Source organism: Glandiceps talaboti, chromosome 7 (assembly GCF_964340395.1).
Source record: "Glandiceps talaboti chromosome 7, keGlaTala1.1, whole genome shotgun sequence".
Classification (NCBI taxonomy): Eukaryota; Metazoa; Hemichordata; class Enteropneusta; family Spengelidae; genus Glandiceps; species Glandiceps talaboti.
In genome coordinates this window covers 5,472,943-5,594,621 of record NC_135555.1, presented here as the reverse complement: position 1 = coordinate 5,594,621, position 121,679 = coordinate 5,472,943, and the positions used below count along the sequence as shown (strand labels likewise).

Here is a 121,679-nt window from a genome sequence, read left to right as displayed (position 1 = left end):
CGTCGAACATGTCGAATGGGGGCGTCGTACATGTCGTATCGTTACAACGATTCTTTGCTCACGAGGAGCAAACCATCCGTGGCACACGTGACGAGGGTAAATGATGCGCACCGCGGTACGGTCTGGGCATGCATCATTTACCCGCTTTTATCTACGTGACAATCCCTAGGGATTTGTGATTTAACCTATATTTCATATATCTCTCTCTCTCTCTCTCTCTCTCTCTCTCTCTCTCTCTCTCTCTCTCTCTCTCTCTCTCTCTCTCTCTCTCTCTCTCTCTCTCTCTCACACACACACACCCCATCATATTCATATTTCATTTTACTTACAGATAAATTTAAGCACTATACACACATTTTTAAATATGCATGAGATTTAGCCTTTTACAATTCAAGGGATTTGTCACAGTGTTGAGTTTCACCATAATACAAATCATTTCAGATTGAACTCTTCTAAATTTCACAAACTTCTTTATTCCATTTTCATAAGATTATGGGACGTGTCAGGAAAAATTGTATATGATTACAGTGTATACTATAGTTGCCTAGGCCTACATGATATGTGAATATTATAATTGTATTCATGAACTTTGAAGTACTGACAGTGTATATTTTTTATAATATACCAATGTTGTAAGAGTCGACACAACACGTGTAGTGAAGCCTAAATGATGCTTACTGTATATGTTTACACCGCGTATATCCAAGCATCATATTCCACTTTCTAAAAAAGTTCAAAGATGTTGCTCCTTGTCTATCTCATATTCAATCAATTGTGAACAATCTAAATGTACAGCTGTTTCTTACCTAACATTTCCTAATGTGTGTAAAAGTTCTTATGTTTATAGGAATATGATATGCGATATTTTAGAGTACAGAAGTAAGTAGTCTGTAAGGTACGACATGCATGCCACATTGTCAGTTATCACCTGATTGGGTAGAAAAGCACGACTATCTTACTATACAGTCAAACACGTAAATTCATTAATTCATAGACCCTACACCTCGAGTTATATTACAAACATTATATTATGTATATATTATTTATATATTTATTAAACATTATATATACATTATATTACAAACGTGGTGTGTGTCTGAAGTGGACATATTCTGTTGTACGGTTTTGAACATTTCTTTGTCCCGGGATGTTGTATTTAGACATATGTGTAACCGTACGTGGCGATGATACTAAACTGCAGCAGAAAATATATTAGTATGCATATGACGCTAGAGCAATACGTTGCTCCAACTCAGCTTTCCTTTGCATGTTACTACTGCTTTTGTTTTTCGACCTGATGACAGAAAGCTAGAATATTGTCGCACCTAATAAGTTTCGAAGTTTTGTTTTATGCCACCCTGGCCCAGTTTTTAATTTTGTGTACAGTATATTACTTTGTAGTGTTTATTCGTTAGAACATGTAATGAATTCATAATTATTATGACACTGATGGCGCTCTTTATAAATGTGTGTGTATGTATGGTGGTGGGTGGGGGTGGGGGGCGAAAGCTGATCGTGTGTAGTTTTGTTGACGATGTCTTCAATGTAAGTAGTTATTTTAGAGTCACAACTCAAAATAAGCTTAACTTAGTGTAAAGTGTAAAATTCTAATAATAGCGTACATGATAATATACAGAGGCAGACTGACTGCAAAATTCATAGTGCATTAATAGCTAAATATAGTCTATGCATAAAGCTGTATACATATATATTGGTTTTCTAAAATGTAATCGAAATTTCAAAGGTGGAATTTCCAAAGTCTATTTCCAAGAAGAATATTCACACACATACACACACGCACACCCCCACCCACACACGTACACACACGCACGCGCATGCACACATATACATAATATATTGGTCGTAATCATAGCGGTACTTCTTTTATAATGATTGAAATAACGACACAGATGGAATAAGATCTTTACCTCCTGATATGGCATTTCAAATATTGAGTGATAAATGATGGTCAATGTATCACTACACAAACGATATCTTCTGTGCCATCAATTTCTATTCTAGTTACTCTTCACTACAAACCACTTTCGCGCCAAAGGTTACGTGATCGAAATATTTACCTCCTAGTAAATAATAAGAACACAGTTCTTGTTTTTGCAATTTTCTTTTTTGTTGCCTTTACCTGTTTTTAGGATTTATGGGATAATTATCATGATAAAAAACCTTTCCCGCCAAAATAATAACACAATTCTTTTAGGTTATTAAAAATTTGCCTGATTTTAGGATGATACTAGTATGCATGAGACAACTAACATTGAAATAATTACCACAAGACAGTGTAAGTATTGAAGTAAAAGGTGATTACATTCTCAAACATTTTCTTCAACATTGAGATTTTAGATTACAGAAATATTAAGAGTACACTTTTTATGTTAAATCTAATAATGTGTTAACACTTCAACCTAACATTTTGTGTGCCCTTGCCCTTTTTTTATATCTCGAATATTAAGCTTAATCGAGAGTGAAATCTTCGGAGAGACGGAGAATAATTGTGATTTTCTTGTAAACTTCAGTACGACAATGGTTATTTCGTAGTAGTGGATGCTATGATATACTTGGATGGCATTTACTACTTGAAAATGTAACAGCTTTAATCATTATCGTCCATTATAACTGTCAAATGTAGCATAACACTCAAGGGACATTATCTCCAATCTATATTGACTATGTTCCAGGTAGTCCAAACGTCACGAGGGGGATGACCTCAAAAATCGTTTTGGTTCATCATCGTCATCTATGCAATCTTTAATGTCAAATGTTCTGTCAAAACAGTTGACGTTATCGTGACGTCATCAAATTACAATATCGTAGGAAAAAAGACAGGGATTATGTTAAAGATAAGCTTGTGTAGGACAAACACCGGACCACGAGATTAAAGGATTAGTGGTGAACGTTTTGTAGAGATTATGTTGATAATTCATTTGTATTATTCTGTTTCTTTAAACCCTAACAAAGTAAACATATACCTTGTGAGGTTACACATCCAAATCAATACAAATGATTACAAAGAACACAATATAACATTCCTATGTCAACTATTTAGTTATCTTACATATTTGATAGTCTGTTTTCATAAAGAGTTATTCTTGTACGTTATGTCCGTCTCATTATTTGAGCAGAGACACACCAAACATCTTTCACACGGAGGCGTTTTAAGCGACATCATAATCAAACCATGGCTTATAGAAATTGACAGAAAAAATGATTGGTTGCTTCGGTGAAGTACAGTCAGAATAAATTCCGATATTAATGACAAAAATAATTAGGAATTATTTCATCATAAATTATGAGCCACGTTAAATTGCATTACTATCACCGACATAGTGGGACTACCTCGCCTGTCTTTGATATCATTGTGTATCTGCAGGACAAGGCAGCGTAAGGTAGGTTGCAATCACTAGTCTATCCAAGCACAGCTTCAAACAAGGAAAAGAGATAACGTTCCGCTTTTTCGATACACTCTATTTTCTCAGCACGTCGGTAAAATTCATTATGTTGTGCTTATTAAAATTACTACTGTTATGTTGAAGACCCTGTCTTTAGGATATGATGACGATCTTACGTGTACGATATCTATTTGTTTTTGGATTGTAAGATTTCGTTTTGTATGTTCCCTTTTCCATATCTTTCCGAAATGATTATTTCATCAGGAACAAATCTTTATTAATATGAAAATGTACAGTGAATTCACATTGTCCTTGATAAATGATTACTGTTTTATAACAAGCTTTGCCATTTTCCTGATTTATTTCGAAACCATGACAAGACACTCGATGGCGTCGACTAAGTCTACGTGTCTCGTGTGGATGTTCACGGATAAGTCAGCTCTACACTCGTAAAAACCACATCTGTTCAAAGTTATTTCACTGTCTTTGAATATAACATTGTACAGGACATGTCCTATACGATATCGTGTCATGATAGTTGTTGGTATTAATCTGATATTTATGTGTTTACTTGTTTGTTTGCTAATGTATTTCATCATTTTTTTTGTATATTCATTCTTCTTTTATAGACCGGCATATATATTTCATGCATATTGTATCGTTAATTAAACGAGAATAGTAATTTCACATCGTAAGATTGCTGACTCGGCAATCTGTCGGCATAGTTTTTTTCAAAGCGAGATAATGTCACAATGTGAGAGTTGCAAAATAAAGCACGAGCAAGGCGTTAAGATTGTCACAAATACATTATTTATCTCTATGAAAAATGTCACCGTGAAGACTTAGGGGACACGATTTAAACTTTATAATGTTTATCAAATGCATCTGCATAAATGTGGTCCAGAGGAGCTACATTGAAAAATGAATGAGGATTATATATAAGTTTCAACTCGGTGTTTTTCGGCAATGGTGCGTAATATAAAATTTTAAAAATTGCTCCAGGACACAAAGTTTATAAAAAATACCTTTATTTCCTGTAACGTAGACTGTAAGAACTTTGTATTGTTCAGCCATATCAGGCTTCTAAACCACTGAGTGATAGTTGCTAGCTTGGTACGAATGTCTTATCTTCCATATACTACCTGTTAACGGTGTTCCCTTTTAAACTTACGTACGTCATAGGTAGTTCAACTAGCTTTAACTCGTCTTCTGAAAATATACCATATAATATAAACTATAAATAAATGACAAGTTGAATATTCAGTTGTGCATAAAAGTAAGTCATTGTCACAAGAATGGTAAACTTAAGTTTTGACTTTAATGCCTTGTACTGTGATTGGAGTTTTCTGTTATGGTTCATTTTATGTCCCAACTCTTTGTAAGTCCATAGGCATTGCAATAAAAAATATGAAATATAAAAAAGTATGCATGATGTCTCTACTTGGATGAGTGGTGGTGAGTAGAATACAGTACATGTATCATGATAAAAATACGAGTGGCCTGTAAGCATCTGTACCCTGCAGCCCTTCCACGTACTGTTGATTTATCCGACGATATGAGTGAAATATTGAGATATCTTGCACCTTTAATAGCAATTATTTATTGTGCAGTTGATTTATACAGCATGCTATACTTCTTCAGGCTGTCCAAGTTTGATTGAAAAAAAAGATCTCATCTCATAATCTACATTCCTAAAATTGCGCTGTGTTTTGTCATAAATATTTACCCCAGGGTACTGTAATATTTGTACTTATACTTTTAATACACTTGTCTGTGTACATGTCAGTAAAATATTATAATGTTCATCCAGGGATTGCAAAAAACCATTCTACGTGAACTTCTTGTTGTCGCATTGGCCATTGTTACAAAAATACACTCTCTGTAATGAGTACACTTGGCCATTTCTGCTCAACCCTAGCACAAATATCGTTGATTTTTCCACGAAGTTTAATGACCATTAACTGTGTGTGTGTGTGTGTGTGTGTGTGTGTGTGTGTGTGTGTGTGTGTGTGTGTGTGTGTGTGTGTGTGGATGGATGGATGGATGGATGGATGGATGGATGGATGGATGGATGGATGTATGTATGTATGTACAAATACGTCAATATATGCATCTAAATAACAATCTTGAAAATAAGATCATAATAGAACAGATTTGAGTCAGGAAAGATCCTTTAAATTGTTACTATTTTGATGTGTGTCTAACCCGAACAAATTGCATTTATCGTAGTACCGTGTATTTTGATATTCAGAACTTGTGTGAATGAAAAGGGGGTCGAAAAACTTAAAATGTGTCAATGGTAACAAATTATGGCCGGATAAAGAACTTTAATAACAGAAAGGAATATTTGATGGAAATTACCAACCTGTTGTATTTTATACGCTTGTGGGATCTGTTACTCATAATGTATGTGCCAATTTATCACCTCTCCCTCCTGGGGCACGGAAACATAAAGTCTCCATTATGTAATCATTATCTATGGAATGGCAGAAATAGTCACGGTTGTTTTCTTGATGTGTTATTCGTGAGGTGCTGAATTTTGATATTTTGACCGTGATGTTATAGACGTTGCACTGACATCGACGAATCTCTTTTGTTGTTTTCTCTTGATTGCTGTTGTCATTGTTGTTGGTTGTTTGGTGTTGTGTGGTGTGGTGTGGTGTGGTGTGGTGTGGTTGTCATGGTTATGTTGATAGTCAACTGACAAGTATGGTTGTTGTTGTTGTTGTTGTTGTTGTTGTTGTTGTTGTTGTTGTTGTTGTTGTTGTTGTTGATTTTGATGCTGCTGTCATTACAAATGTAATATCATTACTGTTAATGGAGTGGTGCGGATGGCGACGATGTTAGTGCTGTAATGTGTTATAGAAAGAAAATGTAAGCTAGGAGTGACAATGTACATCATGCACTTCAGTTTTGTAAAATTCGAAATCCTTTCATGGTACAGGACCGGACTGAACTGTCGGAAGTGCTAAATTAGACGGTAAAGTTACCATAGCTTAAGGGAATATATCTTCACTATATTCACTGCTCGTGGGAGTTGTACGACAAGTCTCGTAAATTTGAAGATGAAGTGACCACCTGCATACCTTGCTGATAAAACCCTGGACTCAAAACTAACTTTCTGACTGATGCAGTACGTGACAATTCCCAGAAACTCAAGGACAAATATTCAAAGATGATACCTTTGGAATGTATAATTATTTTGACTTCATACATCGTTTATATACATCAGTTCATGCTGTTTTATGTAGACATTCATGGACTGTCTACCGTCAAATCGGAATATATTTTTCCGCCAACTTTTAGTTTCATGGAGGCGAATCTGTTTTTACTAAGTGTTCCAAAAGTATGCCATACTTTACATCTCGAGTAACAACAACAACAACAACAACAACAACAACAACAGCAACAACAACAACAACAACAACAATAACAACAGCAACAACAACAACAACGCCTTTATTTTAAATTACTACTTCGCAATAAGTGACTATGCTGATTCACAATATTTCTCTTTCCTCTCTTTCATTATAAATGAAACTGAAATGCAATATTATCTAATTTTGCAAAATTTGATTTGATAGTGCAAAACATAGTATTGCCCGATTAAGTGTGTTCCACTGCATTGATCTGCATGCAACTTGACGCCACAGACGAATTGACATATTAAACATCTGGCAGTAAGTTCAATCGGGTCAATGGCCGAAATGTATAGCTTGTTATACTTGTACCACCGTTATTATTTTACTCGAAATTCTTGAAGTATCAATTATATAGATCGGACTGACACTTGAAATGACAAAAATGAATACCTACAGTCAATTGATCACCGTCTAGTCAGACATCCCGATAATCCAATATGATTCACTTCCGCACATTATTTACGCAAAAGAAAACAAAACTTTTAGCCTTGTAGACGTCCCGTGGGTTTCAGTACGATTGATTTCTGTATGACATTTTGCCCCCTGGTGAAATAAGTGACAGATTATAATCCTGATACAATGACAACACGAGTCAAAATAGGACGAATACATTAACGAGTTCATATACTAGTAGTACTCCAGGTAATATAACAATTATGAACTCACAGTCTCACGAGTGGTAATATTTTGATGTCCTAAACTCTCTAATGTTTTGCGAGGAAATGGCTAACGAACTGTCAAACACGCTAGAGGCCATTCTTATTGATTAAAAGTGCATCTCGATCCATGTCTGGTCATTGCACTTTCTCCGACGTTATCTTCGTTCAATGTGATATTATAGTCAAGAATAAATACGAGAAATTAAACATAACAGTAAAGGTAACCTATAAACGGATTCCTTCTTTAAATATTCAAATCCGGATCTGTCTTTAGAAACTCTCCAACCTCACCCCATCTTCATCCTCCGCCTCCCTCCTCGATCGTCGCCTCCCCCTCTCCCCCTCTCCACTTTCTTCATATTGCTTCTATAAATAGGTGATGACTCTAGGAATTGTGGTATTCAATAATATTTTAATATGTATAAGTTTGGGATATCGACCGGGGATGGCGTATCATTGGTGAATGTGTGTCGTTTACAATACGACATTCAACTAATTACATCATTCGCTACTCACATTTTCTTTCATTTATTCATCACCCATTAGGTCATCGCTACTTGGGGTAAAAACCAAACACATCATTTTTCAAAGAAAACATTCCAGTACATGCGTTCTTGTAAAGAAGCTAAGTAGTTGGTTAATGTGAACAGCGACCAAACTGACGGCATTTTTGCATCCGTTACTTCAACACCAGGTGAGATTTTCTACTCACCAACCACGCTTCACAACAGCTACAAAATGTCGACCATTGCAATGACAGAGAAAGGACAAAACTTGAACTCAGTGATAACGGAAGGTGAGGATAAGACACGCGAAGAAAATGGTCCTGAACGAATTCCTTCTGTTAGATTTCATCCTCATACTCATGGCCATGGTCACGGTCACGGTCATAGTCACGGTCACGGAAGGACTTGGAGGAGACATCGTAGTTTCAAGAAGGCTACCTCATCACTTGCCCGCTTCCTGAAAAGAAGACTTGGAAGAGCAGTTCTGGTAAAGTAAAACAATTTATCATATTTGTCCTTAATCCATAGAGTAGCTGATAGTTTATGATTTTGTAACATCATCATCATCATCGATCATCATCATCATCATCATCATCATCATCATCATCATCATCATCATCATCATCATCATCATCACCATCATCAACAACAACAACAACAACAACAACAACAACAACAACAACAACAACAACAACAACAACAACAATGACTTTAAAAAGACAGATTTTTTTAGACCGGCATATATTTGCAAGATCTTATAAGCTTAATTTTGCTAACACTGTCAGCGCTGGCAAAACAAATGATTGATAAATTGAAAATCAATCCGCCTTCCCGTATCAATCAATCAATCAATCAATCAATCAATCAATCAATCAATCAATCAATCAATCAATCAATCAATCAATCAAGCAAGCAAGCAAGCAAGCAAGCAAGCAATCTGTCTGTCTGTCTGTCTGTCTGTCTGTCTGTCTGTCTGTCTGTCACTGCCTGCCTGTCTGTCTGTCTGTCTGTCTGTCTGTCTGTCTGTCTGTCTGTCTATCTATCTATCTATCTGTCTGTCTGTCTGTCTGTCTGTCTGTCTATCTATCAATCAATCGACCGATTAGATCATAAATGGAAAGGATGGAAAGATAGTACGTGTATCAACCATAGACACGACATCTCTGATCAGGGTATAACTTACATACATGTATACGTATATGCAATATAAACCCAGTGGGAAGATCTAAAGAATGTCTGGTAAAGTGCTTTCCTCTGAACTTATGTAGTTTCAAAATCTAAAACGATAGATGTTTTTTAGGATGAAGTTGGGTGGGGAATAGTTACATTTCCGATTTGTTTCGACCTTTAAATTTCACTTTCACCATTGACCCTACCACTTCATGCGTTCTCTTATGGTAATTAAATCAACTACTCTAACGTCAATGCAATAACTCACTCTTTAATGTTACAGCTTATACAGTGATCTCACTGAGATCACGGATTAAACAGTAACAAGTTAGTATATATATCTTGCCTTCACTTCGAAAACAAAATGAGCATGCGCAATACATAATTCATTGTCAAACTGTCCGTGTTTTGTTTATTGTGTAAATGATAGACAGATGGAGGAGCCGCTAAGAATCGGCAATGAATTAAACTCTGAATGTTAGCTAACTATTGTATAGTGCTGTCACATCAATGAATATATGACAACTGTGACATATTGCCTTTTTCTAAACATTAAATTTTATCGAATTATACGTATTAACTCCCAGGATTCAGTGACAAGTATGATGTGAAGGACCTGTCATACCTCGAACTTTCCCTTCATTAAATATTATACATTGGATTAGAAAATTATACATTGGATTAGAGAATAATTGAAAAAAAAAGACAAAAAGAGTCACATTAATTATGAAAATAATTCTATGCATTCAAGGGACATGTCATCCAGGCATTGCACATTACTTAATCTTGATGATTTTCTGTCGACATCGCAACCATTACTTAAACATATTTTTTTTATTATCAATTGTTTACATTTAAAACATTCATATTCAATTATATTATTGTCACATAGTAATTAATTGATTGTCATTGAGTTGCGTAACTTCCGTTGGATATTTATGTCGTAACTTGAAGCCATAACTAATGAAATGATATTAGAAAGTGTTTGAAGAGCCGCTGAAATTAGATTAATTGGGTCATATTTCAATGGCGTTGTCTTCGGATGGACTGATTCAGAGAGTTTGTTCAGATGTAATACATAACGTGGAAAAAATGCTGTGTGATTGATAGCTCGGGGTTAACTTCGTTCATTTCTAGTAATATGAAATTCATATCAACGCCACTTGTCAAATTGCCATATAGTAGCACACGTAGTTATTTTTCTCATTGATTAGTATATCATAATACTAGGTATACAACGTGGTACGTGCTGTACTGTATTATTGTCATGACTCTAGCAGAACTTGTCGTTTCTAAAATGTAACATGTGCCCCCTATAAGCATATGTTTTATACAACTCACTTGAGTCGATGCATGGGCGGGGGGTGGGGGTGGGGGTGGGGTGGGGGGTTGGGGTGCTTTCACTTTTCATAAATGACATTTTTATCATCCAAATTGATATCAAAGTACATTTATTGAGCTTTAAGGATGAAATTGGTACTTCAGATGTAAAAAGTAATACAGGGGCGACATCCGAAATATAAATTTTTGAACAAAACAAGTCAAGTATACATTTCAAGTTTAAAAGGCAACTTGAAGACAGTCTATCCTCCGATACAGTAATTCCCTACAGCCATATATGCATTTCATGTATTGTTCATATTACACTTCTCTCACTCGACATAGTTTGGTGTGTCACCCATCATTGTTACATTGATAGATCACATGTATTAATATTTCCAATATACATGTACATATTTATTCATATTTTCTTGATTAAAGATCCATATTCCGATAAAAAATTACAAACTATCACCAAATGCGATTCTAATTCTGTTTTCTGATCACGGATCAAGTGATCTTTTAAATAAAATTGATGAGTTGTTCTCATGATCATGAATGTAACATATCTTTTTTCCAGTCCATTATGCTAGCTCGGCTCCCTCTGTTACCCACTCAATGCGCTAAGAGCCTTGCTTGTATTACCCGTGTATACTCAATGTGCAAATATGCCAACATGAACAGCATATATATATATATATATATATATATATATATATATATATATATATATATATATATATATATAGTAAATAGTATCAAACTCGTAGAATAGAGTGCTCGATGCTTGGGTAAGCAGGGCGGGAATAATCAAAGTAGGTTGGTTGGAACTTGAGGTGCTTAGAAATATTACAACTAAGCACCTCAAGTTCCAACCAACCTACTTTGCTTAATATATATATATATATATATATATATATATATATATATATATATATATATATATATATATATATATATATATATATATATATGTTGAGGGTAGAAGAAAATCAAGTCGGGTTTTTCGTCTCTACAAGCCTGTTTCGTGAGTAAATCACTCGTCAGGAGATGTTGATGTACATCAACATCTCCTGACGAGTGATTTACTCACGAAACAGGCTTGTAGAGACGAAAAACCCGACTTGATTTTCTTCTACCCTCAACATATACTCCGCTCTGCGTGCAGACGTATCGAGCACTGTACTACGGACAAATCTTACCACTGACTTCCTATATATATATATATATATATATATATATATATATATATATATATATATATATATATATATATATATATATATATATATATATATATATATATCGAATACTTAATTATCTCAGCTCATTCCGTCAGTAACTTGAACTGCTTAGAAATATTACAACTAAGAACTTGAGGTGCTTAGAAATATTACAACTAAGCACCTCAAGTTCCAACCAACCTACTTTGCTTAATATATATATATATATATATATATATATATATATATATATATATATATATATATATATATATATATGTTGAGGGTAGAAGAAAATCAAGTCGGGTTTTTCGTCTCTACAAGCCTGTTTCGTGAGTAAATCACTCGTCAGGAGATGTTGATGTACATCAACATCTCCTGACGAGTGATTTACTCACGAAACAGGCTTGTAGAGACGAAAAACCCGACTTGATTTTCTTCTACCCTCAACATATACTCCGCTCTGCGTGCAGACGTATCGAGCACTGTACTACGGACAAATCTTACCACTGACTTCCTATATATATATATATATATATATATATATATATATATATATATATATATATATATATATATATATATATATATATATATATATATATATATATATATATATCGAATACTTAATTATCTCAGCTCATTCCGTCAGTACTCAGTGAGAGTAACAACGCATCGAGCCAATTTATACACCCACGAATTTACTTCTAGATAGAGTATAATCGGAGAAAATTACACTTTTAAAAATTGTTTGCACAGTTTTAAATGTTGTGTGTATTTGAAATACGCCATCGTAGTGTCATAATGGATCGCGATCGAAAGAACTCCGTCTGTTAGGAGGCGCTATATAGAATGAATGCGATATATGCATACTTTATGGGCTTTTATATTGGTTTAGAACTTATTTCAACTGATACCATATTGCTCTATAAAAATAAATATTTGACGAGGTCGAGCTTGCCACGATTTTCGACTTACCTATTCAATTCATTGTGATAGCATCTACAGATGTAATCTCAGACCATAGAAACCGTTCGATGGACCATGGAATTAACTTGCTTGTAAAACATTTGAAAACGAAGGATTTGCTGACATTCACCTTAAGTGAAAAACGGACGAAAGACTATTCCGAGTAACGTAACGCCCGTTGCCGCAAATATACCTTGGAATATGGCGTAGTCACGGTACGGGCTCGGAGACTTAAAGCTTGAAAAGTAACGATGGTAGACAAGTTAGTATCCATGGAGACGATAAGAACGGTAATTTATGCATCAATATTATTTTTATAGATGATCGTTGACTTCCCCCCACAAAGACCGTGGCATGACTGAAAGTTCATATTTACTCAAGAGGCGTTTTCTTCGTTTCAATTATAAGGCTTATGGTCACGGTAACCCAGGCTAATTGGAATTGAAAGTTTAAGTCATTCGTTGATTGTGTTTATCGTTCAACTCAAAAGGCTATTATAAAATGTAAGCTTAATTTCCCCCCGAAGAAATATCTATCAGTAGATTTTCAGACAAACACAATACTATATATAGACCTTTCTCGACTTTTAAACTGCAAGAAGAGATCCTTGCGATATCAGTAATTCAAGTTCTGTTAAATAGTTTATTACTCTCTGCAGACACTTTGAGGTGTGTACGGAGAGTAAATACATAGACATACGTGCAGAGTATAGAAATAGAATTAAGAAACGTCTGACAACACTTTGATGGAATATAACCCGAATTAAGGTAAAAATGGTAAAATGAAGCAGGTAGTTATGTGTAGAGATGACGATTTTAATTTCTAAGCATCAAAACGTTGTACTGACATTTATTTGGTAAAAACAATATTTTTTATTAACCATCTACAAAACAGACAATTCAAATGTAGGTCTAGGCCCGCCCTATCCATCTACTACCCACGATCAAGTGTATTATTATTTTATAATGTGATATTTTAAAGAAACGTGAGTGGAAAGCCCCCTTCCCCTTCTCAATGTGAATACTGTATGTACCAAATCGTAGTGTGACAAAACATCGATTAAATGTCAACCTGTGACGAGAGAGGCGTCGCACCCCGGCTCTGACTCACCATATTCTGTCTACCGGTTTTACTTGTGTGTAGCGAGATTCCGGTCAACCGTGAACAGGTGGTCATTTCTACGATAAAGACCGAGGAACAAGGTGTCCAGAGAAAATTACGAAAAAATGCATTCCGTGAAAGAGAAATTGTTTAAAAAACAAAATCATATAAAGAGACATGGAGATTGAGGTTGACTGTCCGGGCCGTGGTCCCAAGCACGGGGTTTATAACGGTTATTGGTTCTTGCCGTTTCGTGACTTGTACTGATAGAGCAGGGTGATAACAGATAGAGCATGGGTACCTGTAGTACAGGTGCGGTCCCGGGGGTGCAGCTCATCTGTACCGCTATTAAATGACTGGAATCACAAGAAACAAAGCAAACGATGGAGAAAATTTATCAACTTCAGATGCTGATTAGACATATATACTTCATGTATATTACATACGAGCGCTCGACTGAGAAAGCCCAATGCCAGGCTTTTGATTTTTTAAAGTATCTTGGGGAGTTCTTGAACTATGACCCGATATTCATGTTTTCAAAAATGGCGATATGGAGTATGGAGGCGTCCACAATTTTACTGTACGCGAATTACGTGCGGCAAAACCGATTTCAGAATTGTTTGTAAACTTCTTCAATCAAGTTGTAACTCACGCCAAAGATTTTAAAAAGACACAATCAAGAAAATAAGCCTTAATGTTGACAAATATCGTATGCTGCTGAATTTTGGTCACACGGTAGACGACAGTGAATGTCGCTCCCCGAAGCTGACGGTATTTGAAGCGCACTTGTAACATAGCGTAAACCCTGAACTCTCAACCAGCAAATTTTCACATTTTCACAGGTATTGCAAAGTCCCCGAACGAAGAAAATGGCATCATCCATCACCTGCAAGTTGTTATTCAATGCACTACTTCCTCTATCCCTGCTAGCAGGTAATTTTGAATATTTATTTAAACAATATTGTGTGGTATGGTATTTATATTTAACCAATAACTTATATGAAGGGATTTAAAATTTAGTGGAAAAATTTTCTCAGACGTTTGCTAATTTTCTGAATTTAGACGCCACTGATGAGAAATGACGCACAGTGATTTTCAATGAGAAACACGTATGATAGTGTTGTTTACAGGTGAAGGTAGACATCGCGTCGGTGAGGTAAATCATGAGGTGATATAAAATGAGTGGCAGATTGAATCATAGATATTGAAGAGTATTTTTCTCCAATGTCTGTGGTTGAATAGAGCCATTTTCAATCTAACATCACCGTTGAACTGGTTAAAGATCTTTTGCCATAAAGAAGTAGATGATTTAGCAGTGCACGTGTGTGTGAACATTATTATATAAGATAGTCAGAAAGTGCTTAATAATAATATTAACCAGTCTCACGATATGAATTGAATTGGAGTACAAAATAATGAAAGTTATCAGAAAAAGAAGAAATGGGAATGTAAATGACTGGTTTAGTTGCAAGGGAAATCAATTTGAAATGAAGAGTTCAAACCAATATCGGTTTGTGAGGGGAAAGCAACAACTTTTTACAGAGCTCTTTACACCAACAAGCTTGGTTATAACACATTTCATTTACCAACAAGTTAAGTCAAAGTTACCATGACTTTCAAAAATTTGGTAGCAATAGTCTAACCTAACTTGTTACCTATGGTTTAATATTTTGAAGTTAGTATTGAAGGTGATATCCATTCAGAAAGAATGAAAGAAAGACAAACACACACTGTAAATCATAATGATCACTTTTATTCATTTCATTCTATTAGTCTATACAGTCAATTATGCAGGTGAAATACCACACAATGTGGTAACACAGGTGTTGTTGATTTTTGTTGTAATGAAAAGATAAGTGAAAGATTTTGTACAAACAGTATAATAGAGTACAGGATGTGGTGACTATTCAGATAAGTCCATATGAAATACTAATAGGTTTTGACATGTCATCACCATTGTAATCGTGCCAGTGAATTTTTTTGTAAAAAGAAATATATTACAGCTGTTGGAGATAGAATAATAATACTTGTTTAGTGCTTGTATACATGTAACAAATATTGTTGTTCAATATTGATGATAACTTCATTATTATGGAATTCTAGAATGAGCAAAATGTACATGACTTGCATATTTACAGAGTAATTTACATTTGAACTAAAAGTTCAGAGTAAAATGTGTCTGTTTTGTTCCTGTGGTTTTGCTGTAAACCTTCCTCCAAGTGTTTGGTTTTATGACTTGCTTTGCGAGGAAGGAAGAGAAACAAAGTAGTTTAGATGCTCGTAACCTCATTTAGGAATTGTTGTAGCTCCGAAAGAAAAATCTAGCTCTAAAGTGATGCATGATGATAAATATGATATTTTGTATTTGTAGAGAATGTAGATATATGTCTACCACAGGGTAGCAAATCCTTTAAATCATGTGTACATCATTTTTAACAGAGTAAGGGTAATTTCAAGTATTTCTGACATATAGTCAGAGAAAACAGGATGTAAATCCCATTGCTGATGATTTTGCTTTCAAAATAGCGTTGCTAATGAATGACTTGTGTGTGGCACACGCCATGTTATCATTCCATGAAATATGTGCTGCTATTATCACCATTTTGAAATGTAATACTTGGTATGAAGCCATTGTATCAGGTCAATTGAATATGGTAATGGTGATGTCTTTAGAATTTTAACACCGGGCTGTCTCTTAGTCTTATTGTGTCTGCTTCCATAAAATTCATTATTCATGTTACATAATAAGACCCTTAATTCCATGAAATTTGTATATAGATTAAAATAGTTGCATACAACACAACACAATAACACAATACAACACACAGACATACACATACACAAAGACAGACAGACAGACAGACAGACAGACACACCTTCCACACCCAGTTTGAATAAATTGCCAGCTTTTTAGCATGCACTTGTGTCATTTTACAAAAAACATTTTTGTTACAGTTGTATACAATATACACGGTGTCGGTACTATAAATTAGAATTTAGAGTGCTTGTATGTATCTATACTTCTATCTTTAGATAGATTGTGTTCTAGATCTAATCATCATCATCATCATCATCATCATCATCATCATCATCATCATATTATAGTTATACATATGTTGTAGGTCAATGACCTGTTCATAGTTCCATAGAATGTTACAGAGTGAAATCAGTCCAGTGCATATTTTCCTGTGCGACGGTATTGGAAGTATGGATGAAACAGCATTACATTTAATGATCTAAAGAAATTGTGGATTACATTTAATGATTTAAAGAAATTGTGAGATCTTGTACCCCAGTGACAAATAACCACCATGTATTGCACTGACCCTCATAGTTGAAGACCAGTGCAGGATAATATAAAATAAGTGTTTTGTGATGAATAATTCATAACTTTACATGGTTGACTGCAAACATTGATAGGATAGGATAATAGAAATAAACAGACCCTTGATACAATTCTACTGTAGCTTCTCAATGCAATACAATGCAATACAATACGCAGTGCAATGCAATACAATGCAATACAATGTAACAATACAATGCAATGCAATGCAATACACTACAACACAACACAACACAATGCAATGCAATGCAATGCAATGAAATACAGCACAGCACAGCAGACAATACTACACACACACACACACACACACACACACACACACACACACACACACACACACACACAAGAAAGCTCGTTCATAGACACTTTTGAAATGGTTTTCAGACCAAAACTTTTGTTTTGTACATGTATCAGAGTGCAGAAGTGACATCATCATGTGTAAAATTTGAAATGGTCCAATGTATCGGTGGATTGAATTCTGCACACATTGCACATGTCCAATAAACATGAAACAATAAATATTTTAGTAAAATCAAATTCTATTTTTATACATGTAGTAAGGCTGTGTATTTTTAGGAATGTTTACTGTTACATCATACATGATTGTTTTCCCATCCCATGCTCCTTAGCTATAAAATTAAACAAGTAGAAGTATAGAGGAAAAAAGTACATTTATGTCCTGTGATTTACTTGGCTCTTGATAGAGATATCTAGACATGTTCCAAAAATAATTAAACTCTATGACCTTTCAGTGAAACTATGTGAGAGATGTGCATATGGATTAACATTCAAACACATTGCTAAAGGCAGAACCAACAGATTGAAACAGGATTTGTATTTATGTGATCATGAAACATGAAAGTATTCCACTATCATAATCTAACAAATGAAATGCTTTTGATATCTAAATGATAGATAAATACTAACTGTGAACCTAATTTTTAAGACCAACACATACATCTACCACTAGAGATTTTAATATCATGTTCATACTATAGATCTATACATGGGTGTATTGCATGATGTACATGTATGTACATGTTTCCTTTGGAAGTCTTTCTTTTCTCTGACTAAAAAAAAATTGATTGAAATTCAGTGGAGGTTTATGAATTATATTTGTACCACTTTTGTATCTAGAAATCAAATTCTACTGGTAGTAACCAATTCAGTAGATAAAAAAGCCTCTAGCGAGGCATGTAATATTGAATACATCAAATGTAATGTATTGTAAAATATATGCATAATCTAGAATTATACCAGATATCAGATATTAATTATGAAATGGATATTTGGAGGTTGACAGAAACCGAAAACTTTTGTAATATTTGCAATATATCATATTTGTCATCTACATAAAATCAATGACATCATGTTTTTTACAGTTCTTTTAACTTTGATTGGCTGGATGAATGTTTTCAAATGACTGTTTGTTGCAGCCTTTTATCTCAGGTTAAAAATATGTCACATGTGACTAACATGGATTCTAATTTAGGCCAAACAAACAAATGTTGTTGTTTTGATTACTCAACCATACCTGTGTAGTTTTTTTTTCCTGGTGACCCTAAACTTATTTACCAATGTGTAGTTTGATAAATGTATTGTGATAACAGCGTTGAAATCATAAATTTGAGACCATTCTGACCTTCAAAATATAAAATATCATAATTTGGGTTAGACTATAATGTAAATCTGTAACTTTTAACACTATGGCTGCAATGAGTTAATTTTCACATGACAGAGTTCATGACCTGATTTTAATACTAGAAACCATGTGGCATCCTGTCATCTACTTCATTTTGTACAAATAAATGTTGACCACATAATCAATTTGCATATGTAAAGGTGCCAGTTCTTGTATGTACTCTGTATAGTGAGTCCAGGGTTCGAAATTCAATTTTTTCTTTAGTGGTCTACTTGGACCACATAGTTTTGATTCTGGTGGTCCACAGCAACAAATTAGTTGTCCACAGTTTAGTCACTGTTTCCTGTGCATGTGCTATGATCGGTGCACACAAAAAGAACGCATAAATGATCATTGTCTCAAAAGTACTTTGCGACAACGATACAATGACAATCAGAATAAAGTGGTGGTTCATGTGGACCACCAAAAATTAAGTCTGGTGGTCCAAACTGAAAAAGTGGTGGTCTTTGGATGCAAAACCACCAGTATTTCGAACCCTGTAGTCTGTATATCACAAGTAGGACAATGTTAAGATTTCAAATATTTTTGATATGAAATAAATATGGTTTGGTATTGAATTTAACACTATAACTCTCATCATCTTTTGAATGTTAACCATGTATCTAAATTTAGCCATGGAAATAGACAGTCTTCACATCTGTTGTTAATGCCTCAAAACTATTTTGTCATGTCAGCAACCTTGCATAGATCAAAATTGGATGATTATCACTAATATTAGGTAAAATATGATTTTGTGATTAGATTTTTCAAATATTATGCTATCATAATAATCTAAATTCTGCATTAAATCATTTAGATGTTAAACTTGGAAATTTCAAATAGTACAAGTAACATGACCTATCACCATATTGGTATTATATATCATCGCTATGTCACTCTATAATATGAATTATAGGTACATGTAATAGATAATTGACTTACCATTTCATATGTCAGATTTATTCAAATTTCATTCTCATTTGCAGGTAGGGGTCTGACATTTTACATCTTAATCATTTGCTTTGCTTGATGCCAAATATATTTTAGTGTATTCTTTGAATTATTTCCATTGCCATGGTAGCATCAAACTTGATACTCTGAATTACTTCCATTGCTGCAGTGTCTGTGGTACCATGAGGCGTGATTTGAAACTTGTGATGACTACTGAAATGTCATGCCCCCATCATGGTACATATGACAACCAAAGTATTTTTGTTAAGGATGTAAAATCTGTCTGAATTTCCTGGTAATCCCAGCACAGATGTCTACAACAAAATTATAGTCTATAATGAAATATGTTTTATAAGATTTCTGCCTCTCTGTTCCTGGGATTTGCTTACAAAAACCAAAAGACTGTATCAGCTTGTCAGTTTATTACCCTCTCTTTTATTTGAGATTGGTTGAATTCAAACAGATTATCATTTGTATGTTAAATATTAAGTGTGAAAGCTTAGAGTAGCCACAGGCACTTCAGTAATGACACACTACTGACTCTGTCTATACTACTGGTATTAACAAATATCATGATCACTACTGTGAGGTTTGTAGTGCTGCAGTGCAGTGTCTACTTTAGTCAGACATTCAGTAGCTGCAATTACACTGTAACTTGGCTTCACCTCTGACAAAATAGTAACAAATGTTATGTCAAAAGTGTCAAGTTAAATGCACTAAATTAAATGGGAGTGGAATCTTGGACCCATCCTAAGCTATCATAATTACTGTGGCGGTGCATACCAAAAGTAGTGTTAGTGTAGTATGCTGCAATGTCTACTAGTCAGAAACTCAGTAGCTTCAGTTACACTGGGGTTGCACGTGTACATGTACTTCCTAGTGGAAATAAAACCAAGACTTCACTGACAGGAAATAAAACTGCTATAAAATACTGTTTTACTTTAGATATGTCACCATATGTGAAATTTAAATATAATGCTACCACACAATGTCCATTTCCTATTCAACTCATGTTTGACTTTTGGTACACGTATGAAACTATTTTACAAAATGATATGTATGGCCATATACATGTAATATAATGTAGGTTGATTCTTTGGTAATACCACATGTTTTAAATAAAACAGAATTATAACAGGTCACATTGCTATTGCCTGTTGGGCTGGGAAACCTTGGTTAGAGGAGAAAATCTCATAAAAAAATTGCATTGATTTACATACCTTATACTATGAGTTTGTTGAAGTAAAAACTGTTAAAGTAATCTGGGAGCTCAGATAGATTTGGCATACAGTACTTACATGTACCACCCTGAGATAACAAAAACACTATGTCTTCTTCCAGTCTGATATGATTGCCAAACTGGTGACAAAAGTTAAAAGTAATTACTAGTTACTGTTGATTTCACCATGTATCTGTCAGTACCTAGTTATTTACAAAATTGAAAACATTTTGAAACTTTTGAAAACTGCTTTATTACCTTGAAAGGAAAGAATGCAAGAAATTGAATGAAAGAGATGTAAATTAAAAATATGAATAACAAAACGGTATAAAAAAATGTCTTCCCAGTAACTTAGGGCATCATACGAGCTGAAGATATTTGGTAAACATAGAAGATAATTGTGTTGGTTTCTATCCTGCAACATACATGTATGTTATACTTTTATAGTAAGCTTTGTGCATTTCCTATGTATGGTACATTAATTTCAGCATTTAGCTCTAGGCAAGAAAACAGATGATGACAGCATTGATTGCTTCAATAAGTGTATATTCTGATGGGCATCATTATTGACAACTTAAGTGTGTATCTAGGTACTTAGAATTCAATGACTGAAGTGTACAGGTTGATTACAAGGATTACATCAATTATCAGGTAATAGATCTTCCTTGGCATCATACTGTGTGATGTCGGGACTCAAAATTGAATTTAGATGACTGGAATTATTAACGTACTGTGCAGCTCAGAAAAAAACACTTTATCTTGACTTCTGTCTGACTGTTAGTTCATTCATGTGTTGCATGCAAAAATCTAACAAAACATAATTATTGTTAGATCTAAGATTGCATTCTCCTGTGCTAATATGATGACTCATGATGACCATTTACATGTATCTACCCAGAGGTCTGTGATCTAAGATGTTTTATTTTAATTAGACTCTCTGACTCTGTCGTTGTAGGTTTCAGTGAACGGTTCTAGCCAGAGTGTCTCATTTTGTCTATTTATTTTCATCATCATCCCTATCCAGGTTGTTATATATACTTGAAAAACACGTAGTGTTCAGATTTGGAGCACTCTCACTGTCTCAGACTCAGTCCAAAGATTATGTTCATTGTGAAGACATGTGACACTATATACATGGTATTGATATAATGAATACAAATGAGGCAGTCATTGCACTCTTGTTGAAAACCTTTTGGAAATATGGAATTATGTCAAGTTGGGACATGTACATTTGTATACTGTAGCCCTTTAACCCCACCTGATTAGCAGATAATGATATGAGAGTGTGTATGGCAGGAGATTGATGTAAACAACCAGTATTGAGTTTAGGATAATGGTGAGGTGTCAATTAATTGATGTGCTGTACTAGTTGATTACTGTTGTGCAGTGTAAAAACCAATCAGATAATTTGTATTATAAGGTTAAAAGTCACTTGTTAATTATATTTACTTCACTGGCAGCATCATTTATTGGCATGGTGTAGTATCTCTATCAGATTGCCAGTAAGTTTGTTTTGTTGTATTTGGCAGCTTGGAAAGTGTGTTATATTTGGTCTACATTTTGTAAAAAGGGATGAGACTTCATGCTATATAACAAAAGAACAAAGTACACCCCTATTTAATGTGATGGCAGTTTTACAAATTACATACAATATTGTGACAGACATTTGACACTATGTATAAAACAAGCACATATATTATATGTCTGTAAGTTTTCAGTAAATGGCAGTTCATGGGTGTTTAGAAATGATGGCAGGGTCCTAGCATATGGTCAACACACATAAAACATTCACTTTTATAGGAGAATAGTGTGCACTGTAGTAGCCATGGTAGGAATACTCTCATATAAAATTTTATCATCATGTTGTCTTACGTGACCTTGTTATTCATGGAGTAAAACACTCCCTGTAGTATAAAAGTGTGACTAGACAATGTGGTAGGGCAGGGTGCTGGTAGACAGGGTGTTACATGTACTTCAACAATGTTGTCATATAAATTTATTGAATGCAAATGTGAAAACGTAAAATTGATACCATACAAATTGGGACTGCATGGCTGACCTGAAATGACCTACAACAATGTATGTGTAAAGTGTCCATGTATTTACACCATCAAGTAAAGGTAGTAATGTGGCTACGTGTTTTGTACTGAATATAATTTGTGAGTTAGGGAGGCTCGCGGATCAGTAGGCAAAACTTAGTCATGCTTGTTTAAACTCATCTTAGCATGCTAGTGTATATAGCATAAAATCTTCTCTTTTTTTGAGGGGGGGGGGGGGGGGTTAGAAGTGAATTTTGTGGCAGACCGAGTTATTACATGACTCTTTGTGTTTTGATGTGTATGAAATAAGTATGATGTGTAGGTTTCTCAAACATTACAATGAGCAAAAAAGTATTGCTGTTTTAGGAACAACAGTATATATAATATATGGTGTGTTGTATGCAGTAGATTACTACTGGTATTACAAGTTCATTAAAATCTCTAGATATCTATTTATAAATACAATAAAACTATTAATAGAAATGCAATGATACATGTACATGATATAGGTAAAAGTAGGACATGCCTTTGTGTATGTTAACTGATTTTTTAATCAATTCTTTGAAGTTTGAACATAAGAATTCAAAACTATATATTTGACAATACAGAGATTGCTAAACATAGTTTTCTTTTACCAATAGAGGGCGGTGCTTTCGTAAGTTGAAATCCCACTTATAAGTGCCTTGAGTAATATGAGCGCGAAGCCTTTAACCTTTGAATCCCTTTGTATGTTTATTTAGGTAATAAATGTTATGATGTTGAGGATGACCTAAATACAAAGCAATAGGGATGGACGAATTGGGTCACAGGGCTCCAGTGTAAGTGGATTCAACATTACAGTTCCTGTCACGCCCTTCCCATTAGTGAAGTGTGTTTCTCTCAGAGATTTATTTTCCTTTCCTAATACTATGTCAGTACTGTGCATTTTGAACCCCTCAGAAGTACATGTAGGAGTTATTTGTATAATGCATTGTTGAAAATTGTCTAAATCCATTACAGCATTGTTTGTTGGAGTTTGAGAACCACTAGCCTGTTTACATCTGTGACTCTGCTGTGCTTGTTTCACCATCCAAGCATAGCTGAGTCACAGATCAGTGATGTAGGCAGGCTGGAGTACCACTGTTTAAAGGCCCAGTTACATGTACACGATGCAACTCATGAAGCTATTCGTCGCATGTGATGAGGCTAGCAACTGCGACGGAGTGCATACACAAGGCAACTAGTTGCTTGGCGAGTCGCAAGGGCTAAGTCTTGCACATACGTAGACATATAAATGTTACAGGTCATAGAGGTCAAGTCTCCTAGTGGCAAGAACTTGGCAGAAATGCTATAAAATTGCTAATATTTACCAATAAAATGACAGAAAACAGTGTAGTGGAAGATGTGGGTTACATGTACCTTTGATATATACCCAGGGTATATATCAAAGGTTACTGCTTGTGACGCGACGAAGTGGAAATGGGGAAATTCATGAAGCAACTCAAGAAACAACTTGCGATGAGTTGCAGAATAACTGACATGTCGGTTTCCTTGTGACGCACCTAATGATGTTGCAAGGCCCTGCGATGGAGGGCGTACACGAGGCAATTGCTTAATAGTGAGTTGCTCGTTGCATCGTGTAACCGGGCATTTAGGGAGGAAATGTGATAAAATAAACATACACATTTTCCACGATATAAACCATACTTGTTCATTAAATTATAATTTTGGTTGAGTACTGTGGTAAAATAAATTTTGAACATGGTCAGATTTCATAACATGCTATTTTTTTAATTAAAAAGAAATGATATTTGCAAATTATTTGATAATGTGGCTTCCATAGCCCATGTCTTTGTGAATGATATAATAATAGTTTTCTTTGTTCTGACTATGCAAACTATTATGATTGACAGAAGTTACCTTTCATGATGTATTGTAATGTGTAGATGGGTTGAACGTGTAATAAAGTTTTTAAAGTGGGCATATGGATGAGGATTGGGTATTTATTTTGGATTTTTAATTTATAAAACAATTTTATCATGGCTTCCTACTTGAAAAATCAATGTGAAACAACATATGCCAAGTCCTTGTTTGTGACTCAATAAATTGCAAAAGATTCATAAATAAATATGTAAAATCTTTGTTATTGTATGTACAGTAACAAACTTTTAATACAATTTTTTAGTTTTTCGCAATGTACAAACACAGTCTTTGTTGTTTGAAATTGATTCTTCAAGTAGGGTGATGAGGTAAAATTGCTATATGAATTAAAAATCCAAAATAAATACCCATTCTTCATTCATATGACCACTTTAAGGACTATATAGTGAATGTGTTACAGCTATTTCCTATGGTAATGATTAGAATGTCGGAGAATAATGATATTTACTTTAAAATTATGAAAACCATATTTCTAAAGTTTAAAACCAAAATAAGGGAGTTTACCCTAATGTTGTAATTTTCACCTAGCATAACAAAACTGGCAGTGCACTTACATGTTACAATGTAGTGACATATGATAATAATCAAAAAATAAATGGTGTATTTAGTTTGGATACTACCATATGGCTTGGTATAACATATGATCACAGAGAAGTTTCATTTGAAAGTGACTACCTGATAATGATACCATGTTTAAGTTATGTTTCTATTTTGAAAAAAATTAACCTCATTTCTATATTTCCAGGGACCAATTTTAGTTTTACATCGAGATGTGGCTACATGTACATGTATACCTGCATAAATGTTGTGCTGTAATGGTTACACATTACTTTACCTTTGCGTATTCCAATAAAAGTGCCAGCAGATGTTATAAGTGTAATTAATAGCTGAAAGTACAGTGTACTTCTCCACAGTAATTTGACTATCATTCCTGTTGATATCATTATGCCATCATGAACCCTTTCATTAAAGTGTAAACAATAGTCAGCATGAAAAAGTCTACATAGAACACTTTAGTAAACAAATGATATAACATAACATAACATAACAGTCAGCTGTGTGAATACATTATTATTGTAACACTGTAGGATGAACTACACTTTGTATTAGGTCATGAGGTTTGTCCGTTCTTTTGCTAACAGACAAATTCATTTACCCTTTGACATTGATCCCCTTCGTAGGTCAATAAGGACACATTACAATCTATGTTTGATCATAAGGTCTGGCCTTTCCTATGATAACTGACATACCATTTTCTCTTTGACATTGACCCCTGCCCAGGTCAATAACAACAAACTGGACAGTTTGTATTAAGTCATAAAGTGTGGCTTTTCTTATGATGACAAACAAATCCATTTACTCTTTGATGTTTGACCCCTGCCCAGGTCAACAATAGAAGTTACATATCAAATGACTTGTCAGATAAATAAAAATTAGAATAATTACAACAGTTTGCTCAAGGTGTTAAAAATTGCACATAAATTATCAGTGTGCCCTTTTATAAAAAAATTGTAGCTATTGGTTTAAAAGGGAAAGAGGAACACCAAGTTTTATTTTTTATGTATCACATGTTTGTCAGTGGCATGGCATGCATTATTAGCGTAGAGGGCACACTAACCGAGAATTCAGTCGGGTGGGGATCCTAGGCACGCTGGTCACCACCTAGTATAAGGTATTATAGCCTAGGAATACCAACTTTTGGTGATGACAAATGCATCTCATTCATTTTTACATCTACTTTGTATGATCCATGCACACCAGCAATTGATATTGGAATCACAGCTACACATAGTTTATATTCCATCATGGTATATTGGACATTTCATTTTCTCTTTATTGAGTTTCTATACTACTTTGCAGTATGTTGTAGTTCTCAGGAGACTCTTTCCAAATGACCCTGTGTCAAGTTTTGTTTATTCTGAACATTCTCCACTTTCAAAGAACACAGTCTGTGTTTGTATTTGATATGGAATAAAATCTAAACATAATATTTTGTTTTAAAACTGTAACGTAATAATCAAAAATCCATTGGGACATTGAGTAGTGGTTGGATATGATAATAATTTAAAGTGTCCACAATGAGGGTGAACTCTGTTTAGGGCCAATGAGTGTGGAATTCCGAAGTCATACATCAACATGACAGATGAGAGATATATGATGGGTGAGGGCAGAGTTACGCTGCTATAAATGTAAAGTTGAGTTTGATGGAATGAGCCATTGCTCTCTAAGACGGTACTGACCATCTGTAAATATGGCTATTAAGAAATCTCTAAGATAAGGAAACTGTTCTCATGACATGTCTTAGTTTTCATTTTGGGCACGACTCGACTCTTTCTCCTTGTTTGGGTAATGGCATCAAAGTAAACCAGGCTTATCACTGATTTCCTGCAATGTGTATGCTGTGAAGACTAGAAAGATCACAGTGACACTAAATGAATGGCTGACGTCTCATTTCAGGGAGTGTTCAATAAATATGATGGGGAGGGCCTTCAATAGCATGAGGATAGATTAGCAGAACTAGCAGGGAAATAAACAATGGAATATTATTAGGAAAATAAACCAGTCAAATGAAATTCAATATTACTTACTCAACAGCATCCAACATGATCTAACAATCTTTGCTGTTTAATAGCTGACAAATTGAAATTTTATATCTCTGAAATTTATTTTAAATTACATTTGAATCATTTGTCAAAGTTACTTTTCAATAACAGCAGTCATATTTCATAAACTTTGAGCAGTCAATCTGATAAGAGAGTGCTGTTGGGGATGAGATAGGTTGATAGGCATAAGAATGTATTTGAAAATTGAGGACAGGATGTTTACTCAAGACATAATATCACAATTTATGAAGTGTGCATGACCCCCATCTATTTGGAATTTCTGAGTGCAACCTTAAGTGAAAACAAGGAGAGTGCATTGTTTTCTTGTCTGTATGTACTAATGATATGTATGTGCATGACACCCCCCCCCTCCCATCCATTTTCTGAGTGCAACCATCGACCCTCCACCCAGTGGTGGAGGGTCTATGGTGCAACCTAAAGTGAAAGCAAAGGGGAGTGCATGGTTTTCTTGGCTGTTATGTGTTTTAGACTATGATGGTACAAATTGTATCATTCAAACCCTGACAGTTGTCACTATGTGTACAAGCTTTTCCAAACTCCATGGACAAAAGTTCCCCCCCCCCCCCAATATTGTATTACTTGAGAATAAGTGGCTAATGCTATTCCCATGAGGATAATGGGTGTTGACATACATGTATGCCTGGAGGCTATACAAATGGAATTACATGCACTGTGAAGTATTATGAATGTTTACTCTTTCAATTAACTTTCACTGACAGTTTCAGACATGGTCGTGAAACTATTTTCATAACAAAATGATACTAGTATCTGCAGTAAAATGTGTATGCTCTTTTCACAGCTTGCCCTAGATAGCTACATGTAGCAGAGAACTGTTCATAAAGTCAGTCATGGTACACAAGAAAAATAACAAACTTCGCTACAAGTCCTTGTGGTATTTAATAGTTTTTATCATGTGTAAATGAAACAGTAATGTATATATCTTCACTAATCCATACAAACATGTCTGTAGTTCTTTTCATTTTCAATAGTCCACTGCTATTTTTCATAAGTGACTGATTTAGAACACAAGAGCCATATGTGTGAATTGTCAAAATCAAGGAACATGAAAATCATGATTTGTATAAAGAGGCAACATATAAAAGTCAAGTCCTTTCTACTGTGGGGTGCCATCATTGGCATTTGATATAAAGGAACAATCCTTTCACATTCATTATATGAAAGTAGTGAATCCTAATTCATACTGCAAATGAATGTATGGAGATACTCAAAATAATTGATAACTTGGTAACCTAAAAGCTAATGAGACATAAATTCAACCTGACCCTCAGCCCTTACCAGACTTTTGGTGTCAGCATACACCATTAACGGCTTTCACAAAGGAAAGCATAGTTTCCAGCAACACCATAATTTGACAAGAAAATTTTACAGCATCTACTGAAACCCACATAAAATCCTATCAAAGTAATGAGACAAGTTCATAAATTCAACTTGATCTTCAACAACATCAAACATTTAGAAGTCACTGTGTACATTATTAATGGCTTCCGCAAAGGAGAAAGTTGGTAAATGCTGGCAACATCATACTTTGACAACTAACACCTACATTTGTACAGATACCATCACCAAAATCCAACTTACATGTAGAGGGTACTGGTTAGTCTCTCTATCAGCCATGCTCATATTTCTTAGACAAGTTTTCCTCCAGCTGCCTAGTTTTCATACAGCTACATTTGCCACCATGTCAGAGATTGATTCGTTACCAACAAGGAAGTTGAACGGATTTGGAAGTTGTGTAACTGAATCTGGATAAAATTTCCCACAGTACAATAGGGGTTAGGATTGATGAGAAATTAAGTGTCCTGGCAGTAGCTGCATCCATGGTCTACTTCAGCAATACTTACAGAAGGTCAAATGTGTACAAGATGTGTAGATTGAAAGTACCTTGGTCTCAATGGACACCAAATAAACACACTGGTTAATTTGTTCAGACATATTAATCAACAATGCATTTTACATCATACATGTTGTCGTTTGTTTATATAAATGTGATGTATGGCGTCACCAGCACATGCCTGCAGCTGGCTGAGGGTTGTCAGTTTTGACTATGACCTGCTTTGAGGTAATACATGCCATGTGGTTTCTATTTCCTTGGGCTGTGTCCTAATCTTCTCCCATTAATCAGCCTGATAGTGGTCCCAGCCTCCCACACTCCATCCACACCCAGACTGACTCCACAGGCGCATGTGCGTAGGATGCCGAAAGTTTACTCTCCATCTCAGTATGGAAGAAGTGTCGCATATCACAGACTCTAAACTTTAGGGGGATGTACATGTATGTACAGTGTAGTGGAAGATGTGAGTTTGTGAAAAACCTGTAGTTTTTTCCCCAACCATGTCTGTCAAGAAGTACAGGATTGTGTTTGAAGAAGGAGCGTCTGAGAAAATACGAGAGCATGATACAAAAGTGGTTGCCTTTCTACGGAAAGCTGGGAATGTGATACCCCAGAAAGTTCCTCAATACAAGACGCAACTCAAACAGAATATCAAGGACACTCGACACAAAATTGAGAAGAAGAAAGAACATATCCATCGCCCACACTTTCAAAAGTATATCATTCCAGGACTGTTTTGGGTTCTTTATCCCTTCACAGTTTACCAAGGTTTGTATCTTTAACGTTTTGATTGGATGATCTTGATCTTTGAGTTGTCCGTGTAACTGATCCTGTTTTCCTAAGTGATGCAATCAGCTGTACAATACTGTTCTGTATCAATTGCCACTTCCAATCTGCTTTCATTCTGATATTGATGTTAGAGTTCAACCCAGCTGCTGTTCCCCAAAGCTTTGACTTAGTCAAGGAATTGGAACATGGCAGTTCATCTTGTGGATCGCTTAGGAAAGAATTTATTAGCTCATTGAATGAGCTTGGCAGGGTAGACTAAGGTGAAAGTTGTCACAATAAACTTTGGGGCAGTGAAAATTTCACAACAGTGTGTTTTCCCTGTAAATGTTGTTATCACTTCAGAGTTTCTTTTAAAGTTAAGCTGGGAGTTGGACTGTCTCCAGCGAACTCATCATTTCTGTGTTCTCAGAGACAAGGACGTTGTTACATTGAACTTGTTGTGAGTAAAACATGACAATACTGATAAATGTAATCCCCTAATGGCAACATTTCCAACCCTCAAATTCTTTCTGACCTGATATATCTCTCTTGTGATAAGAATGGAAATTTGAAGAAACTAGCCACTTGATCCTTTTCAGAAAACAGTCTGTTGTATAAGATTGATGTATTGGCACTGGCTCTTCAATTCTTTCTAGGTTTTAAAGGAGTTTCTTGATCTTTTACCCTAGAAAGTACTATGTTCTGTTTCATTTTTACCATGGTGAATTAGGCGGTGGTAAATATTTGTGTGTAGACTACATGTACCATTTATGGAGACCTACTGAATTAGGACTTGCCAACCATCTGTTAGGAAAACCTTAGTCCAGATTAAGAATAAAATAATCATGCCACATTGATATATTTTTTAACCCAAAGGACATTGCTCAAAGGGGCTGTGGAAATTGTTGTCTGTGAATTCATCTAACTTTTTGTCTGTTTCCCACCGTACCTCTGCCATAAAAAGAACCCCACCCACACTTTGCAGAAATTATGTTGCTCTTAATATTATTTTTTAAAAGTTAATACAATAGAACTTTGTAAAACTGCAAATGAAGTTTCCTGTTTAATAGTAGGATTAATGGAAAATAGACAAATTTCATCTTTCAACCAATTCTATATTTTCTAAGACATTGTTGAAGAGATGGCTATTGAAAGTCATCTGGCAAGTTCCTTCAGGCTACTGGTACTGCAAATTCTGCAAATGAACCCAAAGGTGACATTTCATATAAATATAAATCAAGTGAAATAACATAGGGAAAACGATAAGACATGCCAGCAAAATCTGTCATCAAACAAACTATTTAAAGTTGGTTGCCATTAAACAGATACTGTGGTACATACACGTCCCATGTACCAAGTTGACCATTGTCAGCAGGGAATCTTGCAAAGGTCACACTAGCATCACACTAACAACGGTTTAGTTTGTTTTTGCAGATTTTGACTCTCTATGAATTAAGTCAAGTTGCCATGGCAATAACCCAAAACATACCATTAGGGTACAAGTCTAAGTGACATGTGATCCTAAATAAGATATGTTATTGATTGAAACCATCCAGTTCAAAATTCTTGACTAATGCTAGCTGTATTAATTTGACTGTGCAGTCTCCATCCTGCTATAGTTAAACAAAACATTTGTATCTTTGGCATGTGAAAATTTTTAAAAATATTTCACATTACCACATTTCCTGAATGAATGATTTCTGAGTGATTTCTGTTATTTTGTTTTAACTTTTTGATCGAAATATTTTTGTCATATTTGCAGAAATACACTATATAATATATACATGGTTTGTTTGATCGATATATACATCTTTTCAATTTTGCACCAAAATATTTGAATTTTTCCTGTTGTAGGAGTGTATTCTTTATTTAATACATGTATGCAGTGCATATCAATAATTTCTCAAAAGTGATGTATGGACTGGCATCATGACACAGTGTACAGAAGTAGTAGTCGACACAGATTTGTCTTTCTGTTCTTTGCAAGTACGTTGCATATCATTGTTGGGTGTGGTCAGATTGTTTTAACACCAGAAATGTGGCAAGTCCATGGTGGATAGTATAAATGTCATGTTCAAAGATGAATGGCTACTTGTTTATAGACCAGAGGGTATAGCGTGAAGATTTTGTATTTTATAACTAACAAAATTCTTTTATGGTGAGATAAGTATGACTGTTATCAGTAAGAACATTTGGATTGTTGAGGTTTGTATTTAAACATACACTTAAAGTATTTAACAGCTTGAATGTAAACTTCACTGTGATGAATTTTACATGTATTTGGTGGTAGATGTAAAATTATACTGTGTAAAAATTAATACAGCATTGGGACAATCCCAAAGTCTATAGGGATGTCATCACTCATACCCCTCCCCTAATGTCTATTGGGATGTCATCACTCATATCCCCTCCCCTAATATCTATAGGGATGTCATCACTTGCACCCCCTCCCTTAACGTCTATAGGGATGTCATCACTCATATCCCCTTCTTTAATATCTGTAAAGATGTCATCACTCATACCCATCAAGTCAATATGAATGTCATCACTCATACGTGTACCCCCCTCCCTTAATGTCTGTAGAGATGTCATCACTTTAACCCTCTTCCTTAGCAGCTGTAGGGATGTCATCACTCATATACCCCCAACCTTGACAGTTTAGACAATGAAGATAGTAAAATTGTGATGTGAGGTATTCAAGTGACTGACCAATCATCAAATGTACTGTGTAATTTGTATACAGCATAATAGACATAGTTTTGGCATATTGGAATCTTAACTTTCACCTTGAACAAACAGGAAAGTCTTGCACCAAATAACATGATAAGAAAGTGATTCCAGCGCACAAACTTGTAATGAACTTTGGATGTGTTTGATATACTAGAAACATGTATGGTAAACTGATAGGTCTGTGAAAGGAGCTAAGGTTTTGTAAGGTTTGTGTACAAATTTACACGCTGAACATCAGTGTGTCTGAGTTTGCATCAGAGAGTCTTGCTGTCTAGTATTGTTGATTGCTCTGTGGTATGTTTTATTTTTAAACAGTGTTGTGTAAGGTTTCCCATGAATAAGTGCTATTTAAGGTATTTATTTTTACAAATTTGATTGTCGGTAGTTCCTTTTGATACCTGACCAGAATCTGATATATTCCAGTTGGTCCCCATCATCAACAAGACATGGTACATGCTGGATGACTTTTAGGTAGAATGTAGATGAACTATTAAATCCAACAGTAAGGAGGCCATATTAATAATTTGGTGCACAGGCTGACAAGATGCCGTTGATAATGATTCAAAAATACACATTTATAAATCAAACCATATTTGCGTCAAAATTTAAAACACTTGTTTGTATTTCAGATGGCATGGTATTTAATAATTGTGTACATCAGTAACCAATTGAACGACTAAACTTCATGTCCACATGTTACCATGTTTATCATCTTTATGGCCAGTAATCATACAATGACTGTCTAGCTGCTATTCAGCAAAACTGTCTCTGTTCATATGAAACACTGATAACAAAACAATTTTTGATACCATTATTGTTTTTGGGAAAGGATGACAATGATGATGTACAACAACTGCCAACAGGTGGTCATATATTGCACTCAGTCAGTTGATAAAATGATATCAAGAAATGGCATAAAAAATAGTTAAATGGCTATTTTGATGAGATTTAGATCATGAAGCACTAGGCTTTTAAATAAAAAGATATATGATTTGTATTTATAGAGAAAAAAAAAAGGAACAAAAAAGAAAACTGGACTGTCTCAACAAAACTCAACTTTACAGGTTTCTTGCACACTTAGACTAGCTTTTCCTGTACCTATAGATCATGAGATCAGCAAAATAACTTTAATAATTTTCTTTTTTGCCTTTATTATTTATTTGTGTTGTAGTTATATTCCATGCCAGCCAATCACGGTGGACCCTACATTCACAAGTACATTCCTTTCAGAGTAGATTAATGACCTTAAAATGACTTCTTTGCACGTACTGTACATTACGACTGGTTTTATCCATCAGCATCAATATACATGTATATTCTGTCCTTGCATGTGTGGCTGTACTCAATGCACACTGCATTATCTTGGAAAGTAATTCAAAATATTTTTATCAAGTGTTGATAAAAGCTTAACAAATCATTTTTTTAGGAGACTGTTCATCCTGATGGTGCCTGCAAATACTTGTTTCCAAGGTTTCACTGTACATGTATCTGTTCCGGAAATTGTGACAGTGATAAATTGTCAGTTCGTAAAAGTCCCAAGAAACATTGTTACCTGATATAATGATCTTTGTGTGGTAATGGTATGTGCTGAGAATAGGAAATTTAAACCACACCTTAACTTAACAGTGACCATGACCATGTCATGGCTAGCCCAAAGACTTGTGACTATCATGCAGTGTTTGACAATGACATTCTCTGTATAATATGTATAAAGTCTACCCGAGTTCCCCAGGCCTTTTACTTTGTTTTCCCACAATTCTAATGATTAATAAGTGAAGTCTTTACCAGGGTTTCGAAGCAAAAACATGAAATATAACAAGCAAAAACAAACAAACAAATGGACACTCTAGCAAGGAAAATCCACACTATTAGACACACAGACACACATACTCACAAGAAACACAAACAGATGCACATACACACATATACACACCAAATACACATGCACACACACACACACAGACTGACATACAGACAGACACAGACACACACATACACACACAGACATACATACATACATACATACATACATACATACAGACACAGTTACACAGTTACACACACACACACACACACACACACACACACACACACACACATACACACAGAGTCTGAATTGGGTCGGTTGATTTGTTTTAAATGTTGTAAATCTTCTGATATCTAGTCACTGGTATTCTAGGAATTTATATTTCACCTACTAGACAATATCGTCCTGTCATTCTTACCTACATGTACATGATAGATTAAAGTTATTGATGGTATTTTAAAGAGATCAAAATCAATAAAATGATGATTGCTTACCACAAGTTTAGACTATCATCTCATAGTCATAGTGAATAAGTGTATCAAAGTCAGCAAAGGATAGCCCATGGGTTCAACTGTATTTGGTTAAATTGCTGTCTTCTGTAGTCAGGGCTACTCTTCTCTTGATCGCTTGTTTATGGTTGTTGTGGACTTTATAAGAACCAATATTGTCCTATTCAGTTGACAACAGTACCAACCAAGACCATAAACTGGTCTCATCCCCATAGTTCAGTTGTCTAGTAAAATAGGTATGTATTAATACAGTGCATGGTTTGGCGAAATCAAACTATGTATTTCAGTTATGTACTGTAACTTGTAAAAGTGTGATTTCTATTCTGGCATCTGGAATGCATACTACAGATGAGGCATAGGTTGAATGTTATTGGTTAAGAATATTGAGCAACATTGTCACTTCTGAATGTTAAGTAACACTGAGAACACTTAGGTATAACTGTTATAGTAATCAACTCCATCACTATATTGAATAAAAAGTTATTTTATTTATTTGTACTATTATTCCAGTATTTTGTGTGTGGTCTCGTGTGTGAAGCAGAACCGGAAATTATTGACTAGCCGTGTAACCTTCTGTACACGCTGTCATGATGCGAGTCCATACATCACTTTTGATAAAAGCCAATGTAAAATTGACACATACTGTTGAAAGTTATAAAGTAGTCTATCCGACCAAGAAGTAATTGTGACATATAGTTACAAAGCACCATAGTACTGGCAGTACAATGTACTGGTGAAAATAATGCTAGACCGCACCATCCCTGCCCCCCACCCCCTACCCTTCCTCAAAATGATGGTATATATGTGTATAGCATGCATGCGAAACATGAAATACATGTACTTTAGTAGATTGCTGTTGGGTTCTAAAGCCTTACCATTAACAATGACATGAATTAAGTGACTTAGTCCTTGATAGCTTCTAAAATATGTTTTACTGACACACACAGAAAACTCTGAACTTCTTCCCCCACAGTTTGTTGGGGATATCATATAATTCACCAATGTTTGAATTGTGGTCACTCCTGAAACTTCAACCAGGAAAGTTTCCCTGGTTTAGGTTTCAGGAGTGACCACAAACATTGTTTTACATTGTAAAGGTCACAAAGTTGGGAAGGAAACAACCCAGACAAATATACTGATACATGATGGGTATATTATGAGACAAACAGATCCTCAAATTTTATGGAGGTGCAAGAGGGTTATGACCCAAGTTGCCATTTTCCTGTAAACATTTTTAGGAGCCGAGTCACTGAAAAGGGTTGAGTGTACTCTTTGAGTTTTGTTTCATTTATTAGTAAGTATTGGATGGAAAAAAACAATTAAAGAAATGCAAAGACAGTTGAAATAAATCTAATTAATGAATAAATCAACTTGTAAATCAGGAATACATGTAGGGGTAAACATTAGTTTATTATTAAACAACAATTTGAATAGAATATGTAAACCTGATGGCTTTGATAGCTTTGATGTTGTCCAGTCTTTTTGGAAATCTATACCAGTGTCGTATATAACAAGTATCAGTCAATTCAGTGGTTCAGTGGGGTATTATCATCACAACTAAATATTTGATCCAGTGATATATGAACCTAACACACATGTGAATGAAAGTACATTGTCAGATACATAGACATCATATCCATAACTTTTTCTGACTCATACATGTTAGTAAGGCAAAGGTACAAAACTACCTACTAGTAACCCAGTCAACAAGTAACCTTGTAATGTAGTCGTGAGAAATGAACTGTTTGGAGACACTCTTTGATACAGCTTAAGATTTCAGTCACATTACCAACATATATACTAGTGATTTATGTCAATTTGATTTCACAAGAATGTGAAAATCGTTTACTTGAATTTTTACCAAAGGAAGTTCATGTCAATTCAGTTGGGTATAGATATTTCCATCGATGTTTGGTGTAAGTGTAGGTTTGACATTAAAACAGAAAGTATATCATGCTATTGATAGAGTTTAAAGTTTCTCTTTCAGCTGTGACCCCAAACGTCAGCAACTAATTGTTGGCCAACAATATAAATGAACAATCTACCAAAATTTTAAAGTGATGTTATCTATTTGAAGTATTCCATACATATATGATAAAGTTTGCAAATGCTGAAAATGTCAAATTCTTCTCAAAACTGAATCTGTAAGTGCATAGTAAAAATAACGAGATATTGAGAAAAATGGCAGACGAAGAAAGTAAGAAAGAGTATTACTAAACAAGTTCATGCAACTGTTCTTATGCAAAGTTTGTCATAATATTTATATTTTTCCACAAATGACCACTTTTCAAATATTTTTATTTGTAAATATAATTTAAAAATATGAAGAGTGAAATAATTGAGACATACTGTGATACAGACTCGGTATAATAGAATTGAGATGCAACTTAATATACATGTGAAGGTTGTATTAAGTGTATATAATAACAATGAATGAAACACTTCAAAGGTTTTAGTAGAAAGCTATTGCTGACATTTGTCAATGAAGTATCTAACTAAGTTATGCATAGAATGTACTCTATATGTTTGTTGTGGCTGACCATGAGTACATTCCTATCGATGTGTTTGTCTAGTTAATTCACTCACCATTTGTTTCTCCTCACAATTCCTGTTTATATGTAAATAGAAGAGTTTGACTTCTACTTCTTAAAAACACTAGAAAATACAAGATGATATCCTTGTGGTTTCTATAGATTACTTTGTAGAATACTTTTTATCAAAATTGGATGAGATAGCAGTACTTGGTTCCACCAGTGCATGCCTGTCATTCATTATCTATAGCACTCAAGAACACATGCTTCTATACTTACATGTATGTTGCACATCTACATATTTAGACGGAAAGTCTTCAACCAAAATAACAAACAAAATACATATAAAACATACTCTCACTGTAAATAAGTTATAATTATATGATTAAATAATTGTTTGCTAATTCCGTGTTCATTTCTTTCTCTTTACAGCATGTATCTTTCGATACAATTTTTTCTCCTTTTTATATTTCACTTGTTTACTGGTGTTACCGTTGCTGCCCAGTCCTACAAAAGAGTCCATGCAAGGTAAGTGTTGTTCAAAAACTTCTGTACCTGTCTTTCCCTGAACCTTTCTCTACACATGCTATATGATGGGTAATTTTTTTTCAGAAAAGTTGTCAAGGAAACCAGAGAATTGTGATATATTATGTGTTTGAAGATTTGTTAGAAATCTCAAACCTTGTTTGCATATGCAAGAAATAATCAATCTACTCCCAATTAATGTAGGGATGGTCTTTTACTGTGTAGATAAATATGCAAACAAGTTCTAAATTCCTTTTGAAACTATCCTTAGTAAATGCATGTGAGTGCAAATGGCACTAAAACTTGTAGAGTACATTAATGCAATAATCTTATATTGAAGCCGTGAACACTGGTGGTAAAGTATAACTTGAAAATATAGAGGATAAAAACTTAGATTTCATACAAATACAATTTGTTACCCATGCATGTTTGTGAAAGTGAGTAAAGTGTTGACACTGAGCATGAACTGTACGGCAAAGAAAAAGAAGCCATAAGAGATAGCCAAGATTGTAGGCAGTTGTAGGTCAAACCACTGATTCAGAAATAGTTCTCAAAACTCTGATTGTTATATTCCCTAAAAATGTCAACATACCCACATGCACAGTGTACACTGCGTGTGGTTGTCTTGACCTTCCTGGCATAGTAGGAAACCATTACTAGTTTATTTTGACATTCCAGTTTCCCATTGATGTACAAGTATAGGACACACTCAGCTGATTAATTCTTATAGACAACTGAACAACATATAGTACTTGTGGGTGTCCAATTGCTTACAAATATGTCAGAGGAACAATACATTTACAATTTAGTTGTAAGACTATTAAAACAGCTGACTTATATGTATGTGTGTTATCCTTCAGTAACCCCCTTTTCCTTCCCATGATCCTCTCCTACTTCTCCTCTGCTTCCCCTCCCTTCCCGTCACCTCATTTCTTGTCTTTCCCCTTCAATTTCTTCCCAATTTCCTCACCTTCCCCTTGCCTTGTTTTCCGTCCTTCCTTCCCATCCTTCCTCTGATGAGAGTCTCATTCCTTTTCCCAACTCATTTCCTATGTCCTATTCTGACCAAAACTGACACTGCCAACATTGCAATAGTTTTCGTACAATATATGTTTCTTCCATATTTTTTGAGTGCAGACCACTGCTTAAGTTTATCTTTAAGCAGTTTCATGATAAATGTTCATTACATGTGTTCTATATTCTAGCCCAGAGACTTGGCTATATAGGCTTGACAATACTGTTTAGACCATTGAAATGGAGCCAGTGATAGTGAACATAGCAAGTCTCAGGGCTATCTATATATCATACCTCCCTTCTCTTCAAACGTGTGCACACGTTTTGATGAAACTGTAACTGTGAATGGGCAGTGCTACTGATGAGGCAACTCTTACTCTCTTTGAAACAAGTATACTTTTAGTGTATCCATATTTCATCCATAGACATATGTACTTAACTTATGGCCTTACAGTGTGCTGGGTTAGGAAATGTCCCGGTCGGCAATATAAAGGCAGTAGACACATTCTTGGCACATGTGCACCAAAATGAATTGCATGTTAACTACAAGTTGACAAGTTGCAGCATCAATGATGTTACCAATTTACAACCTTTTGAAGCTCCAAGTAGAAAACATGCATTAAAGTTTAAAAGCCATATCAACAAATCATATAATCTAAAGAGATAAATGTATTCATCCCAACAGATTGGGTTTCTTATTTTATCAGACAAACAAGAAACAGCTAGACCAATGTGCGGTATGAAATTCATTGTAGTACCGGTACTATCAAAACTTTCATGTTTTCATTGGGATAGAGTCTTGTGAGACATTCACAATTTGCTGTAGCAATGAATGTACACTGCTAGATACATGTAGAGTTACTGTTACAGTATAAAACATTACTTGCAGTTACAATGTACTATCAACAGTCAAAACTATCAACATTATTCCCATGTTGTGGATTATCGTCATTTCCTCCTAAGTAAACATGGTAAGACTATGTCAAAATAAAGTTATTACGTTCATTCAGATATTCAGTTTATACAATGTCCTAACATCTAGGTCTTTGGCAGAGTATACTCTGTTTTTAAGTATCTAGTATGTATGAGCCGAGGGCAAGTTGCTTTGTGTACAGTGTGTGATTGCTGACGTATAATATGCTTTAGAGATAATCGGCATCCCGCTAGTTACTGATAACAACATCTGAAAGTTATTACCCATTCATGGAATCTGAAAAATAACATGATTGCTTTCTATGTTTTCGATGAGGGTAAATGTCCTATGGGTCTTCCACACAAAGTAGACAACAACCATGATTTTAAAGAGTTTGATTGTGTAAACACGATGTGTCTGCGAATGTACTATCTTGCAGTGGTAGACATGTAGAATATCAAACAGACTGACATTAGGCAAAGACTCGCCATATGCTTTGATTCTTATCATCCATTTCTACTAGCCAATATGTGGGATGGAGCTGACTGAAAGCTGAAGTGAATGCTCTTTTTATGGGGTCTGTCTGTCTGTCTGTCTGTCTGTCTGTCTGTCTGTCTGTCTGTCTGTCTGTCTGTCTGTCTGTCTGTCTGTCTGTCTCTGTCTGTTTGTCTGTGTCCATTCATCCACCCATCTGCCTGTCAGTCTGTCTGTCCCTCCGTCCATCCATCTGTGTGTCATTCAGTCAGTCAGTCAGTCTGTCTGTATCTTCGTCTATCTGAGGCTATCAGTCAGTCTGTGTCTGTCTGTCTATGAATCTGTCTGTGTCATTGTCTGTCATCTATAATACAGATATAAGCAGTCTTGCCGAATATCGTATAGGGATGTACATGTATATTTGTTAGTAGCAATTAATGATCATGTGATTTATCATGACAATCTTATGTGAAAACTTTGAGTTTACTATGCAATATTATTATCAATTCAAAAATGGGTGAAATTGGTCCAAAATTTTTTTTTTACCATCAGAAATATTAGATCTAGTACTTTTCTAAAAGCAGATCACAAAATCAAGTCTTATTATTAAAAATTACTATGTATGTGACTAAAATTACATAGCATCTGAGAACCACATGTTCAAGCATATTCCAAAGCACAAAGTTTGGGCATGGTATGCACTATTTTAATTTTTGTACTCTGGAAAGGATTGCATTGTATTATGCTACAGTTATCTTATCCCTATCATGGTGGCCTTAGGGAGGACACAGTTTGTATTCAGTGGAGCCACACAAGTATCTGTTTTATGTAATTTCAAGCCGGGGATTAAGTACATAGAAAGAAAAAGAAGCAGAAATGATGTCATGTCAACTTGCATGTACACAGTGCTCTGGGATGGTAAAGACAGCTGTGGTATTGAATACCATGGAGAAATGACTTGTGTTCAAGTGATAGTTTATATATCATTGTATTTGCTGTGAATTGCCTTGTGATAATACTATACTTCAATACGATGTAAAAATACCTTGTGTTACTGTTAGATAAACAGTTATCATTGTTTGCCTTTCATGGCTGAAGAAAGGGAAAAACACCCATTATCTCAATAATATTTGTCTCAATTTCAGTACAAATCTCAAAATTATAAAGCTTAGGAAACGGACATCCTGTTTAGTATTGTGTGACTTATAATATGTTGCCAATATCATGACTGTCATCTGTAAATACAAACCAACAAAGAAGATAACTATTCAGTAAACTTTTGTAGATGATTATGTTCAATTCTATATACAATCTATCTTCTTACTGTATTTGTATTTGCATATCAAATCATGTTGTACCAAAATACAAACGTTTGTTTTATATTGTTGATTATTTGTATTTTTTGTCTGTTTATTGTAGGACACACTGGTCGCTTCTTGAAAACCATTGTCATCTTGACATCCATCATAGTTGGAGCTCAGGTTACATTTCAAGTTGTTTTGCTAGCATTACAGCCATATGGCCACTGGTTGGAATATTGTAAGTATACATATCCATTTATTATTGAAAAAAAAAGACTAGATATTACACCCTTTAACTGTCAAAATGTTGACACAGTGTTTGAAATGTACGGGATGAGCAATATTATTTGGCTATCATGATATGATTGCAACAGCTGTAGTATAATTATAGTCTGAAATGATGATGTCATCGGGATAAGTTTAGCAAGATGGGGACCATGATGATGGCATCATTATATCTTTAATCTGTTATGTTTGTTTGGATATGAGGTGGTCAATCAGGACTTATGGACATAAACAATGATTAACTCCCAGCTGTTTACTCAGTAAGGACACATACTATTAGACATTCCATGGCCTTGGCATGCTGTCTGGCATGGTGCAACCCCTCCCTCCCACACCACCCCCACCCATCCCATCCCCCACCCCCCAAAAGAAAGAACTGCACTACTTTGTAATGTCAATAAGATAGCTTGCTGGAATTTGAAAAAGTTAACTTGTACATGCATATTGAATCATATATTAAAAGCTTCCTAGAAGAACCAATTGATAGATTTGAATTCAGAAGTTTTTTGCAGTGACAGTCTTGACCAACTTCATTCAATCAATGATGTTTACTTAAGTATTCCAAACTCATACTTAACAGCTTAGTACAATTTAAACCCTGTTTTAATGTCTCTGTCAACAACATAATCGTTTTTTGTGATTTATAGTTTCACCAAAGACAAGATCAATAGCAAATTACTGTAGTGTGCATTCAGTACTTTTTAATTGATGTACTCATTTACTTTTACATTTCGAAGTGATGTCACGCCACAAGTCACTTGTATAATTTTCTGATGTATGCTGTGTTTTTGCTAAGGTTCTAGGACTGGCAAGCCCTTGCTACATCACAGACCTGTGATTTTGACTAACACTTTTTACTAACTGTTTGTGCTAGAACAAGCATCAACCCATCAATTCAGCCACAACCCCAGTGAGCGTCAATACAATACCTATTTATACAAATTTATGTAAAATTAGCATATATGTAAATTATGTTGATGTTAGCCTCTGTGTTAATCTGAGTAATGAGTGCACACTTACATAATGACTTCATTTGAATAATAATATATTCTAATGTAGCATTATTACTCCTCATTGTGACCAATCAATTTGAGCAGATATTTCAAACGTTAATCATGGGTCGACACTGACAGTGATACTGGTGCAAGCAGATAGTAAAGAGTGAAATGGACTCACAGATCTGTGATGTAGGCAGGATAAGGATGGGTTAATTAAGAAAGGGAAACCATGTGAAAAGTACACATCATCAAGTTTCCAGTACATCTAATTTATATCAAATTTTAAATGTGGAATGTCTTATAGAAAGCTAAGTAAACACAGATGAAGTTTACCAACTTGTACTTACCCTTCAAGTAAACACTGATATTAATTTATAGAAGTTTATTTTAGTTCAAAAACTTTGCACACTATAGTTTATAGGTATTTGAATAGTGGCTAGATGACTATGGTTTGTATCATTTGTAAATAATGAGTTTGGAATAGTACATGTCACCCTGTGAGTTGATTCTTCCTATAGATAATAACAAACCAGTTATATGTATACTCTTTAAACTTGTGATGTTTTAAGAGAAAAGTAATCTCCTTTTAAACACCCTGGTATGATGAATTGAACAGGCCATAATTTTTGTAGGAGGAAACATTTCGTGGAACGAATCATTAGATTTCATAAATAAAGTTGGTTTATTTAGACTTCGAATATATATTGCAATGTTTAGAACTACTACTAGTAAACAAACATTTAAAGAATTGTTGGAATCAGTTCAAGTCGAGCCTGTTCCTGGTTCATCTCAACAGTGACGCACAAGCAAACACTACAGGCTACTGTACATAAAGTTTGAGAAGAGTTTAGTTCATCCCTTCAAAAGAAAATAAAGCAAAAACTGTGGGTTTGTCTATACTGATAGCTTTCATATATGCATGATTATACTTCTTGAAGTACAGCAATTAGCCAAACAGAAACACATACAGTCGTACCTTGGGGTCTCACACTTTGAAAACCCTGTCAGGAACAAGGGACCCTCAAACAAAGGTGTTGTTTCACTCACAGCAGAAATTTACATCGTTTTGTGATTTATGAAAAACCTTTTCCCCAAAGTTAACTCTGATGTCATTCAATATGGTAAAATCAACATGGCAGTCGGAACTTGAGATGTACAGTGATTGAAACATGACACATCAAAAAACAACATTTAAATTTTATATGTACCTACACATCAGGATATCCGCTGAACTTTATAATTTGTAATGAGGTTGTTTTTTGCAGCATTTTATAGAAGTCACTGATTGTCAAAAGTATCAGATGATGTACACTAGTTCACAACTTAAAGATTAAACCAAATAATAAAATGTTTATGATGTCATTACATATAACAACTTCCTTATGATGCATGTACAACAATAAACACTTCACTTTTAAGTTTTGTTACCACATTACATATCAAACATAAAATATGATATTTCCTAACATAAACTTTTGATAGATTGTTACATGTTTCTATCAGATGTGCTACATGTATGTGAAATATACACTACAGCAGTTGAATGACTGTGGAGATTCTATAAATACAACTATTTCTTCAATGATATCATAACAGTGTGGTTAGAGATAGGATTATCGATTATAGCCTACAAAAGCATTCTCAAGCTGTTACCAAACCACAGACTGCAGTATACAAAACTGTGTTTACCATTTTAACTAGTTTGAATGTTACATATTGACAGATTTGTTATGTTATTAGTTATGAAAGTATTAAAATTAAAATACTTAAAATAGAACATGATTTTTGGTATTAAAAACAGCATCAAATTAGTCAGTATTTAGTAGATTATTATTTTGCCTATTATATGTTACGGTTTTATGGTGTCTATGAGTTGTAGCAACCTATAACAAACGTATGAAATAAGGGAAAGATAATGTGCCCTCATTCTCACAAACCAGAGCTGTTATTTCTTCCGTGACACTGCGAAGTAACGAAATAATGAAGTAACGCCTGTTGGCGGCGCATTTTGGACTGTGTCGCAAAAGAGGCTGTGGTTTGCAACGATGTGTGCTCTGAGAGTATCAATAAACCTTCACTTACTGGAACTGGAGTATTATTTTTTCAATAAGATAACCAACATTATTATTCACTATAAATTGTTAAAATACGAATGATTAGACATTGTACATGTTAATTAGAGCTCTATGCTATCTAAAAGTGGTGTAGTAATAGGTTGAAATCATTATTCATGGAGGGGGTGGGGGTGGGGGCGCTGATTGTTGATTACACATCCAAAAATCATTATGACTGGATATATTGCACCAAACTTTGTCTACAGGTAGACAAATATATTTACCCATGCACCGGTGGTTCAGTACTGTGCTGGGTGTAACCACAGACCCTCCACCCATTTAAAGTGGGTGGGTGGATGGGGGGCTATGGTGTAACCAAAACAGTTTCAAAAAACATTCCATTCACAACAAGTACAACTTTTGATAAATTTCTGTTTCCTATACAAAAGTGTGCAGTGTCTGAGTTGTAGCAACCTACGTAACAAGGGCATAAAATATTGGAAAAGTAATTACAGGATACAGCTACAATAATTGATTGAATAATGTAACCTGAGGTGACAGTATAAACTTGATGCAGTCAGGGGAATAGGGATAATAATTGTGTGAGCATGTGTGTCATAATAAATTAGTAGACAACTTGCTGTTTATGGAGTAAGATTAATGAAGTCCTGCCAGAGTTAATCTGACCACCGTACAGTTATAATGTTCATGTTTTCAAGGAAGCCTGTCTCAGAGGTTATCCAGTGTCTAGTCAAATCTCCCAAGACAAGCCAGAATTGGAATTGTTGCAGTCAGTAGTAATACTATTAAGATGAGAAAAATGATTACATTTTTGATGAGATGACTTGTCAACCTTTATCTCATCAGTTGTTTCTGATAATTGTATATTTCATGATGAATGATAACCGACTGGATGGTGGGACTGGGTGCAAATTGAAACAGACATAATTGCTAAAACATATTATCTGAGTTTGAATTCCTTTGGGAGATGTGAAAGTGTGACATGGAAACAACACAGTGATGGTTTCCTTATACCTAGTGAAATACAAAGTTGATACTATCATAGACACATGTTTGAGGACTTGAATGTTTAACTTTTGTGAAATAGTGAATTCATTTCCATTTTGATATTTACTTCAAGGTTTAGTGCTAACTAAACTGATGCATAGACCGATATTTTCTCTTCATACTCTAGTTCACCACATTGTAATACATGCAAGCTATAACCCCAGAGGAGTGATGTTTATTTGCCTTGATTTGATATTTGTGTTTTGTTCTGTTCACCTCACAGGTTCAACATTAGAGAAAGCATTACGACAGATAGGATTTCAACGTTTAGATATCCCAGTAGTTGATGCCATCAGAGCTGTAGCCCCAGATGTTTCCATGTGTATAATCTCAATCATAGTCTATGCAGTTTGCTATAAACTGACAAAAAATGAGCGCTCTAGAAGTGAGACTGGCACAACTGTACACAGAAGGACTACACAAAGAACTGTGGCAATGGATTTATTGTGGTCTTTCACCACCTGTTTTCTAACAGCATTAGCTGGTATAATCCTACCATCGGTGACATCTTCTGTGTATTTTATTACTTTTCTTATTGTTGTGTCTTGGTGGTCATGTTACAACAGCTGGGGACGTAAGCTGGTCTATGTCCGGATTGTTATGTTGACTTATTGTGGTGCTCACCTTGTAGCTCTCTATCTTTACCAATTCCAGTTTTTTCAAACAGCTTTACATCCTGACAGTTTATATGCAAGGTAAGTGTTTGTCAAAAAAGTATATGACAACTCAGATAACCAAACATTATTGTTTATATTGTAAGCACATTGTTGCTTTGTAATGAAATTGTTTGCTGGTCTGAGATGGCAAGTAGTATTGAAAGGGTTTGAAAACACATGATAATTGTAATATTCAAAGATTGTGCCTCAGTCGTATGTTATTATTTCAAATAGGCAGTGTTTTGACCCTACACCTCTAGATACTTTTGAGTTTCTTGTAAAGTTTATTTCCAAAAAATGCAATGTCAGAAACTACAGGCCTCTTTACAGCACCATTTGAAACATACCTGCTTCCACAGAAATGCGTGCTCTCGCTTGTAAGAATGTTCCAATACAATGTTTGGTGTTCACAAAATGCAAGTCTTGAAATTCAAAAGTACAATGTTTTGCTTAGATTGACACTGGACAACAGAAAGGGGAAAATCAGTTGAACCACCTTCAGTAAAAATATTAAAAGTAATTTCATTGAGTTGTGCAAATTTTTATACACTCTTAGCCAAATGAAAGTGTTTTCTTCTTACAGGTTATTTGGTTTAACAGCAATTATTACTTATGATAAAACATGTGCAGAGCCATACATACTCCATGTCAATACAGCTCTAGAGTGGCCAGTGTATGTCAATCCCATCATTTTATTTGTATATTACTGGTACTTAGCTCTACTGACATGTCAATGGATTCAAAACCCGGTAGGTAGTTGATTGCCTTGATCGATTGTGTATGGAATGAGAATGTGTGATTTTGTCACAGTGTATATACAGTGGAGCAAGCGTGTCATGCATGCCAAGTTAGAATCTATAATCAGAATCTGAATTGCAGGTATCAGGACTGAATGTGATTCCAATGACAAGTTCAGCTATATGATTGTTCATAGTGATTGTCTATCATTTGATGTGAAGTGCCAAATATTCAGGTCAGCCTAGTATTGAGGAGTGTGTGTACCAAGAACCTCCTGATATGCTAACCTTTTTTTTCTAGAAGAGAATTTATCACTGCAAACCTACATTGTAGCTGTATGTTCCCCCATTGTGCCAGTCATTATATTATATATGTGGTGATATGATACCAGTATTGTTTACATTGTAACTTGTTGCCATGTAATAACATTGCTACGACATGGCTTCATTAGTCCTGTTTGGTCAGCTTGAATCTGCAATTCCCCCTCCGTTTTGATCCCCCCTCCCTCCCCTACCTTTGGTGCTACTAATAGTGTTTTTGTTAGGATGGTAAGTGGTAAAATGTACAAATGTATAGTTCCCAATGATTTTACTGGCCGGGTTCAACACCAAAGTTATGATACATGGGAAACTGCACACTTTTGAAAGATTTTCCCCATTTTTGTCACCATTATTGCAAAACCTTAGCAAAACACTATTAGTAGTTAGGTGGTGTAATGTCGTTAAAAGTGCAAATGCATCCTGATATCCCCACGAGAGGTCTCGAACCTTTCTAAAATTGTGTTCAACTTGTTTTGCATGTGACTCTTTTTTTTGTGAGTGTAACAAGTAATATTTACCGTAATCTTATGTGTTGACACAAAGCTTAGCCTATCTGAGATAGGAGCACCTGAGTAGCATGCGTATGTGTAGCAGGAACACAGCATTACTTCATCACGAATAGTAGGATCATAGTATATTGCTTTGTCATTAATAGCTGGAACATAGTACTGCTAATGTAAACATCATCAATGGCAGGAACATATAGTATTGCTACTGTAATATCATTAATAGCAGGAACATTATATAGTATTGCTTCATCACAACATTGTCATTGTGGCATCAATATTGATGTGTGTTTATTGTATCATGAAAATGTATGCTACACAATAGATCACGTCACCATGATATTACTGTTACATCCTTAAAAATTGTACGTTTATGTGTCTAGTTGGGTAGTACAAAGGTTTGTTGGTAGTATTTAATAACATGGTCTGGTACTTAGCAACAGGGATTACAGCAGCAGATCGATCTCATACTTTCAATTTATATATACCAAACTTTAGCATTATACTCTTGACAATGCAGAGATTTCCTTGGCAAAGATTTACCCCATCAACCTGACATGAAAAAAGTACACCGTAATGTATTAAAGAGTGAATATTTCCCCCAACATCTTGTATATTATTACCAAAACATTGGTAGGCTAATGATCTGCTGCTGTTACAGTTATTAGATTTGTAGAACTTATATTGATGTCACAAATTAGAATTAGCTATCTGGAGTTGGCACGGCAAAGTTCGGGTATCACCGTTATCATCATCTCATGGAATTGTTCTCCTATCATACTAACTGGTGCTTTAACATCTGCTTGTCATTTTCTGCTGTTCTTTCATGCATCCTTGGTGGCAGGAATCTTTCCCAGTAAGTTTAGCTCGCCCTTTTTTTTTCTTTAACTTGACGTTCTCATTTTATGGCATGGTTGGGCATAGTATGTTTGATAATTGTGCATGAATCCCATGCTGCAAATGTTTTAGTGGTAACACATATTCACGGTTAATTTACACACAGTTCACTCATGATTGAATTCTTTGTTGCTATAGCACATGTTAGAAGTAACCCATAAAACCCGTCACAGGAGGAGACGTAGACACAGTTCTGGAGAAAGGGAGGTACGTCAGAAAAACAAATCCAGACCAAGATTCAAACGTTTAAAATAAATGTATAGTTACATAAATAAACATGTGTAATATCACAGTTATTTATATGTAAAGCCATGCTGCAACACAAAGAACATTCATTCAATGTATCTAGAAAGTAGAAGTACTGACTATTATATCAACTTTTCATAAAATATTTACCAACAAATTAAAAGAAATGAGTGCATAAAAGATGATAGAACTATTTTATTTTCACTGCACAGATCATGACAGTCAATGTTCACTAATTCACAAGACACTCATATTGGTGCCATTATAAAAGCTTATTGTGTTTCTGTTACGTTGTGTTTTCATATAAACCACATGTTGTGAAAACATAAGTTGTATAGACATGAGATAATGTTATACGTATCAACTATTATTTACAGAAGTGTGCTAGTATGTGGGCTGAGAATGAATTGATGAATGGACGGATGAATGATCTTTAATTCTATTTCTCTATTTCTGTTGTGATTTCATACTCACCAATGAACCAAACAAATACTTAGTTCACTTTCTAAATTGTAGCTCAGTAGAGTCAAAAGCTGTGACAGTGCAATATTCGTCGCTGTGACTTTACTGATGGACTGCTCATATTTAATCATGATAATCATTTTTGCATTTTGACCATTCTCTCCCATTTCATTATTGTAGTCACTGTGTGTATTTATAGTCGTGTTGTCTTTTCCTTGTCACAAAAAAGATGTTTTGGTATTCAACATTATCAACCATGCATTGAGCAAGTGTATACAGCTGATTTCTATCCCCCTATCTATGTGTCAACTATAATCTCTAACTATTTCCACTATCCCCTTTATAATAAAAACTCACACACACGTTTTTAAAATAACACTGCTTCTTTTCTCTTCTTTTACTTCTGATCGCTACTTTAGTTGTGTCTCCTTTTCTATTCACCACACACCTGATTTAATTAATGTGTCATACTAACATTTATATAATATTCAATGTAATAATAATTTTTTTATTTTAGCCTGTAATACTGACTGTAATGTTATATTTATTTCTCTTCATTCAATCTCCATTCTATTTCCAATTACGTGCTGTAAATACAAAGCTGAATCCTAAACTCAAGGTTGGTGTCGGGTTGCTTCTGTCAACCTAGAAAATTTTTCTTCTTCAGCGTCAAAATAAACTGTGATAACAAACAATTAATTTTGAATAATCTCACAAAACTAACAAGCACATAGTATTCTGCATGTGGTGTTTTCAGTCAGGTTTCTCTGACGAAAAAGAAGACAGCTCACTTTCCAATATTTTACATAGAATAATTGACTGCTTTGGTTGAAGTGTGCTACCCTGTAAAGTAGTGCCTTGTTGATAAAAGTAATACAAGTGAAATGGAGAAGGAAGATTTTCTATGATTTCATACTCTTTGACATGATCATTTCATTGTATATGTGGTATTTCATTACATCATCATGGTGACCACACAGTCACTCAGTTCATATGACATGCTGGCAAATACCATTCTCGGAGTTTGCTAAGGAGTTGGTACTTGCACAATCTTTGTTTGACATGTGAAGTGACAGTAGGTTTGGGGTTTTGAGTTTCGTGTCTCAGGAAGGATTCTACAGACAAAGAGATGTAAAGAAAGACTGAGGTGGTCAAGCCAGGAATCAGTTCAGTATGCTTAAATCATACATACTATATGAGAATTGTAGTAGTATGAATCCATCCATCCACTGACAATCCACCCCCACCTTTGATAAAATTATGCTAAACACATACATACAGGTCCAAATCCTTAGTCTCACTAAGGTTATACAATCAAAGTCTTAGTATTCTTTAACATATTGTTGGTGAATATTAATTACACAGTCAATTTAGTGCTGTGTAAAAGAATACACAGTTGTCATGAACCTGTGTCATAAGACAGTACAAAGAAATGATGGGGAAATATGTGTCTGTTCTTAGAGTGAGTTATAAAAAGACAAATGCAATTATTGTATTCTCATATAGATAACTTATTTGCTATAGTCCCTGCATCTTGTACACCATTTCATGAACAAGTCATGTCATGGAAATATCACTGTATATATACATATCTACCTACCTAACCTTGGGTTCACTTTGTCATGATTTGTTAGCATCATCCAAATTTGACTGTGGAATTCTTCCTGGAACTAAAACGATGAAGTGTTGAATATCTAGTCATTGGAAGGTGATTGAGTGAATTGGAAGTCTATGACTGTGTGATACTAACGATTTGCAATGTTGAGAATGTTGTTGTAGTAGTGTATTTTGCTCTCTTCTATAAGCCTTGTCTTTCTTGCAGCTAGTTAATGTATTCAGGCTGAAACTTATTTACGTCTTGCTTCTTCTCTGCTGGTAAACCTGATGCCTTTCCTTACTCTGTTCTCCCAAATATACCATTTACCAACTAATTATTAAAACACAGATACACATGAAATGTTGACTATGGAGCAGCTCAGTGTTTCATAACGGATGACAACACATAGTTTTCCTTTATTTCTATTTATTTTATTTAATGTAAGGTAACATTTAGTGTATACAAACACTGGTAACTTTGTGCACCCAGACCTGCTAGCATAGTATTTGCAAGATAAAGTATTTTGTAAAAGCTATAGATATAGATATAGATAAATATTAGATCTATGTTTCGTAGTCATTAAAGGTGTTACAAATAAAAGTCATCAGTATTAGCTCTGGAAGGCAAAATATTTTGGTATTTACTCTATTCTCTTTTATGAACAAAAATCTGAAATTTAATGCTGTCAGAGATGCGATCACATTCAAACATAGTGAATGGGAACCTCATAAATATCATGATGATTTCATCACTTTTACACCAATGCTGTTAGAGAGAAGGCCAACCTTGAATGGTGTGAAGAATAGTACATTCATACAATCCATATAAAATTATCAGTCTTTCAGTTTCATACGAAAAAAGAAGAAGATATCTGTATACAAAACCAAGGAATGTGTTTTCCTATTCCTCGTTTGACTTAGATGTCATGTCCAGAGCTAATTCTAAATTTTGTAATAACCCTTTCCCCATGCCAGTAACTTAACAGCTATTTTACAATACATTGAGAATGTAAGTTTATGAGTATGTATCATTACAGTACAGGTAACACGATGTGTACTGTAGAGATGTATACAAGCTCAAAGTTTTGAGTAATTTCAAGGACATGCTAATGAAGACTGTGTAAAAAAGTCTGTAAGGTTGCATAATATGAACATTCTGAAACAAAGTTTAGTTGACAGACAGACAGACAGACAGACAGACAGACAGACAGACACACACACACTTCAGTTTACTACTAACGTATGCCACATGTTCAGAATAGTAAAATGAACATCTCTGATAAATAAGATTTTGATCAAGATTCAAAATGCAGATTTCATTTTCTTTGTGTCATTTTACCTTTGCAGGTAGGTCAAACTTTCAATTGGAAATAATAGTAAATTTTCAAACAGTCAGGACATAAAGATAAAACACCTGACTTGTGTAATTATGTATGTAATCACAATATACACATAACAATATAATGTTATCAACCACAGACAAGTGTTAATTCTGATGATGTTCAACTGCATGTCATGTGTAGTATTTGTCACATTCAAATGTTGACATGCAATCCATGTATTTGAATTACAGCTGTTGGTGGATGATAGGAGTAAGGAACGGATACCTAAGTATCATTCAATGGCATCTGCTTCTGCTGATCAAGGAGACTCCCCCACTGAGGGAGAGGCAGTAATATCACGTTCTGCATCCCCTCCTCCAACCTCCAGTGGAGAATATTCCAGTAATGTCGGATCAGGGACAGAACAACAACTGGAATTCCATGGCCATGTCAGGAAACCATGGATGTCTATTCTATTATTTATCATGAGGCAAAGTTATACTGTCTCTCTCATTGTTATGATGGTGAGCATATGATTTTAGAATTACTTTCTTACACATGTATGCCCCCCTCCCCCCATACATTAAAAATAAAACTTTAAAATAAAACTGGAAAACAATGAAATTGAGAAATCATATTTCAATCCCTACATGTAGTTCAGAGTGTTTACTTTCAGGTTTGATAATGCTGTTAGCCAGAATAAAAAAACAAAACAAACACCCCCCCACCCCCACCCCCCCCCCCCCCCCCAAAAAAAAAGAAGGAAAGAAAGAAGAAACTGTATACACAAATAGAAACAAACATCAACAACAACAGCAAAAGAAACAAGTCTCTTGGCTATTCAATTCCTCCAATGAAAACCATATTTATTGCTGCAATACACATTTGTGTAAGTCAAAAGAGGTATTTTCCATTTCCTTATATAGGCAATAGTCTCATTTGCATCTTCGTGTGTATGTTTGTTACCTGCAGGCATGGAGTATAACATACCATAGCTGGTTAACCTTTGTACTACTACTATGGGCCTGTTTTATTTGGATGATACCTAGTTCCAGAGCAGCATGTCTCTACAGTTCTCCATTCCTTGTCATCTATGCTGAATGTCTACTCATTATTGGCTATGTGTATGGTCTGAATCTGTCTGACAGTGAGCTACCTACAGAAGGCACTGTCAATTACAAAGACATTGGACTTGTCAAACATGAATTTCCATGTGTACACATAGCAGTAAAGGTGAGTTGTTCTAACATTTCTGATGAGCACAAGTTTTACTACAACAATTTAATATGTTAGAACGTGAAAACTCCCACTGGGACATCTATTGCCATTCTCCATGTAATAAAATATGTAACTTTGTTCTTCAGTTCAATTTTGTTATATTACACAACCACACACGTATGTTGTCTAGTGTATTATAATATTCTGAATGAATTGGTTCAGTCCCAGTATGTGTGTGTGGCAGAATTTGTTAGTTTGTGCAGACAGTTTAAAATGATCCCATTGTTATAATAGAGAATAGAAAAAGAAGACACTACCATTTTTCTTTGTTACTTGTCGTAAGCAATTTATGTTGATGGAGTCTTGATTAGTGCATATATATTGCAAAAATCTCTATGATTTTTGTCAAAATTTCACCCAAATATCTATTTTGTTGCGTTCAGTAATAATATGTCGTGTATTCCATGTTTTCCAGATCCTGTATACTAGTATTTTTTGGTTAACTTTACGTCAGTATGCCAGGGAACGGCTTCTAAAGAAGCAACAAGTATCTGATGAAACCATAGGCCTTCAACCATTTGGTTTGATATTTTCAACAGAACATCACACAGGTTAGTGTCAATCACATGTTTAAGACTTGATCAAGATCAAGGCCAGATATGGTAGTGTTAATCCTAGTGACTTTCAGCCAATCAGTACAGGCATATTCAGTATAAGACTCGGACTATAAGAATATTCAGTGTCAGGGCCAACTTGGGATTCTAGCAAAAGTCACTTTCAGCAGATCATATGCTTATTCAGTGTTTGGGCCAACATGGGAATATTAATTAGTCACTTTCAGCCAATTAAGTTACTGCAAAAGTTGAAGCCACCAGTGTACAAAATATTAGAAATCCTTTCACAACCACAACATGCAAGACAAATACGAGATTCAATTTGTTTGAAATCATTTTTCTAAGATTTCAGATGTGTAAAAAGTTGAATAAAACTCCAACTTTATGTCAGAAAGTGGTCATTGATAGGAATTCATGGTGGTCAGTAGTTGCTATGATGTATTAGGTTGTACTCCAGCAATTAGGTCGTTTTGTAGTAATTTATATGTCCAGGAGGTGGTACCCTCATAACAACATCAAGAAGGATTGCCACTAAAATTAGACAAAGTTGGCTTCATCCAGGGCAACCTGAAATGTGATATCTAATGTAACATGGACAGGGTCAAGTGTACTATAGGCTAGGATATTGCAGTGCAAAACTTATTATCTGACATAGTAACCTTATCACGGTCTTGATTTACATGTAGTAATTATGCCCCACTATCACTAAGATGTAGTGAAAGTGATCATCTCGTGACAGGACAATGCTTACATTTGGTACAAGTATGTTACAATTTGAGATGTGTCAGTTGGTGCCAGTACTGTAAATTGATAAGGCACAAGTAGCATAGGTTTGAAATAGTAGCTTTGATTTGATGTATAGAAGTGGATACAGTATCCAACTTGTTAAATGTCAGTGTTGAATGTCAGTCAACTTGTTAGTGTGAACTAACTCTGCAACCGTCCAGCTTATGTCCTAGTAATTGTCAATATAATGCAGCCAATAGTATATTCGGTTCAGATGAATGTGGAATGATTAGTGACTATATAGTCCCAATTACTGTTCGGCTGGGAGGTGTTATTATTTATTTATTGTTTTTTTTTTTGTCAATGTAAACTTTTCAGGTAAACCTCATGTCACTATAATAAACAATTATACTATCCTCTACTATACTACTTCAACTGTACCTCACCCACAGTATTTAAATTTTATGCTATCACTCTAACCGTTACAGTCTTTAGTTCATAGTGAAGGGGCTAAAATTCATAATTTTCGTAATATTATCAGTCATCAGTAACTGTTTCTTTTCATTGAGCATGTCTGTTCTGTTTTCCTTTTTTTACTATATAGCACCAGATGCAGAAACTCCAAGAGATTTACAAGATGGTGCAGACAGTGAGACTGTCAGGAAAATTGGCAAGATGGTACAATCTTTCTTGTCAAAGTATTGGATAGTACTATGTGGGGCCATGTTCCTCATAGTCAGTCTACAAGAACAAGTTGTAGTCTATAGAATTGTCTACATGGGACTATGGCTGTTCTATATGATAGTATTAGTGGTAAGTGATGACACTAGACTTGTACAAATACTGCAAAGGTTTTCAAGTTGAGAAAGATATCTGATAACCATGAAATGAAGATGTCTGTTAACTATATAGATATAGTCAAATGTTATTCTCTGCAGGCACAAACTCATCTTTGTGTGGGGAAATGTGAAAACAAAAAAATGTGACTGTAGCTGAAAAAAGGTGTGAGCAACAGTTGATATGATAGACCTTACTACCTTGGTGTTTTACATGCAAATACAAATTTTGGACCATGCATGGTCTAAAGCTATCACAAACTTAACTTATCAACTGAGTAATTCCAAAAATTAATTCTAGAGGTGACTGTAATCAACAATTGACGAATGAATAGTAACTCAGATTGATACTTACTTTGATATTTCAGATATCATACAAAGCATGGAGGATTATTATGTTGACATACTGGTGGATTGTTGTCTTCTATTCCATGTGTGTCTTGGTTATCATTTACACCTATCAGTTTGAAAACTTCCCGGCATACTGGCAGAATGGAACAGGATTGGCAGAATCCACGTAAGTTGTCCTGTTTATCAGTTTGAAAACTTCTCAGCATACCGGCAGAATTTAATGGGATTGGCAGAATTTACCTAAGTTGGACAGTGGTGACAGTGTAAGAAGTTGCAATTGACAGGGCGGCAACTAATTAGTAACTGTTTGATTGTCAAGCTTTTATGTAGAAATCCTTTTTTTCTGTGTTCCTTTTCACATGTAAAGATGGATTACATAAAACTTTTAGTAATTAGAATGTTTGGATGAAACTACTTGTCAATACTCATCGGAAGATATTGCTTAGTTATATACTAGACTGTACAATAACTACCTTAACTGTATTCAGGTACTCATATAACTAGTAGATATCAACCACTGTAATATCTTAGGATTAAATATTTTCAAGAAATGTCATTGAAAAAGAACATTTGAAAAAAAAAATGTAAATATAAGAATCCCATTGGCTTCTTTCAATCTACTACCAACTCATTCACCCTGCCTTGGGCTTGATTGAAACAAAATACAGTTGTGTTGAATAGAATTTGTTAAAGATCAAAGTTTATTTAATTTAAATAGCAAAACTGTTTGATAATTTGTACAATTTAGCTTACACAGACAGATGTATGATTTCATTATCCTTTTTCCACAGTTTGGAAGATATTGGTTTACAGCAGTATGGAACATCAGGCCTTCTAGTGGGACTATTAACACCTACCATATTTGTGATCATCATTGTGGTCCAGTTACATTACTATCACATACCATTCCTGACATTAAGTGCAATAGCAGAGTCCAGTTACAGGTAATGAAATCTAGAGTTAAACGTTTTCATCAGACTTATACTTCTCTTGAATCGTTACCATAGTTCTATAAAGTGATTTCAGAAACTTGCAGGCATTTCACTGGAAGGGAAACACCTGGCTGTCTGTGGGGTATGACTTCAGTACATTCACCTGATTGATTAGTCTGGGAGAAGCCTGTGTTTGCTTCCATTTGGTCTTTGGCATGCTGAGCAGAGTGTGTATGAAATTAATACAGTATTGACTGTTCAAAGGTTGAAGAGATACAAGGCCTGTTAGCTTGAGACATGATGTAACACTCAGTAATTGGATGGTTTGTGAAATTAAAACCATGTTGACTTTCACCAGATTGCTATTAAGGCTCTGGATGTTGAAAGACCTCTATTTTACTTACTTCAGTGATGATATCAAATATGTCTAGAAATTAAAACTATATTGACTTTCACCTGATTGCTATGAACCTTACTAATAAGGTCTTGAAAGTCCTACATTGTACTTACATCAGTGATGATATCAAATATGTCTAGAAAATAAAAACGCTAGATTGGCATCTTAAAATATTTACTGTAATTATGTTCTGAACCTTTGAGGATATAGGGTGACAAGTGATAATTGAATTATGTGTGAAATCAATACCACATTGACTTACACATGATTGCACCAAGCTATGTTTGACAACCTTGTAGTTATACAAGAAGGACATGTACAGTGCTTTAGCATGTTTAGTGATGATGTAACATGTTTTGATCAGGATAAAGGGCTATGTTTCAATTCCGGCTCATCACAATAGCGTGTAACTTTTGCTATAATAACCCAGTTACAGCTAGTTTAGCTTTAATAGGAGTGCTCACAATATCAAATATTTCAGTCCAGTTACACCATGTTTTGATCTATTGACAGAAATACTACTGTAACAATATATAGGTACAAACATTGATCTGTTTGATGTATGGGTTTACTATGACCTCAGCTGACCTCATGTGAAAGGTTACTCTAAACCATGGGTTTAATTGAAATATGATCACATGTCGCTATGTGTAGATGCCCTACAAAGAAAACAAACATTAGAATTATACATTTAATGTTAGGATACCTCTTAGACTTTGTATAGTTGCAAGTACCCCAGTTAGCATAGTTTCTAAATAAATACCCATGGCATGACTCTATCTGTGATCTTCGTATAGCCATATGTATAATATAAAAGTAATATTAAGTCAGTTTAGGATTTGGGGTTTACCTAATACATTGTAGTGTTCAAAATTGTTGTGCTATTTGTTGGTCAATCAAAAAAAAGAATTAATGTAAAATTGCTGTTTGTGTTGTGCTTGACATGTGTATCTGTAATTATGCACACATGCTAATAGCTAGCTACATACTGGCATAGAATATAATTGATCATCATTCAGAATTTCTTTTTGACAAGCCACCCATACTTAGAATTACATACTAGTGAAAGCAATACTTCGCTTATCAAATGCAAGTTATATTATAGGAACAAGTGAAAATTTCTACTCACAGTCAAAATATTTCTTGGGCGTTAACCCAGATTTTCACTGACATCTCATTAACATAGTTAGGGGTGCCCTGCCCTTTGTAGTACACCCCTGACAATGTTGATGAGACATCAGTACAAATTTGGGATTTGTTTTCAAAATTTTTTGACTCTGAATAGAATTTTCAGTTGATACTATGAATCTAAAGTCCATGAATATTCATTTTTGTATATTATGGGTGTTAATTGACTGCATTTCTTCTAGACGAACAAGAGGCTCAGTAGAAAAAGATGATGTGACAGAGGAAGACCAAGGTAGAGCAGCTGAGGGTGAATCTAGTGAAGTAGTTCCTGTACGTGATAATTTTGATGAACCTGATAATAAAAGTACAGGTAAGCAATACAAATACAAATACAAATACAAATGCAAATGTAAATGCAAATGCAAAGACAAATGCAAATGCAAAATACTGTCCTGCTTTTAGAGTGTTGCATTTTTTTTGGTAATTTAAGGAATAACATTAATTCCCAAAGATCTTCTGTTTCAGATCAGCTGTATCATTCTATGAGATCTGTTGATGCTAGTTATAAATCATGATTGAATAGTTCAGTATAACAGATAGAAAAAATATCACACATGATGTTTGTGAAGCAAATCATAAGAAGCTTAATGATACAAATATCATGTGTGAGATGTAACACTCTCATTAAGTTAATAATTCTATTATCAGAGTTACCTCAGGAAAATATAACTGAATGTACAGGATACTGTGAAGATTCTCTCAGAATTCTAAAACCCCAATAAACATCTGTGATTTAGTGTGCCAGCTAGCTATTTTAGTGGTGCACACAGACATTGACACAGAGGAAATTGAGAATGGAATGTTTACATTCCAGCAATGAGTCTTAGAATTGACAATAACCGTAATTCACTAGCTTTTAATTATTTGACATTTGACCTTAGTCGGTTTATGCTAGGTCTTTGAAATAGTGCAGACTTGCTGGCAGTGCAGTGGTAGTATTTGAAATTAGCAAAGTCCATTCATGAAAGAAAGAGGAATGCATCACATATTAAAATAGAGTTTGTTACACAAGGCTTGTAAAATATTTAGGAATGGAGAATGGAGTGTTCTGTGCAGCTTACTTACACTTTTCTAGTGCTGTAAAACAATAATTGTAATTTTGGAAATTGCATTTATTCGATAACATTTTAATTGCATTAGTTTTGTTACATCTGAGGAATTCATAATCAGATTAATACAATGCATACTGAAAAGTAACATTTCAAGAGTAGTTCTGTTGTAAGTCATTTTTTTCATCATTTGAATGTTAAGTTTGTATCATTATTTTTGATTGTAGATACACTGGCTCACAAGACACCGAAGGAAATACTGACAGATTTCTGTAAAGCTTTGAAGCGGTGGTACACAATTATAACGTTTATAATATGGAGGGTACTGGAAATGCATATGATCAAAGCTATATTTTTCACCACCATAGTTGTATGTGTCACTCAGGTATGATCTATTGTATTTATTGTAGTATATCTCTGTGTAAGTAATACTTATCAAAGTCAGATGTACACATGGATACAGTGCATAAAGCACATACACACACACACACACACACACACACACACACACACACACACACACACACGACTTATAAAATGAATAGAAACTGGACATTTGCAACAAAATTGAGCTTGCAAATATTTTAACTAGCTTCCAATCTCTATTATACTATGATTAAATAATAATTATATTGCAACTCAATACAATATTGTAAAATAAAGTGTAATTCACAAAATGTAAAATGTGACTAACACAAGAAAGAAACTCGTTCTCATAGATACACAGTTAATTTCCACTCACAATCAGGAAGAGTATTAATACAAAATGTATTTGTGTCTTTTTTCTCCGTCTCCAGGTGTCTGCATTGAATTTTGTGTTCATCTTCTTCTTGTTCTTTGCCATACCAATACCATGGTTACAAGGAGTATTCTGTGTGTGTGCCATGTGTTGGGCTTCCTTAATAATCCTAGCTAAGATGACATATCAGTTGAATTCTGTCAATGCCACTCTCTTTGACATGGAATGTGATGTGAGTATCAAAACACTTTTCTCCCAGTGTGAACTAAAAGTGTGGTTTACCTAGTAATCTCTTTGTTATTATTTCTATGTTATGGTAATACCCCACAGTGGTTATACCTCTTGCTGTTGTTATCTTTGGTCTCTGTAAAACATTGTACCTAAGTGGTTTGTGCTTACAAGCCAATTACCATAAGGGTTGGGATGGGACTTGGGGTTTCTAGTAACCCCAGACGAACTCTAAAACTTAACTGTGTAGCAGTTGTAAAGTCAGTTTACTGGTCTATATTCTGTGTCAAATTGTCAAATTGTTCATTTCTTGTATTTGATGACGGACAATGTTGTATTTTAATTGTTTTTCCAATGTACACCACCCCCCCCCCCCCCCCCCATATCTGAAGATGGACAATGTTGTACTATAATTGCATTTCAACTTGCCTAAGATATCTGATATCATCCAGTAATTGCACCTTGCTTACAGCCTACATTCAGATAACACAATTTCATCACAAATTTGTTTTTAGATGTATGCCTGCTGTACACAGCATAATAATTATTGTATGTGTTTTGTTTATACCTAAAGTTTGGAGAAGGTGGTTTACCAGTCTTTGTTGCCAACACAACCTTCAATCTAGCTGAATGGGTCGGTTTTCAGAAACATAACAGTATATTTAACTATACTGCTGTAAGTCTCTGCACACATTATTAATATAAGTATGTTTGTACTATGAGAGAGAGAGAGAGAGAGAGAGAGAGAGAGAGAGAGAGAGAGAGAGAGAGAGAGAGAGAGAGAGAGAGAGAGAGAGAGAGAGAGAGAGAGAGAGAGAGAGAGAGAGAGAGAGAGAGAGAGAGAGAGAGAGAGAGAGAGAGAGAGAGAGAGAGAGAGAGAGAGAGAGCAGTGAGTGAGTGAGTGATTGAGCGACAGACAGAGTGCATGTGTGTGTGCATGTGTGTACATCGATTGTGTAAATGTGTGTGTGTGTGTGTGTGTGCATGGATTGTATAAATGTGTGTGTGTATGTGCATGTATGTATGTGTATATGTGTGTGTGTCTGTGTGTGTGCATGGATTGTGTAAATGTGTGTGTGTCTGTGTGTGTGCATGGATTGTGTAAATGTGTGTGTGTGTGTGTGTGTGTGTGTGTGTGTGTGTGTGTGTGTGTGTGTGTGTGTGTGTGTTGCATATGAAGAAACTTATTTATGCACAATGTCATATATTTAAATTTGTACATTTAACAGTACCCCTCAGTAAGTACAGTATGATTTTTACTAGCTTGATAAATACTGCCAGTAACAACCAGAACTTGTCAACACATGCCATATGGACATTTACGTCGTGGGAATATTTGTTTCATACGAGTATAGTTTATTAGATAGTGGCAATAGACATAATGTGTTTTTTTCTTTTTATAGGGATATATAGCGTTAGTATCAGTCATCATACTACAAACCATAGTCAATCTACATCAGAAACAGTACCGCTGGGAAAACAACCTAGACACACCAAAGAGGGGTATACTGTTTGATGACATCACTAGACAGAATGCTGATGATGGTCTCCTTCATATGACCAAGTACCTTATCAACTATTTCTTCTACAAATTTGGTCTGGAGGTATGGCACATTTATCTCACAGTAGATAACTCATTTTGTTTCCCCAATATGCATTAACTGTATCTGTTTACTCCAAGTACAAAACACAATATTCCAGTTTTCAGAAAAACAAAGGATTTGATAGTTTGGCCACTAGGAGTGCTGTTTCGAATGTGGCTATTGAATCACAAGTGATGGCCATGACATTGATAGTTGAGTACTATAGCCTCCTTTGAAAGAATAATCTTTTCCCATTGTTTTTATAAAAAAAAGGTTTTCTCAACCTGTCAAAACATTCTACTAACTTTGATTAGAATGATGTAACTGTTAGGAACTTGTGTAAGCCCATATTTTGTTTACCTCATCATGTATTGCCATGTGATTTCAGCCTTCATGTTTCCCTCATGTGGGCTCCCTCTTTTGAATATATCTTTTGAAAATGATTGGAAGGTTGGTAGCCAGAATATAATGAATATGATGTCACTATTTTTAATTAAAGTTTGTCCGTGTATCTTAATTATTTTGATTTGCCAATCAGCTATGATATTAGCATATCTTTATATATTTAACCAATCATAAGGAGTGTATGAGAATTACAGTAAATTTATGGCCTCCATATGCATATCATTACAATTATGCTCTTAGACAGAATTGGCCACTTTTGTGACAACCGGGTATACATAATTTAACATGTTATTACCCCAGATGTACCTTATAAAGTATGGTTCCAGCTTATAACTTACTACAAGTAAAATGTACTATCAAAATGTTGTTATACATGTTACAGGTGTGTTATGCAATGACAGTGGTGACCATCTGTATGAGAATTGATGTTTATAGTGTAATCTATGCCACCTGGTTAGGAATACTTACAAATATGTCCTATCTGATTGGCTATTACAGATGTGTTATGCAATGACAGTGGTGACCATCTGTGTGAGACTTGATGTTTACAGTGTCATCTATGCCACCTGGTTAGGAATACTGATGTTGCTACTGAGAAGAATAACTTATCTTGTCTGGCCGGTCTATATGTGTTTTCTATCCATTGTATTCCCTATATTATATCTGGTGTGTCTAGGACTGCCAAGTGGTCTGTGTATAGGTAAGTCAGTATGTATCATGAACAATCCCAAAATTATACATGTTATGATTTATTTAAAAATATCTTCTGTAAAAGTTTTTGTGTCCTGTATGATTTAGTATGTCACAAATGTTGAAACTGTATTTTTATATGGTATATCTGCAAGAAATACAAAAACTACTTGAATGTCAGACTACTTTTGCACCTCACTATAAAACCCTTTTTACGGAGTTTGATTCAAATGTATATTTTGTATTTGATTACAGCATATCCATGGGGTAATTTCTTAGACCCAAATCTCATACGTTGGTTGTACTTACCTAATTATATAGACCCACCAGATGCCAAGAAAATGGTTGGTAAGTACATTTATTTGTGTATTCTTCAGTCTGTCAGTCTTGCCTTACTCACTAACTACCCAGACCATAAGCACAAAGGCTTGTTCATTCTACTTTAGTTCCAAACCGGGTTTTAATACACAACATATACATTGGGCCCCCACTTCTCCAGTCTTTACCCAAATAAATGGTACTAAAGTAATATGCCTGTCGCATTTTGATTACAGCTGACTTCTTCCAACTGTTATTTGTAAGTCTACAATGGCAAGTGTTTAGAGTTGAGACTAAAATTCAAGACCAGTATGGAGGTGGTGATAATGACATGGTGGATAAAGAAGGTCCAGTTGAACAGAACCCAGTACCTAATTTTATGAATAACAAGTAAGATATATTTGAGTAGTACTAGTGCCATTCTTATTTTGACTGTTTATTTGTGGAGGTCCACTTATTTGATACAATTTAAAAAGGAAACTGTTCCTAATAGTAATAGTTAACCTCAGCATGCATCTTGCAATAGTGTGTGTGTGTGTGTGTGTGTGTGTGTGTGTGTGTGTGTGTGTGTGTGTGTGTGTGTGTGTGTGTGTGTGTGTGTGTGTGTGCGCGCGCGCACGTGTGCATGTGCGTGCGTGCATGTGCATGTGTATGTGTGTGTGTGTGTGTGTGCACAAATTTTAAAATATGTAATATATATGTATGTAATAAAACAGCATTACCTACTGTGATCATGTTAATTTGTTTCAGTATGTGCTTTTAATTGTATGAGTCATAGCAGCCCAGAAACATGTGAATATAAACAATGTATATTAAATGTTTCATTTGATTTGTAGGAGCTATCTGGACCTGTTAAAGAATGTATGTTTTAACTACACTTTATGGGTCGTACTGGCTATGGTCTTCTTGGCTGGTACATCACTTGTCAGTATATTCTGTCTTGGATACTTGGGACTCTGTTTCTTCTTTATGTGGTTTGGTCAAGATTATCTTCTCAAGCCTAGGAAAACCTTACTTAAAGCGTAAGTAACTAATCAACATTCTGACTAAATTTGCTGTCTATAAACTTCATAAATCATCAAACTTAAAGTGTCTTATGGTATTTGACCAGACATTGCAACCAACCTTGTATTCATGTATAGAAAAAAAAACCACAGACAACTCCAGTGTTATGCATTGATGAAGTTAACATTGTTCATTGATTAGCAAATCATTACTAGATGAATACACCATTATGTGAATGAACACAGACAATTGGTACATACATTTGTGTAATTACATACTCGCTGTGTAAAATTGTGTAAAATTGTACCACATTATGATTGTAAGTTCATAAATAACATCATTATTAATCAAGTCCAAGTTCATCTTGAACTTAGCCAAACAATGAGAAAAAATGTTAAATTTGTACATTTTGTTTAGCCATGAGTTCTACTCTGTCCAGAAGGCCAGTCAACTTATATACATGTTCAGTTTTAAAATAACAACGAAAGCATGAAACAACATAATTGTATAGGGAAATATATATCTTTGTGAATGCAATGGCCTTGATAGGTATGGCCAACGTTCTCCATACAGCCTGGACAGTTAAATCTGAATAACAATGATGTCATAGAAACTATGGAACATAATTTTAGGATGTTTTGATTTGATTTCTATTTCTTTGTTCCATTCTGTAGGTGGAATGTAATGATGATGTATAACGTTGCTGTTATCTTTATCAAGGCATGTCTACAGGTGGTGGCCTGTGTCTACATTCAGTCATTTTATAGCAATTTCTGTTGGTTAATTCAGTTGCTAAGTCTTGTGTGTTTACAACAGAATTACTCTGATGGTAAGTGAACCGACTGTATGCAGTCATTTTGAACATCATACCAAGACATTGTTGTTGACTGTACTGTTGTTACGTTCATAAAGCTTTACAATGATGGTAATGGATTTAGTTTGGGGATGGGGTGAGGGTGGGGACGGGGTGGGGATTAAATTAGGACAGATTTACTTTATTTTTGATGCATTAATTTGGTGGGTAAATCCATAGCTTTTCACATACTTCAAACTCGGGTAGATTTCACCAGCTTCAAACTTGGGTAGATTTCACCAGCTTCAAACTTGGGTAGATTTCACCAGCTTCAAACTTGGGTAGATTTCACCAGCTTCAAACTTGGGTAGATTTCACCAGCTTCAAACTTGGGTAGATTTCACCAGCTTCAAACTTGGGTAGATTTCACCAGCTTCAAACTTGGGTAGATTTCACCAGCTTCAAACTCAGGTAGATTTCACCAGCTTCAAACTCAGGTAGATTTCACCAGCTTCAAACTCGTGTAGATTTCACATACTTCAAACTCAAGTAGATTTCACGTACTTCAAACTCAGGTAGATTTCACTAGCTTCAAACTTGGATAGATTTCACCAACTTGCCTCCTTAAATCACTTTGACACACCAGTTGCTGATAATTGAAAATGATAATAACATGATTGTAATGGAAAAGCTGTCTAATGTGGAATTGCTGTTACAGTAATGAATAACATAAATGTTATGACAGTGACATTAACTTAAAATATAAACAACAAAATAAAAGAGAACCATAGTGATATCCATGATTTAACTTGATCTTGACACGTTAAAATTCATACTGTCCTTTCATTTTCTGCATATTTGATTGTTTATCTTTATGTTGGTAATTCTAGATGTGTATTCTAGTGATCAATGTGAAGTACCTACAGACCAAGCTGGTATGAGTTGGGATGGAGTACTCTTTGTCTTTCTGCTAATACAGAAGAGGATCTTTACCTGTCATTATTTCCAGTATGTGGTAGAAGATGTCAAAGAACAACACACCTTGGCTGCTAAGTGAGACATTTTACATGTGTCTAGTAACAGTAGATAACATCTAGGCCTTTCCACATTGAAAAAAGTACACAAAGCACTATACATTTACTATCCCAATTGCAATCCCTATCACAGACCAAAGATGATACAACCCTTTCTACTGTCTGAACTCCCTGGAGAGAGTACAATATGGGATGCCACTAGGTGCTCAGGATTTAATCTTTCATATATCAACATCTATCCTACCAGGTCCCCATGTACCCAGCTTGGATAACATTCAGTGATTGTTCAAGTCTTTACCTAGGGCTATAGCCTTTCAGAAACAAATGGCACCGACAGGAATTAAACCAACAGCTGTAAACATTCCACCAACATGACTATAAATTAACTGATGATGTAAAATTCTCAGTACCAGAAATAGAATATTACTGCCCCTTAGGCAAATCATCAAAATAATGAAGTTCAGAAAATTTGATTTCTTTGGTTGACATATCTTCTGCTTCATGTGCTTCACATGCATTACCATAGGCACGCATGAGAATGAGTTCTACTTTGGACCTCTAGCTTGAGATAAGATGATATTGCAGGTACCGAAAATTATATGAATAAGTCACAAAGTCACATAACTAATAATGACATAGTATCTGACTATGAACAGTTAACTTGATATTACCGGTAAATGCTTTTTGCACATTCTTTTCGGTCCTTACTATTTTCTCTGAAATGAACATTTCCTCATCCAAAATTACATATTGATATGCCAAATGATATGAGCTAATCAGTTATTCCTGTGATTTATGTCTACAGAGGAGCTATTCTAATCATACAACAGCTTGCAGATCAAGTCAGAGACAGGAAGGGAAAGGAAGATGAAACTTTGACAAAGATAAGAGACAAGTAAGTCAAGATGAACTGATATTATGATAGTGAAGTATGTAATGAATAAGACTCTCTCTTGTAGGCAACATGGTCAAGGTAAAATGATATTATAAAAGGAGCTACCAGTTATATCTTAATCAATAGATGCAGAGGATCACAAAGTGTTTGCTCTGACCAGGTATTTTCCCAAATTCTCTACATAGGGTTGAGATTACTTGTAAAATACACAGTGTACCTCTTATTCCTAAACCTTGGCCAAGTGACTGAGGACAAAGTTCCTTTGAGTTAACCTTTGACAGTGGCTGAATTGCTCATTTCATTCTCTAACTCATATACTTGAATATGTTCATAAAAGTTGGCAAGGCAACATATAGATTGGTTCTAATAGCACAACCCAAAAGTTATAATTGTTTGCGAGGAGTGTATCACCTGTTCTGATCAGCAGGCATTGTAGTGTGATTTTTGGATGAACTATCAGAACTGAACTACAGTTACACTCTACTTTCATTGAACAGAGTTTTGTGTTGTAACATTATCAGTTTGTACTACTGAGTGGTTGGTTATAGAATTGTATCCTCAGGCAAGTGCTATTCTTCTTGTTTGACAGAATTGAGAAAGTGAAAGCCAGGCAAGCTAAACTGAAAGGCAAAGACAAGGGTGAACCTAGAGACCATTGGGAGGGTAAGTGAGACTGGTTTATTGAATGTTTTGTTAATCTAACACATAACAGAATGCAAATAACACTGACACCTATGCCACAGGGACCATGAAAGTCAAATGTGCTGTGATTGGTACAAAGTTGTGACTATATTTGCATATTAATGATATGCAAATATTGCATATTTGGCTGTCTTTCTTGGGTAGACAGAGGGAGCTGTTGCTTTCTGTCTTGCCTCAATGAATTGATGACTTTCAGGTAGTCCTGGTTGGTAGCATGGTAAATAAGCATGAAAGCTCTTATACTAAATTAGAATTAATAAATAAACTAAGGAATAAAGCCGTAAAATTACCCCAGTCAGCAAAATTAAAACAGCGTCAAAATTGAATTTCAAATTTCCCTCAAACAAAGTAATGCCTGATTTTGTACCCTAAAACTTATCAAAGCTATAACCATCTCTCGCCCGTATCGTGCCATAGGGTTTACTGCGATGCAGCAATCTGGTGAAGAAACCCAGAAAGACTAAAGAGTAATAATACTGCATCTTGGCATGTGAACTGACCCCATCCCTACCCATAAAAAATGACGTAGTTAGGATAGAAGATTTCTGTCTATCTTTTTGTCTTCTTCTGTTATTTGTTACAACACTTTCCATTTCTACCACAGTCAGATCATTACCTCATTTTCATTCCCCATCAAACCATAAATCATTTTTTCTCCATATCTCTGTCTGCTATCTTTCCTTTTGTAATTCTCAATCTGTTATTTCTCAGTCTGATGCTTTATTTTCAGCATTATCTGGTTTCTTTCTTGCTAAAAGGCCGGTGGTGGGTCATGAGTAGGCCAGTGCCCCCACTACTATAATCAGCAAACTAATCAACTGTCAGGGCCACTGTTTCCGTTCTCTCTCCTCTTGGTCTTTCCTTCCCAGTAAGTAACTAGTCACACTAAAACTCATTGCATGCCCAAAAAAACCAACACATTTCAAAAACATCCATTTAGCACCGGTGCTAATGTCTTTGGTGGTGGTATTTCAATAGAAGCAAGGCACTACTTCATTGGAAGCAGAAAGAGAGAAAGTAAGTAGATGCAAAGACCAGGATATAAACATCCCACTCTCCTTCCTTGGTTTCTTGTCATTCCTACCATTCCCAAGGATACAGCCACAGAGAGACAAACCCAACCAGTCATCAATGTCTGATAGTGTCAATGTTGTCATTATGCCATGCTTGGTCATTCTGTTGTGTTGTACTTTTTTCAACCAGCCTGAATGAAACCCTCATATGTAGGATGAACATATTAATTAAATGTACTGTTTACAATAGTACAGAAACAGGACTGATACAGTGCCAGAGAACCACAGAATTGACAATTTTTCTGCCAATGAATGCGGATATCATTACACTCTACCTATAAAAATAGTACATTATGCAATTCCACATATGAAAATATATATGATCATAACCATTAACAAACTAAAAGGTTGAATTTTGTGTGAGTGCTTATACCTATTTCTGTGACTTGCATGTATGAATGATCAGAGCCTTTACATCGAACTGATGGATCAAAAGGTGTGCATTTTGTTAGAGCACAGCACACACACATTGATCTCTACAAAATGTAGGAGTTTGAGAGCACGGTTACCAGTGCACTAGAAGTCAAGATCTTCATTGACCTTCCCAGTCATCTGTTTTATCATCAACTGCAGACCTTGACTTCTTTCCAAACATGATAAAGAGAGCATGCATCACTCTGTGCTGTTTGAAATGCTAAGATTTGTTAAAATGAAACCAATCTTATCACATATTATACATCACTTCAGTATAAACTGTGCTAGAGTTCAGTCTTTTTGTCGTTGTCATATGTACATAACCCCATGTAGACTGTCATCACAGGAACTCTTTCTAAGACTTGTTTTAAGTTATCACATGTACTATATTGAGTTTTTCGACACTGTGAGTAGAAATTTTCAATATTAAGTATGAACCCAGAGTCAACTTTCATTCTTGCATATTTTGATATGTAAGGTGATTTTTCTGCAAAATACTGAGGACAATTATTATATAAGTAGTCAAAAAGGTATGAATACAGTTACAGTATGAACAACCACACATATATAGATAATTATATATGTGAGTAGAGGTAGTTATACTGACTCCATATATGGGGTATATCTTCTGTAATAAACAATTAAGTACTAAGACTACTAAGAGTGGTTACAATTAGTTGACCAAATTGACAAAAATGCTACATCAGACACTTACATGCAAGTGACACAAGCTGAGGGAATAAGGTTTTCCCATCAGGTAAAAAGATGTCCACAAAATCTGGATTTAAATTAATCTGGTGCAGTGTTAATGTCAATGCATGTCTTCGGTCAATAGCAATGAAAAATGTTTTCTTGTGTTGTTAGAAGAGTTGATGATGTAGTAGGGGTTTCCTTGACATTTTAGAATAAAATATTTCTGCTAAATTTTCTCATTGAATTGCTGTCTGGATATGAGGTTTTAATTCTGCCAATAGTATTACGTACTTTTCAAGTGTGCTCCAGTAAGTGATACCAGTATACTACTGACAGTGTCTTTTCTTATGCTGTTAAAATTACTGCATTCCCAAAGAACATATCAACTCAGCTTATACCTCTTTCACAATCAGCATATCTGATGAACAAACCTTTCATTCTGCAGACTTTATGAAGTCATCAAGTAATGCTTAAAACTTGTGTGTTATTTGTACAGCTATCCGTGGTGGTGACAGGTTCCTGTGGGAGGATGAAACTGATGATGAGAGTGACACTGAATCTGCAGAAGAAGGTGAAAAGACACCAAGAAAGGCAGGACCTATACAGGTATGGTTTATATACTCAAACGAATATCCATCAAAATGTTCCAGTTCCAGGTACTATTTCTAGAGACGCCATCTTTTATCAGTCAAAACTTTGTTCAACTAATAAACAGATTGTAACTTTGTTTTTGTAGCTAGCGTATTCTGCCCTAACAGAAGGAAGCAAAGAGACCATTAAAAAAGATAGAGCTATAAGACGATCAATATCACAAACTGATGGGGCATTGCTGGAGAGGAGAAGAAGTCGTCTGATGTCATGGACATCTGAAGAACAAGGTAAACTGTCAATGAATGTATCATTGGGCAGACAAGTTAAATAGGACTTTTTTCTTTGGAGATATCCCTGACTTTGACTAACAACAATTTAAGTGTTCATGAATTTTCACCTGTGTATTCAATTACATAATACTTTCAATTTGTGCGTGCATATGTGTGTGTGTTATGTGATTATGTGACACTGTGTTTATGTTTTATGTGGTTACCGTTATGTGTGTGTAATTACATACATTTGTTTTATGGGATTGTGTGTGTGTGTGTGTGTGTGTGTGTGTGTGTGTGTGTGTGTGTGTGTGTGTGTGTGTGTGTGTGTGTGTGTGTGTGTAATATGATTGTTAATGATTCTTTTGAAGATTACATGGTTTGAAGTTTGAAGATTAATGTATTTATTTACAGCAGCCATTCAGAGGTATACAAATTAGCCCAGCTCAACTAATTTATTAGTTAAGAAAGACTTCCTGAGAGATGATAACATAATTCTTATGATAATGCTTTCTTAATGTGCATTACGGTATTATTTGCTGGACTTCAGAAATCTCTGAAAAAGTAGTAATGAAATAAAGCATATGCTTTATAGATATACTGCAAAACTTCCATAAATAGCATTTCGTAAATGTCCTTGAATGCTTACTGCACTGTTGTGTTACATTGGTAGCTGTTGTCGTACCTCCTAGCCCTCAAAACCAACTAGCTTGTGTTGACAACCAGAACTAATTCAGTAGCCCCCCAAAAGTCATTATCAGACTCTTGTATGTTAAATTACCTATTTACTTAATTACATATAAATTATCACCCTTCACATACTTCCTGTGTTCATCTCAGCTCTGTGTATACATTTGCATATTAATGACTTCATTAAGTAATGTCATGGTTGTAATCAGGTTTCTAGATGCATATTTTTAAATGGTAATTACCAACTTGTTCACGTTCTCAAAACAAGAGTTGGTTTCAAGGGCTAAGAGGTATGAGGACAGCTACCGATGTAACCCAACAGTGCTGTAAACAGGATGTCTAATAACCACAACTGCAATAGTTTGCAAATATGGATCTTTTTTCCACCATAGTGAAGTATCTGCTGGTTTAACAAATAGAATATTGATTAAGTTTTACAGCTTCTCTTAAGTTAATATCTGGTTAATTGTGCTCTTTTGGAGATGAGGGTACAATTGTTCAGAACATACACATGTATATACACATGCACGCACATGCACATGCACACATGTATATACACATGCACGCACACACGCATGCACGTACATGCGTACACACACACACGTCCTCCACCAAATTTTTTTTTATAATCCTTGCAAAGTTGTTTCAAAATATAGCACTTTGACTGTCTTTCTAGTATACTTTGTCCCTATACTCTGTACCCAGCTTTCTTCTTTAACTCCCAGTTTTCTGTTTAGATAAGCACATTATCTTTTCTAGCTTTCTAAATGTAGATATATGTAATATGCGCTGGTATCAAATATGTGATACTTCTTTAATAGCAGTCTTATCTTGTGTAGTTTCTCTTTTAGTTTCTCTTAGATTCTTTTTTAGTTTCTCATTTCTTTCCTTTCTCTCTCTCCATGTTTCTGCATCATTTGTCACAATTTTTCATTTACTACTATTCTCTCTAATGTTTTTTTGCATGCTCATTGTCATATTACATATAATTCACCTGGTTTCTATAATATTTTTTGTATATTCATTGTCAATTTACACCTGGGTTTTATAATATTTTTTGCATGTTCATCGTCATTTTAAATACACCTGGTTTTTACATTTGGTTCACTTGTTCACTATCATCATGCATGTTGGTTTTAGATGCATACATTGTAGATGAGGACATTCCTATTTTCACAGACCAACCACTATACATATCACCAGGCCCATCCTCACCTAAGTCTCCAATATCACCCAAATCATTGCCCACTCCTCCCGTGTCACCAACTCCAGAAGATGAAACAGATGGTGCTGCAGCATCTAAGCCCAAAGCTGATCCTGCAGAAGTCATTCTGGAAGAAGAAGAACCCAAAGATGGAGAGGAAGTTGCTGCAGAAGGAGAAGGAGAAGAAGGACAGGAAGATAAACCAAAGAAAGAAGGTAATAGAATTTGTTTGATTGGACTGTAGCTCTCATCACAGAATAACACACCTTTCACAGAAGAGTCTGTCTTGTGTGTGTACATTGTATGTATGTATGTATGTATGTATGTATGTATGTATGTATGTATGTATGTATGTATGTATGTATGTATGTACATGTACGTACGTACGTACATATGTATGTAATATGTATGTATGTATGTATGTATGTATGTATGTATGTATGTATGTATGTATGTATGCATGCATGCATGTATGTACGTACGTACGTACGTATGTACGTACATACATATGTATGTCTGTGTCTGTCTGTCTGTCTGTCTGTCTGTGCAACTATGTGCACCATGTGTTTGCTGTATGTTTAGCATAAAAAAGAAATTTTGCATATCAGATTTCTGTACATTTGATGAAAGGTGAAAGACATCAAAATAGTTGTTGCAAAAATTCTTCCAAAACATATGTCTATCCGTATAACCATTGCTAAAGTGTCTTAGTATTTTTTAGCCAATTAAGAAAAGCATTTCATAGTGGCTATTTTGTATAGTTAAACATCAGTATCAGCAGAAGTTCACCCATTCAAAATGATGAGACATTGACAGTAATTTTCTTCAAAGAGTTTGGACAGAACACCTCTTTGAAATGCAAGATAAACCAAGTATTAGAAGTTATTGAAATATCAAAATATTCTCAGAATAAAACTGACAGTTTCTTTATGATACACCTGTTATTGTAGATACATTATGGGACAAGTTCTGTAATACTGTCACCATTGGTTGGTTGATATTCTTACGTGCAATGGATGCCGTAACTGATTGGATATTTACCATATCTGAGAATTATCGATTTGTTGCAACTCAGTTGAAGCACTTCAAAGCTGACATAAGAGGACAAAAAATATTACAACGAGCTGTAAGTATTGGATGCTAGAACTAGTTTAATTGAAAAGTAGAAATTGGGCTTCTTGACACACACACACACACACACACGCGCATGTATATACACACATCTCATAATTATGCAATGATAAAATTGTTGGTTTTTGTCATAGTTGACCGACTGCTGTTCTTATTTCAAGACCATTTTACTGATTTGTAGTCTGTCTGTTTATTCATAAAATAACGATTATGAATATTATTATGGTTATTAACCTGGTACAGAGCATAGATGATGGAACAAGACCACATCTCTCACTGGAAGATGAAACTCGAGGAGCTGACGATAAACCAGGTACATCTAAAGATGACAAAGAGAAATCACAAGAAATTGTTCCCTTGGCAACAGAAGATGATGAAGGATCCCAACAAACGTAGGTTTTAACAAAAAGACATTCTCTTAATGTCTTTGAAATAAACTGTTGGCAGATTTGGTTTGTACTACTTTCTGTTGTGTTCCATATGGTATCATTACATTGAGAACACAATATGGAGTCCTATAATATAATGTTAGCAATGAGATTCAATTTTTAACTCAGCTTGTGTTGATATGATCTTACTTTAAATATATACTTTTTTATCTAAGACTTTGGACATCGTTCTTTGTCAAAGTCACAAGAGTGTTTCTAGCAATATATATGAAATAACTGATGGATATGTTAAATGTTATGTCTACTCTACGGTAACACACTCTACTCTGCCCAATTCTGCTCAACTCAACTCTACCCTACCCTACCCTACCCTACCCTACCCTACCCTACCCAACTCGATTCGACTCTATTCTTTTTGCCTCAGTCCATCTATATTCGTCATGTCATGTTATGTCATGTCATGTTATGTCATGTCATGTCATGTCATGTCTGTCATGTTAAATTGTTATTTTTCTGTTTTTCTCACTTTTTTCTTGAACCCCATTTTGACCATTGTGACCTATTAAAATTCCATTCAGAACTGGTGATGTAATAGTTGCTACAACAGAACCTAAATTAGCTTTTATACCTCCAATACAGCCACCTCAAAGGTAGGTCTTGATGTGGTCATACCCTACATGTCCATTAAACATTTCATTGGGTATTTGTCACTGTGGTGAGCTGGCATGCTGCTTTCAAAAGTACAGCTGTTATGGCTTGAGCATGTAGTTTTGAAGAGCTGCAATACCAAGTTCAGTGAGACTGGCTACATGGCAATGCAGAGATTGATCATGACCTTTCAAAGTGAAAGTGTTGCATTATGTGATCACTGTGAAGTTGGATATTTGAATATTATACAGTGTTTTTGCTAAGGGTTGTAAGTAGGTAAGATCTACCTGGAGGTTGGGGAAACACTGCCATTTTTACTTACCCCTTTCTCCATTTCTCTTACCGGGGTTTCTCTACCTTAGCATAAAACACTGTTATATACTAGTATTATACACAGCCTACAAACATATACACTCTACAAGGTCTATAATGTGTGTATTGTAATAGTGTGCATGCTGCTACTGCTGGCATCATTATTACCAAGTACTTGCAGAGCAGACACTATGGAAAGAATAATTCCAAACTAAAATTGTATTTACCTTTAATTGAAACCTTGTGGCCAGTCCCACTGAATTAAATGGTATATAGTCTTCTCCAAACTGCATTGCATTGCTCATTCTGTAAAGTGTAATTCATACGCATTACATGCATTGACTTACGCATGTCGCTTATTATCAGTAAGTAAGTATACATTCGCATCACTATCCCTTACATATGCTAGACTGGTATTCCTATACTGGTAATTGCAACTACATGTATGGCTATACCCCAAGAACTATGGATCCAGCCATGTCTGTGGTAATTAATAATAGTTTTCTAAACACAAAATTAACAACCTTTAACAGTATCATGCATTTGTCACTGTATCTTACATTTTACGTGATCATTCTAGTATAGATGACATCCAATAGTAGGTGTATGTGCACACATTTGAGTTTATAGCTGTGTACTGGGTCCACTCTTCTAAAGGGGGAATTTAAAAAGTATAGCTTGCTTTGGATTTATGGAAAGCACATCTTGTCTAGAAGGGTAAATGCTTTTAGCTTTTTCAGCTAGAAAACATAGCATGAAGCCTTGTCAGTTGGTATTACTTACATATCTAGTGTCATTTATTTTGTTGTGCCAATGCTTTCCTTATCATGCAGGAGCTTTGTGTTATGATCTGAGAAGTGAAAATAGTATGATACTTCTGGTATTAGAAATATTGTACCTATATGTATGTATTTTTTCTGTACGCTTTTCAGTGGAGAAGACTTTGAATATGTTGGTGATGATCTGACCGATGACATCGCTGGTGGACAGTCTGAGCGACAAAAGTTGTCCCGACCTGTACGATTGCTGTTTGCTCTTCTGTATGCTCTCATTTCCCAATCACAAACTGTGTGTTATTTATTGATGATATTGAGTCAGATAGTGGAAGCCAGTCTGTTGTCCCTTCCCTATCCTATATCAGTATTTCTATGGGCTATGCTAACAGTCCCAAGACCAACCAAAAGATACTGGATCTGTGCTATATCCTATACAGAGGTTAGTGTTTTAGACTAAACGTACAAGTTTAAAGAATTAGCAGTAGTCTAGAGTTAAGTTAGTGATAGGGGTACTCTTAAAGTTGCTAACATTAAACCAGCCTTTTTATTGTGTACTTCATCTTCTTTCTACCAAGAGTATTTCTTTGTACACAAAAAAAGTACAAGTTGGGAAAACCGTATTAACCCCTTAGCAGTCTACTGTCCATTGGGTGTCAGTGTATAATATGATGTGCCATTAGTTTCACCAAGTCTGGGCATATAAACACCCCCCCCCCCCCCCCCCCCCCCCCCCCCATATACATTTTATGTTACAAATTATTAACTAATCACATTCAACTCTCTGCAGATTGTGGTGCTGGTGAAATTCTTCTTTCAGTTTGGGTTTTGGCCATGGATTAGTGATGCAAATGATATAGATGTTATCGATGATCCATTTTGGTGGCCAAGAGTGATTGGTATTGACAAAAGAGACAATTATGCGGTATATGACCTAGCCATTCTATTGGCACTGTTCTTCCATCGCTCTGTTCTCAAGGTACGTACAATTCCCCTCTGTGAATGCCCCATTTAGCCAGTCTTCTGGCTCTGTTCTTCCATCGCTCTGTTATCGAGGTAGGTACACATAGTCTCTGTCAATGACCCATTCAGCTATTCTCTTGGTAAGTTTTGTTTAAAATGTATTTCTAACATACTTGAGGTAACTGCAGTGTAGATGTTTGTTTTACAGTATCAGTATTTGCAAACATACTCAAAGTAACTGCAGTTTTCTCTATGTCTAGACACATACATTTAGACATGGAAATCCCTAATTCATTGTTATGGTTTGTTTTACAGTCACATGGTTTGTGGAAAGATGGCAGTCGTGATGACACAGATTCAGATAAACAGACACCAAGTAAAGATGATGAAACTAGTAGTAAAGCAGGAGAGATAGAAGATACACCAACTACCCAGTCTGATGCTATCACTGATACTCCTGAAGGCAAGGAGTTAGCAGTTGTCACTGACCAGGATGGACAGGGAATAGCAAGGCAAAAACAAGGCAAGTTTCAAAATGATGTGATATTCTTACACAAACTTGTATACTTTGAACTGTAGCTATCAACAAATTGTCAGTTCTGCCATACTATCATCATTTAGCACAGTAATGCCATGGTACGTACGTACAAAGTAGTGGCACAAATACAAAAGTGGCTGGGTTCACCTTAATTACAAGTAGGTTATTAACAAAACAAGATTGCAAATGATAAAAATTCCAAGTGCAAAAGAATACTCACAAAGCAAAAGCATAGATTCAGAACTGAAGAACAAATTAAAAATGTTGCAATGTACCGGAGGTTAAAATATAGCCCTTTATATAGATACATGTGCATGCATAATTGTATATGACTATGAAATCATAGTAGTGTATATAGGTCTGTGTGTGTGTGTGTGTATATTCCTATGATGTCTTTAGTATGTAAATGCATGTATATGTAAGATTTGATTCTAATTTTCTATATTTTCCTGACAGATCCAGATGAAATATCTGAGAGAGATGAAGATATTACAACAATGACAGAAGAGGAAATGGATGAAGCAATACAAGAATCATGGTAATCAAACTGAAATGTCTTTGGATGACAAGTACTAATAAGTTGGCTGAGTTGTATATTCAGCCAGGGTGTCAGCAGATGTTGGTGATTTATATTTGTTAGTACCGTGACAGAACTCCATGACGTATGCGTGCAGGTGTGGCATACTCAGAGTATTTGCATGAGTGCTAGCAGTGTTCTCTGTGCCCGTACTTTCATGAGCATAGCAAGTGAAAGTACAGCAGAAAACACTGCAAGCACAAGTGCAAATACTCCTGAGTAGCTACACTGGCATTCACGTGGCATGGGGTTCTAGCCATTATTATTACATGTTTATCTAAAACAGACATTTCTGTAAAAAATGGTAATGTGCAATCACGTTTTTCAGTACAACAAAAACTTGTGTCATCATTTGCATACAGTCTACAGGTATGCAATAATATTTTTGGTATTGCACTGCCATTCAGTTAAAATAGCACTAGTATGTGTGCAGTGGTACAAGTAATCACTGGACATATGTAATACTACATTGTGATTTGATGTGATGTTGTCTTGTTTTGGTATACAGGATAGGTCCTATTATTAAACCATTCAAGGAATTCTATGAACAGATGACAGATGATACTTACAGTGCTGTAACCGATGTCTATGTATTAATGTTCCTATGTGACCTGATTTGTTTCCTTATCACTGTCTTTGCATGGTGGGCATTTGGGGTAAGTATAATATACAATCCAAAGATACTCTCAATCTGAGTGTTTAAAATGATGTTACAGTTAATTTGCTGCTTCATCTACAGATGTTACTGACATTATCTTTGTCATTCCTGTAAATACCTCTTTACTTTGATTAGTGTATGTGTATCTTTGTTTATAATTAGCCAAGAATTGTTACCATACAAAGTATTATTGTAACGTTTTTTGCCAATGTATATATTGTTAATGGTTATCATAATGTGATTGAGTGGAACAGAATTGAGTATATTGTTGAAAATTTGCATCATACCCTTGAAGTTAAAATTTGTGTGATGAGCATTTTGGAGTGAGTGGTTGGACTTATTGCAGCTTTAGTGTACATATGCAATATCCATATTTTACAGACTGTATATAATCAATTGTAATGGAGTACAAACACACTTCAAATTTTACCTATGAGTACTAGTTTTTCATCTCTGCCAGCTTTCTCAAGGAATAAATGACATTTCCTACCACTTTCATACTCATTCAGACATTCTCTTTCTGTCTAAATTTCAGCAAAATGCCAGGCAAGACAACGTGACTGTGTTTTTGGAACAGAATAAATTACCCCTTGCCTCAGTAATGTTATGGTTGGTACAGTTTGCCCTTATAGTTATAGATAGGGGTTTGTATCTACGGAAGAATGTAGTTGGAAAGTTTGTATTTTTAGTGGTTCTGGTGGTCGCTGTTCATGTGTGGTTGTTCTTCCTTCTACCTTACATCACAAAACAGTAAGTATACAATATTCTACACGGAACGATCAGCTGTTGTGGGTGCTCTTTTCATCCCTTTCCACAAAGGAGAAGGAATGATCCAGACCCCCTGGCAACATATTTTTATAGTTAAACAACTACCTTGAATAGTCTGGTATTGATATTGTGTTCTATTTTAAAGGACAAGGTTTCAATCCCAGGCATTACTGTTATTTTATCAGTGAAGCGTAATAACTATTCTTTTGTTCTGGACCAACTTTTTCTATAGCTCTACCAGACAACTGTTTTCACACCTGAAATCTAATGCTAATCCATACTTTGGTCTTTAATAACAGAGATCATCTTGAAGTAACCTATAACATATCCAGTTTGAAATTACAGAAATTAAAATGAAAAAAATACTTACTGGTATTAATACATTGAAAGATGGGAAACAGAGAGTTGCATTATAACCTTTGAAGAAGTAATTTGAATTGAAAAATATAACTGATTTTAAAATAAATATTTCAAAGAAAAATCTTTGAATCGATTTACAGCTATGAGTTCATTATCGTTCGTTTGGTATCTTTTCTACAGGGCATTTATAAATAACACACCAGCACAATTCTGGTACTTCATTAAATGCATATATTTTGGATTATCTGCCTACCAAATCAGTTCTGGCTACCCTACCAGGATTCTTGGTAACTTCCTCACCAAGAAATACAACTACATCAACTTGTTTCTTTTCAAAGGGTAAGTCACTGCAATTGTATGGCTTAGACACTGATATGTATTGCATTAAGTTAGTATCATTTGTACATGATATTGTGAATCTTATGCTACACATGGTGAAGCCCATAGATATAATGTCTACTAGCCGAATGTTGGATGTTGCACTTTTACTGCACTTCTGTTTAATGTTATTCCTACTGGCCTCATGCAAATACAGGTAGATTCACAATAGGTGTACTAAGCCATGATTGTACTACTGTTTGTCTCAAAAGGGTGATTAATTATCAAAAGAGATGAGAAGCAAGGGTGTACAATGTTTTTGCTAAGATTGGTGAACATGGCAATACTGGCATAGTTTACAATACACTGTACAATAATTTTGGCGGGAACCCCTATAAAATGACTGGGAGACATGTACATTTTACCTACTTATCGCCCTTAACAAAAACATTTAGTGTATAGTGATTTATGTAATGGTTTACCTCACTGATGGCAATACTGTAACCAACGGATGCTAAGTGTATATCATTTTCATCATATAGTTACACTAACTTGCATAATTATTATTCATACATACATCTTTTTATTGTTGGTACGCTGTACATGACCAACTTTTCACATTCTCACTTTGTGTGCATAACAACATTTCTACATTTCATCATCTGACTGACTTGTTTTTTGCTGACTTTTGTCCTTGTATAGATTCTGTTTGATTCCATTCTTACTTGAGTTGCGTATATTGATGGATTGGACCTGGACTGATACAACACTGTCACTTTCCCATTGGATGAAAATAGAAGATATTTACAACAACGTCTATGAAATCAAATGTTGGAGAAAAGGAGAAAAGGTATTGTGAAATAGTAGTTTTTAGTTGATTTGAATTAAGGTTGGCTACTTTGACCTGGGATCTCATTTTTCTCAAAATTCAAATTTACTGTTTATAGTCAGGGTAGTATGAATGACTCATGAAAATAAGAAAGGGAGAAAAAAAAAGGTTACTTCTTAATTTTTAGGGAGTAAATAAATGGATTTGTGTACATATTTATTGTATACAGTATTCTCCCAGCAAGGACATTCTTGACATTTTAGCATTTGTTGTTGTAACACACAGACAGGAGGGAGGAGAAGGAGACAGACAGACAGACAGACAGACAGACAGACAGACAGACAGACAAGATGATAGTGATACTATGTTAGGGATAGGAATGGAAGTAAATCCCAGATCAAAGTTGCATTTTTGTCATTCACTCATTTTGTCACTCTGCTCACCCAATGATTTTAAGTGTTTTATAACTTTGACTGTTATGATGGATAAATGTTCTAGCTGGCACTGATTTCATAGTTTCAGAGCAAATATTAAACACATTCATAATTCTTGACAGTCTCCTTTACAATTTCATTAGATATGCAATGTTTCCAAGCATCTCTCATGTTCAAGTGTGTCATGCTTAGAACAAAGTCGACACTTCAAAAACATCAGAATGTTGTTTCTGGATGCCATAATGCTATAGGAAAAATAATTCTGCCAAGATCATACTAGAGGAATTGAAATTTGTGTTTTGTTCATTTCAGGATTATCCAACACCTAGAGGTCAGAAGAAAGGAAAAGTATCCAAGTATACTGTTGGTTTATTGTTACTGGTACTACTTATTCTGATCATCTGGTTCCCATTGATCTATTTCTCTCTCATCATTGATAGTACCAGTGTAGCTAACCCATCCTATGATTGCACTGTACAAATACAGATAGATGGCTATGAGGTAAGTTATTGACAGTACCAGTGTAGCTAACCCATTCTATGATTGCACTATACAAATACAGATGGATGGCTATGAGGTAAGTCATTGAAACTATCAGCAGAGCTAACCCAATTAAGTGCAGTTTTTCCTAAAACTAAACCAGTACAGTATGGAGTGCCATGTCCTACAAGGAGATTTTGAACAGAACATGACGAGTAATATTTAGAACGGTTATAATATTTTATGATATGACTTACATATTCTAATGTTTCTTTGACAGAACCTGTATGAAATGAGTGCTCAGCAAGGAGATTTTGACAGAATAACATCAGCAAGATATAATGAAGAATTTGGCAAATACAAAGATAACCTGGTAAGTCAGCTAGTTAGATAGTTAGCCAGCCTGTGAAAAACTGAAATTTTTACCTATCAATTGCAACCATTGAAAGGTGCATGGTCATCCCTAAGGAACTTCATTTGATCAATATTGATACCATGTGTATAAAGCAATGAAATAGGCAGAATGCCCAAAGGCATGTTATAATTATAGAACATCTAAATGCTGCTAAGTGACTTCAGAGTGTAATGAATTCGTTTGCATAACTCAGGAATATTTCACAAATTTATTGTCATTTGAACAGTAAATGATGTCATAATGAAACTGACATTTAGTCATTATCGATGCACAGTTTGAATCACTGCCAACACTGTGAACTGGGTATGTGATTGTTGAATAGAAATTGATACTTGGTAGATTGAAGATTGTTTACAATGATGGCTCTTTCAGTCTGAATGCAACTGAAATGGTAACTGTTGATATTCTAAATTTGATTACTATCTTTCTGTATTTTCTTTCCAGGCCATCCAGTCATTCCTAAGAACATACAATCTGGGTGACATCTATGAAGCGAAGATGGATGGGTTTTCAACTTCACTGTGGACAATCAGCCCTCCAAGTCGACAAGCTTTAATTGAAGATCTCAACGATACCTCCACTCTGAGAAATATGAAATTCTATCTCAGTTTTTCTAGGTAATGTACTCAATAATGTAGAAAAAAATCTGTTAGTAAAGTCAAATGAAATGAGGTATATATACTTAGAGAGATATGGATGTCTTGTCCTGTCCATACCTATTAAGTATATAAACTATGTAAAGGTATCATGTACGTTCTAATTTTGAGTTTATTCTATTGGAATGAGATATTCACATTATTGTAGGTTTTCATCAGAAAATCCATCAATTTCATCAGACATGTCACCACCAATATTAGCATAGTACATGACATATTATAACTATAGCTGTGATATATCATTTCATGAGAAAACTTTGGAATTCAAGGGATACACAGAAACACTTTGGTCCATATTTTTGATATTACCATTGCATTCCTTATGAATATTACTGCTATTTTTAGTTTAACTGCTAAACATTCAATGTGGGTATTATACTGAAATTTACTTTCCATCTTGCAAAATTGTCAGTGATGACAAACAACTTGATAACCTACCTTTACTTTGTCCAATATTGAATATTTTTTAAAGACTTATAAATATAAGTATATCTCGGTGTTTTTGCTAAGGTTGGATAGGGGAACCCCAGTAACAGAAAGGGGGAATATGGTAAACTGGCATTTTGGCGGGGAACCCCCGGTAAAATGAGTGGGGAACTCAGATAGATTTTACATCATTTTGGTGGGGAACCCCGGTAAAATGAGTGGGGAACTCAGATAGATTTTACCTGCTTAACAAAAACACTGTATCTACCACACTGAGCAGCTTAGAGTGGACGATGTATATCATTTTCATTCACAGAAATCACTCCTTAGTTATGTTAAAAAGGAGAAAGATTGATGACAAACCCTTGGTTGCAGCTATTAATTAACATGTTATCTCTTTCTGTTACAGAATTCAGCTGTATTTTTAACATAGACTTCTTTTCTATATCTTTTCTGTACAGAATTCCACAAAACTCTTTGGTGCATGAAACAGTCAAATATCAAAATATTTATGAATTGGATTATGAAGATCCTAAAAAAAGTGCGATACGAGAACAGTTGATTGATATACTGCAAAGTAATATGACGGCTGAACCAGTGTAAGTGATTTTAAGACATAAGAGATTTTTTTCCTGGGTTTCTTTTTTATATTATTTACTTTTTGTATGTTGAAAAGTACATGTTTTAGATATTGGTACTTCCCTCCTTCCACCTACTCCATGTATTTTTCTTAAAACTACTGGTTTTACTGACCTCATAATACTTTGTGAACAGATATATGATCGCTAGCCAAGTCAGTGTTGTCATAGTCGAGTACTATAATTTAGACCATTCAGATTTCATATTTGTAGGTTTTTTTTTTGCACAGGAGAAATATCTATGCCCAAATCTATGTCAAAAAGTTGTATAAGTTATGACAGGTACAATCATTAGACATTATTTACCATACTCCATGTTAAAAGTTAAAACTTTACTAAAATTTCCAATTTTTAACAGAGTGGTCTGACTATTTAGTGTAATGTCTTATCAAGCAACTCTTATCTGAAACCCCAATTTACTAATGCCTTCAATTGTTCTTACATCCACAGAGAAATAGTTAAATTCTTTCCACGTTATGTTATCGTGCCTCCCTCTGGTGAAGTTATCCCAGCTACTATGTTACTACCGGGTAGGTCTGCTTTTTGATTTTCTTTGTTATGTGTTGGCAATTTGAAGTCTCCTGAAGACAAACATAAACTATGGATTGTTTAATAGATCACCTTGTTGAAAATTTTGTGTGGAATAAAATATGTCCTGCTAGTTTACTAGTAATTTAAATCAGTCTTTTCATAAGTGAAAATAAAGTTATCACTGTTGAACATTAGATGCGTGTAAAATTTTAATAAAACTGGTCCTGAAATATTGTTTCAGTACCTTTTAAAATGAGCGGTGTTATAATTGTACTGTCTATGGTGAATTGTTCCAACTTGTGATGTGTCGGTGCTATATGATGAAATGTATACAAATGTTGTTTAAATCGTTGACTAGCTCTGCACCTCAGCAGGCTTTCTGGAGAAGTTCAAATGATGAAATGCTTTGCAACTAAAAATTACTTCTCTTTTATCTGTATAGAAGAAAGAGACCAACCACACCTGTCTTACAGTAACATGTCTCTACAATTGTCCTTTGACCCTGATGAACAAGTCATGGAGTGGTGGAGAGTGAAGGAGACTTACTCTGATCCAGAGAAAGAATCACAAGACTATTTGACAATCATAGCATTCAATGAAAGAGTTAGTACTGATGCGCTCTCCTTCCTTACTAGTTATGGGTAAGTGTATTTCAGTTCATCAGTGGTTAGTACCAGTCCTTACTTGTTATAGGTAAGTGTACAGTATTTCAGTTCCTCAGTGGTTAGTACCAATGCATAGTCTTCTCCTAGCTATGGGTAAGTATACAGTATTTCAGTTCCTTGGGGTAAGCAACAATGATAAAGAAAAAAAATTATCATTGACTTGACCCTTAGAATATTATATATTTAGGTTATAGTATTGTGTCCACTACCATGGCAGTGAAGGTTCTTACACTTTACAAGCATCACAAATTTGGTGTATTTTCTAGCATAGTCACTCAACACGTTATTTTGAAACACTTACTATATCATAACTTTAGAACTTTAGATTGACATGATTCTATTCTATCATTTTCAGTATAATTGGTTTGTATGTATCACTAGTATTAGTGGTGGGCAGATTTGTGCGAATGTTTGTCAGTGGTATCTCCTACAAGATCATGTTTGAAGAGCTTCCCAACCCAGACCGTATACTGCGTCTATGCCTTGATATCTTTATGGTTAGAGAAAGTAACGAGTTCATCTTGGAAGAGGAGCTTACTGCCAAACTGATATTCCTGTACCGGTCACCAGAAACACTTATACAAGTTACCAAGATAAAGTACCAGTAGAGGAACTCGGCTAGCTCTAAATGTTGTAGCCGCAGCACTTAATGAAAATGTTACTATACATTGTATGCCGCCACCTGTAAGGGACAGTTTATTAAATACAGTGACTTGCATTGTTTAGATATTTACATGCACATGCCATCAATTGCTTAGTTAGTTTGTATATAGTAAAAATTGACAACTCGTATTCATGCCTTCAGTGTTGTAATCAAGTTTTGGAAAGCTTTCTGTTAATTAGAATGCAATGGTATTGCAATATATGCAACTACTTGTATTTTATTTATATTCTTCATTTTGATATTAGAAAAGGGGAAACTGTTCTTCATTCTAATGATATGAATCATTCTTAGCCCAACCTTGAATTGTCAAATAAACTTTTGATATTATACCTTCAAGTTAGAGAAAGAAGAGGAAAATAGAAAATATACTAAAAAATTTGGAGTTACATCTTGTCAGGAAATCAAATTTTATGTACATTTTATTTCATTATATGTTTTGGATGATATATTTAATTTTCACTGACAGACATATGACTTAACAATTGACATAGCAGACATTTATTCACTGATTACAAGAATCTACATCTTCAGTGAAATAATGACATAGTGTATGTAGTAAAGAAAGCCATGATCGATACTTGCTGAAATTATGAATAGCTCATGACACTCATCAAGATGAGTAAGATTGCATGAAGTAGTCTAGTCTTATCATCTAATGGGCTTCTTGAATTGTTTCAAGTATCTGAGTGTAACCAAGTAATCCCTTTCAAGGAAAACAGTACAAGCATTTATAACTGGTTTCATAGTCATTGATTGGCTTAGATCGGGTCACATGGTATGGACTTGTGACCTATAATGACCTCAATTTGCATACAGTGGGACACTAGTCACTTTATTTTCCTTAGGACACTATTCATGTAGTATGCAAGTCTTTTCGGTGATAGCTTTATACTATAGAAAGACTATGTGCCTAAGAAGATGACATATTATAAAACACTTATTGCCTGGCTGTATTCAGAGAATAGTACCGTAGACCCTTGTGTTACCCCTTGTACTGTTACGTAACAACTATTTTGCTCGACTTTCTACTTCAGAAAGATAGTATGTTGGTGCATATTTGACAGCCCATAGGTTAACAGACATATATTAGTGTCCTCATAGCCAGGCAAAAAGTGATTAATAATATACAAGTGTATTAGTGATGACATCCTGCAATCATAATATATATCTACTCTTCCTTGCTCGAGTTTATTTTAAACTAATGCTAAGTAGAGGTTAAAGTTTAAAGGTTAAAGTTAACTTTTTGAGGCAAGCTGCAATGTGCCAAACTTGTAGTCTAATTATTTATGTCATGACCAAAGTATTTGGTCCTAATCTGTTTTTATTAGTGTTTTAGAATTTTTTTTAGAATCATGTATTCTCAAAAATTGAGACAGTTCTCCCTCACTGTTGCAGTAGTAAAGGAACAATTTTATAATAAATGTAACAAAAGATTTCTTTAAAAAAAAAAACTTTAAAAAAAACGTTAACCAATAAAAAAAATTTCAAGTTTACTGATAAAACAATTTCACATTTGTCATTTTAGTATTAATGTGACGGTATTTTTGAGGAAGACACTTTGAAGTCTCCCCACTTTTTTCAGTTGTTTTTTCTTTGTTTATAAAGAAGGGGTTTAACTTTTCATGGAAATATGTAAATATGTATATCTCAGGTGGTCTTCCTTAGTTTGCTTTTTATGAAAGTGTAAGAATCAATCTTTGTGGTTCAGCAGACTGGGATATCATCGTTTATTTGCTGTATAGTTTCTGGAAGCTTTATTCAAGAGTCTTTTATGCCAGAAACGATATTTCTTGTATATTTTGTGACAAATTATTGGATCCTGTGAAAAAGGTCAAATAGGAAGTCTTTACATAAGTCTTTGAAACATGCAGTGCATGGCCCACTTTGACAAATATCAGAAACCCTTGGTAATGAAACAGCTTTGAAGTGCCTTCATATAGATTGTGTTACATTGTTTCAAAATTTGCATTTCACTAGGACAAAAGTGTAAGCCTATTGGTAGCATAGTAAAGCCATATTCTTATTTCTGATTGGCTATGGCCAAATATACCAAGCAATTAGATTGTTCAAGAAAATACTTCCTCATAGTACAGCTGCCCCCGGTCACAGAAACAATGCGACTGGCTTAAGTCATGTGTCATGTATTGACCAATGAACAAATATATTGAGTAATGTGATTTGCACAAGTCATAACTCATATTGACAAATGAACCAATGTATTGAGTAATGTGATTAGCTTGAGTCATAACTCATATATTGACAAATGAACCAATGTATTGAGTAATGTGATTGGCTTGAGTCATAACTCATATATTGACAAATGAACCAATGTATTGAGTAATGTGATTGGCTTGAGTCATAACTCATATATTGACAAATGAACCAATGTATTGAGTGATGTGATTGGCTTAGGTCGTATTGCCTACATTAAAATTGTCCTATTTAAGCTATAATGTATCAAGTTAGCTGATTGGTTTAAGCAGTATAGCTGTTGATCTGAGGTCTACATGTACTACCTTTAGCATTGAATCTCAGAGAATAATTTTTATTCAAATATGTTGACATTTGCAGTTATCAAAAAATTTATGTGGATACAATTATAACAGAGATTTTAAATTTGAAATGAAATGTCTTTACACTTATTAATAGAAAAAATCTATGTTCAGCCCTCACTTTGATCCTGGTATGTTCTATTTCCATATCACTGTTTTAAAAATACACAAACAATTTTTTGGTGGCTCTCTGCCCTAAATTAGAGAACACAGTCACCAAACTTTACAGACTTTGTGAAAACCTTTCATTTTAGAAATAATTAAGTTAATTATAAAGATTCAAATTTTTCAATAAATACAGACTTTGTTAGTAAATGTTATGACATGAATTATCAACAACTTTTTTGAAAAATGACTTAAATTTCAAGCTTGATGTGACTGGTTTGAAACAAGTCAACTTTGATCTATCAAAATTTTTCTGAAATTAAAAATTTTTTTTGTCTTCTGAATTGGACTGTAAATATAGACACAAGGTGAACTGATTTATTTATTATTTGCATGCAGTCTTTGGCTTCGAAGCCATTGTTAAGTGGAATATCTACGAAGGTGACAGAATTTCTGGTAAATTCAAAATACCTTTATGGGATGTCTTTCCAGTTAGTTTTACAACCGAAATCAGTTGGGTAGAAACAAATAATGTTGCAAGATAAAATATTATCAAGCCACATTTTATCATCTGACAGGACAATTATCTTACACACAGTGCTACATTTTATTGTCTGGCTTAACAAACATCTTACAAACTGCTACATTTTATCATCTGGCTAAACAAACATCTTACAAACTGCTACATTTTATCATCTGGCTAAACAAACATTTTGCAAACTGCTACATTTTATCATCTGGCTAAACAAACATCTTACAAACTGCTACATTTTATCATCTGGCTAAAGAAACATCTTAAAAACCATTACATTTTATCATCTGGCTAAACAAACATCTTGCAAACTGCTACATTTTGTCCTCTGGCTAAACAAACATCTTACAAACCGCTACATTTTATCATCTGGCTCAACAAACATCTTACAAACAAGCTACATTTTATCATCTGGCTAAACAAACATCTTGCAAACTGCTACATTTTATCACCTGGCTCAACAAACATCTTACAAACTGCTACATTTTATCACCTGGCTCAACAAACATCTTGCAAACCGCTACATTTTATCACCTGGCTCAACAAACATCTTGCAAACCGCTACATTTTATCACCTGGCTCAACAAACATCTTGCAAACCACTACATTTTATCACCTGGCTCAACAAACATCTTACTATCTACTTGTTATTACTTCTTACATGTATCATTACCTGATGTAACAATCAAATTACCAATATTGCTAATTTTTTGTTGCATGAGCTACCATTGTCTTTGCAGATCATTGCCCAAGTAATATATTGTAAAAATTTATACTTTTTGAGGATGTCAATGTGATAAATGTACTCCAGTGTTTGTTACGTAAGACAAAGAAATGTAGCAATGATAGTAAGATTTTTGTCAAGCCGTTCACCGACGTGTTTCTACTCAGCTGGCTTCCATCGTATTACTTCCTTTGATCCAAAACTTCTCTACAGTATTAATTTTCTTTCTGTAGCCTTATAACTTCTGTCATGTATAGACTTTACTGTAGATAGATCCAGGTGTAGAGTTTTAATATTCACACCTCAACCTAGATATTTCCACAACTTTTTGATTTGAGATGAATTAACAGACTACTTGTAAAATAAGAAAGTTGTTAAATACAAAGGAATTCATATCCTATCCTACACTGTCTCTATTGTTTTTATTAAATATATCACATACACATGTATGGACAGTACACTATGACCATAGCACTACTGGAAGTTTAGTTGTGCTAAGAAAAACACTAAATGTGTAATATTTTGTCTTGGACTATCACAAGAGGTATATCTCCTCCAAAACTATGATCTTGAGTATGGCCTAAAATAACTGCCTCATGCTAAAAAAAAATGTTTTGTTCTGCATGTGGCACTCATAAATAATTCACAGGAATAACAGTATAAGGAGTTGTCAGGACTTATTCAAATGCATATACGTACACTTACTAAAATACAACTATATCTACTGAGTTCTAAGAATTACCATGTTATTCTATTCCATCAACTTAAATAGTATCAAAAAATAGATTATAAAAAAGTCACCACTGTAGGCAATCTATGGTGTAGTGTTATATATACTTTGATTGCATGGGTATATATGTAGCCAGAATATCGGAATATCCAGTCACAGGCCTGACAAGTGTGGGTGGATGGGCAAGGGTTTGGGCTGTGTTACTGAATATTCATAAATTAAGTGGATTTTGGGGTAGGGGTGGGGCTTGGATTAGAATTGGGCCATGTGTGACATGATACCAGTAAAGTGGACATAAGTGAGCATTTGGGCATGTACATTCATGATGTGGACATGGGGTGAGGCGGGGGTTGCTGATCAGTGGATGTGGGGTTGGATTATTTGCCTTTGTGAATACATGGTATAAGCAGTCCAGTATTTTAATGCAATATTTGCAAATTATTCATGAACTCAATTTTAAGAAACATACTGTTTTATTTCTCGCTATATGAATTACCCATTAATAACAAGTTTAGAACAAATTTGTAATCAGTTCCATCATTTTATTCTTGGAGTAGGTAAAAATGACTCCAATTATTGGAATTAGAGGTGAATTGGGTATATTTCCTCTACAAATCAAAGCCATAGCTGCACAAATTATATATTGGAACAGAATTAATAATTTACCAAACAGTCAGATTTCAAAGTGTGCATTAAAAAAGTCAATACAAATAAACTCTAATTGGTCAAATTATATTAAAGAAACATTGGTTGTAAATGAGTTAGATAAAGTAAGTACTCATTATAATACAAATAATGTTGTAATATTTTCAAATGCAGAAACAGTAAAACTAAATAATGAACACATCCAGACTTGGAAGGAGTTAAATCATAGTCATAAAGATAGCTTAGGGGGAAATAAATTAAGAATATACAAGTCATTTAAACATAATTTTGAATTTGAAAATTATTTAAGTAATATCAGGGATTTTAGTGTATAGAAATTATCAAAAGTTAGGTTAAGTGACCATACTTTAGAAATAGAATTAGGTAGGAGATCCCCAAGAGTTCCTAATGATTGAAGATTTTGTAAAAGATGCAATTTAAATTTAGTTGATCATGATGAGAAGGATTTTATTTTAGACGCTTCAATTTTCAGTATACAAAGGAAAAAATTGTTTAGAGAATGTGATGTAACTATAAGTAGTATCAATAGAACTTTTTAAAATATTATGGAATACCTCCTTCCTCTTGCCAAATCTTTGAAAAATATGTATAAGTTATTAATGTGTTAGTGTTAGTGAGAAAAAAATGTTTTGTTGTTTCCCATACTGATTCAGTTGTGTAATAAATTTATTATCATTATTATATCTGATAAATAACCAAAATACAGTACAAATCATTACTTCAACAATAAATGTTGCACTCAACCTCTTTCCGAATGGTATCAGTAAAATGCAGTCGAACTGAAACATGCAAATTTGAGCTTTTGGTGATGGCTCAAAAAAATGTGAAATTTAATATCCTTGTACATATATACGTAGTCAAATATCCATGCTATGTTTTCATGCCTGTAGCAATCCAATGGTCAAATTTCATCATGTTTTTCATGCATATGCGACAAATTACATTGTACAATATGTTTAGTCCTGCTTGCAGACCGTGTACATGACATGATACTGACTATGTCCCTCCCTATCCAGAGACGGGGAGAGGAACAATGTCAGAATAAAGCCCCAACTTCCTCTGTCTGCAAGCAAGACAGTGGACTGCAATGTGTTCATCCTACAATATTTTTCATGGCTGATTGAATATCTGGGTATTGATATTGGAATCCACTCTCCAGTGTTCTTTTGGGTATGACTTTTTGTCCATCAGTAAGCATAGTACCTCTTTCACTACCAAATATCATGTTGACTGCAAAGGCAGGTAAAGGAAGAATGGTAGGTCTCCACAAAGCTGAACCAAGGGCTTTAGTAAACTGGGTATTAGTAATTGTTTCTGGTGCTACTCCATTGAGAACTCCACTCACATTTCTTGATTCCACTGCATGCACAAATATTCCAGCAATATCTTCTATGTGTACCCATGGAAAATATTGGGTTCCAGAACCAATTTTGCCACCGACACCAAACCAAAAGGGCCATATCATCTGTTGAAGTGCGCCCCCATCCTTTCCTAGAACCACACCGGTTCTCACTACAACATGTCTGACATCCTTTGCAAGTCGACCAACGTCCTCCCAGTCTTGAGACAATTTAGAGAAAAAGTCGAAATCTCCACCCTGGCTGTCTTCATCGTATTCTGCAGTTGAACTTGGTTTGTAGTACCCTACTCCTGACATGGTTACAAACACTTCAGGCTTCTCAGACGTGTCACTGATTGCATTGGCCAATTTACGAGTGGCGTCAACTCTACTACTCACGATTTCTTTTTGGAAGTTCTCATTCCACCGTTTGAGTGGGTTGAGTACATTTTCACCAGATAAGCTTAGAACAGCAGAACAGGCAGGCAGTCCGTTCTTCTCTAGCTCTGTCCATGTTAGTTTGCCTTGCCCTGGGGTTCTAGATATACAGACTACATCATGTCCTTTCCTTTGCAGTAGTTTCCGTATTGCTGATCCGATAAAACCACTGCCACCTCCAATTAGAACTCTCATTTTCAACTCGTACTTTCACAGGGAAATGTATAGACTAAGACAATCCGTTCCTTTCCGGGGTTTTATAATTGTGCGATCGCTGCAATCTTCGCGCAAGTTGCAGCAGCCATCATGACGTAATAGTCTGTGGGCATGCGCAATGCCAATGTTATGTTCCATGTGTTCATGAAACCATGGGTCCATGGAAGTATTACCACATCCATATGTGGCAATACTTCCATGATGAAACGTATTCTAACTGTTGTTGAGGCCGGGTTAGTCTTGCTACTAGACCCCTTGGGCTATTCTGCTGACTGTATAGGCGACCAAAGGTCACTAGAGAAAGCGATAGCGTTCGCCCTCGATTCACTTGACGATTGCGTACGTACACCTTTCAGAAACAGTGTCCAGAAGAAAGCCATTTTCGCAAGCCAGAGTTATTTATTATTTCTACCACTACATTTTGAAATATAGTGGGAGGCTCGTTAAGAACGTTGCCGTAAAACAGGCGGTGGTACATGGCCCGGGGTACATGGTTTGCGACGATGACGAAAGCTGAGGTCTAGCAGCTCGACCAGTAGACGGCCCAAGGCCTACGCCGCGCGCCCTCTTCGGCAAAACTTGACGAAAATATTTTTGTAACCCGCTAAAAATTATATATCTTACAAAGTTATCTCAGCGATAGTAACATAGTAAACCGACAAAGGTATTTATCCAGCAAGATAGTCAAAGAAAATTAGTGACAGCATGATTTTGTTGTTATTGTTGGGGTGGGTGTTGGGGTTGGGGTGGGGGGTCATTGATATTAATAAACTTCAAGATTTCGTCAAGTAATACAAATCCTCATTCACGTCTCATGTAACAAATAACAATGGCTACACAATGCTAAGGAAAGCAGAATCAAAGAAAAGCACCCAACACTGATTATTTCCCATAATGCCTCGCCCTAGTCTACATGTACAGCTGGAATCTTCTAAGCAAGACTATCCAATTTCAATAACTCTATTTTAGAGAGGTCGTGTGATGCAAGCTTGGTGAAAATGACATTTCTGTCTTCCTCAAGTATAAAGAAATGCAGACAAGTTAAAACCCGTCCCACCTTTGTTCCTCGTATACTAAGACAACGATTTGAATTTGAGCTAGAATTCGACGCTAAAAGAGGCTTAGGCAGTTGTTACTTACATGTATTTTGCTTCACTATCACCAACCATAGAGTTACATCTCGATCTCCATGCACCAACTGCCCCACTGTACATCGTCCACTCTGTGTGAATGTATAGGAATTTCACCCCCCCCCTTCCCTAATTGATTTCCAGAATACCCAAGATTCAACTAAATAAGATTGAGATGTTATTACAGTTAACGTGAAATTCTAGAAGGCAAATTCAGCGAAAATACAAACGCACTCGACATACATGCCCTCACATGACATTGGAAGTTTGACAGCACCATTTCCCCTAACCCCAAAGAATTCAGCATTATCATACACATACATTTGTGCATTTTTCTGTTTCTGAACTATAACATTCACCATATATAATACATACAACACTATCGAGGGTATTATCATGTTTACCATGATTCTGTCTTCAATGACAGACAGCCACAAAACAGGTGATTTTGATTGACTTTAATTTCACTTCAGTTAAATTTCAAGATCAGCCCAGCAACCCAGTCCTACAGACCAACTCAAAAGTCCAACCCAACAGTGCAGTCCAGACTAACCGCCAGCCCAACAGTCCAACTCGACAGCCCATCCGATCCCATCACAACAATTTAGCTCAAGGACCCAGCCCAACAGTCGGGCCCAGCAGCCCCAGCCCAACAGTTCAGCTCATGCTGTAAATGTGGCCATATATGTGTTGTAGTACATGCATTTCACTTAGAAGAGTTATAAAAAGATGTATTTTATGTATAACGGTTCCATTTACATGTTTTGAATTACAAAATGTAATTTGTAGAATACAAAGGCAAAGTCCATCAATACTGATCAAAGTTTTGAAAATGTTTTCGGCAAGAGTAGAGTAGCCCAATGTACATTTGTATATGGCGCCCCCTATGAACCATTACACCGCACAACTGTTCTTTCTTGTAATATAACTAGGTGCGATACTTAAATCAGGCACAATGGAATTTTTTAATTTCTTCTTTTGAAGCCTGTAGCATAAGGCACACAATATAAGTTTGAATCCGATTCTGAAGTTGCCATTAAAAACAATATACAGAATGGCATTGTAGCCCGTACTGAAGACAGCTAGGGCAAGTCGAACCTGGAACCAAGCCGTATCGTTCATATCACTGTCCGTTTTACCAGTAACCTTCTGTGAAATAAAAACAAGAAGTTACTAACGTGTTTTAATCAGAGAAGAGGCTATACTTTATGCAGTTTTCATCGCTTGAAATTTGAGTATTTCACATTCTTAGAATTTCTTTTCATCATTGGATAAAGCAGGTAAAGAAATAGTACTGTTCAATTATGTATGAGGATTTCGAATACAAGTCTTACAGGGGAAATGGTGACGCCTTGGTGATTGATCACTCTTGAGACACTTGGTGTTTTTTTTCCACACACAGACAACTTCAAATGCAAAATGCCCTGCACAGTAGGGATGTACCAGTAGACAAGTTATCGTGTTGATTATCAGCTGGAAAGCAAACAACTGAAACCATCAAACTTATCAAGTAAGAATAGCTAGCAATCCTTGATCATGTTTCAATGTGATTGGGTAAAGGATCCTACTGTGTGTGTATCTGTTATTGTTAGTCTAGAGTTGAATCATATCTAACTTTGTGTCAAATAAAAAAGATCCACAAGTGAAGAATCAAGGCAACTTCATTTCCCTGAAGCTAGGGAAGGGTATCTGGAAATTATATACAACATATGTAAAATACGACTTTCGACCAATCAGAATGAAAGATTGGTGACGGGAAACTTGTAATACATTTGATTAGTTGCTGAACATAAAGAGAAATTGGACTTTCACAAAATGAAACAATATGAGAAATTTACGAACTTAGAGACGAAGAGAATGATGTATAATGAAACAAAGTACAATGCAAATTTGTGAATATTTGGAAAAAATATCAAAAGGATATATATATTAATATACAGGTCGTACATAATTATTTGACTATAGCCTTAGCTATCTGAAGGACAAATGGAGCAAGGTTGGAGTTGATATTCGTAATAAAGGGATATTTGGTTTTGGGGGGTGTTTTTACAACTTTTCTTACAAAATAAAGAGCCAGAGTGTAAAACTTCCATTGCAACAAGCTAAACAAATATGTCCAACAACTTAATTTGACTGGTCCACAAACAGACATGTTGAAGGCGTTCGAACAAAAAGAAAAAAAAATGTTTTATATACTCTGGTCGTTTTACCTTGCAGTGCAACAAACTCGCGTCGATGTGATGAATTCTGTGATGCTCGAAATATGAATCAAATTATTATTTTCCCAATTGTTCCTAAATTCTATATACATTCTATGCTTTTCTATGATCTCATTTCCCCCCGATATTTTTCTTCATTCAGGCGGAAAATAATCGTGACTTAATGAGTTTGTCTCTACTCGTATATCGACCCGTAGTGACAAGGCCCCTTAAGTCACTAGTATTTCCTTTCTGAACGAAGACTTATTAAACTGTTGACGATAAATAGTGACAGTAGTAACAATAGGACTGCATGTAATATGTAGGAAGGGAGGGTACAAGCCCATATCTATTCGACAACTTTAGGAACTAATTGGGTGTTATTACATATTGGGGTGATATGTGCCACATGTATGTCAAACTTCCATTTCGATTAGTCAAAGTATTGACACTAAATCGTCATCTATTCTGAGATTCATTATTTTGCCAGAATTTCGACAAACCATCTATCTGTCTTACGATGATCCACTGTGTGATATTAACGAGTCTCCAATGTAAGTATCTGTCAAATTCAATTTTGTATAGATGTTAATCTTTTGAGTTCTGACAAGTTGTTGGAGATTCGCTATTTAATACAACAGTTCTCCTCGAAATGGTTTCACGACAATTTGTGCATAAAGAGGTTCATAATTTTGTTTATGACCTTGCAATGATTTCTTTCCAAAGCCCACGCAGTTCGTCTCGACCATATATCTCCTTGCGTGTGAGCAGATTGTTAACAACTCCATGGGTGTCAATCACTTCAAATGAACTTGAACGATAATTTATGACAATTTATTAGTTAGAGCACTCTATTTATGGTGAACTCAATTTGACTGATGAGTACTACAAAAAGTACTTTATAACTGTTCACTTCTGTCGAAAAATAATTGTGACTTACCGCCTCGAATAACAACACGAAGAAAGGCAGCCACACCAAAGTAAATATGGTTGTCACAGTTACTAGCATCATGACAACCTTGACTCTTCGTCTCCGTACAACAGAATTGTGTAGTGTATTCGCTGAAGACGTATTGTCACCCCTGTTATTAGGTTTTGCACATAGAAATAATATGATTCCAGCGTAATACCAAACCATGATGAATAAAGGCAGCAAATAAGACACCATTAAAATAACGATGGCGTCGACAAAGAGGAAAATGTCTGAGACCGAATTTCTGGCACTGCACACTGACGACGTCATATTTGATGAATTGGTCACGTCTTCAATGACGTTGTACTCGTATAGGGTTGGAATTCCAGTCAATAAAGCCAGAACCCACGTTCCAAATATCAGTTTTTTGCACTGATGGACAGTAATACGCCTCTGGAAACTTTGTACAATGGCACGATGCCGTTCCCATGACAACAGGACAAGTGTAAACGATGCACTGGTGATACAAAAGATTGGTAAAAAATTAACCATTTTGCAGGCGACGATACCTGGAATCAGGAATAAAATAAAAAAGGAAAATATCATCCGACATGGAATGTTAAAGTGTAAACCAGGAAAGTTGGGTACCACATTATCGAAAATGTACTCCATTTTCCTTTCTGGAAATGGGCACAACTGTCTGTCTGTCTGTCTGTCTGTCTGTCTGTCTGTCTGTCTGTCTGTCTGTCTGTCTGTCTGTCTGTCTGTCAGTCTGTCAGTCCGTCCGTCCGTCCGTCCGTCCGTCCGTCTGTGTTAAACATATATACAATTGAACCTTTTGAGTCAGTAAAAAGTTATAATTCAAACAAAAATATGCAATAAACCAAAGCTGGTTCTAATAGTATTCAAGATTTAGCGAATGTGTAAGGTATTATAAACTTGTCAGACGCTGAAACTTAACATCCCTAGTTACTGTTATGGTTTACGTCACTTCTTCGAGCATTCACTCCTACTCTTCGTACGCCTTCTATAGAAGACCCTTCTTCCAAGCAATCATACAAGCAAACTGCATACTGTATGTTTTCATCTGTACATCGAGACCTGGAGATCACCTTGTGTAACCTGTGTGTCATCTATTATACGATGACAAGGGTTCACCCACTCGCTCGCTAATGATTTCATACGGAAGCTATCATGTACAATTTACCTAAAGCACTTTTCCTTTCACGTTGATACTTTTATTCTGTCAGCGCAGACTTGTATTAAGACTTGATAAGTATCTACTCTAGATCTTGACTGTATGCAACCTCTCATTGCATCGTAAGGCTGCAACCTACGAGTTTTTATCATTGCATCGTAAAGCTGGAACATCCGAGTCTTTTTATTGTAGCATCGTAACGCCTGTAACCCCAGAGTGTTTTTATCATTGCATTGTAAGGCTGCAACCTACGATCAAACAAACTGGGTTGAAGGAAGCCTAGATAATTTGTTTTTGATTCAAACGAAGCCTCCTAATATTGCGAGTTCTGCAAATAATAACCATGCATCCAGACCGTTTCAAAGATGATTACCTATTTACTAAATGACAGCAAAGAAGACTTCTATTAAATGACTACTCATTCAACAGACATTGGTTATCTCAGCATGTGTATATTCGTAAAATAGAAATTTAATATTTTTCAATAATTGACGTTTTCTCCAATAACCATTCCATCTTTGAATCCAGCTACTAGTATATCACGTGACACTGTGGCATGATGAAAAAACTTATTTAATTCTATAATGATAAATACCCGTTTCTTTGTTAGAATTTGAATGCTTTAATTTAAAAACTGCACACTTGTTCAACTTGTTAACCGGTCTATTTTTACATATTATAAATGATTTTTATTGCACGTAACTACCATATTATTTAGAAGTCACATTCTGTTGTAAAATTATAATGTAAATACTAGTATAGCCAGTCGCATCTGCCACCTTGGATAATGTCATGACAACTACAGATGAAATGAAACTGGGGAAGCTTAATTGCCAATGCGAGGCATTCTCGCAAGGCTGAACACATTTCGCTGCTGATACAATTAAATGGAAAATTGACGACAGTACGTCTTATGACAGTGCCGTAAAGAGGCCCGTAGTTGGGAATATATATATGGGGTTGAGCATTGGTAACGTAGACAAAAACGTAAACATCAAAACTACAAACTCTAGATCAGTTGCACAAGAATAAAAAGGTATATTCCTAAATTTGCGATGTTTTAATAGTGTGATCACATTGCCCAGGGACCTTCATCTTGAAAAGATGATTTTGTTTACTTTAATAGAAGGTTGGACATATATAAGTTGTTTTGTTTGCTTGTATTCACCAACTATCGAGATTTCGGAATCAACAATTTCAGCAAATAGTTATTAATATTTCCAGGGGAGATAGTGAGTCCAAAATAACAAACAAAAACAAACAAACGCTATCAGAAATCACATTAAAGTCGTCACACACGAGTACACAAGCGATTAAATTATCACGACTCAATTTAACAGAAATTATTTATCCATTTTACAAAACAACATGAAATCGAGAGCGTCCTTGTAAATGGTAAAACGGTTTGAGTGATGTGATATAGGAATTTTGTTGATATTTGAACATTTCAATCATTATCAATCTCGACAGCTATGCAGAAGGGTGGGTTTACCGGCTAGAGAAAATGATGTAAACCCCATTACTAGGTCACATTGTTTTAGCTATGAGTACTATACTGTTCGAGTGAATCGTGATCAAAACGCACTTATCTGAGGTAACAGTCAGAGTATTGGTTTGTATGGTCTACATGTTAGTTATCAATTTAACCTTAAGCCATCATTCCGCATCAGGGAAATACTGTGTTATCTATGTGCACCTCAGCTACCTCACTTGGTTATCAGTCATTATTTGTTGAATAAATAGATTGAACAACTCATAAGCTGATAGTGCATACAATTAGCAGGTAATGACGAACGTCAATTAAAATGTTCATTTTCAACACAATTTCAATTGGCACATTTTGGGTTGATCTAAACGCAACGGAAATTAAAACAGAAAAAATTCAACTTGAAATATGACTGATTCGAAATTATTTTCGATAAAACCCTTTCATTGCAATATAATGTGTTCGTTCTTTCGATCTATCTACTGCATTTACACTATTAGGGTTTGATGTCATGGAAGTTATTGGTATTTCAAACGACATAAAACAGAACTGGAAATGATCCTATATAAAAAAGAAATATTCTCATTGCAAACATAACAGATTTACTTCTCCATTCCTGGATGCGTACTAATCGACAATTCTAAAATCCATTAAGTTCAAGGAAAGCAATTCGACACAACAGAGGATATACAGGTGTTATCAATCACAATGTCATGAAGACCATATCACTCACACTTTCTAGACTGTTTTCTTGATTGTTTAAAAGTCGGACTAAGACCAATACTGGGACACAGATTGAATAGATTAGTCATCGACCGTCAAATATGCAGAAACCACAAGTAACACAGCTTGACAACAATATTACTTGTAACGAGACGTTATTTCAAGTCAAGTGTAAATGGTTTGCATGGAGCAACAGAGCTTATATTTAAAGAGCCCTTTCTGTCCATTTGTTATTGATCATACATAAATATTGAAGTCGTGATACACTCTCGCAAGTAAAGAAGCCTCACATCTCATAAAACCAATAAAAAAGCTTGTAAATAACATAACTGCCCGTAAACATTGTCAAGGTTTCAACGGTGTCGCAATCATTCATGTCAAAGTCAACTTAGCCTTCTTAAAACCATTGAATAATTGTATTATGGTTTACAAAAAATAATTGTTAACATTCAAAGCCATAAATTCTCAGGAAAACAAGAAGCTTAAAGGCTCCTTTCAAAGAAGTTTGCCCAAGATATCAAACGAACTATCAAGGTCACTGTGAGTGATCACAAGGTTTCTTGTTGAGATAGACACCATTAAGATATGCACTGTACTATAATTACAATAGACATGACTCAGAGCATAGACCCTCCACCTAGAGAGAGAGAGAGAGAGAGAGAGAGAGAGAGAGAGAGAGAGAGAGAGAGAGAGAGAGAGAGAGAGAGAGAGAGAGAGAGAGAGAGAGAGAGAGAGAGAGAGAGAGAGAGAGAGAGAGAGAGAGAGAGAGAGAGAGAGACCCCTAACTATGTCTTGCTTACATGACAGAAATAGTTCATTTTTCACACAGTAATAGACTGTGGTAATATACGTCGTATCAGGCTTTTAAACCAGTGATAGCGTTACACGAATGTCGTCTCATACAGACTAATCAATACAGTGGTGACATGGTGACTAGAAAGTCAGGTACCTTTGTTACTCCTATTGATAATTTCAATATCATTTCAATGTAACACAGACTACAAAGGAGTTACATGTACATTTTGTAAATCTCTTGCTCCATAATATCACATTCGAAATATATTTTTCAGTCTGCCTTAAAATATAAAGTTTCCTTCGTTTAATAGGTTATTATGATAGCGTAATGTAAAGCTAACTTTGTTTTTTTTCTGTCGTGCACAGAACAAATAGTCAAGATAAGTCAAATCTATTACATACTTGAGATAATGAGTAAAATGAGTTATACGAGTATGTCTCATGTCTGAATATATATATTGCAGATGTATATTGGTTCCAACTTGTTCAGTCTAAGCCATATTTCTCACGTCTCTCAGATGTTTGTTCTTGGGGGCACAGACATACTGATGATATCGTGCCTTACCTTGTAGACTGAAAACCCGACCCACCTCCCAAAAACACAATAAGCAGAGCTTGTAAACAACACTGTACTACTGAACATTGTCAGGTATCAGTGGTGTCTCAATCACTCATTGTCAAAGTCAACGCTGCCTTATAGTGTTATACGACCACTTTCTCAAAGCCATAAAACCCATGGAAACCAATTGGTTACATGCAGGGTTGTACAAAGATATACACAAACTGTTCTTATTCATGTCAAGTACGTATAATAACGAATGATCTGATACTCAAGACCCTTTCGTCTTTTGTCCTTTGGAGGATTGACAAATGTGTTATATTATATACTATTGGTGGTATACTGCAGTGCAGTGTCAGAAAGTCGCAAGAAATACAACCCAACCTCTATATAAATGATCATCTATACAACAGTACTAAACCAGTTTGAATAGTTAAAGTAAAGTTTTATAATTTACTAGTTGAGATTGACTTATTACACCGTGTACTTTGTATCAGAAACATCCCCACATTCAAACCGAGTTTAAATTCGAGGGTTGTCATATATATTGATAACGCATATCGATCATACTACACTAAATCATTTATCAAATTCCCTATCAAGTTATTCTTGATTTCAATTATTTGGTAGTTATAATTGTTAATTGAATATAATTGCATAGTTTGATTCCGATTTGATTATGGTGTTGAATTTGTCATTTAAGTGATACTCTTAAATTGATGTCAAAGCATAACATTGAAAAACGTGTCTAAGGAGAGAAATGTCATCTCAGCAGAAAATGTACTTCAACCGATTTTGTAGGCTCACACAAAATATTTGTAGATAAAGTCTGTTGACATTTAAAACGTATTACACTCAAAGTTGCAGTGTTGGCATGGTCACAAGTAGGATAAATGGATGAATATCAACAAACATTTTGAAATTTGAGTGTACATATCTAGCTTGCTATCATCGCATTTGATATAATATTAATTTCGTCGTCTACCTGATATCTTCGTTAGGGTAATATAACACTAATCTGAAAGGTGGCGAGGGACATTTCATTTTGTGTACATACCAAATTGCAAAGATGTACAAACAAATTTGCACAACTAGTAATGACGTTAAACGTTGTTATACAAATTTACCATTAATTTCCATGTATTGAGAAGTGGTGCTGATTTGAATGATGAAAACTCACCTGTGCAAATGTTCAGTCTAGCTGAGTGCATAGAAGAACTCGTAGTTCATGAACGCATGTGTCGTGACTTCAGAAAATACTGATGAAGGCCTGGCGGATACCCGACGAAAGCTTTATTAGTGAGCTATTGGTATTTCTTGGTGCAAAATGAAGTTAAATCCATGAACTTGGTATATATTATTGTACCCATGACTATTATGTCGATTATCATTACGAATTAAACCCAAGAATATCAATTATTATACATGTACTACTTTTTGGCTTGTCCCCATTGTTTAAATCATGTCTGTTTTTGTGTTAACGGAGACTTTTGGCTAATTAATTATGAATTCAACTTAAAAGGACTGAGAAAGCGGCCGCAACTAGTTAACAAGGGTTCTTGAGGGCAAAGACATACTGTTGATATCGTGTTTTTAACCTTGGATACTAATACATGATCTAGATGTTATATGTGTCTTTCTAGCTGTCTGTCTGTCTGTCTGTCTGTCTGTCTGTCTGTCTGTCTGTCTGTCTGTCTGTCTGTCTGTCTGTCTGTCTGTATGTATATGTCTTTACTCGCCATTTTCTGAAAACAGCTAGTTTAAATTAAACGCTTTCAAAAACGAGAGAGAGAGAGAGAGAGAGAGAGAGAGAGAGAGAGAGAGAGAGAGAGAGAGAGAGAGAGAGAGAGAGAGAGAGATCTAGCTTCTTTTATTTGCACTTAATTCAATGCAGCTACAAATTCATGTACAGACAGACAAATGCGTGCACGTGTGTAGTCTACAATCAAATTCCTCTCATTTTTGTCCATGCCAGGTATTCAGTCAACATTTGATATATAATACAAGCATCGACGAAGTGGTTACAGGTGACAAGTATGCCAGACACATGTCATACTCCTTTTAAATAATTCCAATATCATTTCAATGTAACACGGAATATTCGAGATTTGAAAGTAAATCTGTTCCTTTGCAACATCGCATTTGGGAGATTACTTTCACCGTCTATTTGATATATTGTCTTGTGCTAGGGTAATATGACACCGTAGCGCAGCTGATGTAAATAAATTACATTTTCAGACGTAAGGATATATTTGAAAAGCAGAAAATGGTATATAATGACAATAATATTCATTTCAGAAGTAGTGTATACATTTCATAATTATTATATCATTCTTATGTAATATGATCTTACGGTACACGACAGATAAGAGTACATATTACATTGAATCTTAAGAATGATATTATGTACTTCAGTAAAAAAAAATCAGAAAAGAATTATGTTCGGTATATCACGTTTTTAACCTTTGACACATTCACTGTAGTTAGTTCTAATAATTCAATGAATGTTCCAGATTATAATCACGACTTTCAAAGGCAATGCAGTTTTACATACCAGACACCCTTCATTATTATGTATGTTTGATAGTGCATGGATGTTTACCTTGGCAACGACTAACAGACGTCAAGAACTGTATAATCAATTATAAACCAGGCATTACTTTACTTTACTTTACTTTACTGTAATTGTTCATACCGTTTAGCATAATGAAGCAACGCGAAAGGTTTATTGAAAGGTTAGGGTAATATTGGCATTGATCTCTCTGTTATTAAGACATCCTACATAGTTAATACCTTTTGTTAGTAAATACTAGTGTGCGAATGTGTTGACGTTGTAATAATTATCAATAATCTTCAATGTAGAACCCACACAAAACACACCTTTCAAGTAATTAACACTTCATGTTAAATTCTCTATACGAGGTGTAAATAATTTCCAGCATGCTCAGTGTAAGACGCCACACCGTCTACAGTTTGAAGGCATCTTTTCGATAGTTAATTTTATCATTGAATGCCCAGATAATTTGTTTCCGCAATGTCGAGGAAGAAATATCAGCTCTGGTTTGCAAGAATGACAAAGAACGACCCTTTTCCATAAAAAACAATGAAACATAGCTTGTACGTAGCACAACTAACCATGATATTTGCCAGTTATCACCGGTGCCGCTACCATTCATTTTCAAACTCATCATGACGTTTTAAAATCACTGAGTATTTTAAAAAGCTAACAGTCACAGTAATAAATCCACAGGAAAGCAACAAGACACATTGTTGTAGAGTGACAGTTACAGCTATCAAGTACTGGTAAACACTCTGCTTTAATATCCAAGACCCTTTCGTCATTGTTCCTTCTTTGTTGAAAATTCTGATTAACAGGTGTGTTATATTATATACAATGGATAGTGCACTGTCATGCAGCAAGTCACAAGACATGTAACCTGACCCCGATATAGATACTCATCAATAGAACAGTTGTGCTATTTCTAGTTGATTAATATTGGAGTGAATTTTAAAATACAAGTAGGTAAGTTTGACTTATTACATAAGTACTTTGCACTAGAGATGTTCATTTATCTAAGGTGAGTCTAATTTCAATGGTTCTATTACATTTTATTAGAACACATTAAACCAAGGTTGTTGATTGCAATTCGGTTTACATCATTTCATTAGTACTTTCTATGGATGTCAAAGTGAGATTTTTATTTGAATATTATTAAATTATACTGACTTTGATCTGTGTCAGAATTGTAGAATTCATTTGATTATGAAAACAACTAATGTAATTTATCAGTGAAAGAAGTACTGCACTTAAATCTCTGTATTTAATTTGTAGCTATGCCTATATCATCAACACATTCATACTTGTATAATTATATGTATGCGTATCATCGTTATTAAAAGCCCAGTAATTTGTGTCAATGATAAAACACACTGTATTCATATTATTTTGGTGTGGGAGGAAAACATAGTCTGACTTGTTAGTGTTAGAATGTTTTCTATGTACTTCAACATTCAACAATCAGAAGAAAGAAAATAACATGCAGCGAACCATTCAATGTTGCTGATATAGCATTCAAATTGACTATTAGCCGTTGTCTGGCTCTTTAAGTTACCATATCAAGATAGTGCATCTGCAGCTGCAATACAACTTGATAGTAAATTGATTTGATGTGCATAGTAGTTTTTCACTATGTGAAATCAATTATTCACGATTCTAAAATCTGTGTTATCGCCTGAGATGCTACACCACGCCTGGGTCTAAAACATGTCAAATAAATACAACTTCTCATCCATTCGATGAGCCACTTCGATATTGCAGATCATGGTTTCGCCGAGAATAAGTGCAAAAATCACACGATGTATAAAATTGGATGTTTATGCCGCGGTATCTTATGATGTAACTAACGACAGTGAGGTACTACGTGCAACATAGACTATTAATAGTATAATCTATATGCCGTCCTAGGTGCCTGCGTTTCCGCACTATTATGTCTTATGATGATGGTGAAACTTGAGAGAGTAGATGAAACTTGTTTCATTGCAAACTATGTTTGTTACTGTCATGTATCGTAGACTTGCTCAAATTTCCGGACTTTTGAAATTCTTTATTTGAACAAAATATTCTTTAGAAACCCACACAACTGTGTTCATTTGCTTGAAACGACAACCAGAGTAAATGGTTGTGAATCAGTTGGATGAAAGCTAAGCCCAGGGAGATGACTACATTAACTTGAAATATAAAAAGTTGAGGACAACATGTTCTTGAAATCGGTTAAGTTAACAACCAGAACTCATAGGGGGGGGGGGGGGGGTTCTGACCTTAGCTAAAGGAAAGGTGTAACTTTTGTTAATTGGCCTTGAGTGAAAACACGCTGTATCATACCATATATGGTCAGTTGACGTAATCACAAGAATCATCAGAACTAATTTAATTTTTGATCTTTTATTTTCATCACATCTGTCACGGTTGACGGGATTAACTTATGGGTAGAACATCGCCTTAAAGAAAACCGGATGCTTCACAGTTCTTAAAGAAACCCGGATGCTTCACAGTTCTTAAAGAAAACCAGATACTTCACAGTTCTTTAAAGAAACCCGGATGCTTCACAGTAGAAAACCGCAATTGTTTTTGAAGACATGCCACAACGTGTTGGTGTAGTAAATATTAGTATTTATAAGGGACAGTGCCATTCACTGTCTTGTAGTTCCAATGATGTTTCGATTCATTTACGAGTACTGTTTTTGTATGTTCTTTAGAACGCCATACTTGTTCCCCCTTACTTCCTTCTTACCATTTCAGGGTAGCCTAGGGAAGCCTGAGGATACTTCGCCCAATAAACTATGTGCAGTAGATGTTGAATGAATGTATCTTTATTGATCTTTGATGTTTTATGATACATATGAGAAAATTGCTAATAAATTCCTCTTCTAATATTTTCAGTGAAGATTACCTCGAAATCAAGAATGGAGATATAAATTTTCTGTAATGCATTTATTTTACATGATAATATGTCACTGCAACTACGTGTGACGGCCACGTACACCATCGACTTAATGCTGAGATAGCAATTGGTGCACGTGTATGCACCACATTTCATGTCAGTGTTCACTAGCTGTTTAACCACTCGGGAAACCAACAAGAAACTGCACATTCTAAATGAAATAGATTATTTAAAGGCACAGTAACTGTAACTAGATGTAGACATGTTGACGTCAATATGTTGATGCATGTTGTTAGTTAATTGCATTTGGAAAAAATGTAGCGAGAAATTGTATTCATTTAATCTTGCTATCTTAAAGTTTAGAATATGCAGTTTTTCATTGGTTTGTGCAGTGTGTCTTATTGGTTTCTGCGTTGGTTGTATTGTGAACAGTATTATGAAATGGGCAGTAACACTACTAGTGCTTGTTTGTCACAATACTAGAGATTAGAGTCCGTTAAGTTATCTGACTGTTTTTAAAACATATAGTGGTACTGGTAGTATCTATGCCATCCAACCTATAACGTCATATATTTTGTTTGATTCACACGGGAAGACGGTTTCAATCTAAACCTATCGACGGCAATACATTTCACAATGCTTTATTGACGTCCCAATAGTATACAAGAGACGGAAACGTATTAATTTACCTAGTAATGTCAGATTACACCGCCACTTAAACAAGAATCTGCTTCTTCCGTTTCGATATACGTTGCCTATGGAAACGGAAGTGAATTAATGAGTATATATACAAATTGAAAACAAATCCTTATTGCTCAGTTCAATTCTATGTCTCGGAACTTCAGTACACTTCACTACATATACTTCTTCAAATATACTTCATGGCATGGTACGATACAATATGATTTTGACCTTGATCACGAAAGACTCATGATTACAGAATACACTGTCGAGGCGTCCTGCACCAAATGCTTCTTAAAGTTGCAGTAGCTATAGCAGGCATGTTATTTTTTCGATCAGATCAACAATATCTTAACTGAAAATTGTTAAAATACCAATAATTAGACATTGATCATCCTAATTCGAGATCTATTTTATCTATAAGTAGTATAGTAATAAGTTGAAACTGGGATTCACTAGAGTGATAATTTTTGGGTGTGCACAGCACAGTACACTGCACTGCACTGCACTACACTATACTACACTACATGACATTATAAACCACACCACACTTAACCACATTACACAACGATACACAACACCACAATAATATACCCAAATCATTGTTTGCTAGCCATTGAGCCAACCCTACATTTATACCAAGGTGCTTTACAAATCGACCCAGTCTAATACTTATTTCCACCCTAGTTTCATTATATACGCGTCAGAAAGGTAAATGTTTACGTTGCTACATCAATAAGTGTGTAGATAGTGCTGAATACGGTAGAAAGACATAACAAACACACCAACATTAAGACGATAAATCAACAAAATGTACTTATAAATGGATTAAAAGAGCTATAGAAAGTACATGTATGATTGCATACCAAAGTATAGACAAAAAAGAACACTCAATCTAAAACTGATCAGTCTAGCTCTTATCGCTTCACATTATGACCTTTCCGAAATCCCTGATGCAAGAAAGCTGTTAATAACAACGAAGCGAGTGAACAAACACATTCACAGTACAGTTGTATTAAATGTTCACGTATATCGATTTCTTTTACTCGAGGAAACATTGTAAGTTTGCCGAGTTTTAAGTTTGTTGCATGCTGTGATATACAGTATATATACGCTGGCGCTCAGACAACTAAAAGTTGTCCGAGATATACGTAATTACCACAGTAAAACGTGTATTTGTATCGGTGTACTTGACTAGGCTGATTTACATTAATGTCAGACAACGACAGTTTATGTCAATTATAGCCGGCCGGCACTTGTGATGTAGGGTATACCGGTTTGTATTCAGTTTTATAGCTTGATAAAGCGTCTCACATTTAGCATTTAAGAGAGTCACGAGTTTCATACATGTCACTTACGACTGAACTAATTAATTAAAGTGTGAAGCATTTACAGAATACTCTACATCTTGTAATATAAACACTGCATATCAAGTCACGACCTGTTGACTAAGCGAGCTTGTGTGTAACACTCTGAGTAGTGGCCAAAAGCATGTTGACACGTTTGACTGAAATTGGTGCAGAGAGACATTAGTAACGACATGATACAGTCTATATATATATATATATATATATATATATATATATATATATATATATATATATATATATATATATATATATATATATATATATATATATATATATATATATATATATATATATATATATATAGTTTTGGTAGTACTGGAACTCTTTCTTGGGTGTAACTCGGAGTTTCACGCATATTGCGATCATCAGACACTCATCAGAGTGTCTGATGATCGCAATATGCGTGAAACTCCGAGTTACACCCAAGAAAGAGTTCCAGTACTACCAAAACTATTACGCTCTGCCACTGCGGTATAGAGCACTGTCTTAGCAGATTGATACTCACCGAGTTATATATATATATATATATATATATATATATATATATATATATATATATATATATATATATATATATATATATATATATATATATATATATATATATATGTATATGTGTGTGTGTGTGTGTGTGTATGTGTGTGTGTGTGTATGTATGTATGTATGTATGTATGTATGTATGTATGTATGTATGTATGTATGTATGTATGTATGTATGTATGTATGTAGTGTTACTTGATACAGTAATGTGATAATTCTAGAATTACGCGTGTAAAGGCCCGGTCAAAACCAGTCTAGCCGTCATTAAACGATTTGCCTTATTTATCATTTTCGACATATCTTTCAGTCTGGCGGTAGAATATAGCATATGCGTTATTTAATGAACACGATGTCATTTCTGTAATATGAATAGAATGGTTGTGGAAAGTAGTTGATGTTGGAGCGAAGTCTGTTTTTTTTTAACCCAGCCGAGTAAAAAACCTTCCAAACCCAGCTTGTTCCACTTTAAGCACTCGAGTTCTTGATTGCTTTTTCTGGTCCTAATCCAAGACATTTTTGTCAAGTAAACTAGTCAGAACCTAAATTCAGCAACAGCATGCAAAACTGAATCGATTTTAACAACGACATGATTACAATCTTAGCTGGACATTACTTTGTTACTTTGTATTGACTGAAGTACGGTGATGTAATTTGAAATAAGTTAAACGTGGTCGACACTTTTTTTTTGACGTACTTCGTAATGAAACTTGACAGGCCCAGTGACTTTAACCGCAAGTTTCTTTGAAGTTTTTGTACTGGACTGTATAGATCAATTTATACATCCAAGAGTAGCAAGGAGTAAGGTAAGAATATATTTCAAAATAAAAAGTACAGAAGAAAATGTCAAATGTGCAATAGAAAAGCACGCATTTATCTATATTTCGGCGTTTATGAAATACAACCTAGGAGATGGAGAACGCGATGATCCGTGTGTCTCAAAGCTCTTCCCTAATTAAAAGCAATATATGTTTAGCATTTGCGCGCAAGATGACAAAGACATAATTAAACTGTAATTTTCATTGTTACAGTAGTAAAACACTCATCAAAATTGTAGTACCAATCTTTTAAGGCTGATATGTTTACTTGATAAGTTCACAGTGCACTGAATATTGTGCGTAATATGAAATGATGTATTGTTCAAACAAGACTATGTATGTAGAACGTTGTAAATTAACCACCCAAGAACCAATTTGCACAATCGTCAATATCTCTAGTAAATTATGCATGAATTGCTCCTCAAATACATGAAAGGCAAATTATAATTATACTTTGTGTATTGTGGATTCAGTATCAGCTAGGTAGATCAACTATAACTGCATTCCATGGTAAACCATATGAATATATGTAAGCTTATAGGATGTACAGACTGAGAGGTCAGTGAAAGCATTAGGTGAACTATTTATATTTAATTCAACAATCTTTCTCAATATCGTATATAAATCGATCGACATTAGGTAAACAATTTGGTAGAATTGGCGATATTATTGCCTTTGAGAGATGCAGTTAAATACTAGAATTTCCTTCACGCACCCTATTTTATTTTTTTAAAGGCCCAGTATGATTAGGAGTAAACTTTAGATGTGAAAAAAAAACAGTTTTAGAAAATGTTTGTCAAGGATATAAGAATCCTCCAGTGTAATCCCTATGGCTTGACCGATAAGATAACACTAATGCTAGTAATGGGAGAACCTGGGATAGAAACCGTGGCCATACGGTGTGTGTGTGTGTGTGTGTGTGTGTATATGTATGTATGTGTGTGTGTGTGTATGTATGTATGTGTGTGTGTGTGTGTGTGTGTGTCTGCTTGCCTGCCTGCCTGCCTGCCCTCATTCACTCACTCTCTCTCGTTCAATAACAAACTCCCACCTGTTGCCATAGTTGCATCTCCGTTCTTTTCTTCATGTTCTAATTCTAGCATTTCTTCGATCGAATGCCCTAATTGACGACCAAGGCACGATGCATTCAATAATGCTACGGTCGTAGTTGAGGTTTGCAGGAAGAATTGCATCTTTATCACTTTAGCTAAATAATTGTCCTCTTTATACAAAATCCACTTATTTGAGATTCGAAAATGATAAATCAAACGTATGGAAGACAGTGACTTTATATGTTATGATGTTATGACTTTGTATTTTACTGTGTAAAAGTTATTGTAAATGATGTAAGTAGCATTTTATCATGTTCTTCATATACACAACATCAAGGCTAATACATTGATACTTAAACCGATTTTAGACCCTAACCTACGTAACATCACCACTTGAAGCAGTGCACGCATTCAAAAAGATGATAGAAAAAGACAATTGCAATCCTTCGACGAAGCTGATAGTGATACATACCATGTGCATAACACCCTAATGATACAACAACACGAGGTGCGGTTAACACTGAAATAATTCACTTAAAGAATTTGAAACCTCACCTTCATGGAAATCCTCGGAGTGAGAAACATCGTGTATTGATTGTGGTATGGACATTCCAGCAAATAATATGTCACTAATAGCCAAGTTGACGATCAACATATTGGTCACGTTGTGCATCTTACGATTTTTAATGACAATGACAATAACAAGAATGTTCATTACAACAGCCAGACAAACCAGTATGGACATAAAGGTGATGAAGACTAGATCTTCTACGGCAGGTGGCAAGTCTTCCATTTTCTACCCAGACAATACTTCTAATGGAGTTCAAGTCTTCAGTAATCCACGTCAGTGCTGTTCGCTGTTGTCGAGTTGTCGAAGTGCTGCTGTCCAGATGGGACGAACGTCGTTATGTTTCTCGTTACAGGAGTAAAAGGCACAATGATCGTTACTGCAACGACTGGACTTCGAATAGAATGTAACTAAACCAACGGTAAAAATGTGGAAACAATTACAAAGAAGATCATGTATGGGAGAGTCGAGGGAATACGAAACATCTCTCGTTATCTTAACAATTGTCTCATAAACCAAATTGAATGTACAGATTTCGTCAAGAGGAAATGATACGATCAGTAGAAGAGTACCTAGCATGTCTTCGACAGTCGTACCCCTTATCACATCCGTTATATGTTTAAGGTAAGATCAGTAATATACTAAAATCCCGGAAAGTGTATATGCAATCCGATGAACTGACGCCCTTGTGATCAATCATGTAGCGAGCTCTTGGTGGGAAAGGTAAAGTACAGCAAACAAACAAACAAAAGTACACAGATTGACAGCAAACGGTATTTAAATGAACTGCTATACATAGAATCTTAGTGGTCTGAGATAGAATTAAAAACAGGTATGGATTATTCATTGATTATGTAGGCGGCAATCTTAAAATCGAATGGTGGCATTTTCACACTCATATTCGTGTTTCTTTGATGTTACAGGAATAAAAAAAAGAGAATTTGACGTAAATTTAAGATGTGAATCCTGATTAAATACATGAATAATAAATAACCAGATTTACATCTGGAATACAAGAAACCAATTCAGAGTTATCATGTATATCTTGAAGGAGTAGACGATAAACAAGAAATAAAATACCAAGCCAATCACTGCTGCAAAGCATTTGCTATGAAATGAAATACTTCCATGGTAAGAATAAACCTCAATACTGGCAATGGCTACCGTTTGAAGTAGTGAATAATGACAGGTCATATGATAGCAGATGTAAGTTTTAACAACAAAAACTATATGGTAATTAATCCGACTAAAAGTCTGAGGCGCCGGGGCCATCGAGTATACCTACACAAGACAAGCCTACACCACATTTACATGCAGATATATTAGTAGAAGAATTAGTGTTACTCCCTTAGTTACCTTATCAGACTCTAATGGCAATAGCATACAACACCATGTATGTTTTGGAAATGAGACATTCACTTTTTTAAAAAGTAAATGAAAATAAGAGATGAATTTTTCAAAAGATGACCTTATTTATGATAAAACGCTTTACAAATATTTTTTGATGAAAATTTCAAAATCGTATATATTGTGCATTCTTTGATATTTGTCTGACAACACATTCTTAGTATATAGATTACAAAGGGAAAACTGGTAAGCAATGGAGTAATTGATACCTGGCAGTGTAGAGTCAAGATTTGTCGGGAATTTGACTCTCAACGCTTTCCACCACATCTACAACCATAGACCTTTAGTGTAGGGTCTATGACACAACCCTAACGGCTTATCACCACGTGATTCGAACCAGCGAAAAGAGTTAAGCACCACCATGTAAATATGATTTCCATATCAAGAACGTCGCTACAGGTATGAAACCGTGATCTAATTTTAGGTTTGAATGCACAACCATTAGAGTTATGCTAGGCGTGATGGAAGAAGCTATGCACCTGATGGAACACACTACATATTTCATCAACCATACTGTTTGGTTACAGCCACTTTACAAAGTGTTAAACAAACAATCGTAATTGAAATTGTCAAATGGGCCAGTGATTTTCATCTTTTTCCTTGGGGGGGGGGGAGGGGGGGGAGGGGAGAGATTTAAACGTTTACGAAATGTAAATCTTTATGAACACGGTACTCGAATCCGGACACAAGGTAGTTGAATTTTTATCGGAGTAAGCTTGGCTATCAAAATTTAATTAAATATTAATTCTATGCCAGGTGTTCGTTTTCTCTTTGATGATTTCTCGGAATGATTTTTACCATTTTTTTAAATATGAAAAACGAGTTTGAACCGTTTCTTTAATCTTGTACATTTGGACGTGTGCTGACTGTAAGTTGATCACATTCAGAATTTAGTTTACCGAGTGTACAGGCAAGGCTATCGGAAAGTACTCAGTATTTCATCATTGTCCACCTGGCTTAATCACCACGGCACGTGCACTTCAATTTCCTTTGGTTCAATTGTAAATGTGACGTTATACTATTGTCGGCACTCCACAGTACTCACTGTCGCAGGGAATGCTGATGGCAGTTTTAATTTGATTTGATATAACGAGAATGAAATGTTCTTAAGGAAACGTTAACGGAAAAAAAATCCTAGAAGGTGAATGTAGTAAGACATTAAATATCCATGCTTCTAACCTGCCTTCATTATATATAAATATTTGACAACGTCATGGACACCGATAATTCTATCCCCAGGTCCATTCAATGAAAGACGTATAGCTTGGTTTATATATCCACCGACGTACCGGAAGTAAATACATATATGTATTTCTCTTTACACACACACACACACGTATATATATATATACATACACTTAAACCATAAAATTAGGAGGTCTTACGTCATAACGTAGTTTCACGCTTCTGTGATCATCAAACTGATATAGCCACCTGTTAATCGCAGAAGCGTGAAACTGAGTTATGGCTTAAGACCTTATTTATGGTATTAAGCATAATGTGCTTAGTATTACATATTGGGTTGATTATTACATATTGGGGTGATACAGCTACTAATATTGCATTGAGAAATGTTCTCTCCAAACAGACGTCATCATTTTATATATATATATATATATATATATATATATATATATATATATATATATATATATATATATATATATATATATATATATATATATATATATATATATATATATAAAGACGGTGCATATGGCATTTTTATCAACAAGTAACCAATGACAGGGAAGTATATGGTCGTCATGGTGTACCGTACAGTCAGATCAAAATATTGTATAGTCACGATTTATACAGTTCACACAAAGATACAAAGTATATAACTTAATGTGAAGTTATACCTTAAACTTAGAGAACTGGATTAACGAGAATTTGATTAATGTACGGTTTCTTAGTTTTTTATAATACTTCAGTTACTAATCATGTCCACCAAACTCAAACATGCTCAGCATATTCAAGGTTCCAATAACATAATATCATCACAGAAACACAAACAAGTATGAATAAATGAAATTATAAATTAAGAAAACAAGATAGTAGGTAAACCCCATTAAACGACATTGAACAGGAAAGTTTTAACCTATGCTAATGGACGGTATATACTAAACCGAGTTTACTATATTCTTATTTTTTAAACTAGGTTATTACTTCCTAATTGGTGCAGACCGGAGGGGCTATAGGAACAACCCGCATGCTTGTGCGTGCGTGCGTGCGTGCGCGTGCGCGCGCGCGCGTGTGTGTCCGTATATTCATGCAGTGCATGCCATCTGTTTTTATAGAGCCACATGTCGGACACCCACAGTTTCCATACCTCAAGTATGTTCAAAACTGATCTTTAATCTTCACCATTGACCTCGAGGTGCAAATCTAATTGGCTCTTTTCATTGAGAAAACATGAACTAGTAGGGTCATATTTTAGACATGAATAAACCCCAAAATTAGTGTTGTCGATATGCATGTCTTCAAAGCTAGAAGACTTCTTGGAATTTAATGGCCATTAACTGATAACAAAGACGGTCATCAGAGACATCACAACTCAATAATCAGTTAGTAATATACTGCGAGACAATAAATTTTCTTAGTTTATAGACACAGCGACAAGGAATTTCTTAACTGTTTGTGGGTTAGAACAGCCATGTTAGTACTTGTAGGCAGTGACTTCTTGGTTTTTCACACAGACTCGGTATTCAGCCCCCCCCCGGGGGGGGGGGAGAATAACACAAAGAACATATAGGTCAGGAATGATCATATATCATTACATGGAATCACGTAGGCTAGCACTAGGTGGGATTGTGGCTATTTCTGGCATAATGCAATCTCGACGAAAAAAGAACAAACCAGAAAGCCGTGTTTGCCGTATTTTACATCTGCCGTTTTCCATCCCATGTGTTTCAATTATAATTTCAGGTGATCTGAAGTACGTCAGTCAGATGAAATATGTAGAAGGAGTGGGATTTCACAACAACCGTAGTACACAAAAGGTTAACAACTCGAAGCAAAATGTAATCTAGTCTTGTCACACATATATAGCATCTTACGCTTGATATGAGGAAAGGGGAATTGGAATATTGATAGTTACCATAAACGTAGCTGGTGTATTTACACATGCTATGCCATTTTATCACCACACAGACACAGACTTGCTCAATAAATTATTCAAAATATCACTCTTTAACTCCCATATGTTTCCCTTTTTGTTTCAATAAGGTACTTCGGGGATGTTATTATGAGAGCAAAATTTCACAAACAGTGATATGAATTTTTTTTGCATGCTGGGTGTATTGCGCTAAGAGTTTGGAAATCACGCCGTCCTATGTTTGGCAAACATCATATTTTTTGTATATGTTGTGCAATTGGGAACAATAGCCACTTCAGAAACAAATGACAAAGAGAGCTCCTAAATGGCCAATCAAATTGGTTCGCTGCTGCTCAGAATAACACAAAGTGTGTGACTGCAAGAACTTTAAAACAAATACAGAAAAATAAACATAAACCGGTTTAAAAACACTACATCGGGTTTTCATCCTACATTTTACGAAAAGTATAGCATGTTCTTTAACGTGCATTGGGTATTGCTCTCCAATACAAGGGACCTCCATTTTACGTCTTATCCAAAAGTACAAAAGTAAAGTATAAAATGGAATTAAAAATACATGAGATATACAAGTGTATAAATATTATAAACGTTCAACAGAGGCAGCATGCATGGCTGGAAACCCATGTGACCAGAAAAGAACTAAACCCTACCAGAAAATTACAGCCTCAGGTCTTACTGCACTGTTTTCTGGCAGTTTCAGGAACAAGTTTCAGATTGTAGGTATATGATCAGACGCTTACTACTACGTGCGTTGCTTTTACAGTGTCGATAGATGTAACATGATTCAGCAGGTGTCGTCGAAATGATACAACTGAAGGCAACTACACGTGCATGACTGTCTGATCAGGAAACGGACGCAGATATCAAATTAACTGTACTTTCCCGACGGCGACGTACTAAAAGACATGCAAATTGAATATCATGTTGAGCTGTTCAGGAAATCAAATCTCCGTAGTTGCAGACGTAGTTTTATCTGAATGATAAATAACACTGTTTCTATTTGATTTTAACACGATTAAACTTACCTATCACTTATATTTTATTAAGAGCTCAACGTAACGGAAATGAAATAATGTACAAATGTACTTTAATATAACCAGGACGTCTGTTGCTAGGCGAACCTGTTACTTAATTCGACGTCTCATACTAGGCGAACCTGTTACTTAATGTAGCGTTCTTGTTAAATTAACATACCAATTTATTTACGGGCATTTGTTTTAATCACTTTGAAAGAAAGTTATATTATACTGTTGTGACTTCAAGACATTTCAATATTAAGTCCTTCATCTGATGTAGAAATGTATTACTTCCTAAGTAGCCCAATTATTTCACGGTCATGTGACCGGAAATGATTCGTAGAAAAAATATGTTTTAATTTAGACCTCAGACCACTTTCCTATTGTATATAGTTACAATAAAGGATACCACATCGAGTGAACATCTCTGAATGTCAATGCGCGGTGAAGAACATTACTACCTGATTAATTAAATTCACCATTTCAAAAATCAGATTGTCCGCATTCACGATACAGATACACCCGTGGTTCAATTGCAAAAAAACGTTCGTATATAGCTAATTAGTGTCCGACATGTTAGTGTCCGACATGAAGCTTTACAACTTTAAAGTGAAAATAAAATATTTACAATCTTCACCTTTTTGTTACACGTGTCCCAAAGAAACTTCCCAACTTTTTACTTTGCAGTATATTTCATCTACACACTATTTTTTGTGTGTTGAATTTTAGTAAACTATTCTTCACGTTCCTGGCATACTTTGAATTCAAGGTATGGCACTTTATTATGGAAACACGTCTCGCTGCATTCTACTTTAAAAAAAAAATAATACTGAAAATTGCTGTTAATTATTTCTGATAGAAACATGTACAGCAGCCAAGATGACGTGCAAGTACGTACTTCAATTGAATAACTCTACTGTTTTAAACATGACGTAATCAAATGTAATTAGATGATGTATACACTGCGACATAATGATCAGCAGTTCTGCAAGTACCATCATTGGAGAAATGAAATAACAGACAAAGCATTGCCAGATAAATTGTTGATTGTGTTGAAAGATATTTGAAAAGGTTGCACGTATAATGACCTTAATAGGGATGGGATTGTACATCACTCGAATGTCAATTCTAATACAAATTATCAAGTAATTCATCAAATCACACCTGGCCTACAGATGCTGAACTTCGACAAAACATTGCACAAGAGGGCCTTAAGGTCGCGACGAAGGGCACGATATGCTTTCACTATTATCTAAGAATGTACTCCATAATGTGATGGATTCAATCATTTCCTACTAATAGAATTGGTACCATTCCTTTGTCTATTCACAACTTATTGAATACCAAGACATATTCTAAACCCAAACCTAATATTAAATCATTTAAAATTGCTACCCTCTTGCTATTTTTTCTTATTCATGGCATAACGTATTCCAGATGCATTCGACCAAATGAAATTGGTACCATCTTACAACACATACGTTGACATTTAAAAGTCATAGATTAAAGCTAGCTATCATACTATTATTATGTAAATCTCATCAAAATGTCGTTCCTGTTACTCAATATTATTCTGCAATATTGTCAGGTTTTTATCTGACTCGAGAGGTGATTTGCAACCTACGCATGTCTTTTCCCAACTATCTTTACATGCATAAGAAATTATCGATCACTGCTAAAGGCAATTGTGGAATTTAATGAAAAAATATTATCATTTTTTTTATAACGATTCAAAATATAATCCAAATTCACATCCGACGGCGATCAATCAGTTTCAGTCAGCAAACTCAAAGGTTTACAGGGAGTTCGTGTTTTGTCGACAAAGACTCATATAAAAAAAAGTGACTCTCGTGGGTGAATACCTGTCAAGCTACCCTATGACAAGTATTGAATAGAAATTTACCATATATTCAGTACTCCATGCAATGTGAAAAATTGCTTGTATTAAGTCAAAATGTGAGCCCTTATCAAAGAAAAGATGTACTTACTCAAACTGTTTGACAAGAAATAAGATGAGTTGACAACATTCATTGCTATCACAGCGAAGGTCCAAAAGTGACGATGTTGAGTTTGTGTTCAGTTTTTGACATTGAAAAAGAAATTTCATGATTTGATGTTGTTCTATGAAGAAAATAAGCCCAGGAACATTTTGAACTGATCCTACGCGTCCATAGACTTGTGTTTGACAACCTTCAATACATTAGGCTGGGATCAGAGTTTACGAAGGGGAGGGGGGGGGGGGGGGGGGCTGATGAGAAATTATATTGGTCAACATGTTTTTCGCACCCCCCCCCCTAGCGCTCGCAAAACATTTCATGCCCCTCCCCCCCACAAGAATCTTCCTAGCCCCCTCTCTCCTGGCTGCATATTTTAATGTGTACAGTACACTCTCCCCCAGTGCACACACACACTTCAGAGATGTACAGTATGGTAC

At 35.1% G+C, this 121,679-nt stretch overlaps 2 protein-coding genes across 2 annotated transcripts; one reads left to right on the top strand and one right to left on the bottom strand.

The window, feature by feature from the left end:
• The first annotated feature begins 8,223 nt into the window (after nucleotides 1-8,223).
• On the top strand, nucleotides 8,224-91,226 carry LOC144437425 (piezo-type mechanosensitive ion channel component 2-like). The gene is made up of 49 exons (XM_078126366.1): nucleotides 8,224-8,478; nucleotides 14,617-14,707; nucleotides 38,181-38,276; nucleotides 42,094-42,213; nucleotides 46,604-47,075; nucleotides 47,620-47,785; nucleotides 49,636-49,704; nucleotides 53,375-53,647; nucleotides 54,096-54,356; nucleotides 54,817-54,952; nucleotides 56,286-56,494; nucleotides 56,886-57,034; nucleotides 57,660-57,812; nucleotides 59,568-59,695; nucleotides 60,662-60,819; nucleotides 61,232-61,405; nucleotides 61,663-61,665; nucleotides 61,976-62,077; nucleotides 62,805-63,005; nucleotides 63,888-64,089; nucleotides 64,335-64,427; nucleotides 64,634-64,787; nucleotides 65,234-65,419; nucleotides 66,077-66,231; nucleotides 67,086-67,248; nucleotides 68,035-68,124; nucleotides 68,714-68,787; nucleotides 69,805-69,843; nucleotides 71,503-71,612; nucleotides 71,743-71,884; nucleotides 73,697-73,975; nucleotides 74,711-74,886; nucleotides 75,135-75,283; nucleotides 75,859-75,930; nucleotides 77,173-77,455; nucleotides 77,804-77,992; nucleotides 78,292-78,499; nucleotides 78,971-79,052; nucleotides 79,600-79,747; nucleotides 80,285-80,499; nucleotides 81,058-81,216; nucleotides 81,898-82,045; nucleotides 82,771-82,959; nucleotides 83,219-83,311; nucleotides 83,798-83,970; nucleotides 84,897-85,034; nucleotides 85,524-85,603; nucleotides 86,047-86,245; nucleotides 86,625-91,226. The coding sequence occupies exons 1-49, from the start codon at nucleotides 8,224-8,226 to the stop codon at nucleotides 86,875-86,877; spliced, it is 7,857 nt and encodes a 2,618-aa protein (XP_077982492.1). The 3' UTR covers nucleotides 86,878-91,226.
• Nucleotides 91,227-93,208: 1,982 nt separating this feature from the next.
• Nucleotides 93,209-94,281, bottom strand: LOC144437868 (epimerase family protein SDR39U1-like). Its single transcript, XM_078126901.1, has one exon. The coding sequence runs from the start codon at nucleotides 94,212-94,214 to the stop codon at nucleotides 93,336-93,338; it is 879 nt and encodes a 292-aa protein (XP_077983027.1). The 5' UTR covers nucleotides 94,215-94,281; the 3' UTR covers nucleotides 93,209-93,335.
• Between the last annotated feature and the right edge of the window lie 27,398 nt (nucleotides 94,282-121,679).

What these genes read in the sequence shown, in the direction of transcription:
- LOC144437425 (XM_078126366.1), top strand. Translation starts at nt 8,224, where the DNA reads ATGTCGACCATTGCAATGACAGAGAAAGGACAAAACTTGAACTCAGTG. An exon ending in GACTTGGAAGAGCAGTTCTG is followed by an intron (nt 8,479 to 14,616) that starts GTAAAGTAAAAC and finishes ACATTTTCACAG; the next exon opens with GTATTGCAAAGTCCCCGAAC. An exon ending in TACAGATAGATGGCTATGAG is followed by an intron (nt 82,960 to 83,218) that starts GTAAGTTATTGA and finishes TTTCTTTGACAG; the next exon opens with AACCTGTATGAAATGAGTGC.
- LOC144437868 (XM_078126901.1), bottom strand. Translation starts at nt 94,214, where the DNA reads ATGAGAGTTCTAATTGGAGGTGGCAGTGGTTTTATCGGATCAGCAATA.